At 38.1% G+C, this 144,179-nt stretch overlaps 2 protein-coding genes and 1 long non-coding RNA gene across 6 annotated transcripts; 1 reads left to right on the top strand and 2 right to left on the bottom strand.

Moving 5' to 3' along the window:
- The first annotated feature begins 75,888 nt into the window (after nucleotides 1–75,888).
- LOC121395024 lies at nucleotides 75,889–79,243 on the top strand. The gene is made up of 2 exons (XR_005962183.1): nucleotides 75,889–75,986; nucleotides 79,204–79,243. It is a non-coding gene; the product is annotated as an uncharacterized LOC121395024 (long non-coding RNA).
- On the bottom strand, nucleotides 78,294–106,359 carry snx10.S (sorting nexin 10 S homeolog). 2 transcript variants are annotated; one of them, NM_001093136.1, is given in 7 exon segments: nucleotides 78,294–79,703; nucleotides 80,151–80,296; nucleotides 91,671–91,769; nucleotides 91,916–92,016; nucleotides 92,321–92,404; nucleotides 95,259–95,311; nucleotides 106,211–106,263. In NM_001093136.1, coding segments are annotated over 6 exon segments (513 nt in total). In that variant the 5' UTR covers nucleotides 95,283–95,311; nucleotides 106,211–106,263; the 3' UTR covers nucleotides 78,294–79,644.
- A 13,599-nt stretch (nucleotides 106,360–119,958) lies between these two features.
- On the bottom strand, nucleotides 119,959–126,881 carry cbx3.S (chromobox 3 S homeolog). 3 transcript variants are annotated; one of them, NM_001087298.1, is given in 5 exon segments: nucleotides 119,959–120,511; nucleotides 122,154–122,248; nucleotides 123,103–123,268; nucleotides 123,601–123,740; nucleotides 126,779–126,881. In NM_001087298.1, coding segments are annotated over 4 exon segments (525 nt in total). In that variant the 5' UTR covers nucleotides 123,738–123,740; nucleotides 126,779–126,881; the 3' UTR covers nucleotides 119,959–120,384.
- Nucleotides 126,882–144,179: the final 17,298 nt, after the last annotated feature.

Here is a 144,179-nt window from a genome sequence, read left to right as displayed (position 1 = left end):
TTGGTCTTACTACCCATTCACACGGTTTGCTGGGTGACTTAATTTTAAATGCACTACAAACTTTGACATTGACATGGCACGTGAGCTTACATATTTTGGCCAAAGTGTGTGTAATTATTTTTAAAGGCAACCCGTGCACTGGCAATTTTTCTCTTTCTCTATGTTGTATAGTAAGTTCCCCTACCTGGTTTTCAGTAAACATTGTAGGGCTCAATTAATATCTGGTTTATATGGTTTAGAAATTGCACCAATGAAGTTGCCAGTAGCAACCAGCCTACTTAAGTTGGAAAATTAAAACAAAGATCTGATTGGTTGCTACTACACCAGCACAATTTAGTAACTACTTTATGTTCATAAACCAGATCCTATAACTGAATCAAAAGTAAGCTACACTGCCCTGTTACTAAATAATACAAGTAATGCCTCATAACATTTATCTATCTACCTACATGCCTAAATTAAAACAAAATATATTTTCACATCCTTAAACATTTATAACCAATGCTGCAGTTTGTATATGTTTACTGCACCCTGTGGATGAGATGCTTGAATATCTGTTTGTTTTTGTGCCATTTATTTAATGCAGGAAATTAAGGATTCTTTCCCACATCTGCTCTCTCTATACCAGATTCTCTTTTATGCCTCTCCCTGTCCTAAACCTCCAATCTCCTCTTGTTTTTATAGTTTATCTCAATTGTGTCAAGACTACAAAAATAATATTTCACAGTGTTTTTTTCCCTCTTAAACATATATATATTTCCAACTATCTAGAGTAAGCTAAATCTTGTGTCAAATATCATCAATGTGTAAGATATTTATCTGAGCTTCTTCTGCAAGATGATTGTGATATTAATCACATGCTTTGGGGGGAAAAAAGTATTTATATACTGATTTAAGAAATCTCACAGTACCAAAAAAACTGGATAGTCCATCTTGTTCCGGAAACGATTTCAATGTTTTCTTTTTCCTATGCTGTGTTATAATATCTGGTTTACATTACCACTATCATTAGCTCCTGGGTGAAAGTTCAGGTATTTGAAAAGCACATACATTTAATAGAGGCTTTGGACTTTTATGGTGGGTCCCTTTTAGTCAAAAATTTTAGTGATGAGAGAAATTTTTCGCAAGTATAAATAAATAAAATTTGATGCGCATAAACTTCAAAGCATTTTGGCGAAAGAGAACCGGGTCAGATTCGCCCATCACTTTTAAAATATCATACTGTTTAGACAACTGGCATAGGTTTGATATTTCAGATGCTGTGTATGTGAACCTTAAATATTCCAATTTAGTCATTCTATTCTGTGACTATGTACTGTACAGGGGTTATTTATCAAAGTCCGAATTTATCTCAACATTTCCAGCCACAAACTCCAATCTAATGCGCACAGGTTTTTTCGGCGTATTTATTATTAAATTTTCCCAAAAATTTGCTTTGCAGGAAAAAATTCGATTTTCACAATTTTTTCAGATTTTTCACCTGAAAACTCTTATGCTTTTTTCCAAAAAACTCAGAAAACTTCAGCGTATTGCACATCTAAAAATCATTGGCGCTTTTCCCATTAACTTATATGCAACCTCGACAGGTCTGAGATGCCGGATTTTCTGATCCTGACTTTTCCATCCTCGGGGTACAATAAATTCCGAAAAAATCTTGATTTTTTAAAAGTCAGATTTTATACTAAACATCACCAATTTTTCAGGATTTTTGCATTCTGAGTTTAGTAAATAACCCCCTACATGTATAAATATATGGTATATAATATAACGTCTGTATTGATTGGTGTGCAATTATTTAAGGTGTTTGTCTTTAAGAATACACAAGAATGATCTATGTCGCTATCAACAGGTTGTTATACATTTTGCTTTTATCTGCTTATACATCATGTTGGGATTTGAATTATGGCAATATTGACTTCTTACCCCTCTGCAAATATTTCTGACTAACTTCAGACATCAATCAAGACCAATCAATCAACACCATGGCAAGATGCTGTCAACTGACCGCCCAGAAATTCCTGTTGTCTGGTGCTTGATCCCAGCTCTAAATCAAACTGAGCATTTATGACAACATTTAGACATGCTTAAAGTCTTTAAAAACAATTTATACCAAGCATCAAACAAAGGCAGAGAGAACTATATTTCTTCTTTCCCCCTTTTGCAATCATGAACAAACTAATTGCTAATGTCCATAGGCGGAAAGACACTGCCTTATTAATTGACAGTAATGCAAAACATCTACTGATCCACAAAATAATATACAACTCAAGGCAAGATGATGATGAGGAATTAGGTTAGAAACAAGGAATATGCAGAAAGAATTATATATGACGACGAAAAGAAGAACAAAACATAAATGTCCGGTGGTGCTAAAATGACTTTTATCTGAAATACATTTGAATCAATCTAAAGTGTTTTATGTTTTAAGTATCACCCCACATTTCAATAAAGGTGAACTATTAATCCTAATTTTGACTTGACAAGTTTTATTGTAATATGTCATTCCGATGGGCTATGGCTATGCAGTCAGTGCCATATCGAGTGAACGCTGGTACAAGTGTTCTACCCTCTGATGCTTTGAACATACACAAGGAGACCTTTTACTCAAAGTTCATTTGTAAAAAAAAATGTTTTAGCCAAAAAAATTCAAAAACTCTTCACACTGGAATGTGAGTTTAACTTGAAAACAAATCTCAAATTTTGCCAAGGACAATTCATTGACTTTTACCTGAATTAATTTGGGTTTTTTTAATTTTTTGCACTTTTAAAATTCAAGTTTTGGTACATCTAATTGGATTTGAAATAAAGACTTGAATCGCAGTAAAAACCAACATTGATTAAAAAAAAATCACATTGATAAATCTGCACCAGAAAAACACCAGCGTTATTATGCTCCCCTTGATTTTCACATTAACCAATTGGAAAGGAGTCTATCCAGATCTCCCCCTGTCTCTCTAAGAAGCTGTCCAGGCACTGTGTGTATAAATACAATAACCCAAAAGCAATATGGAAAACCTTTTCTTTCTATGAAGAACAGTTGTAACTACAATTTAATCTCACCTTATTATTGACACGAATGCATTTGGCAAAATCTTGTGATTTTACACATTTCCCAGTAAAGCCAAACGGGCCAGAGTCATTCATTACTAGGCAGCATTATTCTATAGTAAGTTTGGTGTATGTGGATGATATGAGTATGTAGGCAAATGTAGACCTAGTAGTGAACTGCTTTCTGCTTCCAAAAGATTTAATTATATAAATAGATGTAATAATATAATATTATGTACAAAATAAAGTATGCCCTGTTGTAAAAAAACTCACCTTGGAGTTCCATGACTTTGCAGTTATCATTGTGCCTTTATATGGTCATAGAACTCCTTGGGGACTTTTAATATCTTCATATATTGCATTAGGTTGTACATTATTCCATATAAAAGTACACAAAAGTTTTAGTTGGCTTCCACAAATTATTGTGGCAGTTTATGAAGTGAGCATGCAGAAAAAAATGCATATCCTCTCCTATATTTGGCACCAGATGTCAATAAAGTGCATTTTTCATTTGCTTAAAATTAATAACATAGAGCCATACATATATTTCACTCTCTATCATGGTGCTGACGGGAAAACTTTAGTCACGTTCCAACATTCCTTCATGGAGCCTCCATCCTTTGTTTAAAGTTGATCCTATTCCTCTCATCTTGACCCAACAATGTTCAAAGCAGGTGTTTTATGTCTGTGTGTAATGTGGCCCAAGGGAGAGGCTGTCATGTCAATGTCAAGCTGGGATGATGCCTCTGGTGGTGATAAATTATTTCCCTTACTGATTGGGATATTATACAGTAAGATGACAATTTCTTTGTTGCAGTGGGTTGTACTACTATGTAGAGAGCCATGAGCTGTTTATTCATTCAGATCAAACTCATTCAGTTAGTCTGCTCTTTATATGGAAACAAGTGGTTGCAGAACCAAGTAGATAAGAGAAAATCATGTAAAGGGCTACACTGGGCAGGGTGGGTGGAAGTGCATAAAACAGATATGTTCCACCAGGTTTTTTGCACTTTGCATCCTGCCCTGTAGGTAAAACAATTGCAGCAGGTTTTTTGCCCGCAAATGCAGAACTGTCAAAATTGTAGATATGAGGGGTTGACAGGGGGAGGAATATGCAAGTTAAAGAACACCAGTGGGTGCAAACTGAAACTGAGCTCTGTAGGTGGTAAGGATAAGGCATCCACTGCAGCTACACTCTGCGCCTCTCGATGGATTTTTATCCAGCACAAGGTGTAGAGTACAGCCATATCCCAGACACAAGTAGTCCTCAAATGAGCACTGTGCTTAGTGCTCTAGCATACTGCAGTATTTCCCCCTAGAATTCCAATGTAATCAATACAATATTATGTGCATATCACTAGGTACCAGCACAATATGCATTTGAGTCCTTCTGGTTCCCATAAGAGTATACCATTGTATACATGCATACATACATACATACATACATTGCCATACATTTACATAACCCTCATGGCCTTGACTTTATTGTGCGACAGATACCCCTGGTTAGTGGCGGGAATAAGGTACAGGCATTCCTTGCACTTCCAAGCACATCGTTCAGTGGTCACATTAATAGGCATAATGGGCACGTTGGTACAAACAAATGCACAACAACATAACAACAGGTAAAATATTATTAAAAACATTTTGAGGTCAGCACCATTCCCACCATTTAAGTGAGCCTTATTAACTGTGGAACTATTTCCTTTGTTGTCACTGTGATTAGTTACCATGGCAGACAATGGCATTAAGTTTGACCACTGATATAAGCAAATGCATTACCATAATGATAGAGCTTGACACAGCATACTGCTTTATCAACAGAACAGAGACTCTGAGCCTGGGTTTATATACTGTAACAACAGCAATATTTTAATGGGAATGCCCTTTGCTTTGTTCTACTGGGTCACATCACTGCATCATATAATACAGTCATATGAAAAAGCCCTCTCAGCCTGCATAATAATTTATTCCACTTTCCACAAAAAAGATAACAGTGTGCCACAGGCACAGTTACTGTAAAACCCAGGTCTGGCAGGCCAATAAATATACAGGAGCAGCATATGCGGAGGATTGTGAGAATGGTTACAGACAACCCAAAGATCACCTCGAAAGACCTGCAAGAACATCTTGCTGCAGATGGTGTATCTGGACATCGTTCTACAATCCAGCGCTTTTTGCACAAAGAACATCTGTATGGCAGGGTGATGAGAAAGAAGCCCTTTCTGTACTCCACCACAAACAGAGTCGCTTGTTGTATGCAAAAACTCATATAGACAAGCCACAGTCATTTTGGAAAAAAGTGTTTTGGACTGATGAGACAAAAATTGAGTTATTTGGTCATAATAAAAAGCGCTTTGCATGGCAGAAGAAGAACACTGCATTCCAATAAAAACACCTGCTACCTACTGTCAAATTTGGTGAAGGTTCCATCATGCTGTGGGGCTGTGTGGCTAGTTCAGGGATTGGGGTCGAGGGTCGAATGAATATCAACAAATCCTTCAGGATAATGTTCAAGCATCAGTCACAAAGTTGAAGTTACGCAGGGGTTGGATATTCCAACAAGACAATGACCCTAAACACACATTTCAAAATCTACAAAGGTGTTTATGCAGAGGGAGAAGTACAATATTCAGGAATGGTCGTCACAGTCCCCCGACTTGAATATCATGGAAAATCTATGGGATGATTTGAAGCAGGCTGTTCATGCTGGGCAGCCATCAAATTTAACTGAACTTGAGAGATTTTGTATGGACGAATGGTCAAAAATACCGCCATCCAGAATAATCAAAGGCTATAAGAGGCATCTAGAGGCTGTTACATTTGCAAAAGGAGGTTCAACTAAGTATTGATGTTGGGTGCCCAAATTTATGCACCTGTCTAATTTTGTTATGATGCATATTACATATTTAATTGTTAAATCAATAAACTTTATGTCACTGCTAAAATACTACTGTTTCCATAAGGCATGTTATATATTAAAAGGAAGTTGCTACTTTGAAAGCTCAGCCAATGATAAACAAAACTCCAAACTCCCAAACTTTTTTACATGACTGTATGTTATAGAATGTGAGCAGTTATCTGAATGTAAACTCTTTAATCAAAATATATATAAATATAAAAACAGTAGAGATGCCCTATCTGACACACAGAAGTAATTGGTGATGCAAGTTTTAATGTCTAAGTTCAATTCTAACAATCCCGTTACAGAATAAAAATGAAATTAAAAAAAAACACTGAATCAAAGATATAAGAGGAATAGCTATGAATTTCTAGTACCTTGTACCAGTTTGTTTCTGCTCTAACAGTTTTATTCAGACATGTCACAAGACCCTTAAATATTATTGAATCTCTCAAACTTTAAATAGAAGCACTCAATTAGCTTTAACGTGCTCTTCTTATTTGCCTCTCTGAATTTCACACAAGCAAAGGATATAGCAGAGAAGTTCAAATTTCCTTTTGCTGGGGAAAAAAGTACAAAATCAATATGCGATTATATAACCTCTGCTCCAAGGAAAGGCAACGCTGCATTAATCTTCTAACACCGTGAACTAACTGCTGTCAAATCAAATAGTGTATCCGATGTCCTTTCAGGGGTTCATAATTTAGCCACATGAAGAATAACTGCTGTGACAACTTTCATATGGCTTCATATTTCAGCACGCAAAACAAGTGGAAAAACTCCCACTGAAGCAAGGGAGAACAATAGATAAAGTGCAATAAATAAATATCAAGAGGATTATATTATTGCCCTGGTTAGTATCCAACTATTAAATATTTATATTGTTTGGAAATGAAAGGCCACTAGGCAAAACCATAGCAAAAAAAGAACTGCAAATTATGGAGACTACAGACTTCACAAACAAGTCGATACACCTGGATATAATTAAAGGGGTTGTTCGCCTTTGAGTTAACTGTTAGTATAATGTAGATAGTGATATTCTGAGACAATATGCAATAGGTTTTCATTTTTTATTATTTAAGGTTTTTGAGTTATTTAGCTTTTTATTCAGCAGCTCTTCAATTTGCATTATAAACAACCTGGTAGCTATGTTCCAAATAACCTTAGCAACCATGCATTGATTTAAATAAGAGACTGGAATATGAATAGGAGAGGCCTTACTAGAAAGATGAGAAATGAAAATTAGATAATAACTTATTTTGGGTTTACTGGACACTTCATATTCTTTGGGTGTCATTATCAAGTGAACACCTGTTTCAAAAAGCCTCAGATGCAAACAATGGTGTTTCCACTATTTTCCCGACTTAAGCTGGCCATACATGGGTAGATTTAAGATGCCAATTTGGTCACTTCATATCAAGTCAGCATCTTATCTGCCCTTGTACAGGCAGATATTGAGATGTATTAAGACAAATAGAGATTTCAGTTTACTCTACTGCATCTACAACATTTCATAATTTTTTGGGGTGAATCTCCACCTTCAAAAAGACTTCAAAAGTTGGAAGTGAAAAGAAAGATTGTGGTTTTGAAATACAAAGAACACCATGGGTCATTTTATAAATACAGACAACTCTCACAGGTAATATACGGTACTTCATTCTTTTAATCAGTTTCACACAGTTGGAGTCACAACACCACACTGAGGGGCACATTTACTAAGCTCGAGTGAAGGACTCGAATGAAAATACGAATTTCGAAGTATTTTTTTGGGTACTTCGACCATAGAATAGACTACTACGACCTTCGACTTCAATTCAAAAGATTCGAACTAAAAATCGTTCAACTATTCGACCAATCGATAGTCGAAGTACTGTCTCTTTAAAAAATAGTTCGACTACATACTTCGGCAATTTAAAGCTACCGAGGTGCAATGTTAGCCTATGGGGACCTTCCCCAGCAATTTTCTAAGTTTTTTTTGATCGAAGAAAAATCCTTCAATCGATCGATCAAAATCTTTCGAATCGTTCGATGATTTTTACTTCGATCAAAGGATTTGCGCTATATCTTTCGAATTCGATATTCGAATACGAAGGATTTAACTTCAAGGGTCGAATTCGAGGGTTTATTAACCCTCGAAATTCGACCCTTGATAAATGTGCCTCAGAGTTTGAAATTCTAAATACAAACTGCCACATAGAACTGACATTTGTTGGTGTTGGTTTCCTTTTCCTAAGAAGAAGTGGCTTGTTTAAGGCCACAAAAGCTTTAAAAAAAAAAAAAAAAGGAATCAAATCAGTGATTATAACTGTTTTTCTTCTGTGGCTAAAGATCAATAAATACTAGTTGGCCAGGTCAGATAGCGGGTTGCATTCTTCCCCTCCTCATGATTACGAATTGCTGTTTCCAAACACTAACCCCTGACAAACTGTTCATTTAATAGAACATTACAGACTGTTATTTTTTAAATCAATCACAGTAAAAGCTTTTAGGTTCATGACAGTTTTACACTTTCCCTTATTTTACTCCCTGCTTTAAACGTGATTGTTTATTGCCTTCTTTGTACATTGTAAACATATATTTTAACATTTGCACTATTGACCTGGAATAATCGGTATTCTAGAAGACACTATATTTAAAAGACAAAAAGGATGTTTTTATCTCTACATGTAAACAATAATTTTGTATTTTCCTTGTTTCTGGTTAATTTAGATCAGGGCATTTTTTGGCTCTTTTAAATATAGTGTTTGCATCTCATCAGTTTCATGAAAAAATTGTCTGGGGCCATATCGTAATGTCCATAAGTGCAATTGTTGATATTTATGGACACGCTTTGCCAATTCCCCTCTAGAAGCAAAAACATGTTCTATCAATTTAGCTCTAAGATTTTCAGTTACATCATACTTCATTAACATTCTAAGGGGAAATTATTCTCATAATGTATGCACAGAATGCATGACCTCTAGACCATTGCTTTAACAATCTTGCTTTTTTCTTAAAATGTTTCTTTAAATAGGAAGATAGAGAGAGCAACTGGTCAACTGGGGCCTTATCAGTACTGCAAGCACTTGTCGCATGTGAGGCTTGCCCCAACATTGTATGCCATTTGACATGACAATAGTAACATAGTTACATAGTAAGATAGTAGGTTAGGCTGAAAAAAGACACACATCCATCAAGATTAACCTTTCAGGTCTATATAAATCTGCCTAACTGCTAGTTTATCCAGAGGAGAGCCTCTCCAAATTGCCACAGAGGGGAAAAATTCCTTCCTGACTCCAAGATGTCAGTCCAGTCCCTGGATCAACTTGTACTATGAGCTATCTTTCATAAATCTGTATTTCCTCACTTGCTAATAAGCCATCCAACCCCTTCTTAAAGGGATTATGTCATAGTTTTTATGTAGTAGTTTTTATTTCTATATTACACTGTTTACACTGAAAATAATTCACTCTACAACATAAAATGTCATTCCTGAACTAGCAAGTGTATTTTTTTAGTTGTAATATTGGTGTGTAGGCAGCCATCTCGGGTCATTTTGCCTGGTCATGTGCTTTCAGAAAGAGATAGCACTTTAGAATGGAACTGCTTTCTGGCAGGCTGTTGTTTCTTTTACTCAATATAACTGAATGTGTCTCAGTGGGACCTGAATTTTACTATTGAGTGCTGTTCTTAGATCTAGCAGGCAGCTATTATCTTGTGTAAAGCTGGCCATAGACGCAAAGATCCGATCGTACGAATCAACGTACGATCGGACTTTCCCATCTCCCGACCCTCCACTAACCATTCAGATCAAAGTCTTTACCATTCCGATCAAATAAGAACAGATCACCCAATGTTCTGCCCCTGACAGCAATCGTACGATACTTATGTCTGACAACACTAGTGACAGTCTCCCACTGAAAATCGTACGATCGGCAATACATGCAGAGATATTATCGGCAGGCGACAGAAATTTTCTAACCTGTCCGATCGACCAAACGACCGATCTCCGACGGACGAAAAATGTCGGGACTCTCCACACACGGTCCGAAAATCGTACGAATCCACGATTCGTACGATCGGATCTTTGCGTCTACGGCCAGCTTTAGGGAGCTGTTATCTGTTACCTTCCCATTGTTCTGGTGTTAGGCTGCTGGGGGAGGAAAGGGAGAGGGTGGTATCACTCCAACTTGCAGTACAGCAGTAAAGAGTGACTAAAGTTTATCAGAGCAGAAGTCACATGACTGGGGGCAGCTGGGAAACTAACAATATATCTAGCCCCATGTCAAATTTCAAAATGAAATATTAAAAAATCTGTTTGCTCTTTTGAAAAATGGATTTCAGTTCAGAATTCTGCTGGAGCAGCACTATTAACTGATGCGTTTTGAAAAACAAAATTTTTCCCATGACAATATCCTTTTAAAGCTAACTAATGTATCAGCCTGTACAACTGATTCAGGAGAGAATTTCACATCTTCACAGCTCTCACTGTAAAAAAAACCCTGAATATTTAGCCGGAACCTCCTTTCTTCTTTCATCGGAATGGGTGACCTTGGGTCAGCTGGAAAGACCTACTATTATTCTAATGCATCTTTACACTGGTATTCATTAAGCAGGGGTGATTCTAGCCCATGAGCCATTACTGTAAATTCGATTTTTACAGGGGAAATATAGGATAAATGAAACACTCCTAATAATGGTGCTAGTTTCACTCTGGGCTAAAAAATGATCATTATCTTCAAAAATGTCCCCTTTTATTGGAGCTCCCTCTATATCTGCTATGGTTTTTGTCCATGTTTAAAATGAGGGGTGGGTGTGTCCTAACAGTCCCCACCAGAAGCACAATAAGAGGGGTAGAGTTACAGTCCTGCAGTCACAAATGCAAATGCAATTAAATATCTTGCTGCTGATTGGTTCCTATCCTACAGTGCAGTGTGCTGAGTATATCCATCTCCTCTGCACATCTAGAGAAGTTCGCCACCAAGAAGTAGAATGGATGTGAATGATGAGTAGGGTTTTTGAAACATTTTTCTATAAACCAGCCCAAAACACTCCTTTCCTTTTATACTTTTTTGAATAACTTGAGAGGCACTTCTGTCTGAGGCAAGGTTCTCTCCTCATGGCAGGAGCGTCCCTGTCCATAAGCATCCAGCAGAGCAAATTGCTATTCTTTTTCCATAGCCAGCCTTCAGGCTGGGCCCTCTCAGCCACTGCTTCATGCCCCCAAAGAGGGCCAGCCTAGCAGTTTGGAAACTTCTGCCTAAAGCAGGGGTGTCCAAACTTTTTGCAACGAGGGCCAGATTTTTTGAGGTGAAAATGTGTGGGGGCCAACCATTTAGCCCGACATTCTTTGAACCATTAACATCATTTAACTCATTTAAACAAGGAATCACGTAGCCGTAGCCGTAATATTTGGGCACATTAGTGAAATGATCTGCCACTTGGTCTATACTGCTGCCTGTGTGCTGAAGGTGTTAGCTATAGACACGTAATGGCACGGAATGACACGCTGCTCTCTTTAGTTTACAGTACTGACACGTCAGTATGTCCAGGCCCGGACTGGCAAACTGTGGGTTCTGGCAAATGCCAGAGGGGCTGCTATAAGGTGCCATAGAAAGTCAGTACGGGTGTTGGTGGCAGTTTGGGCCTCTGTGTGGACTGATTGGGTCTCTATGTACCTGAAATGCCAGGGCCTATTTTAATTCTCAGTCTGGACCTGAGTATGTCTATTGACACCTTCAGCCCTAAAGAAGTATGCAAGAGTGTTGCGTCTCTACGTGCCAGTATGTCTATTACTAACACCTTCAGCACACAGGCAGCAGTATAGACCAAGTGGCAGATCATTCCACTAATTCACTAATACTGCTACTGCTAGGCGATTCCTGATTGCACTGTGCTGGCGGGCCGCATTATTATTAATTTCATGATGGAGGCTGAGGGCGGTGCAAATTTGAAAACGGCCTGCATTTGGCCCCCGGGCCTGACTTTGGACATGCCTGACCTAAAGGCTACTGAAAACATCTAGTAGTAGAAAATGTTGTGTTATTATTGCAGACAAAAAGCAATGAAATGGTTAATCAAGTAGAACACTATGCAAGACGACATTGCCATATTTTTGCAATTTTTGGATAGTGGGTTTTTTGGTAGTAGATCATACTGTACTCACATAGCTCATTGGATCAATAAATAATTGAGTATTTTATTGAAGTACAACAAAATGCAGTTGCCTTAAAAATAACAACCTCATATGATGTCTATTGTTTCTACTAAATCAGACAGTATAAACCCCAGGGCAAGAAATCCCACAGCTGTAAAATCCTACATAGCTTTGGGAATAAAGGGTTTCAATGAGAATTCTGTTTACTGACCTTGGCTGTATTGCACAGATTAATCATAGCCCATTGAAGGCACCTCTTTTCTAATGAAAACAGACCTAATTTGGCAAGCGTTTCTTCATAACTCAAGCCCTCCAACCCCTTTATTATAGCTTATTATTAAAACAAGCTTATTATTAAAACATAATAGTTAACAAGGACATCAATTGTACAAATTCATTTTCAAGAACATAGTGGAACTGCAAAATTTTTAGACATTTGCATTTTTTCTTAGTTTAGGAACAAAATATTATATATAGATAAACGATTCAGGAGTGCATGCACTGTATTTGTAGGGATGTGTTATATACTGAACAAGCTGTGATTCAAATTGTACAGGTATGGGATCTATTATCCAGAATATTAAAGGGATCTATTATCCAGAATATTAAAGGGATTCTGTTGTGATTTTTATGGTTTACTATTTATTTCTAGATTATACTGTTTGCATTGCAAATAATTCACTCTACCATTTAAAAATGTTATTCTTGTACCTACAAATGTATTTTTCAGCTGAAATATTAGTGTGGAGGCAGCCATCCCAGTGCCTGATTCTGAGCCTTGAGAACAAGCCAGCACTTCAGTATGGAACTGCTTTGAGACAGCTATTGCTTCTCCCATTCCCATTGTATTTACCACGACCTAGGTCATGATAAGTAAGTTAGGTTTTTCCTGCTTGGGTGCTATTCTCATGTTTACCACTAGGGCTAGGGAGCACCTTTAGCAATGCAAATACAAATCTTTCAGCAGAGGTGAAAGGGAGATGCTTATCTGGGTAGCTACCTATTGTTCTGTTAAAAGGCTGATCATGGGCTGCTGGGGAGGGAAGGAAGGGGGTGATATCACTCCAACTTGTAGCAGTAAAGAGTGACTGCTCATCAGAGCACAAGTCACATGACCCGAGGGCATCTAGGAAACTGACAATATGTCTATCTCCATGGCAAGTTTCAAAATGAATATAGAAAAAATATGTTTGCTTTTAAAAAATGGATTTCAGTGCTGAATTTTGCTAGACCAGCACTATTAACTGATGCGTTTTCAAATATTAAACACATTTTTGTATAACAGTATCCCTTTAAAGGGATACTGTCATCGGAAAACATGTTTCTTTCAAAACGCATCAGTTAATAGTGCTACTCCAGTAGAATTCTGCACTGAAATCCATTTCTCAAAAGAGCAAACAGATTTTTTTATATTCAATTTTGAAATCTGACATGGGGCTAGACATTTTGTCAATTTCCCAGCTGCCCCTGGTCATGTGACTTGTGCCTGCACTTTAGGAGAGAAATGCTTTCTGGCAGGCTGCTGTTTTTCCTTCTCAATGTAATTGAATGTGTCTCAGTGAGACATGGGCTTTTACTATTGAGTGCTGTTCTTAGATCTACCAGGCAGCTGTTATCTTGTGTTAGGGAGCTGCTATCTGGTTACCTTCTCATTGTTCTTTTGTTTGGCTGCTGGGGGGGAAAGGGAGGGCGTGATATCACTCCAACTTGCAGTACAGCAGTAAAGAGTGATTGAAGTTTATCAGAGCACAAGTCACATGACTTCGGGCAGCTGGGAAATTGACAATATGTCTAGCCCCATGTCAGATTTCAAAATTGAATATAAAAAAATCTGTTTGCTCTTTTGAGAAATGGATTTCAGTGCAGAATTCTGTTGGAGCAGCACTATTAATGGATTCATTTTGAAAAAAACTTTTTTTTCCCATGACAGTATCCCTTTAAGGACCTGTGTTTTTTTCCTGCTACAATTTATAGCAACAAGTTTTAAAACTAAAAAAAAATAAACATTAAAAAACAGGATTGTTATATATGGGTTGATGCTGGCTTAGTTATCATCAGGTATATGGTACTGTCTGATTATTACATGAACCACCGATAAAACATGAACCAATTAAATTGGGAAATGGCAATGCCATTTTATTGTTTTTTTAATTAAGGGGTTTTTGGACAGAAGATTCCATAAGTGATTTTCTTGCAATCCAAGATGCTCCATGTGATTGGATACTCCGAAGTGAAAAAGTGTATAAAAAGTGTCAGTTTGCAAGAGTGAATAGTCTAGTTCACATTTAAATTGCACTAACCATAACGTTGTCCAGAAACTGCATGTTGCTAACTATTAAAGGAACAGTAACACCAACAAATGAAAGTGTATTAAATTAATTAAAATATAATGCACTGTTGGCCTTTACTGGTAAAACTGGCTTGTTTGCTTCAGCAACAATCTGCATTGATCTTGCTCATATATCTGGTATTAATGGGGTGCTCTTACTGGCATGCCTGGGGTTAATATGCTAATTATCCATTAACTGTAGTAATTATACTGGAACATGTTGTTATCCCTTTTATGTAGTGGGATCCATTATCCTGAAACCCATTATTCAGAAAGCTCTGAATTAAGGATGGTCATCTCCCATAGAGTCCATTTTAATGAATTATTTCCTTTCTCTGTAATAATGAAACAGTGCATTGTACTAACTCAGATATAATTAATCCTTGTAGGAGCAAAACAATCGTGAAGGATTTTGTTAATGTTTAAATGTTTTTAGCAGAATTAAGGTATAAAGATCCAAATTACGGAACAATCCCTTATCTGGAAAACCCCAGGTCTCAAGCATTCTGGATAATAGGTCCTATACCTCTACTGGCAAGTTTGTGATTAACATGCTGATTATCCATTTTTTATAGTAATCTGGGATTAATATGCTTTTTTATCCATTTCCTGAAATAATTATACTGCCCTGTCTAGGGTTAATATGCCTCTTATCCATTTTATTAAGTGATTATACTGGCAGTTCTAAGGTTACTATGCTCATTATCCATTTCCTGTAGTAATTATACTGGCGTGTCTAGGGTTAATATGCCCCTTATCCATTTTATTTAGTGATTATAGTGACACGGTGATGCTCATTATCAATTTTCTATAACAATGATACTGGCACATCTGGTCCATGGTTAAAAGAATTCACCATGGTGCATGTTTTTATTTTTTAAATGTTAGGAATTTTGCAGAATTCAATCAGTGGCGTAACTACCGGGGGAGTAGGGGGTGCAATTGGGCCAGGGCCCAGCAGCTCGCGCGCCACTGACTTCGGGTGATTCCGGGCAGATTCCAGGTGTACAGAGGGGGGCGGGGGGCCCGGCTGCACATGCCGCGCCAGAGCCCGCCCCCTCTAGTTACGTTGCTGAATTCAATCATAAATATGGGGAAAGTGTTGGGCTTTTTACTACTGTACTTCCTAAATGATGACTATCCAGGCTACCCAGCATGTGATGCATTAGGAGTTCATCAGAGAAGGAGTGAATGACGACCCATTGTAGCTAATTCATTAAGTAGTCTATGACCTTGTATCTTCCTATGGCATTCTTTAAATGTTAATGGGTAGAGCAAGAGAAAACAGAATTCGAGCATTACATGCTATCAAACATTACATTTACAATTATCTCTCTAAAACAAGGCTTTTATATTTCTAAAGGAACAGAATTTAATTACCTAGTACCGCCTCAGGCATGTAATATATAGACATACTGTAGTGTATGGCCTTTATATGTAACGTTTCCCAACAACTGCCATTCTGCCTTTCCTCCCAACTACCTTCTGATTTTTTTCCTTTTGTTTCTATTGTGTAAAGAGATACAAAATATTAGTATCTTGTCCAACAAAGAGAATGCAAGGCTGTGAAGGCATATGTACCATATGTGCTGAATAGTTTTATCTCTGGCCTACAGCCCATTCCCTAAATTCAATACTGCAGGCACAATTTAATGCAAAGCCAATTTATGACTTAATGCTCCAGGGACCATACTGTGAAATTGTTACATTTTTCTTTTCTAATCCTATTCGTGTTTTAATTTGCAAAGTCTGTAATGAAGTACATGTCCTGAATAGATTCAAGATTTTTCATTTGCTGGAGACTCTGTTTAATATAATGCGCTTTAGCGTTTCTATTCCATAGCCGCGTAGTCAGGCTGTGATTAGATCTTTCAACAAGTGGAGCGATTCACATTATGAAAGCAAAAAAAAATCTGTTCTCTTTCATTCGCCTAAACACCGTATTTAATAGGCCTGCCATTGTAAATAAGCTGAAGCTGAAGAAACTGCTCACCAGTAACCTGAACCTAAGTAGTCATAGCGTTATGTCACAATATCGTAAATTGCTGAATGTTTGTATAGTGTTTATTATGTATGATCTTATTATTCATAATATGATATTAATGGTATATAGAATAATCTGATGACTACTGGGCTTTTGAAGCTGTTTTACATGGGCAAATTCTGCATTTAGAATTGATTATCATTTAAAGGACAAATATTCAGAGTCTTTTATTTCTTCATTTTTTTTTAGACCTAGGGGCACATTTACTGAATTTTCGAATTCAAAAACTTCGAATTTCTAAGTAATTTTTGGGTACTTCGACCATCGAATAGGCCAAAATTCGATTTGAAATGAAAAAACGTAGATTATTCGACCATTCGAAAATCGAAGTACTGTCTCTTAAAAAAACTTCGACTTCGACACTTCGCCACCTTAAACCTGCCAAATTGCTATGTTAGCCTATGGGGACCTCCTAGAACCTATAGCCAGTATTTGGCTAAGTTTTTAGAAGACAAAGTTTTTTTTTTGAAAATCATTTGATCGATTAAATCATTCGAATGATTTGAATTTGATCGAAAACGGCTAAATTCACTATGGAATTTCTACAATGTGATGGTCGAATATCGAAGTTTTACCACTTCGAAATTCGACCCTTAGTAAATGTGCCCCCTAAAGTATGAATTTATAGTTTATGAGTGCACAGAACATTTTTTATTTGCATTTCTGCATATCTATGAGAGCAGGCATGTTAGTTGTCTGGAGCAGACATAACCTTTATAGGCAATAGCTGAATTATTGTCTGTTCTTGGCCACTAGATATTAATCTTCTACTGAGGTGTCTGGACAATGTACCATGTAAGGGTAAAATATGGCATCTTTACATCATATGCAAATATGTAAACATAGGCTGATATTTTAAGCTCTGAAAAAAAGAATATATAAAAAGTAATACATATATATTAAGTAACATACTACCACACTCAACGGGAATACTTGTAATATATATATATATATATATATATATATATATATATATATATATATATATATATATATATATATATATATATATATATTCCGGTTTGAATATATTCAAACCAGAAGCAGAGATGTTACAATATAAATGTGCTAAAGATTGCTACTATGTGTCTTTTTTTAAAATGTATGTATAACAAGTAATGAAAAGTATCAATATATAATTTTATTAATTGATATGTATTTATAACTTTTTTAGCTCTATGTATGTCTAGTGATGTTTAAAATGATAGTTACTTTGGTATGACAGGTTAACATGTCAGGGGCAATGCTGTTGTTTTCCTGCCACATTGTAGATATAAGGCACTTTCATTGTTTATTTGGCACTTTGAGAAAGGCCCAGTGAGAGTCGAAACGTCAGTCATTTTGCTGTTCAATAAAGTGGAATTGTTTTAAGTCCTGTGAGTGCGGATCTTTTTCTGGAGATATGAATAAGTTATGATGATTTTGCACCCAGGCACACCAATGAACTGAGAGTGCCGGTACCACTATGGAATATATATATATATATATGGCACACATTTCCTTCAAGGCAAATAGAAAATAGCTCTAATAATGGACTACCATACATTCATTTAAAGCAAAAGGTGCTGAATAAACAAACCCAGAAGTTTAGGGTTCAGTCCTAAATACATTGCTGTTATTGGGGCAGTTCAGTGCAAGGTATGTGTGCAGTTAAAAAACTGAATCTGTAGGTTGCCAATATGAGGCTATGTGTGCAGGGCCGGATATCCACTGCGGCACGCTCCTCGGCCATGCGACCCTAGCACCTTTACCTATAAAGGGTCAAAGAAGTTGCCCTGCCAATAAACCTGTATGGTCCCAAATGAACGGAGTCTCGAAGATTTGGCTATTCATGAATTTCACTAGATAAAATGTAGAACTCTTATACATGATGGAATGTAACAAGCATGAATTGAATGCCCACACTACCATCATTCATTATTTGCCTAATGAAAATATTAGTTTAAAGTATTTTTCTTTTTCGTTTGCTTAATTTTCCAAAGCTTCGGTGAAGCTCTAACTGGCTGATATTAAAGTTTTAACCTTGCTATAGCACTGTCTGGATGCTCATAAACTCTCTTTCATCAGCCACAGGTGTTTATAATCATATAATACACGAAAGCCATGAATATCTTGTCAATTATATCCTAATAAACGGTGAGTTCTGATGTCATCAGTTATAAACGGTGAGTTCTGATGTCATTACTGTCACATGACTCACTGAAACTTGTGTATTATAATAAATAAAGTACCGCCTGTTGCAAAATATGAGGATATTAGAAGTTACCTCGGATTTCAATGACCTGTATAAAAACACTTGGCCTTCGGCCTCCTGTTTTTATATGGTCATGAAACTCCTCTGTAACTTATAATATCCTTATAATTTACAAGAGGGGGTACTTTATTCACTATATAACAAGAAGCCAGAAAGGGGCAAAAGCAGACGGACATAAGGTTGAGGTTTAGACAGTCAAGTGGGGCAATAAATGTTACATTTAATAAGAGATACCATTAATATATAGTGGAAAAGTTATTCTATATTAAGCACAATTTGGTTGATAAAAGCTGAGCAAATAATGTCCCTTTATCACTACACTACTATTAAAAACTTTTAGGTGCAGGTCTGCCAGACTGTATAATAGTGGTTAATATTGCTGCAATGCTAAATTACCATCATTACTAAAATATATACTACACTCAACATACAAGCAAAATTGCAGGTTTGATTCCAAGATGGGAGATATTGGTAAAGGGGGGACTAAGGATTACTTAAAGGGATACTGTCATAGGAAAACTTTTTTCAAAATGCATCAGTTAATTGTACTGCTTCAGCAAAATTCTGCTTTGAAATCCAAAGAAAACTGAATTTTTTTTATATTTACTTTTGAAATCTGACAGGGGCTGTCAGATTTCCAGGCACCCCCAGTCATGTGACTTGTACTCTGATAAACTTCAGTCGCTTTTTACTACTGGAGTGAGCAATGGGAATGGAACAGATAACAGCTCCCTGACAGAAGATACATGCTCCCTGGTAAATATAATAACAGCACTCAATAGTAAGAATCCAAGTCCCACTGCAATGTCTTCAGTTACATTGAGTAGGAAAAACAATACCCTGCCTGAAAGCAGTTTCATCATGAAGTGCTGGCTCTTTCTGAAAGGACGTGACCAAGTAAAATGACCTGAGAAGGCTGCCACCAATATTTCAACTAAACAAATACACTTGTTGATTCAGGAATGAAGTATTATATGGCAGAGTAAAGTATTTGAAGAATTTAGAAATAAAAAAAATACACCATAAAAATCATGACAGAATCCTTTTAATATAGTTTGTAGGCTTTTCTACTACTTGTTATTGTGCTATTTTGTATCTGGTTAAAGTTTTATTGGCTGGGTAAGAGACACAAGAAAACATAACTGTTACCATCTAAGAATTAAAAAGGCTGGACTGTTATGGTCACACTTCAAAATGCACCCCATCTTCCTAAAACCCATTTTTCAGTAAACCCTCTGGGATCTGTGAGTTGGCTCTCTTCCACCTAAAAGGGACAACTGGGAGGTTGGGAGGCTTCCAGTTCAATAAATAGTAATGTATTGAAGCTAAAAACCTACAAAAATACAGCCAAATGCAACAATGCTTCATACAATATAGTCCTAGAAATGACTGTAGCATTTTCAAAACCCTACACCTGATGCCATTCGTCTGAAAAGTAGTTGGCTTTGCTTCTATTTGCCCTCAGGTTGAACCTGCAAATTCTGCTACATTTAATATAAAGATGTCATCTATTTTTAATACATAATGTAACTTCTTTTACTGTCCTCTGCCTTCTGTGTGTTAATTACCAAAACTGTTTAAGCCTTCCTGGGAATAAACCTTTGCGCTTGATTTGAAGTGAATTGTATTTTAATTTTGGGCACTAAATTACTATGACTGCGGCAGTAAATGTGCTGATAAAAAAGCACTAGCACGTTTCCCAATTAAACACCTACCACATTTGGCCTGCAGGTGATTAGATTTTTCTGAAAACAAGCTTGATAATGAGATTCAGTGTCATTCATTCCTTCACTACTTACTTCTTAAAGGGAAAATATTGTTTATTTTTAAAGTGATTTTCTCTTTTTATTTTTATTCAAATGCTCATTTAAGTATAAGGACCTTTTGTGCACGGAGCATTTCTGTTGGATCTTCATGCCTTAGGTGTACTAGAAAATCATTTAAACATCAATTAACCCAATAGGCTGGTTTTGCTTCAAGTATATGCAGTATATGAGTTTGGATGAAGTACAAGGTACTATTTTATTATTACTGAGAAAAAGTAAATCAGTTGTAAAAATTTGCATTAATTGGATAAAATGGAGTGTATGGGAGATGGCCTTCCCATAATTCGGAGCTTTCTGGATAATGGGTTTCTGGATAATGGATAATGGTAAGAACCTGTCCAGCTAAATTGTTCATTTACTGTAGAGCTAATTTACTGCCTGAAGGCCAAGGTGCAAGGCACAGTCTGCCATGTTTTTTACACTTTGTTCTCTGCCTTGCAGGTAGCGGAAACCTACATTCCCTCAAACAGCCAATTCACTGTTTTGCTGCTGGTTGATTATCGAAATCAAACATGTAACTACTTGCTTTTGACTAGACATTGCCCCTTACATGACATTTTACTGGGGTCCACATTATAAGCGCTGACATTAGAAATGATGGAGGCCAATATTCCATCTTGATCGAACCCCTGAACCACCCATACCCAGCCCATTTCTTAACAAGCCCTCCCCTTTCCTCTGCAGACTGGGACACACACTGGGGCCTGTTCTCTGAAAGGATTCCCCACCAACTGGTTAGAACTTCCCTCCTTGCAGTCTCCTGCTGATACATATCTAGAACGCTAGAAAGTGCGCAAAAGGCACATTAGGAAAAAGAAATATAAATTGCATATTACCATTGATTACTAGACCTTTGATGTTAAAAATGAATTCTGATTTGGGTATAAGTATTTCCTTTGAGCAGCTCACTATTCATTACCCATTCTGACAGTAAATAGAAGCAGCTGCTTACTGTATGCAAAGCACTAACTCCAAACAGGTGCAGCTATAAAAGGTACAGATGGTTCTGCTGAAAATGACTAACCTTTAGCTGCCGTGCAAATGTAAAACTTGTATTTTTATGCAGGAGGCATATGAAAGAGGTGGCAGAAAAATAACACAGACAATGTCAAAAAACAGTGAAACCTAAAAATCTTATATTTCATCTGAATACCAATCACTTACATAGGTTGTTGGGCACAGAATTTTAACCTCTCGTACTTTGAGAAACAAAAGTGTACTTTTAAGGAACATTAAACATGCAACTGACATCTACCTAGTGAGTCACATGCATCACAACAGAGTATTGACACCAAGAGGGTCAGTGCACCAAATGTGATTGTATTAACAACAACAAGAGAAAACAAATTAGCAAAGAGGATACATGCTTAGTCATGGATGGTCATGAAGAACATCAACAAACAACTTGGGCAACAGGGTCTAGCAATTTGCATACCATTATAAGAGATCCAAACATGTAGTTAGTCAAGAACATCTTCCCCCTATCTTGCCTTGAAAAAGAGTGGGTGTTGTTTATAAATAAGTTTATTAGTCAGTGGTGCGCCCCACCTTACCCTCTTGGTCTTGTTTCTGAGGTCATAATGAGCATCTGTACAAGTGTTGGGGATGTCTGATTCATTACTAGAATGCTCTGACACTGCAGAGAAGTATTCAGGAGGTGATAGGTAAGGCGAGAAGCTGGGGTATACCCATAGATGGCAGGACAAAGTCTTGAAGCCACAACAAACACAGTTTAATAATGAGTAAACTTACAGAAAAGGTGCCACAGTACAGGAAGTGATGAAGAAAGCAACAATCAGGAATTGTAGTCAGAAACAGGCCAAGGTCAGAACTGGGGAATCTGCAGCAGTTGGAAGGAACACAGCAAGGAGGAATCATAGTCAGAACAGGCCACGGTCAGTATCTGGGAAACTGCAAAGGTACCGATCAAGACACAGGATCAGGACACAGGGACACTGGAATCAGGTACAAGGAACACGGGAGCTTGGAATACAGGAAGTTGGAAAGAACCGCTAGTATAGCAGGGAAATACTCAATGACCATGCCCCAAGCAAGGGTCAGGGCTGGACTTATAAAGGGGACATAAATGGAAATGGGAAACACTTGAGGGTAACGAGATGGGAGGAGACCAGAGAGGAAACAGACTGGGAACAGACAGAGTCAGGAACATATGATATAACAGATCAGGACCAGCCCCAAGAGCCTCCAGTGGCTCACAAGGTATGTGTAAGTCCCAAAACCGCACACATAAGAGTTCAATCAAAATTACTGGTGCTCCCACCTAAATACAGAGAGCCCACTACAGTGACTGCCACTGCTGTTGCTAGAAAGAGTTTCTCCAGGGTTGTGACCATGAGATTGAAAACAGTCAGGCACAGTAAACATCTTGGAGAAATCACCAGCTCGAACTGTGCATTAGAGGGTGCCTGCACAGTCTAAAGGAAGAATGACCTTTTTTATTATAATTAATTCTAAAAACAGGTTTTAAGGAACATAAATGTGGTGATGACGATGATGATGATCTTTCTGGTTGGAATAAAAAAATAACTTTCTCTTAAGTGGAATTTATGTAAAAGTAAGGAAATTTATAGCCCACTGGGTATGATAAGTTACTTATAATGCCACAAGTATTGGTATGTGTAATTCATGGGCATTTCTTATGTATACAGTTAGAATGATATTGTTTCTCAAAGGCAACTTGAGTAATACACATGAACTCTTTAAATGATCAAACAATGTGGACACAAACAAAACTATTTTATGTGTAATTATACTAAGGGATTGATTAACTATTCTGGCTCTTGCAAATCTTTGGTATTTTGGTGTAGTGTTCGAATTCTAGTTCTTCAAGTCTACAAGAGGAGACCACTTAATAATACACATTTCTAGGAACAACTTGCAACCACTTGGCTGTCATGCACTGGGTAAAATCCATACATGGTATGGATTTCTCTTTTTCATTAATTGGAAAAGAAACTTCCTCATAGGCACCCATGTGCATTCCTATAATATTGGTGAGGGATCTTTCCTGCTATCCAGTTTAGAAGCACTAAAATGTATGTTTTCCTTGCAGGTATGGGATACCTTATCCTAAAATCCAATATCTAGAAAGCTCCAAATTAAAGGAAGGTCGTCTGTCACAGTGTCAGCTTGTACTTGATGGTACCTAAGCTGCTTGAATCCTTATTGGTCGCAAAACAATAATATTTGGCTTATTTAATGATGACATGTATTCAGTAGCCTTAATGTATAGTGATCAAAATAAAGGAAACCCCCTTATCATTCCAGATAATAGATCACCGTTAAAGCTTCTGTCCCACCTCATTCACACATTGCTACCTCAGTCGTTTGCTTTGTCTTGAGTCAGCATTAGAGAAAAATGTAGAAAAACAAAATATTGTTAACATCTCAGATTATTTTGTTTTCATTTTGCTTTTTTTGTTAATTTATAACACAAAAATGGCAAATGCCATGGGACTAAACTTTAGAATGCTGGACAATTAAATGGACTAAATCAGATAATGCTAAAGGGTTAGTCTGAAAAAAAACATAATTAGATTCCATCGACTGGTTAAAAAAATGATAATTGTTTAATCATAAATATTTTAATATATCCAAGAGCTCACAGCATTCAGAGACCGTGTTAAATGGTAGTAATTACAGCTGCTTTATTACTGGTGTAATTCAGTGAATTCAGAAACTATACACTTTACTACCTTCAAGAGCCTTTAGGGATATAATATTTTAAAGTGTTTTGTTTACGCAGAAGCTGCTTCAGAGTAAGGCAATATAAAGAGAATAGGTGGGAACAGTGTAATGCATTCACATTCAAAACATTTAACACTCAGGTAATGTGGACCTGACCCCCCCTGGGCTGATATTATGTTATTATTTTAGTATGTTCTATACTACAGAAAACTGCAAATTCATTTTGGAAATAGAGTATTACATTGTCTTATATTTACATTTATAGTTTCTCATTTCGGCCTCATTGCCCCTCTATGAATGGCTTATATTCATGCACCAAACACAACCTGGCAGGTAGTCCTGTTGGTTCAGTACAAGCTAACAGAGACTGGTGGAAGGGTTGGAGGACTGGAAAAAAACAATAATGAAAAGAATGAAGTCTTCCAAAATTCAAGCAGAAGAAATCTATGCTCATTCATGGAACTAGGAAATGCATCCAAAACTAATATAGTTGCAACGGATAATGATTCCGTTTAGAGGAGTCTTCAGGTTGAAATATGAAGTTGAGCTCTGAAAAGAAGTTAAAGTCCTGACATAAGTAATTTCAAATAGTGATGGGCGAATAAATTCGCCAGATTTTAAAAGAGCTGCAAAAATGTTGCTATTTGGACATTAGCCCATGCAAAAGCATATACACAAGACTTCTGAGGAGGATGGTAATCCCAGACTGAATCAGTCAGTATGACTTTGACATCTGTGTACAGGCATGAGAAAAAAATGGATGGACAAAGTTAAAATGTGAAAAAGAGAGTATAAAAGAAGGCATGGACACAACAAGGGAATTATAGCATATAAGGAAGTTAAGTAGAACGATAACTTGGCAAAATGGTATCAATATGCTAGCTAAGCTATAAAAGCTGAAGTAGAAAGTGATTATTCGTGATTATTTATCAAATGTATTGGTGATTATCAGCAAAAATCAATTACATAATTTATAAGCATCTTCTTACTTTCCTTCTACTATTACTAGTATTTTTTTAATCCCCCCACTTTTAAGAATCTAATTGATATTACATGGCCTACACTCCAGATTCATTCTTAAGTTCAACTAGACCCTTGTTCAATTTAAAACCTCTTCTTAGCTAGACTCTTCCTAATTTGCCTTTAATTTCCTGTCAAGTCCTGTCAGAGCCAGATAATTTTAGTGCCCATTATCTTTAGTCTTAAGATGTTGATCAATTTTCATTTAAATTGATAAACTTTCTAACCTCATTATTCTAATAAATATCAGCAACCATACACAATGGCACTGCTGCTTTATGAAAGGAAAAGGTTTAACAGTCTGATTACAATGCTAATGTACAGGCACAAATGTAAATCTAGCGAGCATATATAAATGGAAGTTAATTTCTCCCCTTCGCTACTCTACTAAACATTAATTAATTTCAAGCACAAATTCAAACTTTATTCTACAAAGTACAGTGTAGAACTCAAATCCAGCAAAACCCTAGTTTTACAGATCTTGCCATTGTGTTAACACACTGGGGCTCATTCATAAACTTCACGCAAGGCAGATTGGTTCACAAAGTGAATATATTTGCCCTGTGCAGTTATATTTATAAAGCTGAATAAGTGTGGTGCAAACAGAATTGCGAATTTTTTTTCACAATGCAAATGTCTATAAGAGCTTTTTAAGTATGTCAAAAATTGCAAATTGCAAATATTTATGCACGCACTCTGCGACTGAATTACGTGAATTTAAGTTACTGTCAATGCTATTTTTGCGAACAACAACCTCGCACATTGGGTGCCCTCGCTCAAATTTCTGTCTCATTTGCGCACCATATGCGAAAATATATTCACAATGTGAATTCGAACAAACTGGAAAGACGGGCAGAGCAGTGCAATATATTAGCGTTCAGGAAAGAACATGAGCAATACAACCATTTGCGAAAAATATGCGCTGCGCGAACTTTATATATGACCCCCAGTGCCTTTTATTACATAACCCCCACTCAAAATTGATTAGTCGATGGGCTTTTTTCTCAAGATATTTTTCTCCAAATACATTTAAAGGACCAGTAACATAAAAAAAAATTACAAAAATTTGTTAGCATACGTTGAAAAAAACACCAAGACAAATTAAAATTTAAATTCACAGTCTTTATTAAGAAAAAAATTACCGAAACTCCGCTTGCGCTCCTCTTCAGAAAAGGCAATCGCGATCCATGGTGCGGTGCACGATTTCTCCTCCCTGCTTTCCTCATAGGAGATAGCCAGGTAGGAGAAATCGAGCACCGCATGAAGGATTGTCACCCTGTCGCCTTTTCTGAAGAGGAGCGCAAACTTTATGTAAATGAGCATTTTTGCAGCATTTTCTTGGCAAAGTTTTGCAGCATTTTTCACCACAAATCTATGCCTGGTGAAAAAAATTATTTTACCATTACTTTTCATCTTCCATTCCTACTCTATTCTTACCAAAGCATTGACTCAATATGTAGTTTTAATGTATGAGTCTTTTTTCCCCCTGTGTTTATTCTTTATTGGAGCATCAGAATAATATATGACATAGATGAAATAAAAAATGAACAGTTAATTATACATAAAAACATTTGGGATAGTAAGTTTAACTGGACGGCCCCTTGTACATCAGAAAGAGCAAAGACATTTTGGAAGTGGACTAAAGCTGCATTTGAGGGTTACAGGAAAGAGCAAAGATGTTCACCTGTAGGAGTGGAAGATGAGAGGAGGAATATTATGAGCTTATCAACTGATGTTCACACAGAGACAAAAGCCAAGGAGAGTAATGGGTAATTTCAGTGTAGGAATGGTAGGGGAATAATTGCAATGCAATTACAAAACTTTAGTAATCCCTTATAATGCTCACATTAGAGACTAATTAATTGTTAAATGATGCCAAAATAAATGTTCATTTCCTAAATAAGGGTTTTTGTAACTCAGCTAAATGTACAGCTTTGCTGAAGACAGCAGTTATTCTGCAATAGTCACCGGAGGCATGTTCCATGTGAATTCATGTCAGGGACTAGCCTTGAACAAAAGTTACTAGGCATGGAAATTGAGGTTTCAAATTAGATGTTATAGCCACATTAAGGAAAAGAACAAATAGTCACAAGGGATCATCAAGGTTAAATCAGTGAAACAGAATGATTGCAAAGCATTTTGATGCACATTAGGGATAATCCGATCATTTGTAATAATGTTAGATTCCCCAAATATTGACGACAGCATATTACTAAATAGAACAGGTTCTAAATATGCAGTATAAGCCAAATCAAACAAATGTGGCTCTATTGACACCTAGCGCCTACTTGCTGCACAAATTGGGTAATGTAATAAACATCACAACTTCTGCACCAGGGCTGGTTACCCACAATAAGGCAACACCACAAAGAGGAATGCAAGTATATTAGCTTGTGTTTATTCAGAGGTGACTTAATGTTTAGGGTGGAGCCCTTCCTCAGTACCATAACGCCATATTGAATTAGAATTGAGTCCCACTTCACTTTTTCCCCTGTATTAAAAATGAATCAATGCATGGTTTCTAGGACAATTTGGACCCTAGCAACCAGATTGCTGAGACTGCAAACTGGAAAGCTTAACTCAAAAACCACAAATAATAAAAAATGAAAAGCAATTGCAAATTGTCTCATAATATCACTTTCTACATCATACTAAAAGTTAATTCAAAGGTTAACTGAGCAAGAACCTATTGGTGGCATTTATTTGATTACATAAGACCCAAGTCCCCAACTTTCTGGATAACAGGTCCCACATCTGTACAACTATGTGATACATTTACAACATATGGAGAAAGATTAACATCTTTGTTATTTAAATGTGAATGGTGATGTTCTGGTGCCTTCAAACTTGACCTCAAATTCCTCCTGTATTTGGCCAATAATATCTTTTTTCTGTAACTGAACATAGCTAAATATTTGCATAGCAAAACACCAATGTCCAAATCATCCACATCGTTTTATCCTTTGAAGTGATCGTTTGATTTTCATGAGAGCCCCATCGTTTGGGAATAGTTGAAGTTTTAAAATGCCTTTTTCTAAATTGTGAAAATTCAGGCTGATTCAGGCAAAAAAATGAAGCATAGTCGTGTATGATAAATAAGATTTGGACTTAATAGACTGAATATTTGCCAATGATCACTGTAAACGTAGAAATGTAATTGTTGAATTACATGTTGAACCCAGGGGCAAGCTATATATTTTATAGCCAAATTCAGTTTTATTTTATGGACTAGAAAAGTTGCTGCAACAAGGAAAAAAAGATAATGTATATTACATATTAATATTTTACTAGTTGCTTAATTCCTAGGAAATTCCTGGCAGTAGTTTCATTCGGACAAGCCTGCTTCAGTTAAACATGCCCATAAATAATATGCGTACGATGGGTGAAGATATATTTCACAGGCAATAGAACACTGGTATGCATTTCTTCATGCTAAATTCCATTTCAAACACTACCAGCCTCCCAACCAGTGCACACAACTGTGCTATCTAAATAAGCACAGCCAACCCATTGACAGTAAATCTGGCACCAGACAGAAGTGCATTGATTCGGGCCATGGGACATTTAAATTAAACAAGAACACTACCAGCTATCTGTGTTTTAACTTTTTTATGCCTTCATAATAAGCCTTGCTTAAAATAATGTGCTGTAGAAACAGGGATGTTGTCACTAACAGTGATGGCCTGGGTATAAACAATCTAAGCAGACCCCTGAATCTGAGAGAATGTCAAGCAAATTTAGACTCATCATAAAAGAATTCTCAGTGACTGTATTTCAGTATGACATTTTTATGGTTTTTATTTTCTAGCCCATTGCAGCCTGTGAGCCTTGGCTTGATTTATACAGGCTGGCAGTGCATAATCTTTTGTATAAGATATACAAGCCCCCAGTGGTTTAATTTCTTTCCTCACTGCCACTGACAGCATTTGTGGTTCCCTTCTTTTCTATTTTCATTTTCTAATGAGATATTGGACTTTGCTCAGTGAGAGGTGATATTTCCACATTTGCAGCCTGACAGACTAAATCACCAGATCCCACTGGTGAGGATACAAACCCATTTAAACAGTGTCAAAATATTCATGGACCTCCATTGATTTGGGCAATGGTTATTAAGAAGCTATTTGGAAAATTCACGTTTAATTTTTGGATCTTTCTGCTGCGAAAATCACTCCGTTTCATCAGAGTGAGATCAGAAAAAAAAAGAAAATAGACAAAACTAACTTGTTCGTTTTTAAGAAACAACCGCAGTCTTTTTGCATCTAAATACTTTGTAAAGTTAATAGAACAAAACAGCGTATAAGATTTTATCAGGTGTTTGCTTGTCTCGATAAAGTAATAGGAAAGGGCAGTTTCCAATTGAGAATGACAGTGTAGATTAATGCAGTCGATCTCCACACTGATTTTTTTTTTGCTGTTGAGTTGCTCTTAAATCTAACTGAGAAGGCTCTGCGATGAAAACATGTTAACTCATAAGTAAAATGAATTCAAAATTAAATCAATACAGAAAACTCAGATTGTATGATCAAGTTCCTTTTTTAACTGCACAGTCAAAGGAGAAGAGAAGCTACAGTTTAGAATTTAAAATATGTATTGACGTGCTACTGTATCTAAAGTACATTATCATTAAAAGCAGTAGTACCATTCTATAGTCCCTACTCTACCATCTTTGTTCTTAATATTCATAAATTGGATTCTGTACGTGTCAATTTGTAGCATCATTCATTTTTTTGGAGACATGGTTGGTGATAAAAAAAAAAGTTCTTGATATAATTATGTCTTAGTTTTAAGAACAGAAAATGTCAAGACCCAGCATTAGAATTTGTTTACTGGAATCAAATTTTAATAATAGGTATGGGCTGTCGTGATGCTTATGGTAATAAAAGAAAAGCACAAAAATATATTGTCTTTATAAAATAAAATGTTATGGTGATTATTATTATTATTATTATTATTTCAAGGTTATGTCTTCACCATGAAATACTCATGCATATGGGCATTTTCACATGTACTTGATGAGTATTTGAGATACAGGTTTAAATGCACCTAAGCACATGAGCTAACATTGCATTTTCAATTGTTTGCATTAAAAGTTTAGCACAGTTATGGTTAGACCCCAGACTGAAGTGCAAGAGCATCAATGGGCATAATAACACACCTATGTGTCTTCCCCACACATCATAAATACTGCACCACTAAACTCAACCAGCATTGTACTCATGGGGCAAACAAAGCTATCTGTGTCCTGAAGCATAAAATATAATATAGAAATGCATGTTGAGAAAAATAGGTATCTAAGCACAATATATGTGCACCCTTGTTTAAGAGCTCCTTTTCCTGAGTTCAATAATGAAAAGTTTCCAAAAATAAATAATACTTATGGTATACTAATTGCACAAATGCATAAATAAACATAATGTGCTCCCAGCCAGATACTGGAAATGATATGCTTTGGTCTAAGTGCTGATCCAGAAGCTTTTTACTAAACTCATAAACGTGCTACAGTTCCTAAAACAACTATTTGCTTACCTTTGCTGCTTCAAGCTTATTCTGTGTCACAAAAGTGATAAAATCTCAGCTAGATAATTGATTCCAAGATTATTAACCTCTCTCTTTTTCTATTCAAGGACAGTGTAATCTCCTATTAACTGGTTTACATCAATAATTGCTGTTATTACTCATCCTGAGACACTCATTGCAACCTTGCATAAACGAATAATGGCTTTGCGGCCCGGTGTTACTGCCAACATGCTGCCACTCTGTAATAGCAGATAGTAAGGGGTAAGCAAAACTGATGGTATAAAACGACACATCGCAGGAAATTACAGAGAGAAGAAAAACTTTCTTTGGTCCATCCATCAATCTACCTTTTCTACTACCATTAATGCAAGGCAATGATCAAAGTATCTTATCCACCCACCACCACATAGCAGGCTTCTTGGATAGAAAATATGATTGGAAAATCAAAAAAGAAAATAATACGTAATAATTTGAAATAAATGAATTACATTTAATTGTCTTCTTTACTTCTGTACTAATGATTTTAAAAATTAGTGGTGAGCACAACTTTCCCTTGTTTGTTATATATATATATTATATATTTTATATATATATATATATAAATATATATATATATACATATATATATATATACATATATATATATATATATACCTCCAATTTTCAACCTCACTCACACATAAGCCCTGTTAATAGGTTTTCTGTTCTTATGACACATTACTAAAGGTGGTAACTTTTTTTCATTTCACAATCACCATGGAACTCCATGAAAGAGACAGAAATAAAATCGATATTAAACTTATTTTTTAGTTGAAAATTCTGCAATGAATGTTTTTAATCCAACAGGAAAACTCTCAATAATTCAGTTTTTTAAATTTCTTATAAATGTGAACATTTGGATTCTTTTTATGTTTTACCTATTTGGGTTGTTAGTTGACCTTTTTCTTTTAAACATATCATCTTGCCATGTATTTATGTGTTACATCACTTTATTCCCCATGCTCCGATCACAAATGAAATGCTGACTAGGAATTTGAGTGTACACTTCGATCGTACTCCGATCGTACTTCGAATCGTACGATCGTACAATTTAATCGTATGATCATACAATTTTACAAAAAAAATCCTTCGACTTCTAAAAACTTACCCAAATACCGGCTATAGGTTCTAGGAGGTCCCCATAGGCTAACATAGCATTTCGGCAGGTTTAAGGTAGTGAAGTCTCAAAGTCGAAGTTTTTTAAAGAGATTCGATTTTCGAATGTTCGCATTTGTGAAGTATTTTCACTTCGATTCGAAGTCGAATTTGGCCTAGTTGATGGTCGAAGTACCCAAAAATTACTTTGAAATTTGAAGTTTTTTTCGAAATTCACTTCGACCCTTAGTAAATGGGCCCCTTAATGTACATTAATATTTTAAAAAGTAATTTTTTAGTGTCAGTATCACTTTAATTTGCAGCTTTCTGTATAATGGGTCCCATACCTGTATTACATTCAAACTTCAATAAAAGTCTTACTTGAGAATTTGCTTTTGGGGGGGGGAGAACTTTCCATAGTGCATGCTATGCAATAACACTGGGGCCAAGAAACCTTCTGGGGCCTAAATTTGGATGTTAGAGAGAGAGTTAAATTTTTACTTCCTGTTTTACTTCCACTTGGTTTAAGTTTGTGCTTTATGTATAAAGGGCAAGCTTAGCATAGCTTTTAGTTGCTTTTCTTGCAAAGGGTGCACAATCAATGTTTTTTGCAGTATAATTCTTTGACCCCTGAAAAGTCAATATTTGGTGGAGGACTGAAGATGATTTAGCCCTTTTCACATTCCCAGTTATTTCGCACCTCTGTAATGAATTCTTCCTTATTTATTAGGACTAGGAGCTCATTATACATTAGACTGAGCTCATTATCCCTCCTTGCTCACAAAGTAGAAAGTAGTAAGCCTAAATCACCCCTTCAACATGCGCCGTTACATAAAAAAAACATAAGCCCTATTATTAATAGGTATTCAATATACTGTAAATTTAAGATATGAATCTAAAATATACGCATTTAATCACCGTAAAGGAAAAAAAATGTTTGAAGAATAACGGATCTTCACAAAAAAGGCAGCTTCGGGTCTGCAGCTTTACATTTTAGGGGTTTGTAAAAACCAGATAACTGTCTTCAGGCCATTCAGACATTAGGGTGTTTGTATGTCCACCAGCATAAAACTTTAAATGGCAAAATAGACGTATAAAAATGATATCAAAGCAAAAGCATGTCTCCTTGAATCACCAAGCATCTGGTCCAGCATCTCAACTCCATTCTTGACCTTTCGTATCATTATTATTTCATTTTTCTATTGACAATCAATTTTTGTTTTTTAAGAGCATCAACAAAACAGTATGTTATGGGTTATATTAGATGCCCCTGGACATCAACAACTCTACTTAACCCGTGCCAAATATGGGTTATCCGAATAATTGCACTAACTTTGTAATGTTTGTGACCCAGTAGTTTGCAGTCTAGATAGCAAACCAATGCATGTTTTTTTTCAATCAGATTGCCAGTAATGTATTAAAGCTGCAGCTATAATAATTATTCTGTTCTATAGTTGTGTTGGCATCAGAGTAATCGGGAAGGCATTTTCAAGTTGTCACAGCTGGACCATCCAGTTATTATTGAACAATGAGGAACAAAGAAATGTTAACTAGAGATATTCAAGTTTTAGCTGTCATTTGCAATAAATCAAAAACTTATGAAATATTGCCCCTTAACAGGAGATCAGTATTTCTATCACCTTGTGAAGGAATTGCTAATGTTTTTCAAAGAACAAAAACAAGAACATGCTGTGTCAGGCTAGCTTTCTTAATGTAGCTCCTGTGCTCAAATGAACCATGAACAACTAATATTGTTTAGAAGCCCCAAGCTCTACTTAGCACACATATCTGGCTAATGGGCAAATAATGATTTTGTCCAAATGGATAATGTACATTTAAAAAGAAAAGAAAATACAGCTATGAATGTAGATGTTTCACTGGTCAATTATTAGTGATCCAGTAAACAAAACATGTCAAGAATAGGATATTAAAATAAACTAAGTTAAAAATCACATGGACTCTTTATATTCATTTGGTCTTCTGTTGTGATAATCAAAAGAATCTGTACTATCCAGCTCATTTACCCCTTTGCTTGCCCACCACAACCACAAATAACAACAAATATACTATAGAGAGCTATATATGGACCTTTCTCGTGATGTAGGATCCAAACTCCATAAAGAAATTATTTTAAATGGTAAGAAGTCTCAACAGTCATATACTGTATATGAAAACGTTTAAATTAGAATCAATATAAATAATGAGAACTTTACATAATTCAGCATTCCACTCATTGCCTCTCTTATATTAAGGACCAGTAAATATTTGGATAAACTCAAAAGAAACTTCCTTAGTAGTATGAGGATTCAGGATTAAGTTTTAGGCAAGCTAACCAGTCCCTCCCTATGAGATCACCTCAACACAATTGTCCCCAAACTGTGGGGTTGCCCTGCTAGGAAGGGGGCAGATTAAAGACCAATTATGGTGAACTTTGGTAATATTGGCAATTCCATATTCTCCTAGATTTGTCAGTTAGATTTGGGCATACATTTATTTTTTGTCCTAGCTGTTATTGGGAATATGGCTGAATTGCTGATACTTTTTTTTTCATTTGTTTTTTTAAGAACAAAAAAGACAAAGAAGCTACTGCCTTAGAGGACCGTATATTTTTAAGCTTAGTTCCTGTCATTTATTTGTTAAAATGAAAACATGTTATGAAATAATGTTCCATGTGCATTGTATTCAACTGTAAATGTCTGGAAAATAAGAGATGAAGCACTTCATTTACCAGAATTGAAACACTTACTGTCTGCACATTTACACAATGCTTTACATACATTATTCATCGTGCACATCAGCCCCTGCCCCAGCAGAGCTTACAATATAAAGTCTCTACTACAAGGGGCAAATTTACTTATGGTCGAATATCGAGGGTTAATTAATCCTCGATATTCGACTGCCGAATTGAAATCCTTCGACTTTGAATATCGTTCGATTCGAAGGATTTTAATTCATCGATCAAACGATCTTTCTTCGACCAAAAATTACTTAGAAAGCCTATGGGGACCTTCCCCATAGGCTAACATTGACTTTGGTAGGTTTTAGGTGGCGGATGGTCGAATGGTCGAATAGTCAAACGATTTTTAGTTCGAATCGTTCGATTCGAAGTCAAAGTCGTAGTCAAAGGTAGAAGTAGCCCATTCGATGGTGAGGTAGCCAAAAAAATCATTCGAAATTCGAAGTTTTTTTTTATTCTATTCCTTCACTCGAGCTAAGTAAATGGGCCCCCAACTGTAAGGTCTCTACCACATTCACAAATACTTGGACCAATTAACCTGCTTGTAGGTTTAAGGAACTGGAGAAAACTCACCTAGACATAAGGAGAAGATAACTCTTTTGTGAAAGCTGGAATTGAACTCAGGACCACAGTACTGAAAGGCTACCAACTGAGCATTCCCATGACAGTTGTATGTAGGCAATGCCTTAACTTCTTCTGATCACCTAATTCGTAATGGATAGGACTGAAAAACCATGGATGCTTCTGGACTCATGTGAAAGTTGGGAAGCAGCAATGGTCCTCTCTATAAGACTAACTTGGTACAATTCTTTAGTCTAACTTACAAATTTGCAAGACCTTATGAAAACAGCATAGGCTGGGTGAAATAAAGTGAATATAAAGTGAAACATTTTATAAAGAAATAAGTAGGGATATAAACACATCTAAAGTATTATTAAAATTATAGTATTATCACAAATTTAAAATGATTTGTATTAGCCTGAAATCAATGTTTGTGGTTTACAAATTTTACTTACTTCATGGCATTCTACCTCAATGGCTACCAGAAACAAAAGTCAAAAATAAGTCCATTAACCAGGTGCTAGAAGCATGACCTATAACATTCTAGCGTGTAATCAGAAGATAAACTGCTTATTCAAGGTTCATTTAGGGCAATGGTCCCCAACCAGTGTCTCACAAGCAACATGTTGCTCACCAACCCATTGGATATTGCTCTCAGTAGCCTCAGAGCAGGTGCTTATTTTTGAATTACTGGCTTAAAGGCAAGTTTTAATTACATAACAAACAGGTGTACTCTCAAGTAGACATTCCTTTTGGCTGCCAGTCCACACAGGGACTACTAAATAGCCAATCACAGCCCTTATTTGACATGCCCTGGGACTTTTTGCATGCTTGTGTTGCTCCGCAACTTTTTTTTACATTTGAATGTGGTTCATGGGTAAAAAAAGGTTGGAAACCCCTGATTTAGGGGAATACTGTATTTCCTTAGAAAATGTACTATCCAACACATGGCATGAAAGTGGTACATTTTTAACATTTACTGCAATCATTTAGAATAATACTGAAGCCTTGACAACATAACATAAAGGGCCACTAGATCAATAGAATGAAGAGAAAAGCTTCCAATTCTATAATAATGTGAAAAATAGCAGTTTTGCATTTAACAGTAGCGATTATTCACTATTAGTTTACAACTGTACATTTCTTAGTGTTAAATTGCTATAGATTTCCTGTATACAAATTATATTCACTTTAATACCAAATGAGTTTGCCGTGATACATGTTATTGCTACAAATACCAAAGAAACAACTTGAGTAATTATTTATTGTGACTTGTAAAGTGCTGTCACGCTGTGCACTCTATGTTTTTTTTCTAAGGCTGCCATAAATACAGTGAAACACTGTGGCGCTAAACCTTTGAGCTTATGCTACTCATTTAATATACAGCCGGAGTTATTATATTCAAGCTGAAATGCAATATGCATGTATATTATTGAAACCAGACATCATTTCATAGGGTTAAGGACATTGCATAGAATTCATATTCTTGCAGATCCCTGTCACAGTTTACAAATCAGCTTGTTGCATTCAGATCTTTCTAATATGGTCTTTTCTTTGGCCTTATTTGAATTATGTGGCAGTTCAGTGTAATTCCTTATTTATAAAGCACTTGGCAAATTTGCCTGTGGGCAGTTACGCATGGCAACCTTTGTTGCATTAATTGTCCTGCCTGCAGCTGCCTAAAAAAGCCAAGCAATGATTGGTTGACATGGGTTAGTGCCCATGGACAAATTTGATCAGTTGTGTTGATAAATGATCCCTAACAGTTGAGTGCAGAAAAATCCAGTGTTCAGTTCAGAAAGCAGCGCAGGATGCACAGTTAAGCCTTTACCTGACCACATGGAGGTGGGTTGCATTGTCTTCATGACCTGCCACTCCCTACCTTGTGATGTCTGAATGATGAGCAAGGTAGGGGTGCCAACATATTTCCCCTCTGCCATATATCTAGAATCCTACACTGAGTTGGATCCAAAGGCCGTGCTGGAAAGTGGAAAGGCCTGTAGCCAAGTGCAGACAGCTGAACATAGTGTGCAAACATGGCCAATAGCTGCATTTTTGCACTTTGCAAGCGGCATTCCAGTTTGCAAATGAGATCCATCCAATAAGGTCAGATTGACATCTAAATTGGAAAAGCAATTTTGTGTTGCCTAATGCTGATGTTTGTGTCTACACCACATGTATTACTGTAAGATAGACTTAAATCAGAGCATAGGGATCAAATATTAATCAGATGTTTGCATTCAAACAGGCGACCAGTAATCCTAATAGGTGGTTGCTGTGGGTTACTAGACCTGGAGTGACATTTCTAATTTTACCCCAGTGGTTAGGGTCTGTGGAGCAGAGGCTTCCAGCAATGCAGAAAGCCTGTAGACACATCTGAGAGGGAAAAGTACATCAATGGACAATGGACATTACATTGTATATATTCAGTTTATCTAACAAATATTACACAACAATTGTAGTACTCATTTTAACAATGGGGCTTCAACAGGGGCTGAAATACTTAAAGAGATACTGACACTAGAAAATAAAAATTTTTTATATCCATCATAACATTATCTTTGAATGTTATTTATAATGTTGCCATAAAAGTATTTGCCTGATGCTTTTACATTACCTTTCTTACCCCCATGTTCATGTATGAGGTAGCTGCCATATTAGTGCAGCAGTAGTCTGTTAGCATTAGAAACTCTAACAGTCAAGACTGAGATGGGACAGTCAGGTTGGCAGAACAGGTTTAGGAACTTTAAGTAATAATTACTTACAAAAGCAGAGCTTTCAGCAAATAACATAAATGTGACCTATACTGTATGTAACTTTTATGTAACTTTTGGGGGCCGATTCACTAAGCTCAAATGAAGGATTCGAATGAAAAAAATTCGAATTTCGAAGTATTTTTTGGGTACTTCGACCATCGAATTGGTTAAATTCGTTCGAATTCGAACGAAATCGAACGAATCGAACGAAAAATCGTTCGACTATTCGACCATTCGATAGTCGAAGTACTTTCCCTTTAAAAAAAACTTCGACCCCCTACTTCGGCAGATAAAACATACCGAAGTCAATGTTAGCCTATGGGCCCCATAGGCTTGCTAAACTTTTTTTGATCGAAGGATTTTCCTTCGATCGTTGGATTAAAATCCTTCGAATCGTTCGATTCGAAGGATTTAATCGTTCGATCGAACGAAAAATCCTTCGATCGATCGAACGAACGTTTAGCGCTAAATCCTTCGACTTCGATATTCGAAGTCGAAGGATTTCAATTCGAGGGTCGAATTTCGAAGTATTTTTAACTTCGAAATTCGACCCTTAGTGATACTCCCCCTTGATGTAGATTAATATTTTGAAAAGAAATTTAGTGTCAGCATCACTTTAAGGCCTCATGGTATGGTCAGATTAGTATCACTCTTTGGTGGTTTTGTGAAGTATAGATGGGGGAAGGTGTTCCTATCATGATTAGAAATGCCCTGAGATAGATACCCATATCTATACTAACTATTGAATTTACTATTACTGTAGCCTTTGATACTATGTCTATCCAAGAAATCATCCAAGCCATTCTTAAAGGCATTAACAGAATCAGTCATCACAACATCACCCCGCAGTGCATTCCACAACCTCACTGTCCTGACTGTGAAGAACCCCATACGTTGCTTCAAATGAAAGTTCTTTTCTTCTAGTCTAAAGGGGTGGCCTCTGGTACGGTGATCCACTTTATGGGTAAAAAGGTCCCCTGCTATTTGTCTATAATATCCTCTAATTTACTTGTAAAGTGTAATCATGTCCCCTCGCAAGCGCCTTTTTTCCAGAGAAAACAACCCCAACCTTGACAGTCTACCCTCATAATTTAATACTTCCCTTCCTCTAACCAGTTTAGTTGCATGTCTTTACACTCTCTCCAGCTCATTTATATCCTTCTTAAGGACTGGAGTCCAAAACTGCACTGCATACTCCAGATGAGGCCTTACCAGTGACCTATAAAGAGCCATAATTATGCCCTTTTTATACAAGACAGAACTTTATTTGCTTTAATGGCCACAGAATGACACTACCCAGAATTAGACAACTTGTTATCTACAAAAACCCTTAGATCCTTCTCATTTAAGGAAACTCCCAACACACTGCCATTTAGTGTATAACTTGCTTTTATATTATTTTTGCCAAAGTGCATAACCTTGCATTTATCAACATTGAACCTCATTTTCCAGTTTGCTGCCCAGTTTTCCAGTTTAGACAAATCACTCTGCAAAGTGGCAGCATCCTGCATGGAACCTATAGTTATGCACAATTTAGTATCATTTGCAAAAATAGAAACAGTACTTTCAATGCCCACCTATCAAATCAAAATGCTTTAGCAAAGTCTTAGTAAATCACATCCACTGCCATCCCAGAATCTAGGTCTCTACTTACATTCTCAAAAAAAGAAATTAAGTTAGTCTGGCAAGATCTATTACGTATAAAACCATGCTGGCACAAACTCATAGGATTATGATTTTCGATGAAGTCCAGTATCTTATACCAGGTTGGAAGTCCTTAGCTCCAGTAAGGAGCCTACTTTCGAGAGAGAGCTTGTTGCATGGTGTTCTGCTGGGAGCAGCAGAGGCCTGAATAGCATTACACATTCAGAAAGCTATAGAAGCATACAGCTCATCTTCTTGAAATAGACTTGAATAGATAGGTTGCCTGGATATTGCCAGACAGGTGTGACGTACTTTTCTATGTGAATAAAACCGAAGTGTCAACAGAGATAATTTTCACTTTTAACATGAGTTTCATCAAGCCAAGCTTCATGTACTATGTCAAAATGTTGTTCACTAGAAAAAAAATCCTTTTCCCTTGAAATAATTTTCTTTCTCAGATAAGGAAATTCAGATGTAATTTGTGTCAGTCCCAACTCGTGCCTTTGCATTGTTTCTAATTTATAGAAATGAAAAGAAGCACAGAATTATGCTCCTAATAGACTTCAAAGATTCCAATTTCTATTCTGCCACACTAGACTGGAAATCCACTTGTGTTCACTTATCTGAATCGTTACCTCATCTTCACAACGCATCAAAAGGTTCAGGTTCAGGTTAAAACAGGCATTTACCTCCAGAACTTATTAAGTATCTTCACACAATTAGTATCACCATATCAAGGAGAATCATCATTACAGGCTGTCAATCACCTGCTCAATTTTGCTTCAGGGAAACAAAACAATTTAAATTATAGTAAAAGCCCCTCACAGTTTTTTTTTTTTGTTTAACATGCATCCCTTTAAATTGGATAATTATGTGGCTTTTCATTAGATTTCTGTGTGTATAATAGATCATGAGTTTCACCCCCTGACCCTGGTGATGAATGTCTCCTCTGAGAACATGTGACAAGCACAGTCATGTAATGAGGATAGAATACGTAATATCAGTAAAATTTGTATAATGGAAGCAGAGAGCGAGAAATAATTCAGGGAGTCTTTAATAATAAAAAGCAAGGTACTACACATGCTAAGAATCAGGCAAGGCTTCAATGGACTTCACGTTTAATCAGATGTCTGTATACGGATTTCTTTCTCTGAAAGAAGCATTAGAATTAGATTATATGGAAAGTCCAACTTTTCTCTTAGCAGCTGTTAAACTGCAACTTCCAATATCCCCTCACATAGGGGCAAATTTACTTACCTACAAAAATTTGCCTGCGCTGGCTTCGTTCACATCGCAACACTTCGCCAGGCATAAATTCGCCTGGACAACACTAACTCACGAAGATCCGAAGTTGCGCACAGGGTACCGAACACTTGTGAAGTTGTGGTAGCGAAAATACGCTAGCGTTGGCTAATTTGCATACAGCGTACAGTACAAGTACAGTATAAGTACAGTATAAGTACAATGGCCATATATGCTGCAGCAAATACATTACACTACACAAGGCCAGGGAACCTTAAAGGGATACTGTCATGGGAAAAAATTTTTAAAAAATGAATCAGTTAATAGTGCTGCTCCAGCAGAATTCTGCACTGAAATCCATTTCTAAAAGAGCAAACAGATTTTTTTTATATTCAATTTTGAAATCTGACATGGGGCTAGACATAATGTCAATTTCCCAGCTGCCCCAAGTCATGTGACTTGTGCTCTGATAAACCTCAATCACTCTTTACTGCTGTACTGCAAGTTGGAGTGATATCACCCCCTCCCTTTCCCCCCCCAGCAGCCAAACAAAAGAACAATGGGAAGGTAACCAGATAACAGCTCCCTAACACAAGATAACAGCTGCCTGGTAGATCTAAGAACAACACTCAATAGTAAAAACCCATGTCCCACTGAGACACATTCAGTTACATTGAGAAGGAAAAACAGCAGCCTGCCAGAAAGCATTTCTCTCCTAAAGTGCAGGCACAAGTCACATGACCAAGGGCAGCTGGGAAATTGATAAAATGTCTAGCCCCATGTCAGATTTCAAAATTGAATATAAAAAAATCTGTTTGCTCTTTTGAGAAATGGATTTCAGTGCAGAATTCTGCTGGAGTAGCACTATTCCAGCAGAAAAACATGTTTTCCGATGACAGGATCCCTTTAATAAAATTATATAAAGTTGTTATAATGCCCTACACATGTGCCCACAGTATAGTTTAGGTGCCTGGTCTGAGGTGGCGAAGGCAAGTCTGGCGATAGAGGTAACGGTCAGTAAAATCAAAAACTTAGTGAATTTGCGCAGTAACGCTCTTTTCACCAGAGTGAAAATTCGCCTGCCGTTAGAGTGCGAAGTTGCACCAGAGTCTAACTCCTTTGCTGGCGTAATTACGCCAGCGACCATTAGTAAATCGACAAAGTGCCGAAATGACGTCACTTCACCCTTTAGTAAATTTCCCCCACAGTGTTTTTGAACCCGTGGCAAATCTTCCAGTGCTGGTGAGGCACACTGCACGAAAATATCTCCCAACACAAGACTGTATACCTGTACTAAAATGAAGGATTATTATTAACCTTTATTTATACAGAACTAACATAGTCTGTAGTATACATCATTTATCTTAATCCCTGATAATTAGCTTTCTTGTATATTTTTAGAGTGTGGGACTTGGGTGCTGGACATCAGGGAGTGCAGTCAGCAGGCTTGTTACTTTGTTCCTCCAGTGCAATTTACATTTACCTGAACAAAGCAGCACCTAGGCCTGTGCCTAGGGTGGCAGGATTTTAGGGGGGTGGCATGCTGCCCAACCACACCCACATTGGTTCAAAAACTCTCAGGATGCTCTGGAGATACAATGATTTTTAAATTTCCTGTGCGCCAATCCCCATTGCTCCAGATGATGAAAATTTGCACGAATAAAGAGGCGGGGACAGGGGCAACTAACAGCAGTGGGCCTAGGGGCACCCACTATTTAAATCCAGCCCTGGCAGCATCCACTATACAGTATATTTAATAGTGCCCTGTTCTTATACCAAGTCTGGCCTTGCAGGAGCAGATGGTTCAACTTTGGCTGTACCAGTAACATATCTTGTATGAGAACAACCACCTCTTGCCCTCTTTTAGGACAGAGTCAGACCGGCATATAAAGTGATTATTTATAAGTTTGTAGAGATGGACAGGAATAGGACACTTTCCTGCAGTATGGTGCTTATTGATGAAAAAATTAAATAAAGTTTGAAAAAGAAATTAAAGGGCGTTAATTCAAAATCAAAAATAGAGAATGGTACATGGAAGTAAATATAGGAAATTATATATACAGCATACATAGTGATTTTAGAAATGATTTAGACTAAAATCCAGCAAAGCTTTATTTCTTTTTTTGCATTTCTGTGTGTATATGTGATGGAACATTATATGTGTTATTTTGAATCAATCTGACAGCCTTTTTAATATGAAATAAACCAACCAGGAAAAGAAGTGTCACAGAGAACATGCTGAATGAAAGCTGATTGACAGATCCTTTCTGAAACATGTGCTGTTTGCATTTGCTTTTATAGCATCTCACTTGAGAGGATGTCAGCCATTCTGAAAGGCTTTCAGTCTACAAAACTATCATTAAATGTACATACTGAAGTTAAACGGTGACGCCATTTATTTCATTCTCTAATAAAGTACAGAAATCCCGGCTTTCCAATTGGTATTTCCATGGATATTGCTTTTTTCTTCAGGAGTTTGGTCTTTGCTAAAAGATCTACAGTGGGGCAGATTTACCGAACTTTTGAATAAATTACACTATTTTGAGCTTAATGTGCCAAATTGTGCTGGGGTAATGCTTAATTATTCCAAAGTATTTTCCCCTAGTTTGTGTGCATAGAGGATATAATGTAGATGTAGATAATGCTAGAATGTCTGCTGTATATTTATAACAGTACTTTACCAGCATGAACGTCTACATTTGGTGAAGCCCTTTTGATGTTAATTTTTTTATGCATAATTTTGGCCTGGCATAAAATACATAAATGTCTACCAATGTGACAGTAATAAGTTAAAACTTAGTACAGAATTTTCACAGATTTTGACAGCTCAACCTACAGTCCCGGATTGTTACTGATATGTCCCGACTTTCTCTTTGATCTCCTGCACTGAACAGACAGAAAATGATACAATGTTTCTAAAACTTAATTTTCTTTTGCCAGAGAGCCCAGAATTTGTGACTGGTGCACTTTTGTAACAATTTTGTAACAATTTAAGATAAGCAAAGAAACAATTGTAACTATTTAAGATAAGCAGATCCCTTGAAAACAAATTCAACTTCTCGTTCTTGGAATTTATTTATTATCCTCTTTTAGCAGTGACTTATTTAGGTAGAACTTTGCAGAGATTGTTCACCATGCACCTTGGGTTACAATCTAAGGCTCAGATCACATTCACCCAAGGGTTAACTAAAGTCGAATAACCTGCTTGTATGTGTGTAAGGAAACCCATGCAGACATACAAACTCCTTGCAGACAGTGCCCAGGTCAGAAGTGCTGAGCCATCTCTACTTGTAGAAAATGGGCCCATAAACATCACTACTGAAACATCTCAGAGCTTTAACAGAAGCAGAAACATACTGTACAAGATCCCTGGGGACCAATCTTCCCTGAAAAGCTACCTTAAAAGAAGATAGATCTGTCAGTTACTACTCCTGGGTGACTAAGAGCAACATAGAAATATGAACTGTATATAAAATGTGGCAAAAGTGTGATCTGATAAAAGAGCAATTGTATACATTTTAGCAGAGACAGTAACAATGTGATCTATATCAAATAAATCATACAGCTTTTATGGTGTATGGGGGGGGCATCATATATCGTTTATACTATTGCCTATTACACTTTTACAATAGCTATAAAAAAAAACATCTAAATATATGGGCTGACATGCTGCTGATGTATAATGTATGTAACAAATTACTTACAGTTTATTACAATTTTATATAGATTCCACTCACATAATCCACATTAATTTAACCCAAGGCTTTTTCTCAGGGAATTTGACTATAGGTGGCCATACATGAGCAGATTAAAGCTGCTGATATCGGCCCTTTAGACCAATTTGGCAGCTGATCTTCCCGTCTGGGGGGGCTCCAAACGGGTCCTCCCTATCAATAGCAGGCCAAAAAACTGTCAGATATCGATTGGGCAAGTTAGATTTTTTTCCAGGACCACATTGGCTAGTTGATGCAGTCCTGCGACCCATCGGCGCCCATTCACAGCATTGTAATCTGATTGTTCGGCCCCAGGGCCGAACGTACGGATTCCCCCCGATATGCCCACTAATGACAGGGTGATATCAGGTGAATCCGAACGTTCGGCCATAGGACCTCGCCAAATGAGTGGATCTAATAGTGTATGGCCACCTTAAGTTCTTTAGAGAGTATTTACATTTACTTGGTACAATACTGTCTAACTGGGGACCCATAGGCCAGATATTGACCTCAATGCATTTTTTATGTCCACTAGCCAGCCTATGACTCATCAAATTTATTTATCCAGATAGGCAGTTCAAACTAGAGCTGACATAAGTCAGCAACTGTAAGTTGAAAGGGGAAATAATTACATATTCACCTAACAATATTACCATTTCATAAATACAAGGGACAAAATAAGGTATACCGGCCTTCAAACATGCTCCAATATGCTTAGATTGTGCTTTGTTTTATGGACAATTAACAACAGTTCCAGAATCTTTATTCTGATGGTGTCACAAGCATAACTTCTGTACCTGACATAGCAGTACCAGTATGGGGTTGTTGCTGAGGAGAAAGAAAACAGTAATTTTAGACACAGCAGGAGGCACAGCTGGAAGAGGACAGTGGTGCTGCTGGATATTTCTGCTGACATCTTGGTGGGTTAATTGAAACTGTCTGCACATAAGATGAATCATTAGCAGCTAATCACTTATGCCAATAGCTGGCAAATTTTTAAATTAGATAAATAAAAGAGAGATTGACAAGTATGCCAATGAGTTGCCAACTGAGTTGTGAAAACACAATGGCAAGAGATGCTTGTTTGTAGGGCTTTATTGAAGGTATTTAGTTTGGGTTCCATTAGTCCCAGTGCCAATTCTTATTTTTTTCGCTGTTATATAAGCAACAATGTATAACACGTGCAGCTAGATTAAATAATATACTGTATAGGACATAGAATACAAGTAATTTATCAAAGTAACTACAGTGACCACTGTCCAGTCATAGATTTGCTATAATTAAAGGAACTTGAATCTAATGTCCCATATCAATTCAGATATACTGGCAAAGGGCAATGTGTATAAAGGCAGGAAAATAAAATACATTGTATATTGTTGGTACAAATAACTTTAGAACCATCTGAAATTTTTAAGCTATGCCCAGGGGAAGCAGAAAAGGCACGTTCCTATGGTGCAACGTTGAGGGGTGTTGGGCATCTGCCTTTTCTGCCTGAGCTCCCCTAGTTCAGGCCCTGGAAAGGGAGTAAACAATTTCCTAGACTCTCAAGATCTCCCTTCTGCTAATGGTCTGTGCACACGCACAACACATATAGGACGAGTTTGTACACCAATTGCCTGGGGCTCCCATGGAACTTGGCCCAGCACTGAGTAGTGCACACTGGAAAGTTGCTAAGAATTACATTTTCTTTCATTATGCAAAAGGTTGTTATTGGGTAGAGTTCTCTTTTAAGAAAGGGCTCAGAGCTCATAATGCTTTGATCAACACTGAAGCTCCTCTACGTTTGAGGCTGTCAACCTTTTACAGCTGGTCTACACTATGTCACACAACATTGCTATGTCAAGAAAATTTACAGACTCTTCTTTATTGAGACCCACCTGAACCATTGAAGCAAATCAGCACGTTGTTTAGTGAGATCTAATCAAACCACCATATAATGTTTAACATTATTATTATGGTCAGTACAGATGTCACTCACATGAAACACCTCTATTAAAATTCTAATCAGGGTTACAAAAGGTCTGCAAGAACACTGTTATAACTCCTTTGCATAACAGCGGTAATGTAATATTTAGTGCCTTTTTTGTGGTTCCTCCAACATTAACCAGCAGTATCACCTGTGTAGAGCTTCCAGCAACATCTCTCAGGATTCCAATGAACAGAAGCCACAGCAACTCAACTGGATTGTAGAAAATCCTTGACTAAGTGTCTATGGTGTAGGGCCATTGGACATGCTCATATTTTTAATTGAATCTAATAGTGTTTTTTACTTTACACTTGTGGTCCTGTAGGTTTCCTAGACTGTCTGGCAGTTGCTGATGGTTTTCTGCTCCCTGAGTTGAGGGTATGGGCTGGTAAGCCTGTACCGCTGCTTCAGCTTGGTGAGTTATATACTGGTAACCTGTGGCACCTTTTTTGTTGTTATTGACATAGTTATGCCACCTAAAACATTGTGCTGTATCCCACTTTGTCTGTAAATTAACAGGTTAATTTCTTTGAAACTATCCAGTTCAGTGTGGCTATTCTTCATTGTAATGTAATATTTTTTAATAACTCTGTATTGAAATAGCCAATCAAGCCTCCCAATCAACTTAGTGGCACTCCGGGCTGGCAGTTTTCAATATCATTACAATGGAATGCCCTAAAGTTGTCAAGTTATTCTGGTATAGCAGACTACTGCACACATCAGTGCCGCAAGCATGGGTTATCACTTCATATTTGCTCAGGTAAGGAGAAAACTATATTAGAACTACATTGAAATGCATGACTGCAGACATGGGACAGATGAGCCCGATGTGATATTACTGATTTCATAGGAAGGCTTAATTCGAAAATACTATCTAGGTCTATCTACCACTACGTAAGGTATTGCTTGCCATGTCACTAGCAAAACACTCCTAGGCTACTGTTGCATCTCATGCATGCTAGTCATGTGCAAAGCTTTTTATCAGTTGTGTTTCTCTGCGCAGATACATTTGAGGATACTGTTGGTGAAGTGATGTGTTTCTCAGTCTGAAGATGCAGAGGAAAGGATATGTTAATTGAGATAAGAAAAGGTACAGGAAAGCCTCACTATTTTATACATACTGTACAGGGCCGCCATCGGGGGGGGGACAAGAGTCCCGGGCCCGGGCATCAAGGGGGGCCCAGCAGTGCTGCAGTTTTGAAAGAGCCAGGCCCCCCTTGCGAGCGCCTGAACAGGCGAAAATGCAGAAGTGCTAAAAAGCCGAACAGCCGAAGTCCCGAAGCGGCAAAAAGACCCGAAGTCACTAAAATAGCCGAAGTCCTGAAGCAGCGAAAAGACCCGAAGTCACGAAAACAGCCGAAATCGAAGTCCCGAAGCAGCGAAAAGACCCAAAGTCACGAAAGGAGGAGCAGTTGAAGTCCTGAAGCCATGAGTTCAATTCTACTGATCACCAATTTGTGTGTTTTTTAATCCCCTGGCCACCAGTGTATTATTTTAATATTCTATAGGCCCCTACTACCAATGTTATTTTTAAATATTTTTTGGGGCCCCAATTTTTTTTTAACTTGTAAGGGGGGACCTGGTGCCAAAGTTTTTTTAAAAAATATTTTTTTGGGGCCCCAATTTTTTTTAACTTGTTAGGCGGGACCTGGTGCCAATGTTTTTTTAAAAAATATTTTTTTGGGGCCCCAATTTTTTTTAACTTGTAAGGGGGGCCCTGGCACCAACGTTTTTTTTAAAAATATTTTTTTGGGGCCCCAATTTTTTTTACTTGTAAGGGGGCCCTGGCGCCAATGTCTTTTTAAAATTTTTATTTTGAAGCACCAATTTTTTTACTTGTAAGGGGGGCAATGGCGCCAATGTTTTTTTTAAAAAAATTTATTTTGGGGCCCCCATTTTTTTTTTACTTGTAAGGGGGTCCCTGGCACCAGTGCTTTTTAAAAAAAAAACTTTCATGGGGGGCCCTGGCGCCAGTGGTTTTTTTTAAACTTATAAGAGTGCCCTGACCATCAATAGCTTTTTATAACTTGTGTGTGTGGGGGGGGTTAATTTTTTAGCACTGATGTCTGTGTGGTCTTTTAACTGTGATGTGGAGTGGGCGGGTCTGGGGCGGGGCTCGGTCACCAGGGGGGCGGGGCCCCAAAAATATTTTTGTACGGGGCCCCGTGATTTCTAATGGTGGCCCTGATACTGTACATACAGTATAAATGAGCAAAATACATTTAAGCAGTTCAAGGTGGGTAAAATGAAATACAGGATAATGTATCTCATACACACAGTCAGGGTTCTTTGTTTCTTTTATCCTTTTTTGTATCCTGGCCAATAAATTCACAGTTTGGAAGATTCGGACCTACCATTATAATTAATCAGTGTTGTGAGGATACATCATGAAAATAAACTGAGCATATTTTAATCTTGGGGGTAACTGTGATTTTACTGTGTTTTTATTAACTTTATGACTTAGTTATTCAATTTGAAGGCCTGGAAACCTTCCAAGGATATTTATTGCAATATACTATAGCTGATAGTATAAAATTTACTAGGTGAAAATAAAAAACTTTTGAGTGGAAAGTCAGCTCACGCAGCTGTAAAGCCATGAACAAAATACCCTTTTCATATTCCCCAAGCCGTCAGTGAAATATAAAAAGCTAATTGACATAAAAACATATCAGATGTGGATTATTGGTTTAGAACTTGATGCAGATCCTGAGAAAGCTGTCAGACAGAAAGACTGTTCCTGGGAGAAGCTGACAGCTGCAGCTGGGGTAATGTGCCAATTATGAGTGCTTGTTTATAACAGCTTTACATGCCAACAGTGAACAGTGAATGAAAATGATTAAAACAGGCCGAGACAGGGACAATCTCCCATAATTCACTAAAGGTGCTAAAATCATTGATTCCTTTTCACTGGCATTTTCACCCCTTCTTTGTACAATATATCTGAATGTGCTTTTACATTGTGTTCACTGTGCATTCAGCTGTGGCCACTTCAAAGGTTTATCCAAGTATTTTATGGTCACAGTTAAGGCCTCTTATTGATTTAAATTACAAGCCTTACTCCCATCAGCTTCACTTGAGGGCAAAAATGCAATAAATTTTCCTGTAGCAGGAGATGCAGAGATATGGCTTTGAAAACCTGTAGGGATTATTTTTGCCCTATCACTTTCTGGTGCTTTTTATTCATTAGGACAAGGTTATCTCACTGCTATGTTTAGAATTTTTATTTTGCTCTGGTGCTTTGACACCTATAAAATGGTCAGCAGTGCAGTGGATTCTGGGAATGCATTTGTTAGTGCTTAATTAGGCTTACAGTAATTTCCAGGACAGCATTATTAACCACCATTTACTTCAGATACAGCAGCTTTTAGAAATCACTAATAAGAGTTTACATGGTACTGAAAAAAGCTTTGCATTTGCAATCTAGTTATTTATTTGCTAAATATTTTATCAGAAATAAGGCTTTTGATATAGTTTTTTATTGCTGCAATCAATTGAAACCATGATAAAAAGAGGTCAGAGGGCAAAACTGTGCATCATATCTAATAAATGAGTGCAGGCTGTGAAAAGACCAACAGGTGCTCCATTAACCCAATGTAAAAATCTAAATTTTATGCTTTTTAGGAGCCAACCAATAAGTTGGCTAGTAGTAGTTCCAAGACCAAGTAACATCAAAAAGTGAAAATATTTTTTATTCAATCTACATTTTATTGGCAAAAAATATTTTATATGAGAGAGGTAAACATTATATAGTTATATAGGAAGCCGTGAATTAGATTTGACCCCTGTTTATCTTCCTTTGTAAGAGCTTAGCCTGCATTGTATTCTAGAGAGCTCAACCTGTGCGTTTTCTCCTTTTTCAAACTGAATTGCTCCCCATGGCTACACAGTAGTTTACAGTATCTCTATAACCTATAGAAGTGCTTCTGAAGGAAACACACTGGCTTTTACCAGTGCAGAGCAAAAGTACATTATACTGTTAAACTGTTATATATAGTGCCTGCCCACTCCCCTCCTTCCGCCGGCATCTCCAGTGCACCATCGTCCTTCTTTCCCAGCTAGTAGAGCTTCTGGAGAGGGGGGAATAATTTCCAGCTATAGAAGAAGCAGAAACCCGCAGTCCAGTTCCCCCCGCCGCCCACGTGCGCGTGACCACTTGATCTGCTTCCTCTATATATAATGCTTGACAAAGGGGTTACGCCCCGAAACGTTGCATCCGCAATAAACGAGCAAGGCTTTTCCTGCTAGCATTACCCATGATGTGCCGGTGTGTTCTTTTCCTGCGTTGCATTTGAGGCTGCCAATTCCTCTATCATCGAGCACCTGGGATTCACGTTTATCTGGATGGCCAGGGTGTGCGAGGGTAATCCTTTTCTTCTCCATTCCTCTATAGTTACGCCACTGTAGTTCAGAATTTTACTCTAGCTGTCCAAAAAAGGCTTGCTGTAATTAGAGTTTTTTAAAATAGGTAACTAATCAATGTGTCTAACACTGCTGCTTGAAAACATGAGGACTATGATGAGATAGTCAGCAGTATTCACTGCTAACCTGTCCAATTGTGTATTATTACCATTATTCCATTAATTAATTTAATTAATAATGACTTGTCAGTGTTTATTTCCTGATATGGAATATGGAATTACATACAAGAATATTATGTAGGTTATTATGTTATGTAGGTATTACATAATATAGACAATAATACACATATCCCCTATTGTGAAGGCCATCGGATGTCACCAAGGAGTTCTATGACCATATTAAAGCACACATTGAAACGTATATAGCCCGCATTAAAGTTAGTGGGTGTTTCTTCGTTGCATTCTTTTTCTCATGCAAAATATTTTGAAGTCAATTGGTATTTTTTTTCTGTTTTTATTTTATCAATGAAAAACGCATCAATGTCAATGAGCATTTTCTGCTGCACTTTTTTCCCCTCTGCGTATTTCTCTGACCCTTTTTTTCACAGCAAAACTTTTTATGGCGTAATGTTGCTGTGGTTGCCTACTCGCACTGCGCATACTTCATTCTAAAATACATACTGTATCATACATATTACACACAGATTACTGACAAATTTTATTGATAATGTATTTGAGTGATACAGGCGGGTAGCTGGTTTTTTGGCTGTCTGGGATGATTTGAGGCAATTGTCAGCAAGAATAAGACCATATCAAGCGATCCCACTGTTGGTTCATCCGTGGACACACCATAATAAGGAATGGATCAATAGTCATTCAAGTTATTAACCTTTTACCACCATAGCACTTGAAAAAACATGTCATCAGCATTTTTGTTTTTTTTTTTCAATTGAATTTCTTAGACTCTGGGTGGGTGTCTGCACAATCATTTAAAAAATAATAAGAGTGAAAGTTTTGAATCAGAAGTGAAGTTGAAAAAAAGGTCAGTCCTTTGTGACATCCAAATATGGAGCCAAAAACCTATAATCCTGTTAGATTGCTTGTAAACTGACCCATGTTTGGCAGTAAAGGTTTGAATAATGGTGCCCAAAACATTATCGTGCAACAGAGTTTTTTTCGCTAGGTGCCAATTAAATTGTTTATATGTTTTTGGTCTGCAAGGAGGAACAACTGTAACTTGAGGAAATTAAGTGCAGTTTGCTCATCCAAAGTGATGAATACAAAAAAGAAAGGTTGTGGGTGCACACCTGAGGCCAATTTCAAAAAGTCTAATTCCCTGTCTCAATGATTCAAGTAAAGATGCTAGTGCATATAGTTTTGAAACAGGGTTTTTTAGTTACAAAGTTATGATCATAAAATTGATAAGCCACCATACCACGTCAAGGTAAACCCCATACGGTGGTCCCTAACTTGTTTACCTTTAATCATAGTAAAATAGGTATCTTACCTCTCTTCTTAATAGCATTACTTTATGTGAACAACTCCTATGCCTTGGTTTTAAACTGTGTGCTAAATCCTCCCCCGCCAACTGCTATGTGGCTTTTAAATGGGAGAGATTGCCTTCAGGCTAGATCCTCCCATGCCGCTAGCATTTTCAGCTTTTAAGGGAGAGTGATTGCACAAACCAAAGCAAATAATTAAAGGGACAATAGGACCACCAAAAATCTAAAAGGGTGGGTATGAGGGTGCAACAAACCACATGGAGCTTAGCCATAGCTCCCAGCAATTACAAATACAAAAAAGAATGGTTGTGGGTGCACACCTGAGGCCAATTTCAAAAAGTCTAATTCCCTGTCTCAATGATTCAAGTAAAGATGCTAGTGCATATAGTTTTGAAACAGGGTTTTTTAGTTACAAAGTTATGATCATAAAATTGATGGCCAAATAGAATTGTTCTTTTCATTCAGGCCAATAACCCAAATAAATGGTTGTGATGTAGTGCTATTGTAGCATTAGCAGCTTTCATTTTAATAGCAATCCAACAGGACTGAAATATGCTGAATCTGTCATGCTGAGGTTCTGATAATTCCTTGCTTAAAGTCATAAAGCTATGGACACAAAGGCAGTTGTCAATGGCTGTTGCCGGCTTGCGTATTTTTGCAGCCTGAGAGAAGCAGATCTGCTCAGTGCCCCTGCTCCATTGATTTGAATTCAGCCTGTGTGCAATCACACATAGCGGAGCTGAAGCTGAGGTCAGTGTGTGACCACACTCCCATTGGCTGCCATTTTGTAGAAAGCTATCTAAAGAACATAAATACTGTATAAGGAAGACTTTTTAAAAAATTGTAATTATGTAAATATGTAATTGCAAACAAATTCTAGCATGTATACTGTAATAAATGAATAAATAACATTTGTATTATATCGCTCATATTTCCGCTAACATGTCATGAATATAAGAACAGCCTCCAGACACATGCTTAAAAAAAACAAGCAAATATCTATTATGTATCTGACATTTAAAATAACATGGTCTGCCTGGGTTGGCATTATAACAGTCATTTCCCTTCAAAATGTTTTTCCTAATGTAATTTTTTTTTTTTAATTCATGAGAGGCAGTTGCTGCATTCAGTTCAGTTGTGTGCTATAGTCAACCTGAAACAGGGGTCAAATTCATTTCATTTCTTTTATGTTTTCCTCCCTCTGTTAGCTGAAATAAATGATTAAACCGAGAATGCTTGGCAGTTCACTGAATGTGCTCAGTAGTACCACGGCAAGATCGATTTTCTCAATACAGAAGTCTTTCTGTGGTACATATTGCTTAGCTGACATCTGTCGCCGTTGTCATGGCAGCCTCTTTCCTTCACAGTGAGAGGTCAGGCCTGACAGGGAAGGCTTCACCAGTTTTACCCTATTCACTTCAAGGTTAACAACCAATGGACCAAAGAAATTGGCAATTATAGCACAGTCAATTCCAGTTAGGGAAATATCAGAGAAACAAATATATCTGATAAGTGAACGGGAATGAAACAATCAGTCCCGCTTCTTAACATTTACACCATTGGAAGTGATGAAGTAATCAATAAATTATTATGAAATTGGAAACTGTGTAAAAAGGAGTGAAACTAAAAAGGTTGCTCTCAAGCCATTCCCAAGCAAATTAATGATTTTGTACAGGTATAAGGAAAAAAGTTCAGTCTCGGCCACAATATAGCGGAAACACTCCAGATCTTGGGTTTTCTGTGATTGTACCGGACACTTATCTGAGGTTTACAAGGTCTCGACAGACTCTACAGTCTGACATCTGCTGGTGTCAGGTCTGATTTTCTACTAAAACTTCTATAAGGGTTAGTATCATTGCCTAATTTCCCCTTTTGAAGGAGAAACTGTTCTCCTGAACATTGCAAGTCTCTATAAAAATATATCACATAAAATGGAGCAAGACTAGTGATGGGTGAATTTATTCGCCAGGTGGGAATTCGCCGCAAATTCCCACGATTCACCGAGGTGAATAAATTCGCTAAACTACAGCGAAAATTCATCGGCGTCAACGCCAACACAATTTTGCCAAAAACAGACTCCAGCGTCAAAAACGAGACGCCAGCGCCGTTTGGCAAATATATCGCCATTTTGCAAATTTCGCTGGAAATTCACGAAATTTCCAGCGAAACGCCCGAATTTCGCCCATCACTAAGCAAGACCATACTGTACATAAAACACTGTTTTTTATAAATCCTTATCATGAAAAATATACTTTATTAGTAGTATGTGCCATTGGTTAATCCTATATTGAAAAAACGCTATTTGGCAAGCTGTAAGACGCACCAGGAGGTTTCTTTGGTGTCTTACCTCCTGGCGCATATCTCCCCGTCTGATGACGCACAGGCGCGCCCCTCCAGTGACATCACCCACGCCAGCCGGGCGCAAGTGACGATGACATTGCTTGGCCATCACTTGAGCATTATGATGCTCGCTCTGCATCATTTTTTGGTGCCAGAATTGAATTTTTGCCGCAAATTCCTCTTTAAAAGATCCTGTCTCCATTGTAACAGTGCCCAACAGTGGCTTCTGATCCTGCTGAAGCGTTATTACTGTTTGGAATATTCTGTTTTTTTTACTTTTTTTAACTGCCTGTTTTGACTTTGATTCTTGCCACCTGCCTCAACCTTTTTGCCTGTTTTTGACAATGCCTTGCCATATCCTTGCCGTTACCTCTTTACGGATTTATTACACACTAATTAGTAGTCGGATCCGCAGCAGAAAGCTCGGGGCCCCAAAAGGGTGTCGGTGAACACCGGAATCCATAGGGGTTCCCTATGCATCTGAGTGTACCTGCTGCTTTCAAGGTTCCTGATATACGAGTATGTTACACTATCTGGCTTGTATGATGCACTGTGCTCACATACAACCCAAATGCACATATACATGCTCAGTTATATCAGTCAATAAATAGACAAAGCTGTCTGAAAGATATACTTTACTAGTACAGGTATAGGATCCATTATCCGGAAACCTGTTATCCAGAAAGCTCCAAATTACAGGAAGGCTTTCTCCCATAGTGACCATTTTAAGAAATAATTCAAATTTGAATAAAGAATTTCCCTTTTCTCTGTAATAATTAAACAATACTTTGTGTTTGATCCCAACTAAGATATAATTAATACTTATTAAAGGCAAAACAATCCTATTTGGTTTTTAATCTTTAAATTATGTTTTAGTATTCTAAAAGTATAGTGATCCAAATTATTGAAAGATCCCTTATCTGGAAAACACCAGGTGCGAAGTATTCTGGATAATAGATTCCATACTTGTAGTTCATGACAGGCAATCAGTTTCACACACAGAACATGTGACTCACGGTAAATATAGGGATTATTTTCTGATACAAATCAGCCAATTGAAAATATGATATGTGATCTGATTAAATATTTGTTCTGAAGGTATAGTTTTCCTTTATATAGGACTGACACATTTACACAGTACTTTATAGGGATTGCTTATCATTCACATCACGTTCACACATTCTAGGGTCAATATCATCAGGAGCAAATTAACCTGCCTGTATGTTTTTTTCTTGGAATGTGAGAAGAAAGCAAAGCACTTAGAGAAAAATTACACACATATACAGGGAGAGCAAACAAACTCTTTATAAAGTGTGCCATGGTCAGGACTGAACTTTAAGTAGCAAAGCTAACCACTGTGAATCTTGGTACACTAAATATGTACTGGATAGTTTTCACTTTCATAACATATTCCTTTCTTATGATTTTGCACCTTTTTCAAGCTACTGTGGTTTAGTTCTCTCTTGCTTTGCTCTGCAACTCAACATGATTTGATCTTGTTTGCAGTGATGTTTATGGGTAGAACTACATGGGCGACTTCAGTGCGTTTCTGGCAGTGTTCATCCAACACAACACGACTGTCAGATGCAGATGTTTATTAACACTTGTTAATAAATGGCACTTCACCTTTTAGTAAATCTGCCCCATTGTTGGTGTGTAGCTCTACTTCACAATGTAAGAAAGGGGTAGAAATAGGAGGGCTCACTTCTTTAAGTGTAACTGCACAACATATAAAAGGGCTTTTAAAAAAGGGTTTGATCAAACAGAGTACATAGGTTTTTGATTATTTAACTTTTATATATGTCGTTTTATTTTAGGCAAGAACCTGCATTTCATCATGTACAGTACTATATAGAATTAAATGTAATAATGTTTAAAGCCATATTGATTCTTAATTAACCAGATCCTGTTCTTACAGAAATGCTAATACACATGTAATATTTATTTTAATTTATCTTGTATTGGGATCCCATCTATGACCTCCCTCCATCATTAACCCAATTTAAAAGATTAATTGTTAAGGCCCTGCACAAGTACTTGTTTCTAAGACATTTGTGGTATGTTAATAACTTGTAACACTTACATCATAATGGCCAATGGTAGACGGCTCTTTTCAATCACCAGTGGAAGAGTTATGGCATCCTAATGAGATACACCACTTACAGCTGCTTTTCATTTATAAGACTGGAAAATGTCTATGGCAGATGTACTTAGGAATAACGAGGGAACACATGGTTCCACATTACTTGGTGATGGCCCTTTACTCATAATAGTATAGTCCTACTCTGCCTTTAGTATTACCCTTAGTTTTATAATGGGCTCTGTTTAGGTCAGTGCCAGATAGTATCCACTATGAATCAGTGACTGTAACAGAATAAGAATCAGCTCAGCCCACACACAGTATCTTGAAGTGACAGTTTAAACCCCATTCCTTCAAGGCAACATCAACCCTTTATCGGTACATGGGGTCAGGGGATGTATTGCTCCGATTAGTAAAAGGGACTAATAACATGCCAATTTCATATTAGAGGAAATGCTTGTGTTTTATCAGCAACTCCTCAGTCTAAATGGCATTTGCAATACACTTGTAAAAGGTAGAAAAATAGTATGACTTCCTTCTATTTTAAAATATCCATTGTTAGAGGCTAGTTTGTTGCACAAGTGGATCCCTTGAACTCAAAGAAGCAGCCACATACCAGTGTTATATGGAGGTACAGGTATAAGACCTGTTATTCAGAATGCTTGGGACCTGGGGTTTTTCAAAGAAATCCGTAAATTGGATCTTCATACCTAATGCCTACTAGAAAATCATGTAAACAATAAATAAACCCAACAGACTGGTTTTACTTCCAATAAGGATAAATGATATTGTAGTTTGGATCAGGTAGACGGTACTGTTTTATTATTACAGAGAAAAATGTAGATTATTTGGATAAAATGTAGTCTATGGGAGACAGTCTTTCCATTATTCTGTGCTTTCTGAATAACGTATTTTTGAATAATGGGTCCCATACCTGTGTAGGAAATTTCAAATGGACAATTTTATTTTACAGAGGAGCAACCTGTAGTGAAGGCCCTTACAATCTGCTGTTTTATTTGTGACCTTTGTCATTTGTAATTTATTAATATATAGGCTATATCAAGTGCAAATAGGTTTCACTGTTATGTACTAGTAGTTGGTCAAATTTTGCCAGGACACATAGCTTACCAGCTACCTTCCATTAGTATAGCCCAAACAACTATTCTGAAAAGCACTTGTTTAAATAAAACAATAATTGTAAGAGAGGGCATGGTTTTCAAAATTGAACGGCAATGATTTAGGTATAGTAGAGGCAGTTTTATTTAAACAAGTGATGTCCAAGACTGCTGTCTCACTGACAATATCTTCAGAGCTAAGATTGTGGGAAACGAAAAACGACTGCAGTGATCACTATTTGTTTTTATGACTTATGGTTTGAGTGTGGGTATTCCATTTTTAAGTCCTGGAAAAAAATGGCTAGCACTAGAAATACATATCTTCCGGTACAGCGATAGTTTTTCTGCATTTGTCATTTCAAGGTTTCCATTGATGTTAAGCACAGAAGGGACAACATTAATCAGGTCATTATTCAATGGAGGACAACCAAAAAAAACACATCACATAGTAAGTCAGTATTTAGGAAAGTTATAGACCAAAATGCTGCAGGTAGGGATAATTTGCCATGATTGTTGCAATAAAGCCCCTTAAAATAATTAACACATAAGTTGCATGAGAGCAATAAAGTAGATGAATATGATGGAGTATATATGAGGTTTCTGTAAGTAGTACTTACACGAGCTCCTAGAACAATGTCAATGCTCCTTTCAGCAAAGGATGAAGGTGATAACTATAACAAACAAGGGAAAGTTGTGCTCACCACTAATTTTTAAAACCATTAGGTGGGGGTGCAATGAGGGTGTAACCACAAATTACACATAGACAGATACAAGAGGTCCTCTGCACTCAACCCATTATCAATATATTTAAGATAGAGACATTTTGTGCATACTGCTACTAAAAAATGCCTTACCCTTTAAATAAAACAGGGATTGTTTGTCCATATATTGCAATATATTTAAGCTGGCCAACTACGTCAAAGTCATCCCATATCTGGCCAGTCCTATGCTCAATTTTCATCTGATTGATTATGAATTCTATTGCTTCATTATACATTTTACAAAGGGACTTAGTTTTACCTGCAACTTACAAGCTGCTTTCAAAGTAAAACTCCCAAACTTGGCTGCCCTTTTATTAGACACCAGTGGGATCACCTGACTATAGCTGGGAAGGGTGGGAGCTACAACATGGAGCTGGTCACTGCTCCTGTTTAACTATAACAAACAAGGGAAAGTTGTGATCACCATTAATTTTAAAACCATTAGGCGGGGGTGCAATGAGGCTGTGACCACAAAATACATATAGACAAATACAAGAGTCCTCTGCACTCAACCAATTAACAATATATTTGAGACATTTTGTGCATACTGCTACTGAAAAATGCCTTACCCTTTAAACAAAACAAGGATATTGTATTGCAATATAACCTCATATTGATTATATATGTATATTCATTGACTGTCAAATTTTTAGTATGAGTGGATCTATGCACTATTATATTAAATAGCTTCTAGAATGTCATAATTATCCCCCAATGTAAAACAGTTGCAGCGACCTTATGGATGGCAGAACTATCCTGAGGGCTGCTCCTTAGACGACCATTTGTGTTATTTGCACCATGTTTACTCAAATGCATTTTCAAATGTTAGAAGTGGCAAATATATTTCAATTCCATCATGGTGTTCCAGTCTGTGCAGCTCTCGACAGCCTGTACTTGAGAATACTGCCTACAGTTGTAATCAACTGATTCATAGTTGCTAATTTCTTTGCCCTGCGATGCCAGACACATTAGTTGATGAGAACATTCTTTCACTGACAGATACCATAGTTTATGACACTTACGTGCCAACATCATCTGCATAATAAAGGTGGATGAATGAAGTTTGTTCCACACAGAGACAGGGTCTTTACAAAGGTATTGTGTTGCTGTTTCTACAGTAGAAGCAGTATTTTTTTCCCCAAGCTGCACAAACAGCAATACTCCCCTAATCGCAAGGGTAAAATGTCTTCTTTGCTGTCATGACATTTATGTACTATGTTAAGGTATAAGGTTGTTTCAAACAGAATCAAACAGAAACAAACATGTTGTGACCCCCTTTAGATATTAACTAGAACTCTGGTTACATCCCAACTTTCTAATGCAAATATATATAATGTGTTAACCTTCAGCTCAAGCAAAGATCTTATGAGTGTGAGCTTATGTAATTATCTAGAATACGTATATGATCCATAACAGAAAATGAACCCAACATAAGACATTGTATTATATGATTGGCCTCAAGCTTTCTATTGTCATGAAACACATTGTCCCTCAACTTGGCTGAGGAGAGTAATGATTCAGAAGTGAATGAATTAAATAAAGTGTCACTGAAATGACGTTATAATTAAAATATATACAGATAGAAAACAAGTGCCTTGCAGCTATTCAGCTAAGCTAGATAGTGTATAGCTTATTCGCTGTTTGTAACTGCAATCGAAACAAAGAAACAGCTTCTAATGTTCTGCTCCATCAGCACAGCATGGCAAACATCCTCATTTTCAATAACTCCCCTGCTTTATCTCACTCTGCCTGCTGCCTAATAAGCTGATTGCTATTTACTTTGCTCCAACAGCTAATCTGTTAATGATTGATTTAAAAATTTTGCAGCCATTTGTCTGTGGCAAGACCCTAGTTGGTGGATTGAAGTCTTCCTTGGATTGATGAATTAGATTCTCTATTAAAAATAAACTTTAGTCCAAAAGTTTCACACATGAAATTTACTGACCCAGACTAAACATATTCCTTACACTGAACACACACTTCAAAGAAACCAAAAATATTGATACTCTCTTTAACAATGTCTGGCTTTGCCAATGTCTAATGCGTTGCATAAAGTGTATGTGAAGGGAATGGTAAATTACTTCTTCTATTAATCAATGCACACTACTACAAAAATGCAGCCTTTATATAGCCACTACAATAGTAAGTAATAAATAAATAATACAATACTCAAACAAGAGAAATGCAAAAAAAAAGTCAATATGTATGCATAGTTTCAAAGTGCATAGTGTCTGATGGATATCTGACCGAGCTGCAATCAAATATCAGTTATGGAAGTCAGTTGTCTACTCTTCTATGCAATTCTTCTATGGCTAGCTTTTGTATAAGTAACCCTTGACAATCAAAACATGCTTAGACCTAAACAGAGGCTCCATGCGGCCTATGCTAGATATTGCAGAAAAAAACATCCATGAACTGCTACACTTTGTGTGGAGAAACTCAAAAGGACTTGTGTATTTTTGAATATGAAGGCTGTACGGTCAAGTAGCCATGTAAGTAGAAAGCTTCATTAAAGTGTCCCACCACCGACTTTGGCATTGGCACTAAATCTTTTCCCTGTAATTATAGATCATTTGCCTCTATGTACTCCAAGCAAGAAGAAGACTCAAAGACAGTGTCGGATTGGAACACCAGGGAATAAGCACAAAAATAGGTATAGAAATTGTATCGGAGCTCACCCTTCTTGATAGCGCAGCGTCTCTCCCCTCGGTTGCAGATCTCGCAGGATCCTCCTCACCTCGTTAAGGAGGTAACTATAGTGTACAGATTTACCCCGTTATACGGCGCTGATCGAAGGAATCACAAGAGACGGTTAGGCTCAATTTTCCTGTGGCTTTATTTGGCACATCTAGTGAACTTCTGGCAGTGGGTTGGCGAGGAAACCTACGTGTTTCGTGCCTTCTCTCCCGGCACTTCGTCAGGGTCTCCTGACGAAGTACCAGTTTCCTCACCAACCCACTGGCAGAAGTTCACTAGATGTGCCAAATAAAGCCGCAGGAAAATTGAGCCTAACCGTCTCTTGTGATTCCTTCGATCAGCGCCGTATAACGGGGTAAATCTGGAACACCAGGGGCCCACCCAAATACCTTAGACCAGGGGCCCACCAAAAAAACCTTAGACCAGGGGCCAACTCTCTGTACTATATTCTTCCTCTCCTCACTCAACCTCCAGTCTCCTAGTCTCTTTTGTTTACATACCATAATCTATTATTCCATCTATTTAGGCTCTTTGTTCTCATAGAATGGCCATGAAATAGGCCAACATTGAGCAGCATGAGGGCCCACTGACACCTGGGCCCACCGGGAGTTTTCCTATTATCCCGGTGGGCCAGTCCGACACTGCTCAAAGAAGAAACTACAAATATCTGCCATCATAGGAGAACTCATTTTAAAGGGATTGTTCACTTTCCAAACACTTTTTTCAGTTCAGTTGTTTTTCAGATTGTTCACCATAAACAAAGACTTTTTTCAATTTGTTTCCATCTTTTCTTTTTTAATGTTTTCCAAAAATTCAAGTTGAAAGTTTAGGGGCAGATTTACTAAGGTTCGAGTGAATTTTCAAAGTAAAAAAGTTCGAATTTCGAAGTAATATTTTGGATACTTCGACCATCGAATAGAATACTACGACTTTAATTTACTTTGACTTCGATTCAAATTAAAAATCGTTCGCATATTCGACCATTCGATAATCGAAGTACTGTCTCTTTAAAAAAAACTTCGACTTCAATACTTCGCCAAATTAAACCTGCCGCATTGCTATGTTAGCCTATGGGGACCTTCTACAAACTTTTTCTAAGTCTTTACACATCGAATAAGAACGATTTTTACTCGATCACAGGATTGCCAAATTCGTTGAGAAAATTAAGTTTTCAATTCGACGGTCGAATTTTGACGTTTTTTGTAGTTCGAAATTCGACCCTTGATAAATCTGATCTTTAATGTTCATGTCTCTAGTGTCTCATTCTGGTAGCTCAGTGACCCTGAGTATTCTGAACTGTTACAATTCACTACATTTAATTGATACAATTAGTTGATACATTTCTCAGCAGCATCTGTGTAATATTAGCAACTATTGTATCAATTCTAAGAACTGCCTCAGGGATTCTGCTCAGCAGGGTAAATGTATCGAATAAATGTATCATTTTAAAATTGTTAAATAGTCAGCAACCCCCCCCCACACACACAGCTGGTGAAAAATGAAACTTTACACTTGAATATTCGAAAAAAGGGTCACAAATAGAAAATAGAAAGTAATTGTAAAAAGTATTTATTTCTGGTGAACTATCTGAAACCAACTAAACTGAAAAAAGTATTTGATGGTGAACAACCCCCTTTTTTAGGTTCCTCAGATGAGGGAAATGTACTGTCATTTACAGTAAAACCACTGGGGCACAGGGATTTTTTGATCTAGTAATATCCAGGTGCAGAAGGCAACCACAGTGGTAGCAGTGAGGATAATGAACTTTTTAAAGTTTATTACAGTGCAGTTGAACTTTAACCATGTAGTAGGCCAAATATTTCTAATACCAGCTGCATGCTCAAGAGTAGGATTATGTTAAATTCAGGTCATACAAATAAGTCTGTGGAGCCTTTGAACAAGTTGGGGACTTGCTATAGAAATCCTCTTGAGGGCCAAGTCTAGTCTGTGGTCTTCAGTTTTACAGTTCTTATTTATAACATTAAAGAGGCCTATCCTAAAACAGCTGTGGAAGGCTGTAGGAAATCTGTGCAGTATATCTCTGTATGTTGTACTCTTACAGCACTCTCCTCAGATGCAGAGAATCCTCATAAAACAAAGCCATAGTTTTTACTTAGAGAAGTACTGGCAGGGTGAGATGTGCAAAGCCGACAGCAAACCTTTAGAGATCCAAGTACTGAGCATGCACTGCCTAAACTAATCTCCTTTGGCTTCAATAAATTCATGTGGGAACTGTTCCCATTTACTTACAACAATGGTGTTTGTCTAAAACAATGCTAAGCAATTGTGTTCCTCAGGCAAGTTTTTAAAGCCAAATTATACCCTAAAATCTGTATAATCATTTCTTTTTCTCAGATAATGCATTGTGGGTTTTTTGGCTTTATGATTAATTTTAATGTGTGGGTAATCTACAAACAAGTGCAATTTTAAACATCGATTTAAACATTCGACTTTTCTATGTATAAAGAATTCAGTATACAAAGCTGTGAATAATAATTAGTGCTTTGTGGGGATAACAAATAATAATTAACAAATAATACAATTAGAAGTATAATAAAACAGACTGAGTCATTTTTATCCTTAGGCTTCATTTGTATCAGCAAATTTGATGCCAGTGCTGATAAAAAGAATTGCTGCAATGAAAGTCAGAGCTAACCACACAAATGTGAACGTAGGAAAAGCATGCCCTTATTTCTACTTAAGCCTCACACTTGGAGCAAAGTTTTGGTGTGCTGTTCTATTTAAGTTTGCGGCTTTCATATTTGGAAAATATAGGCTCATTTGAATCTCTATTACATAATTCAAATGCATATTTTAAAAATGCAGGATATTAGGCATGAACTCAACCCATAATTTATTTAAAACGGTTTTTCCCTATAGTCACAGAGAGGCAAAAACAGATGGGAAGCCTGAACTCACACAATGGTCTGATTTGCCTTTTGTGAAGCCTGTTACCATGTGACTCTCGCTAGACATGCTGGAAGCAAGGGAAAGTGTTAAGTGTAATCAGACGGACAGTGATGAATTGACACACCAAAAAATCGAAAAGCCTCAGCAATCGTGGAAGGCATTTGTTCAACAACATTTTTCAATTTTGTCCAAATTCATTATAAGGTGAACTTAAGCAATCTCAATACTAATTGGTGAGGCTTTTTATCTTCATGTAGTAAGAAGTTCATGTCAACAATGTTGTGTTGGTACTTTGCCCACAACAATTGTACTTGAATTAAATGTGGGCATCTCTTAGACTACAACGTTACAGTCATTTTCTCCACGTGTTTGTGTTGATATTCCCTAGTTGGTTTGTATAGGAATGGAGTTTATAAGACAGGACTTATGTTAATTATTCAACACATTTTATCAAGGTTGCAAGCTTGCAGAAAGGTCCATTCCCACTCCCAGGGACAATGATCACCAGGGAGCAAGGCTGCTCCTGGCATGAGGCAAGGTGAGAACTTTTCTTTTCGTGCCAGTGAGCTGCAAGTTACCAGGGGCAACAAGAAGCGAAGAAAATAAGAAGCAAAAGATGAGGGTCGCTCCGAGTTGCTTGCTGAGAGCCCGGCACTTTTCTGTTAACAACAGCGGCCTGGGATATCAAATAAATACTGTATAGTGAGTCACTAGGAAATGCCTACTGTTGGTACCCACCAGTGATTTTACCTTTCCTTCTCCTTTAAGTGTAGAGCAGGTGGGGGTTATTGAGCAGCAGACTCAGAAAGGTTGGTACAGGGGAACAGGCAAGACACATAAGATTGGTACTGGCATACTGAACGCTTGGATGGTGCTCTTACACAACAACCCTGCAACTACTGCTTATATGTATATAAATATGGATATATAACATAGGTTTTTTTTATACTTGATACAACACAATACTGTATATCTTTATTTCAATTGGCCTTTGTCTCTCTGGACTTTTCTATGTGCAATTTATGTTTGTAACAATGCATTTTATGGTGGGCTATGGGTTATGATTGCACTCAGTAGTCACTAGGAATGGGAATTCAGATTTTTAGAGGGACTAATTTACAAAAGCCCTGGGGAATAGCTATGCTTTGAACCTTGAGCTAGTTTAAGGTGCTTGCTACCTACCTTGTGAGTTTAAATGAGACTTTTCTGCAGCAAATCCATGCATGTTTGCTGAAATTGCAAAGCTCAAAAAAGACAAATAATAAAAAATGAAAAACAATTGCAAATTGTCTCAGGATATCACCCTCTATATCATACTAAAAGTGAACTCAAATGTGAAAAACCCCTTAAAAGTCCTTCCTCCATTCTATAGAGGTAATAATTATCGATTTTACTACAACCTTTTTACTGACAGTTCTTATAGGAAAACAGTCCATTGTAATAAAAGTTACAACGGTAACAACAGTCTAGCTACCCATAGCAACCAATCAAGCAGGTGGCTATTAGTGGTCATCTGTTAGAAAACAAATATTGACTGATTGTTGTTTGTTATTAGACCAGATGACACATTTCTACCTTTTATTACCATACCACATACTATAGCATTAAAGGAAAAAGAAGGATAAAGTCATGTGATTAACATGATATATACATATATAGGCATGCAAAAGTGCAGCTGAAGTCAGTGACCACTTAAACTGCACCTGCTGTGATATGCAGATCTACACCAGTGAAGTTATGGACTATGGCTGTTTAAAATCAGCTTTCAGAAAATAGAATTCTGTGCTTCCAGATAGCCTTTAGGCTTACCAGCTGTGAACTCCTACAGCTGCCTTTATTTGGCTTGCATGCAAATTGATGCCTTGGGCAGCACACCCAGATCAGTGCGTATAGTTCTGTCCAGCAGATGAAATGATCAGTTTGGGTACTCTGCTAATCTGTGCATGCTAGAGGCAATGGTTTGAAAGCAATGAACTAAGCATGGCTTGATATGCTTCAGAGCAGGTAGCGCCAATGTTAGCTTCCAATATAAAATTGCAAATGATGCAGGAGGCCGCATCACATAACTTCCATAGGTGACTTATAATTAAATGTGTCCATAAGTGCTTCTTCATACAGTTGTCTCCAGTAGATACCATGTCTAATGTCTCTTCTGTCACTGGGCAAATTCCTTACCATCAGAGTAAGTTGTATGCTTATACAGCTTTATGGTTATATATAGCATTCAAATTTATCATTTTATCACATAAATAAAAATCCCAGTTACTTCTTATAGTCATTATATAAAGAAGGAGAAGTGTAAATCCTAATTTTCATAAAGTTTATGTGTTTAACTTTCTGGCTATCTTTACTATCTTTAGTAGCCTTGCGCAAACTGTCAGCTAAGTACATGGGTGCCAGTTGCAATAGGTGGATCAGGGTGTTGTACAGGGCAATTAGCATATCATATAAAAGACTTAAGGGCAGGAACCATTTTTATAGCAGCAAATATACAAATTTAGCCATAAGAGAAAATATTAAATTATGGCTTTTTCTAAAATAAGCCCCATGGATTTTACACAGTTGTTATGATATTGCAGAAAGCATTTTCTAAAATGGAGCTATTGATCTCTATTTAAAGCTGACCCATTGGCTCCTTCAAGCCTTATTTCCCCTCTGCTTGGGAAACAGAGAAGAAGTATAAAGAGACATTTTAAGTAACCACTAGTCTTTGACTGGTAAGAAGAGGGGAAAAAAATCAATGAGAGAATAATTCTTTTCCTTTTCTTTTCTCCATAATTGTTTCTGCAGGTCGAAGCTGAAGGTGCCTACAGTGTATGGAGTGCATCCCAGGCTGTGACACTTTCAGTCACATTTCCTTACTGAATGTCTCTCTCTAAAGCCAATTGCTTTTAAATGTACTCATCAACAGACCTGAAAATAGTTCTCAGAAATCATCATTTGATGTGTGAAAGGAAGGAAGGGGGGGCAGAAAGAGAAGCAACAGAAGCCATGGACTTATTTGAATATCAGACTCTGCCACACTGTGGGCTCTGCTGACAACTTCATTACTTCTGCATATAAAATGACTGCAGGGCAATGCAAATGGCTTGCCGTCACACTTGGGCATTTGGCATCCAAGCAGAGGGCATTCTGAGACATTGTTGGGACTGAGACAGCCTTTGTCCAATTTAATAAGATATCTTCAAGCAAAAGTCCGCCCACTCTGCATTTGTTATGGAGTCCAGTGACCTAGACTTTCAGAATTTTTAAGGGGTTGATGTCTCCGCCTTGACCTCAGCTGTCATATATAAGAAGGAAAAATATGCAGGAGGCATCAGTGGAGAATTTCTAATGAATGTTGGGGAAATTCCACATTGCTTGACAAGGTGATCTAATTAATATTATAGAAATGCCAACGGAATATTATTCTGCAGATTGGATTTATCACCTTGAAATGCTGTATTACTGATGGTAACAGAACGGGCCTTACCCCTGACAATGATTAAATAAGACACGAGCATCAATATGTGTTACTCATTGGGGGACTCAAATATTCTCACCATTACAGTAATGCTCTCACTTTGTCAAGGAACCCTAGATCATCAAACTACTTGTGGGCCATTAACAGCATCATAGCAAATGATAAATATATGAACTAGTAACAATGTCGTTTAATAAAGGCACTTGCTAAGAGCAGTTTACACTGAGCTTTTACCTTCAAATGTTTCTTTTTTTTTTTTTTTGACATTAAATAAGATCGACAAATAAAGTCTACAATTATATGATGGATAGATCTTAATTGACTGCAAAATATACATAACAATTGCAATCTAAGAGCTGAAGTGTATTAATGACAACAGACCTGCAGGATTTTAAAATAGTCTGATTCCAGCACAAAAACATCAGGTAAGAATACACTTTTTTTAAATAAAGTATAAAAAAATGGCCCAAAACTAAAAACAAATCCCCAGTATAGTATTTTAAAATTAGGCATTGATTATTCTGGTTTTATCCTTATGTTGCATGATACAGGTATGGGATCCAGAAACCCATTATTCAGAAATCTCCGAATTACGAAAGGCTACCTCCCATAGACTCCACTTTATTCAAATAATCTAATTTTTTTTAAATAATTTCCTTTTTCTCAGTACCTTGTACTTAAACAAACTAAGATATAATTAATCATTAAATCCTTATGTAATGTTTACATGATTTTCTAGTAGACTTAAGGTATGAAGATCCAAATTACTGCTCCTTTAAAAACTTGAGACAGTAGTAAAAGTGTTTGACTTCTAGTAAAATCAGTCCCTATACTGTATGTTGCCCTGTATTTAACTACCACCAAACATAGAATCTATGGACCCCAACATGAAAAACACCAAATTGTCTGTGGTATAAACTCTACTGAACTCATTAACAAAGTTCAGGGAAGCCACAAAATAATTGGCACAAAAGGGCCTGCACTTAGTTGCACTGCAAAACTGACCAGACTTTTATCTATGACTATGGTGTTGATGGTTTGCGGCAGTGCTGTATACATGAGTGCCAAGCTGGGAGATGAAGGACAGAGCTGCTTGCAGTAATGCACTCTGCACCTCACACCACACTTTTAATGAAGAGCAAGATGAGCATAAAGGGTTATGACTTTACACCCCTTAATACCCTAGCACTTGTGTCTATAGCTTTGTAAATGCCCCCTTACCTATCTGGTCAGCTCTTGAAATTATGATGAACATTTGATTACATAGAAAGTCATAGTTTAAAGGAGACAAGTGCAGCATGCAAAGGTTTAAAAACTCAATTGTTACAGGACACTGTATAATGCACAACGAGAAGCATAACTGGGTATATAAAACACACGTCTTCGTTGTAAAATAAAACACAGCTTTGCATTTGTTGAACTAATTTTCACTGATTTCCACTTAGTAGTTGCATGCTCATCAGCATAGTTTAATCTCAAACACTTTCCTACATTACATTTCATCTTATTTGGCAGATGGTTCATTAGACATAGCTGTCAGATATGCAATATGTCTGCTCTAGAGAATCCCATTGCTAGTTAACACCTTTTTAAAAGAGAATGAATGTAGCTTTTCCAGTGAAATGATAGTGGCTCAGTGTTGTCTCAGTGCTCAGCTGCTGGAGAGCTATATATTTCAGGGGTAACAGATACATGCTTTACTTGAAGTAAATAATGCTAAAAACCCTGTGACCTAGTTATTATTGCAATACATATAGAAAGATTGAGTCAAAACGGTTGACCTTATTTTTTTGTTTTATTTTTAACAGCCTACCTAAAAGTCTCACTAAAGTGCATCAATCCATCTTTACAACTAATGATTTCTATGCAGATTTAAGTGAATTATATATCATATGACAAAGCATATTGATAGTGTGGGTTTTGTCCCTTTTGATGGATAAATACATGATTACATTTACAAAACAGAGTTGCTTTCTTTCCTCTAACCAAATGTGGAGGTAGTAAAGGCTTGGGCCTTGTTTATACAGGTAGCAACCAATGTGTGGTACGCAATGTGTAATATTGCCCTGAATTTGTTAGGGAGGGGTGAAGTGTCAATCAGTGGGAATTTCGGGTGTCTACCAGTGAGTGAAAGGTGAAATAAGTTGATGATCTTAGCTATATATATATCACAAGGAACAGGTAGTCATGTATCCCTCTGAAACTGGCCATCTTGCTGAGATCCTATACACTACAAATTCAGTTTTAATTTTTGAACTAGGGTAGCTATAGAAAATCAACAGATCTCAGCTTTTCGCTATGTTGAAAACTGGATCTGGTGCATGGCTCTCTATGCACTATAGGATAAAAGTATCTTTAAATAATCTACCTGAGATGGATATTTCTTTTGTAAAAGGTAATCCCTTGGCAGTTTCACACATTCTACTAATTACAGTAATGTAATATTTTCACCAGAATATCCCAATAGTGCTTCAGATCTTTTGGGTTTGCACTCAGAATTGTCAGTCTCTGTTTACTGAGCAGACTCACCAGAGATACTCATGGAAGCAGCTAAGAGTTCGTCCCTCATTCAAGCCTCAATTAAAACCTTGTCTGATCAGTGTACGTGCTTCCATTTTGCATAAGTCACTGTAGCCTCTGTGCCACAGAATATTACAAGACCCTTGGAAAAAAAGCAAAGCTGTTGCACCCTTCCTCACTGATGACACAGAGGGGTTATTGAGAGACTGTTTCAGAAGAGGCTGCTGAAATGAGACCAAAAAATCTGGAGCAAGATATTCTAACAACCTCATACAACAGAGATATACAGAGATCATGTTGGTTTGAAGACCATGGTGATAAAAGGAACAGTAACATCAAAAAATTAAATTGTTTTAAAGTAATAAACAGTATTGCCCTGCACTGGTAAAACTGGTGTGTTTTCTTCAGAAACACTACTATTGTTTATATAAATAAGCTGCTGTGTAGCCATGGGAGCAGCTATTCAAAGTTACACAGCAGATAGCAGATAAGCTCTGTAGAACATAATGGTGGTATCTGTTATCCACTATTTATCCTATGTCATATAGCCTTTTTTCAGTTTCTGCCATTGCTACTCAGCAGCTTGTTTATATGACCTATAGTAGTGTTTCTGAAGCAGGGCCGGAACTAGGGGTAGGCAGAGTAGGCACGTGCCTAGGGCACACAGCTGGGAGGGCACCAGGCACGTACCTCCTCTGTCGCCTACCCCAAGTCCGCTTACCTTCTCTGGCGACTCTGCATTTTTTCTTGCTTCTTTGCGCTTCTGCGCATTCACGCAAACTTCAATTTGCGCATGCAAGCGCAAAATCGCGAATGTGAGGACAAATTCGCGCATGCGCACGCGAATTCTCGCAGGCGCCGCAACTGCTGGGTCTGCCTAGGGCGCCTGCCCAGCATGACCCGGCACTGTTCTGAAGCAAACAGATACGTTTTACCAGTGCAGAGTAACACTTCATGATATTTTCATGACACTTTTTGTTTTTACTGTTCCTTTAAGTAAGGTTATGTAAATGTGTTATGTTGTTGGTGATTGCTCTACTGTATATTTTATTTATCTTTCATATTTTTCCTGTAATCCTTATTCACACATACACTCAGGTACAAAGATATACAGCCTACCTACTTTCCTGCCTAGACATACTTAGTAACATAGTAAGTTAGATTTAAAAAAAGGCACACGTCCATCAAGTTCAACCTTTTTACTCTATTTTAACCAGCCTAACTGCTAGTTGATCCAGAGGAAGGCAAAAAAAAAAAAACATTTGAAGCCTCTCCAATTTGCCTGACAGGGATAAAATTCCTTCCTGACCCCAAAATGGAAAAAAGGCAGGAATCTATATCTAGGCCCTACAGGCCTAGATACAAATTCTAAAATTTGTTTTGGGAATTAGCATTTGGCTCATTAATAACATGATATAATGTAAAATAAAAATATGACAATGCAGCAGTTTCAACCAGAGTTACTAACAACTGTCAGGTTATTCTCACATGAAAACACACACTGCCACATTTTCAAGCAAGAATCATCTAAGAAACGCAGGTTCTCTCATATGGGACTTCAGGTATGTTCTTCCAATGTTTGTTCTACTTAAAATGTGGTGGGCAAAAAGTATAGAATCTCTTTCCAAGTGCCAATGTTCTAAAGAAGTTCTTCATGCTGTAAACAAATGACTGGTTTTCCTTGGGTCGGAAGTGGGACTTTATGCAAAGAGATTATGCACCTTCAGTTAGATGATCCATAATTACCAGGCTTGCAGATAGCAAGGTTTCTTTCATGTATCTGGGAACACTAGAGCTCAATGCAATTTCAGCATATTGCGTGTTATCACTATCCTTTCATATAACACAATAAGGTTTTTTTTCTTTTCTATTATCCTTTAACTCAGAGCTGTGCCGTTCATTACAAAAGGAAGCAGCTTGACTCCAGCACTAGGTCTTCCTCACTAAGCCTCACTGTCAAGGAAATTCTAGCTGCTACAATGAATAAGAGGTTCAATCCATATTTGCCAGGTCTAATATGAAATCTGTCAGAGCCCAAATTAATGAGTTCCAAATTCCTTACATCATGATAACAGGTTAAGACTGGTCAATTAATTACATAAATCTTTCCCGATCCATTGTGCATTTTCAGCTGAGATTGTGTCTTACATTACTTTATGACACAAGGCCTTTTCGCTTGCAGTTGTTCCAGGGAAAGGCCCCATTTAAGCACAGGCTGCCTGCCACGGAAAATGGTAAATGTCAGATGTTAAATTTGCACTTTTCTTTAATTGCTTTTGGGGAATAGAAATCAAATTAGGGTTCCCAGAGATTTCAACCTGGTCCTTTGTTACTAAAGAATTTAGGGAATGAACAAAAGATTAAAAAGAACATCTGAGATACAAATAAACACATTTTAATTTTTTTTTTAAGTTTTCAATAAATCGGACGTGTTACCTAAAATCTAACTGGGATATGGAATGATGTGAATAACTGAATTCTGCTTATCATTCATTATTTGAGCACTGTTAGATTATGGCATGTATCACTGTGGATCAAAATGTTCATTTATTCATATCTGCATTTCTAAGTCAAAGTGCATAAAAAGTATGTTTTCTGTATTCTCCAATGGCTTGCTGCTTTCTGGCGATATGTAAAATAAAAGAACACTTATGGGCACATTTATCAAAGGTTGAATTTCGAGTTCATGGGAGCTTTTTAAAAACTCCCAAAAACTCAAAATTGGACCAATCAAAATGTATTTAAAAAATCTAATTTTCGAACTTGGGTGATGAGGATCAACTTTGAAAACTCGAATCGAATTCTAATCAAATTCTATTAGAGATTAAAATATTTGTTCTCCAAAAAAAACCTGACTGTCAGGAAGGCTGCAAACAACTCCAAATTGATCCCAGGACGTCTTCCGTTGACTAAAACAGCAATTTGGCAGGTTTTAGGTGGTGAATAGTTGAATTTGAATGATAAATCTCTAAAAAAAAAAAACTCGAATCGAATTTTAACGATTCCCTAGTCCAATTGGACAGTTTGGCCATAAAAAAAATCGAAAATTTTCACTTCAACCCTTAATAAATCTGCCCCTTATGTCAAAGTTTGAATTTTGAATTCATACGAGTTTTTTAAAATTCGAATATACTTATATACATATACAATTTGACTGGGAAGTTAAGAAAAATTCGAATGGCTAATATTCGATCTAATGGTTCCGACCCGAAAATCCTAATCATATTCTATTCATATTCAATTTATACAAATCTAATTTTTATCCCGAAGAAAAACCTCGAATGTCAGGAAGACTATCAACATCTCCAAATGGCTCAACGGACCTCTGTCATTGACTTGAACTTGGCAGGTTTTAGGTGGTAATATTCCGTTTAGGACTGTTTCCAAGGTCGATGTGTGATAAATTGCACATTCAAGTTTACATTCGAATAGGGGGTTAAAATTTGCATGTGTGAATTTTGAAATTCGAATATTTGAATACAAATTTAGCATTCAACCCTTAAAGGGCGTGTAAAGTCTAAAATAGAATAAGGCTAAAAATGCTGTATTTTGTATACTAAATATAAACATGAACTTACTGCACCACAAGCCTAATCAAACAAATAATTTATACTTTCAAAGTTGGCTACAGGGGGTCACCATCTTGTAACTTTGTTAAACATCTTTGCAAGACTATGACTGTGCACATGCTCAGTGTGGTCTGGGCTGCTTAGGGATCGTCATAAACAAAGCTGCTTGAGTTCTGCATGGCTGGGAAGTAAGGCGGGGGCTCCCCCTGCTGTTCATAAGTATGATTGTTTCCCTGCTCAGCAGTTAGGGACCGTCTGACAATTCCTATCCACAGCAGTAAATGAAGGGAGAATTTCACTGCATACAGTCAGGTTTCTTATAAAAACTGTACACATTTTTTATTTAAAATATATTGGAGATAGGTTTCTTTTTCATTAAAGAAAGTAAAAATGGGATTTTATTTTTTTGCCTTTACATGCCCTTTTATAAATCTGCCCCTTATACTTGATCAATGAGAGTGCTTTTCAATGCATCAATGAGAATCCTTTTTGCTCCCTTTTACAAGCTTTGCTGCTGGAATAATACTTGATCTGCTGCTCGGATGGAAGATGTCCACAAGGCAAGACACTCCTACTAAAAAAAAAAAGTCTCTTTTGGGCACCAGAGTACATCCAAAGTATTGTACTAAATTTATTATTTATAAGTGGACACAAGGTCCTAGATTCTCAATAGCACAATGACATAGTCAAGTAACCAACAGTGAACAGAAGCACAAGGCCATCAGATCACAGACAAACAATTGAGACTACAAAATGGAACCAAATTATCAGTGTTGAAGTATTAACTCTTGTGCAGGTTTGCACCCTGCCTCATGCTTAGCGTCCATGGAGAATGGATTGTGTTCATCTGCACTTCTCTAATGAGAGAGCACTATATACAAGGGGGGCATGCAGAGGGCAGTGGCATAACTAGAGTGGCCTGCTCCCCCTGCTTAAAAATCTTCAGAAGGGCCTGTGCACTCCAATCCCCGTACTCCCACCCGTTTCCCGCCTGACCCAGTCTCCACCCCACCCTTGTCCCACCTCCATCCCACCCACTCATTGTCCAACTCTGCCCACTCCCGCCTGACTTATGCCCCAAGTAAGCGAGAGGCTGGGGAGGAGGGTTTTTTATTAGCTATAGAGAAAGCAGACCCCGTTGTCCGGACCCCCCTTCGACTGCGGAGTCTTCTTCCGCTATAGTTACACCACTGAATGGGAAGGTCGCCTTAGGTGCCCCCCCACCTTGAGAGTCATTTAGACATGCAAGTTAGGATTACCAATGGGCATAAATTGTTACAGAGCTCCACCTTTGGCAGATGTTAAGTACAGGGTTGTCTATGCCCTTCTTCGTAGCTGTTTGACCTCATTTTGTAAAATATCAGCATTGGTATGCAAGTGTTTGGGTTTGGAAAAGACAAATCTAGAGTAGCATCTTATGTTATTCAAATCCAAGATAATCCTACACAACACAATTTATGGATATCCCGAAACATATATGTACTATTTTATAAAATGTATTGGGACAGCTGCCTGTCCCACATCTCATTCTGAAACCAAAGGTATTTATATGAAGTTGGTCTTCTCTTGGCTACTATAAATGCATCTTCTCTGCTGAGCAGGACCTTGCTGTGTGTATGGGGGCATTATTGTGCTTAGCGAACCAGAGTTAAGTTGTGTGACTACATTGTACAATATCGGATAGGCTCAGCATCCCAACAGTTCCCCAAATTTTATGTGGCAGTTTATAATTTAGCCATTGCTTGCAAAGGGTTAAGTTGGGGACATTGTTCTATTTGCGGACGCATGTCAGTCAGGACCTGGCAGTTTCACAAGACATTCTGAGTTGTACAATTCCATTTCATTCTACATTCTGCTGCAGCTATTTCAAAGGCTTTGTCTCCATTGCTTGCTTCTAGCCCACCCTCATTCTCCATTGTTGCCATGGGCTGCAGCGGTTGCTATGGATTACTGAATAGGGGCCAGCAGTGGCTGCATCTGCTGCTCATCAATCGCTCGCTTTCTGTCTGCTTGTCCTGCGCTGTGATGGTGGAAGGGAGAGACAGAGGCGCCTGCGTGCAGAGGGGGAGATGAGAGGATGGAGCAGGCTGATCCGAGAGAGGCAATGAATGAGCCGATACCGTGCCATGCCCAGGTAAGGAAAAGCTTTGTACTGTACAAACTAGATAGACTCAAAATACTTCTGCTGTTCAGTTTTAAACAGGAAAATGGAAATACAGTGAAACCTCGATTTTAAGTACCCTGATTTTAAGTTTTCCCGCATTTTACTTTATTTTATTTTTTTTATTTGTGGTCCCACCAATTTATAGTGTATTTCCCCGATTTTAAGTAATGTTTTTCCGGATTTTACTTCAAACGTTTGTCCTGACTTTTTTTTTCCCCTCTATGAATGTTATTTGTGAAATAAAGAGGCTTGAAATATTAACCAGTATATATGTCCATGGATCTGCCTGTAAATGGTCAATTCCAATAAGTCTGCCCCTTATACAGTCCTGCACCAATCACTTATTGCTTTAGGTTGTGTCTGTGACTGACAAAGAGGCCTCGCTCATGCGCCCCATAGTGTAACATTAATGCTGCAATGTTTAACCCTTGTTATTAATACAGTAAATATTGTATCTTAAAGTAAAACGGACTCCTGTGCTTATATCCTTTTCCTTTTACTTGTGTTACTTTAACACATTTCCCTGATTTTACATAATTTTTTCCTGGTCCCCTGAAAAACATAAAATGGGGTTTCTATTATATTCATTAAGACAAGAATGGTGTAGCAATTAAAGGGGAACTTTCTACTTTCCTGACAAAGGTTTCTACAATAGCAAATACAACAACAAAAAAAAAAATAGGTACTCCTTAGAGGCTTGCAGCTCCCACAGTAACTAGTTATACCAGCAGTTTTAATCCTGTATAGAAACATATACATTTTCAAATAAAAAAAATATTCTACCCAGAATAACACAATATAAAAAGGCCTGGAGTTTATACATGCAACTTCTGAAACACACCTGCAAATAGAAGCAAAAGCTTAGAGTTAAAAGAATATTTACATCTGCTTAAATATATTAAGATATTTTTAGTTATCTGGGCCCTGTAGCCATGGGACCGTCCCATATTTTCTAACTTAACAGTCTACAAATTTTTGGACACTTGTGGAATAAGTAGCATGCATTTGTTAGGGATACCCCTTTGCTACGACTCTCCCAGCTTTCAGAATTAAAAACAGAGTTGTAGTTCTACAAAGGACTTTGGTGGGAATGTTGAAGTCATGATGGAAGGCGTCACGGTCAAAATCTTGGCTTATGATACACCCCATCCTACAGTTGCAGCCCCTTTTTCCTTGTATGGGGTGGTGTGGAATTTTACATTTACAGTTCATGCGGTGGCTGCTGCTTTAATCAACCCCTCTTTGCATCAGGCTGGTAAGATTATAGCCCTTTATGCAAACTTGTCATTTCTCACTTTCAGTACTAGTATATAAAGCTCCATTGGATGCAAAGCATCTTTTTGCTAAGTGAATCCAAAAGTCCAATGAAATATTAATTTACTATGTAAAATACACAACTGTATTTGCCACACATTTATTCAAATGATTTGAAAGCCCCACAAACACATCCCTAGTAAGGGGTAGATTTATTAAGGGTCGAAGTGAAAATTTTGGGTCAAAACACTCAAATTCGAATTGCGAATTATCCAAACTCTATTCAAGTTTCAATTCAAATTTGAATTTTGAGATTCATCATACTCTGGCCCTTTAAGAACTCAAATTTGACTATTCGCCACCTAAAACCTGCCGAATTGCTGTATAAGTCAATGGGAGAGGTCCAGGGATCAATTTGGTGATGTTCGCAGCCTTCCTGACATTCAAGTTTTTTTTTTCGGAGAAAAAACTTTAATCTAATTTGATTTGAGTTTTTGGGTCAATTTAATTTGTCCGAACTGAGAAAATTAGATTTTATTAAATTCAGATTGGTCGAATTTCAAATTTACGGGAGTTTTCAAAAAACTTTTGACCCTTGATAAATGTAGGTTTATAGTGTTATATTGCTTAAAATACCTAATTGCAAAGAAAAGCCCAGCCTCTTTTTTTGGAAGGTTTAAATATATATTACAAAGATTTTTAAGGCTTAAAGGGTATGTTCCCACTACCAGTGTGTTTTATGCTGAACTTCCCAGTTTTTATTTTTTTAGAACAGACCTGCTAAAGCATTTCATCCATCAATGTACATGTGTAAAACGAAACTCTTATTTATTGATTTTATTTTCCTGTATGTTTCATTTTAAGCTTGTGTTCTAGAGAAAGGGACAAATGCTATTCTGTTGCTAAAGGCTTCTATATACAAAAGTCCACTCCAACACACAGTCAGCGAAGGGACAAGGGCGCCCCTGCAGTTGGTGCTCAGCTAAGCAAGATGCACAGATACAGTTGTAATACAAGACTACATTAATTGCATACTTCTGATTTTATTCAACGTCCTTAAAGTACAAACATACAATGTAAATGATGGTTTACAAAGAAAAGAAATCCAACAATATATGAAGTAGTCAGCAATAGCAGCAAAACAATCACAGTAACAAAGCAAAAATACAAACACAAATCAATAATTTGGACAAAACATTTCATTGGCTTCACATAGAAGCAGCCCTACAGTGCACATAATATTCACAAACAAATGACAATACAGACGGGGTTTTATTTCCCCCAAAGCGCAGTTATTGCAGTTTAAGTGGCTTGTTTTAAGGGGCAGGGAATGGGAGACCTACGCTTTGGGGGAAATAAAAACCCTTATGCACAGAGACCAGTTTAATCTGAAGGTCTCTGTGCAACACTACTAGTAGTGGCTAAATAAAGGCAAATTAAGTAGTGATCTAAGCCACTACAGGGTGCAATCTACCCCTTAGATTATATATATATATATATATATATATATATATATATATATATATATATATATATATATATATATATATATATATATATATATATATATATATATATATATATATATATAAAAAACATATACATACACACATAAACATCAGTCCTGTGTAACACATATATATGTTTATATAGGACTGATGTTTATGTGTGTGTGTGTGTGTGTAATATATATATATATATATATATATATATATATATATATACACATACATACATACATACATACATACATACACACACATTTATATATATATACATACATACATATACACACACACACACACACACACACATACATTACTAAAAAAAAAATACAAAAGAAAACCATTGAATTTAAAGGAAAGCTCACTATAAATATTGCTAACATAGCAAAAAAGCTGTTTGCTCCTAGTATTTTTTTTTCTTTGTGCAGAATCACACGGGCACCTTCCTGCCATGCCACTGCCACAAAAGAAAACAGCATGAGCTACATCAGATCTTGATTCACCTCTTCCAGTGGCGTTGGAGACAAGGAAAGACTTACAGCCCCAGGAATGTCTTGAGTTTTCTGCTGGCATACATGACTTGATATACGAGTAATGCTATAAACTCTCTGACGGTGCAATTATTTAAATTAACCTTCACTAATCTGCAAGTTTGATAGCATATTTAAAAATGTTGTTCCCTTTAAATATGCTGGCGTTGCTGTAACGGAGTATCTAGACCAGTGTTTGACCACCAAGACTGCGTTATTCCAAAATGAAAGGTGTTACAGTTTTCACACTGGGGTATTAAAACTGAACATATAAGACTAATGCCCAGAGTCCAAGCTACTTTGGAGGCAGAACAGTAGTCCATACTTCATGATCTTTGTCTACATTGCATCCGTGTAGGAGATGACCATCACACTTGTGTCCAAGCTTAGAGGATGAACTGTGGGTGGGGGAGGGAAAAAAATTAACAAGGTTGGGGGGGGGAAGAAGCAGCAAGGATCTCAAGAGTGGGGGGTCACAACGAGGAAATTGGTTTTCACAACACACTGAAAGGCTGAGTAGCAGAGGAGAACTTTAATTATCTCCAGTCAGAAGGAGAAACAGGAAATTTGGACTTTTAATTAGCCATTTGGAGTGTGGTTAGGGGTTTTTTTTTAGCTAGATAATTTAAACGCGAATAATTCAAGTCTGACTAAATGAAATTCACATAATCAGAATGCAGATAATTGAATTTCTACTGCATCCATTAATCCAGCATGGAGGTGTGTGAGGACTTTTATGAAAAGCTGTGACAGCTCAATAAAATCTCAGTCAATTAATTTTTTCATTATCCGAGTATTACGCCAACAACAAAAAAATAAAGAGAGGCTACCACACATGAAAGTACCTCTCGGGATCCGAGTAATGGTTTGTTTTCTCCTCTTCCTCTTCCACAGGAAACCGCCGGTTTGAGTTGGCGAACTTGTGAATGGCTTCAAAAACGGAATATTCTGTTTTTCCAGATGCGCAGGCATCAATTTCTTCTGTGCCAAGCTGGGTTTGTAGGAAAAGGTGAAGTCGGCTGTCAGAGAGCAAAACTGGACAGTGCAAAACCCTGAAAGGAATACATGTAGGAATGAACATAGTTTGCAGGGAACGATTTTTTTTTAATTTTGTTTAGATCAGTACATCTGCAAATACTTTGTATGTTCCCCAATGTCTGCGTGGGTTTCCTCCTTTGATTGTAAGTTCCATTGGGGCAGGAACTGATGTGAACACAGATGTTAATCAAATACTCACTATACACTGAGTATGTTGGTGTGAGCACTATGGCTGGAATTTTTTAAAATCTAAAGAGACTTTTCTATAGTATTAAAATTGCTAGCACTTATATGTTAATAAAAATGATGATAATCCGCTAGGATTCAAGCCAAGGATTTGGTCTCCATATGGAACCTATTAAAGGAATTGTTCAGTGTAAAAATAAAAAACTGGGTAAATAGATAGACTGTGCAAAATAAAAGATGTTTCTAATACAGTTAGGCAAAAATGAAGATGTATAAAGGCTGGAGTGACTGGATGTTTAACAGAACACAACTTCCTGCTTCCTTGTTTACGCTGACTGGTTACCAGTCAGTAACCAATCAGAGACTTGAGGGGGGGCACATGGATCACATCTGTTGCTTTTGAATCTGAGCTAAATGATGAGGATCAATTGCAAACTCACTGAACAGTTATGTCCCATGTGGCCGCCAATTCAAGTCGCTGACTAAGTCAGAGTTAGAGAGCTGAAAAGCAGGAAGTAGTGTTCTGTCTATTATGTTACACATCCAGTCACTTCAGCCTTTATACATTAAATTTTTGGCTAACTATATTAGAAACATTTTTTTATTTTGCACATCCTATATATTTACACAGTTTTTAGTTTCACACTGAACTGTTCCTTAAAGGACAAACTTTGCCATGGGATCCCTTATCCAAAAGCCCATCATGCAGTAAGACCATATCCCATAGAATGTATTTTAATCAAATTCTAAAAATGATTTCCTTTTTCTGTGTAATAGTAATACAACAGTACTTGATTCTAACTATACCACGGATAATTGCATCTATCTATTGGACATAGGGAGGGCAGAATTTATTCATTCAGTCCATATTCTTACATATGACATCTTGGCACAGGTTTGTCTGTAAAAGGAACCCCCAATGACAAATCATTTGTGCGGCACAGCTCCTTGAGAAATGGAAAGACACCGCTTTTTATAGTTTAGACAAATCATAAAGTTGCCTTGTGACGTAAGAATAAAAATTTGCATTTCACAATGTAATACTCTTCCTTAAGCTGTTATTGCATTGCAAATTTTCATTGCGAATTTTCATTGCGCATTGCCCACTTTTAAGAAGTGCTTGAAGGTGTCGTTATCGTTTGGAGCAAATATAAAAACTTTTTCATTAAGAAGAAGTTGTATTACATTCACTGCGCACTGGCGCTAACTATAAAATTCGCAAACCTTCTTCCACTGCCGGAAGTGGTCGCTAAACAGTTTCTGGGTTCGCAAAAGCTATATTAAATTCGCACAAAGGCATAACTGTTCACATGGCGAATATTTTTTCCGTTACCGACTTTTATTACATTCCCCCATAGATTTGGTATCATCAGGCTGGCATCTGACAATTGAACACATTTATGTAGCAAAACTTGCATGCAGATAGAGCAGGACAAATGTGGTACAGTCTTGTTTACTGGTGCCTGAATGATCTCCCCTCAGCTACCAAAACATGCAAGGAGTGAATGGCTCAGACTTGGGCTAACATATACATTCATGCCTGGCTTAAAGAAGCAAGAGAACAACCTGAAGAATACGCTGCAGTCCCATTACACTGCAGCAAACAATTCATAGCTGAATATGTGAGGGATTTGTAGACAACATAAAGGATTGTTTAATGAATCATTTGCACTTTGCAAACACCAGAGCCCTGATCTTGCTCAAGATCTGGTCAGTACACTTACAAATGCCTGCATATTATTTGTATTTCTAAGATACAAAGGCCTGATCTATCATTCTAATTTATACAGGGAAAATGATCACAGCTGCAGTGGTTTCTCTTGAATAATACTTCTGTCATATTAACTAGTGTCATACATCTCCTTTGAATAAATATCAACTGTGCCACATAATGACAAATAAGTCTCTTTTAAAAATAAGTACAAACATGGCCTAAGCTAAATCATTACAACAGCAGAGCACTTATATAAATGAAGGCTGAAGAGAGCCTGAAGAGTTGGTGCCATAAATGCATCAGAAGAAGTAAAGAGATCATTAACTAGACACCAAAGAATCGCAACAATGGGAACTGGAGTATACAACCAGGGGTGGAATGAAGGGGCACAATACAGTGAAATTCTGCAAGAGAAGTTGTTGCACTCTTAAAACTGGATCATGTTGGTAAATGCAAGGTTATGCACTTTGGCAAAAATAATATAAATGCAAGTTATACACTAAATGGCAGTGTGTTGGGAGTTTCCTTAAATGAGAAGGATCTAGGGGTCTTTGTAGATAACACGTTGTCTTATTCTGGGCAGTGTCATTCTGTGGCTACTAAAGCAAATAAAGTTCTGTCTTGCATAAAAAAGGGCATTAACTCAAGGGATGAAAACATAATTATGCCTCTTTATAGGTCCCTGGTACGGCCTCATCTGGAGTATGCAGTGTAGTTTTGGACTCCAGTCCTTAAGAGGGATATAAATGAGCTGGAGAGAGTGCAGAGACTAAGTGCAACTAAATTGGTTAGAGGGACGGAAGACTTAAATTATGAGGGTAGACTGTCAAGGTTGGGGTTGTTTTCTCTGTAAAAAAGGCGCTTGCAAGGGGACATGATTACACTTTACAAATACATTAGAGGACATTATAGACAAATAGCAGGGGACCTTTTTACCCATAAAGTGGATCACCGTACCAGAGGCCACCCCTTTAGACTAGAAGAAAAGAACTTTCATTTGAAGCAACGTAGAGGGTTCTTCACAGTCAGGACAGTGAGGTTGTGGAATGCACTGCCGGGTGATGTTGTGATGGCTGATTCAGTTAATGCCTTTAAGAATGGCTTGGATGATTTTTTGGACAGACATAATATCAAAGGCTATTGTGATACTAAGCTCTATAGTAAGTATAGGTATGGGTATATAGAATTTTAATTAAAAGTAGGGAGGGGTGTGTATGGATGCTGGGTTTTCATTTGGAGGGGTTGAACTTGATGGACTGTCTTTTTTCAATCCAATTTAACTATGTAACTATGGGCATATAATCCTATTCACAAGCCAAAGTCAAATTAGTTCAGCCCAGAAACAAACAAGGGAATTCTCTACAAAGCTCTGATCTCAGAGAGAGCGAGAAGCCGTGGCACTATTTGATAATTAAGGTACCCTTAAGGAACAGTAACATCAACACTACTATTGTTCATATAAATACGCTGCTGTGTAGCCAAAGGGGCAGCCATTCAAAGGAGAAAAAGCTCAGGAGATAGCAGATAAGCTCTGTAGAACATAATGGTGTTATCTGTTATCCACTATTTAACCTATGCCATACAGCCTTTTTTCAATTTCTGCCATTGCTATGCAGCAGCTTATTTGTATAAAATATAATAGTGTTTTTGAAGCAAACCGATCAGTTTTACCAGTGCAGGGCAATACTACATGATATTTTCATTACTTTAAAAGACTTTCATCTTTTGGTGTTACGGTTTCTTTAATGACTGGAGCATATATGCTGATAAAAAGGACTGGGGGGAAAAAAAAAAAAAAAAAAAAAAAAAAAAAAAAAAGGACTTTAGTGGCCATAACTGGAATACAAAAACTGAGCACCTATGCATGCATTAGTTACTACTACCAAAGTCTAATGTGAGTACATCCTGAGCCCTCAGAGCCAATTAATAGCGGAATTAGTACAAGAAATAGGCCTAAAAAGGAATAGAAAAGAGATAAAATATCAGTAATTACTGAGAGACATTAGTGATAGCTTAATATTAGGAGTGGCTTATAGGCTACAGTTTTCACAATGAAAAATGCAGAGGTTTGCACCTTAAGCATCTGTTACACTCAGCCTTTTTTTTCCACATAATTGACAAACCTTTCTAATGAACGTGTTTAATGTTCAGTACGCTTAGACAAAGTCACAAAACAAAGCTGCTGTCTGTATCAGTGCTCTGGCGCCCTCTCTTGAGCATCTTCAGCTAAAATAGACAGCAGGATTCAGGTCTGCTCAACTGAAAGGAGGGTAGCCCTTCGGGAGAGGGAGAAAAGTTTGTAAGGAGAACTTGCAAGTCTTTATTTAGCCTTATCCAATACTCTTCAGTCTGTTTCATGACTAATTCAATGGCAAATCATTTATTCATTTGTTTATGCATCTTCTAAATTAAAGAACCAATATTCCCCAGCATGCAATTATATTTTTTTATACATGCCCATAAATCAGTACTAAGTGATTCTATGAGAACCAAAATGAACAGTAAAGGTGGTAAACTACAAACACTCAATATTCCCAAATAGCAATTTTCTGGCAACAAATTCTCTCAATTTAGCAACAGCTCCAGGGGCCTATTTTAGGACAACAGAAGCATGTCCCTTATAAGAGAGGAAATAGTCACCCAACCCCAGGACTGCTGTAACCTCTTGACTCTGCCATGTGTTTTAAAAACTCAACTTGACATGTGCTGCCACAACCATAAGTTCAATGATTGCTATATTTGCTGCATTTTCCCTTTTGTCCATGCGGCTGACATGGATCAGTGCATTGGGAGCTTGGAAAGGCTGCATCAGCAATGCACAGTATAAAAGCATGTTTGTACTGTGCACATACCAACCACCTAGCACAGCTTGAAGTGAAGGAATACAGCTGCTGATGGTAACCTAATCTATGAAACAAACCTTTCTACCAGAAATGTAGCAAAAAGCATATTTTTTTTAGATTTAGACAAGGAGAAATTAGGACTCTGTCTCCATGTAAATCAACACAAACAGATTCCATTTAGGTGTAACAGCTCTGATTTCAAGTGCAGCCTTACTATACACACAATCTCACAGCAGCAGCCCCTTGTCAGCAGAGTGGAGTTTCATTTTTAGCTGCTTGCAACTGCTGCTCCTACATAACGGTTAGGACTTCAAACCACTTAGGATATCAAGCCTAGCACTGTTAATGCACAGCAGGGACAAACTGCATGCATATTACACTACAGTGGCTGAAGTTTGGCGCACACACACCTTAAAGGGATCCTGTCATCGGAAAGGAGTTTTTCCAAAACGCATCAGTTAATAGTGCTACTCCAGCAGAATTCTGCACTGAAATCCATTTCTCAAAAGAGCAAACAGATTTTTTTATATTAAATTTTGAAATCTGACATGGGGCTATACATATTGTCAATTTCCCTGCTGCCCCAGGTCATGTGACTTGTGCCTGCACTTTAGGAGAGAAATGCTTTCTGGCAGGCAGCCTTCTCAATGTAACTGAATGTGTCTCAGTGGGACATGGGTTTTTACTATTGAGTGCTGTTCTTAGATCTACCAGGCAGCTGTTATCTTGTGTTAGGGAGCTGCTATCTGGTTACCTTCCCATTGTTCTTTTGTTTGGCTGCTGGGGGGAAAAAGGGAGGGGGTGATATCACTCCAACTTGCAGTACAGCAGTAAAGAGTGATTGAAGTTTATCAGAGCACAAGTCACATGACATGGGGCAGCTGGGAAATTGACAATATGTCTAGCCCCGTGTCAGATTTCAAAATTGAATATAAAAAAAATCTGTTTTCTCTTTTGAGAAATGGATTTCAGTACAGAATTCTGCTGGAGCAGCACTATTAACTGATTCATTTTGAAAAAAAAAATGTTTTCCCATGACAGTATACCTTAAAAGGATAGCTAAACCCTTAAATTGAATGTGGCTAAAAATGCCATATTTCTTACAATGAACGGATTGCACCAGATTCTCAATAGCAGCAATGATCCAGGACTTCAAACTTCATCAGGGGGTCCCCATCGTGGAAAGTGTCTGTGACACTCACATGCTCAGTGGGCTCTGAGCTGCTGTTGAGAGGCTAAGCTCTCAAGCAGAAAATGAGTTTGGCTTGCAATTAAAGCTGATGCTACCAGGCTGATTATTAAATTCTGATGCTAATTGCAATGGTTTCTGTGCTGTCATGTAATAATTATCTGTCAGTCTTATATTGTGACATTTCTATGTATATTGTGGGTCCCTAAGCTCAGTAAGTCACAGCAGCACAGAGTATGTGCAGTGAATCAGCAGAAAAGATGGGGAGCTACTGTAGATCATCTTTGGAGGCACAGGTCTACAATGTACAACATTTCTAGCTACTTCTTTAGTTAGGCTTTACTTACAGACCAAGTCGGCAGCTTATCGGCTCATGTGTAGGGCCCTCCGACTGGCTTTCTTGATCGATATCTAGCTGAAAAGTCGACCAGATGTAGATCGGGCAGGATGAAAAATCCTGTCGGATCGCAGCCTCATGTATTCGTTGATGCGTTCCCGCGATCAGACCTCCCGTGTTGGCTACATTATGATGCGATCGTTGGGCCCCAATGTTGCGAGATCGCCAAAAGAGCAGATCTCTACGTGTCTGGCCACCTTAAGGGTGTTGTACTGGCCATATATTTTACTAGCCCCTCGCCAAAATTATATTCAGCATTTCAATATATAGATCTGTCAAGTGTCAATATATAGATCTGTCAAGTTCCAATTTTGCAGGGCACAACACCATACCCATATTAAAACCCAGGAATAGTAAAGGAATCATTGGGTCTCAAAATGCACAAGGAAACATTTTTTCCTACACTGTTGAAAGCAAAACAAGTGTTTATAATTCTGCTGGACATACATCAACATTTGTATAGATTTGAAAGGGTGAAGCCTCAAGAATGGATATTGCTTAGGATTGAAACTAGACATAGGTTTAGGTTTTTATGAATAATGTTCATACATTCTAAGTGTTCATACATTCATATAATTATGATACAGATTTAACAGGCAATAATTGAAAATGATAGCCAAAACTGTAAATGCTAGCAAAGACTCCAGTACATAGGGCAACTGTATTCTGGTCAGCAAACTGATACCACCACCTCAAATAGTTAGGGGATCACAAGGTGCTCCAGAATTGTTAATAAAGTAACTCACCGAACAGTGTAAATCGTCCGGGTGCACCAGCCCCCCAGCTTTAGGGAACGGTACAGCAGAAGATACGGAAGCAGAGCTGACCGGCACTCAAACGGATCCACAAGACCATAGATATTCAGTTAAAAAAAGTTAGGGTGGATGGAGATGCAGCTATATTTCTAAGTGTTTCGCACCCCTCAGGGTGCTTAGTCATGGGCTCCATCCTACCACCACCTCCCATATATGTGCATGGTAAAATGTGCGGCAGCAACATTTGCCATCAGCCTAATGACAAATATGAATACCTCTCCAAAGTGAGATCCATAAGGCAAGCATAAATGTAGGACTACCTGGTCTGACACCCATATGACTAGATCTGTGACCACACATCAAGAGCAGCCCTTGAAGTTTTTAAATATTTTCCTATAAAGGTGTTACACATAAATCATTTTTAGAGAACCAAATGCTTGTTATATACATGCCTGAAAAGTACCAAGCCTATGCTTGTCCAATGTTACCCTTTACTTGAGGAAATTCTGCAACATTCCTTAAAAGCATGAATTTTTGTTTAAAAATTTACTCTCAAGCATATGCTACCTGTCTGTAAAAGTTACTGGCTGAAGTCCAAGGTCCAAGTATTGTAAAAGAGTTCTGCTTTTTTTTTTTTTTTTTGAGGGTAGTTCTAAGAACTGTTGCAATGATTCCTAGTACAGAGCAGTATATTATTACATGTCATCAGTGCATAGGGAGAGATTAGAATAGAATAGGGTTTGGTAATGTAAAGGGATACATTTGTATCATTCAATATGCTTGCCAGTAGAATCTAAAGTCATTGGCATATCCCTTTACGTTCTCTAGTTCTGACTTGTGAAACAATGTAACAGGAGCCAAAACTGCTCCAGGTTCAGAAATTAGAACCAGGCGTGCAGACAATGTAAACATATTGCTTTAATTGTAGTTACATTTACAAATACAATTATTGAAAATGTTTATTAATGTATATTGGAAAGTTGTTTAGAATGACTGTCTTTGAAGGGGTTGTTAACCAAACACTTTTTTTTCAGTTCTGTTGTTTTCAGATTGCTCACCATAAATACAGCCTTTTTTCAATTGCCTTCTCAAAATTGACGTTTAAAGTTTAAAGGGGAACTCCGGCTTCCAAACCAAAATTTGATAAAGATGCCCACATAACACAGAAACCCCTAATATACCCATCACAGTTACCCGTTTCTTCAAAAAGTATGAATAAATGCAATTTTCTATTCTGAAATCCAGTTGGTTATCAGTTCTCTTTCTGCATCGTTTGAAATCCTGACAGTGGAGGGACTAAAACACAGATGTTACAAATTGTAACAACTTCTCCACAGCTTACAGACAGCATGCAGGGACTACATAACCCACAATGTATTGCACTCGGATGTTCTGTCCCTTATTGAAATCAGGGAATTGTGGGGTTTGGAGGATGCAGGCTAAGGACAGAAGGCTGCTGATACAAAATAACAGTAGTCAGCCAGCTCAGCAAAGTAGTCCGACAGATCAGCAGAAGAGCAGGGGGCTAGGCTTAGGGAACTAAAGTATCCAAAAATGTATATGCAGATCAGCGCCTACGGCAACAGAGAAAGAAAGAGAAAAAAATAGCGCTATATGTTTCAATATCACACCAACACCCAGTGTCCAGGTTTTTTTTGAGGTGTATTTCCCCTTTAAATTTCCACTGTTATTGGTGACATGCAAAGTTTTTCCAATTTTTCCACCACCTTTTGGCTGGATTTCCTACTTACAAACTGTAGGTATAGTATCTAGCTTGTAGTGTTTATCAGGTCTCTTCCTCCTTCTCCTGTCAGCTCCTCATGTTCCAATACAGAGATATAAAGCCAGGATAGTGTAACACCATTGATTAAAAAGTATAAAAAAGTTTAAAACAAATTTGCAATCACATTTAGTGTGAAGAATGATCGCACATAGGAAAAAGATATTTGCACAGGTTGCACTCTCGTTCTAGGGGCCCTGCTGGCGTGTGTATCCCCCTCGTGGCTCTTCCTGTGTAACGTCACTTCCTGCCTGACGCGGACGTGGTTCGCCAATCAGCTGGCTTTGCGTCCATGTCAGGCAGGAAGTGACGTTATACAGGAAACACAGGAAGCGCCACGAGGGGGATACACCTCAAAATAAAACCTGGACACTGGGTGTTGTGATATTGAAACATATTGCACATATGTCTAGTTTCTTTCTCTGTTGCCTTAGGCGCTGATCTGCATATACATTTTTGGAAACTTTGGGAAGATCAGCAAGAGAAAGTGATTTTAAAGGACATTTTTAATTTTTCTTAATTATTCTCTGTTAAAGGCTTAGGGAACTGTCAGAAACCATTAAAAATCATGAAAAGTCTGCATATTTTTGTAATTGATGTATATTGCAAAGTTGCAATATTGCAAAGTTGCAAAGTTGAAATTATTTTTACTTTTCAAAAAGCTTAAGTTATATTTTTTGTGGTGTTCCCCTTTAATGTTCCTATCTCTAGTGTTTCAGTCTGGCAGCTCAGTGATCCAGGAGCATTCTGAACAGTTACAATTTGCTACATTTAGTTGATACATTTCTCACATTTCTCAGAATATTAGCAATTATTGTATCAATTCTAAAAGCTGCTTTTAATGAAACTCTGGGGTTTTGCTTAGCAGGGCTAAAGTGAACAAATGTATCAACTAAATGTATCCATTTAGAATAGTTGCTGCTTTAGAAGGTGATAAATTAAACTTTACATTTTAGTATTAGAAAAACTGTGACAAAAAAATACTACAGGTATAGGATCCCTTATGTAGAAACCAGATATCCAGAAAGCTCCGAATTACGGAAGGGCCGTCTCCCATAGACTCCATTTTATCCAAATTTTTAAAAACAATTGTTTCATTTTTCTCTGTAATAATAAAACAGTAGCTTGTACTTGATCCAAACTAAGATATAATTAATCCTTATTGGAAGCAAAACCAGCCTATTGGGTTTATTTAATGTTTAAATGAATTTCTAGTAGACTTAAGGCATGAAGACCCAAATTACGGAAAGATCTGTTATCCAGAATGGTCGGGACGGATAACAGGTCCCATACCTGTACCTGCAAAAAAGTTGACTGGCAGAGTTAGCCAGTTCGAGCTATATCATAGAAAAGCAACAATGCAGGCAATTTCGATTTGGCTTTTTTTTTTATTTTTAGTTTTATCTATTCTAATTTATTTGCCTTCCTCTTCTGCCTATTACACGCTCTCAACAGCTGACAAAAACCTGTTGATGTCTATATCTTATTATTCAGACCTCCTATCCAAATTCCTTTCTCTCATGGAAAGTACCGTAATTGCAAAGGTTCAATAAGTGAATATACATGGATTATTTCACAGATAACTGGGGCAAATGGTATTAAAAAATGTAATATTAGAGGGAAAAGGTACCAATATATATCGAGAATCTTCTGATCTTTAAGTTCCTGACCTATATGCATTTGAATAAACCAACACAACATACACAAACGATTTTTTTTTTAACCAAATTAAAATAAGCAGAAAAAATCTTTAACATAAACCCCTATCGTAAAAGTGAAAGTAATAATGCTTGGAAACCTCACAATGTTCCCAAATCAAACCCACAATTACTGGATTTGCTCCATGCAGGTATTTTAGGGGAAATGCATTTACAGGTAAGGAGGAGTAAGGAGCTGCAATGGATTAAAACTTTTCGATTCCTTGGATAGTTGAAAGATTGGTATATTTTAAAAAAACAAAAAACAAAAACATTCAATGGCAAGATAATAATGAGCGATTCACTGGTTCCGTTTTAAGGTCACTCTAGCAATACAGCAAGCGGGGATATAACTTTTACAAATCAATAGCAACTGCTTCAGGGAGCAATCTGAGCAATCATTGCCCCAGCAGCAGGACAGTTATCCTGTAAACGATCTCTGTAAACGATCCCTTCTGATGCTTATAATAGAGTATTCAAAAAAAAAATGTATGTTCGGTGTGCCGACAACTCAAATAAAATTTAATAATAATAATAAAAGGACTACATACTTACAAAATGTGCCAAGAGGAAGAGGTGTTGGAAAAATTGTTCACTGAAAAACATTGACCTATTTCCAGACTAGGCCAGTCCAAATACCAGCTAAATGAGCCAGTTTCCTCTTGGATTCCGTATGCTGATAACCACAAGGTGGCTCTGTTACACAGTGCATGAATTATCAGACAATAAGTTACAGGGAACATGTAAAACTAGGTTATATACTTACTTGTTTAGGAACTCTTGTAATCCGCGGACACGCTGCTCCAAATTTTGACTATTCCTGATTTTGAAAAATGGGATTCTGGGAGGCAGCTCTGGTAGTTGACTAAAGAAATGAAATATTACAAAAATTTGATATTTTGAATGTTTACAGTATCAAAAATCAACACAGTACAACCCTAAATATAATGCAGGTATAAACAATATATACTTACACTTACCTATGCCTTTGTATAACATGTACAGACTTACGTTAACACAGCATTGTTCTGAAGCTTTTGTCGAAGCCATACAAACTCCCGAAACCTTCTTCTTACACATGAAGTTTTCAGAGTAAAACACATACTGTTTGTCTGGGAAGGAAAAAAAAATACAGCTCTTGTAAAACTCCTAAATGTGCTCATATATGCCATGCTGAAAAGCATTATGAAAAATACTATAAGTAATCATATGCAACTGGATGTCAAGTGGGTATAAATGATGTAGTTATTCATCCGGACACAAAAAAATAAAAAAAACAGGATACATAAAAACATACACAAATCCAAAACATTACCACATGACGACTAATGCAAAAAAAAAAAAAAAAAAGTCCACACAGTACAGTCTTGTTTCACGGATAGCATTAGTATGGAAAAATAGTGGACTTATACTTACATGAAGACATATTTCATAATCCACATAAGAATGCCAATCTTCTTTCTGTACTTTAGGGTCTCGCACCCACACAGAGATGGTTTCCTATAAGATCATGATTTTGAGATTAGTACAGCTCAGACTGTGCCCTGCAACATGCATTTGTTGATCAGCCTCACTGAGCTGCATAGTGAATGCAAAAGCTGCCTTTTAGGGTCAGGGCACAGACTGATTCAGGGAGATTAGTCGCCCGGTGACTAATCTCCTCTTCTTCAGGGCGACTAATCTCCCCGAACTGCCTCCCCGCCGGCTAAAATGTAAATTACTGGCGGGATGGCAGTCAGCGCGATTCGTTTTCCGAAGTCGCCCGAAGTTTCCGCATGAGGGAACTTCAGATGACTTCAGAAAAGTCGCCGGGCGACTATTCTCCCTGAATATGCCTGTGTGCCCTGACCCTTAGAAGGTCAGAACGGGGAAGGGAAACACAAAACAAATAAATCACCAGACTGAACTTGCTCTGAGATTGTCGTCTTCACTGAGCTTTAGAATAAATAAGAGGAAGATAAGGATTTCTAACATTGCAAAAGAATGAAAAAAATATATATCCTATTTCAAGCCATTTTACCATAATGGTTACAAACTATGATCCTTATAAATATATAAATAAAAACCTTCACCATACAAGTGCACCGTTTCAGGGTCACTTAAAATTTACAGAAATGAAAAAAAGGGTGCAAAAAGCCAATTTGTGGCATTACCACAAAAGTTATGAAAAAAATAATTGAGTATAAATAAAGAAATGAAAAATACTCACAGGTCACCCCAGTCTGTGGGTGCATCTGTACATTACCAAAACAAAAAGTATGAGATTTTTTTCAAAAACAATGAACCAAAAATAAAATGTTTAAAAGTTCAAATCCATTTATTAGGACAATACAGGTGAAGGCCTAACGCATTTCATACCTGCTGGGGCACTTACTCATAGGCTAATGAGTAAGTGCCCCAGCAGGTATGAAATGCGTTAGGCCATCACCTGTATTGTCCTAATAAATGAATTTTAACTTTTTTTGGTTCATTGTTTTTGAAAAAATCTCACTTTTTGTTTTGGTCACTTACAATTTACTCATTTGATGTTTTTTTGGCTTACCTGGACACTACACTGGTTTGCACAGTTTATTTTCCAATATTACTTTACACTATCTATAAAGCAGTAATTGGGTTCCAAGTGGCAATAAAGAATTTTGGCCACGGATTTGCAATAGCAATTTCTTGCAGTAATTCTGTTCAGCTGATTATCATATCTGCATGTGTACAAATATATTCTTTTATAGAAAGAAGTACTCATCTGTCTATATTCTTTATGGGTCAAAACAGCACAATGGTATTTACTTATTGTACTAAAGGTGGGCACACATGAATGCTCCAATATTTGTGTATGTACAGCCATTCCTTTACTCTGCATCAGACTGGCCTGCTGGGGCACCAGGACTTTTCCCAGTGGGCCCTTTTTAGAGCGCAGAGTATTCACACTTTTCTACTTGTTTCAGGGTCTGAGTGTGTTTGATTTATTCCCAGCAGTGAGTAAAATTGAAAAGAGTTAGTTAGAAGTCAATGATAGGGTGAGGGAAATGACTGTGGCCAAACTTATTGCCACCAGTGGTATAGCTACCCACCCTCATGAAATAAACTCCAATGCACATCCAGCTTGCAGGTCATAGGATCCCATCCACTAGCTGATGCGGTCCTCAATCAACTCAATCAAGGAAAATCAAACCTCCCCGACAGATATGTAGGCCAGATATCGATCGGGAACCTCCACACACTGGCAGATAATCTGCCCGTGTATTGCCAGTGTATTGCCACCTTTAGAATGCATTTAGATGCAGAGGGTGTCTTTCTAAAGTTCTTTATGTTCTTGTAGTGGTCATTTGAACTTGATATGGCGTAGACATAGGTGCAAAGATTACACAAAACTACCCAAAAAAAAAATCCTGCTTGCCCTACCTGTTCCCAAATTGCAGAATAGTGCATTTGGGCTGACAGGTGGCACCTATATCTACGTTGTCTTCTTTTGGCATTGATCGCCTAAGCAGAGTATGCACAGTTTAAGCTAGGTCTACATATACTAACCTTTTTATGAATCTCTTCTAAAAGAGAAGCAGCGTGAGAAGATGCCTGCCAACCCCACAGTGGTGTGGTGTTCCCATTCAAGGGGGTTGAAGTTAGATGCAAAACTAGTCCATTGGGCATATTTAATGTTTACATTATTTTCTAGTAGACAAGGTATAAAGATTGAAATTATGGAAAGGTACCGAGCACTCTGGATAGCAGGTACATGCACATCATTATCCAAGTCAGATAAGTTCTATTAGTGTAAAGCACCCAGATAATGTTTTTGTTCAAAGGGGAACTATCGCGAAAATGAAAATTTAATCTAAGCTTCAGCATACTGAAATAAGAAACTTTCTAAATATAATCAATTAAAAATTTTGAAATAATCAAGTTCATTTTCACTATTCCTCTCTCAGCATCTGTTTCTCTTCATTCTGTCTTCATGTCAGATGAATGATCCAATATATCTTATTGGGGGGTTTCTTTCCTAGCAGATAAATTAGAGCTCACTCAAATAACGGATTTAAGTATTAACAAAATAACTGCCTTTTCCACAAATTCTGCATGTAGAGAGACAGGATTTTCTAGTGATTTTAATAGATCTTTAATACATCTTCTAGGCTAAGATATATTGGATCTAACTGTCAATGGCTGACACCAAACTGCTGCATCAAGACAAAATGAGGACAAACATATGTTGAGAGAGGGATAGTGAAGATAAACTGGATTATTTCAGAAACAATGCAGAATATTTAATTGATTGTATTTACAAAGTTTCTTATGTCACTATGCTGAAGCTTATATTATATTTTAACATTTGAAATAGTTCTCATTAAGAATAACTTACACCTTCATGGTCCCTTGGCAGCATACTTCTGTAACAGCTGGAATAAATGATATCTGCAACAGAAAAGAATAAATAAATGTTATTCCTTATTTCTTGAGTTTCTCAAGTGGTTGTGCAGAGAAGCAAATATAGTCACAAGTGGGCTCATACAGCATGGACATTTAAAGGAGGGGGGAAGCCTGCTCGCAGGAATAGGTGGACGGATTAAAAAATTATGAAATAGTATGGATATCTTTTCAATACACAATCTCTCACAAAAACAGTACATTGCAGCACTAAATATCCATCCTGCAGCCTGGCCTACCCAAAGGCAACTTGAGGTTTGCCTTCCCTCAACAATATGAGACCTGCTGCTTGAATTGACCTAGAGCTAGAAGAGCTTTCCTAAACTAAAAATTTTAAGTAAGCATCTAAAGGTTGCAGGAGGCTTGTCACTTTCTGGTTCTTCCAGTGTCCGTATTCTGTGAATCAGGTCTGGAATCGGATTCAAAATTGGCCCTATCATTTCAAGTACACAGAGGGTCTAAGAGCACCCAACAGCCCACTAAATAGTGAATGTCTATAGCATCTTACAGTAGCCCCTCTGGCAGACAGATTGCCAGTCCAGGCCTACTATGATATCGCACTGTACAGCACAGTATTGACTGGAAACTGAGCACCACATTGGTGGTACGCTTTGACAGAACATGGGTCAAGTTTGTGGACATTTTACTCGGACATGCTTTTCAGATCAGTCAACTACATTTTCAACTGGATTCACATCCAAGCTTTATGATGGTTACTTCAATTCTTTAACCTAATATCTTAAAGCCATTTTGTTACAATGTTGGAGATATGCTATGGATCATTGCCATGCCGGAAGTTTAAACCAAGTTTTCGGTTCCTGACTGGCGTCTTTAAGTGTTGCTCAAGAATCAGTTGGACTGGTGTTCAACTTAAAAGGCACACCCTTCATTCTCCATACATAGTTATGATCATGATGGCCAAATCTGGCTTTTTATGCTGAATTTGGTGTAGAGATCATTGGGACTCTCTTAATGATGTTGATATGCTAATGTTGAAAGTTTGCTAATCCCCGGGAGTTAATTTGAGCCTCCCTTTTAGATTTTGCAATGTCTGCGTGGTTCTCGAATTATATTTGGAGTATAATTGTTTGTACATACACTCATGGTGTCTTCAGCTTTTTGGAAATTGTCCTTAAAGGGATCCTGTCATCAGAAAACATGTTTTTTTCAAAACACATCAGTTAATAGTGCTACTCCAGCAGAATTCTGCACTGAAATCCATTTCTCAAAAGCGCAAACAGATTTTTTTATATTCAATTTTGAAATCTGACATGGGGCTAGACATTTTGTCAATTTCCCAGCTGCCCCTGGTCATGTGACTTGTGCCTGCACTTTAGGAGAGAAATGCTTTCTGGCAGGCTGCTGTTTTTCCTTCTCAATGTAACTGAACGTGTCTCAGTGGGACATGGGTTTTTACTATTGAGTGTTGTTCTTAGATCTAACAGGCAGCTGTTATCTTGTTTTAGGAAGCTGTTATCTGGTTACCTTCCCATTGTTCTTTTGTCTGGCTGCTGGGGGGGAAAAGGGAGGGGGTGATATCACTCCAACTTGCAGTACAGCAGTAAAGAGTGATTGAAGTTTATTAGAGCACAAGTCACATGACTTGGAGCAGCTGGGAAATTGACAATATGTCTAGCCCCATGTCGGATTTCAAAATTGAATATAAAAAAATCTGTTTGCTCTTTTGAGAAATGGATTTTAGTGCAGAATTGCACGATTAACTGATTAATTTTGAAAAAAAAAATGTTTTCCCATGACAGTATCCCTTTAAGAATGTATCTTAGCTAACCAATCAGCCTAAAACGCAACCCAAAAACTATGAGTCCTTGCAAAACTGGGTTGGCAGAAGACACCATAAACACTATTGACTAGGTAAATCCAAATATTTCACATGTAATGGCAACGTAAATGTATTTATATACTGAGGCGTTACTGGGGTTATTACATTTCATTTTACACACACCTAATAAGACTTTCACTTCCCTAAAATATTCAGGCAGCTTCAAAAAGGAAAGTCCAACATTGCAGGAACTAGATATAAATTCCCCATTTTGCAACATAAATAAAACCTCAATGAGAGTCAATAAGAGACCAAAAGCTCCCACGAGACTCCATAAAATGTTTCCCACCTCCACCGACAAATGTTGGAGATGTTTACAACATCCTGGCACCATGCTACACATTTTTTGGGCCTGCCCTAACATCAGGTCATTTTGGGCTCAAATCTTAGACGTATGCAACACTCAGCTGCAGTTAGATATACCCAATGACCCAGCTACGGTACTCTTGCACTTCAATACGGACTCTGTGCACTCTTATAAAAAGTCCCTGATGCAGTTTGCATTGAACGCTGCCAAAATATTAATTCCTCGCAAATGGCAAAGTACTGTTTCCCCAACACGAGCTGAATGGATCCAAGAAATGGAAGAGATTCACAAATTTGAGGAGACCCATGCTGACTCTCATACTGATATTCTTAAACATTGGTCCACCTGGCGCCTATGGATACAATATCTGGACTCCATTGCTCTCATGAGTAATGGGAATGCTCTTGCCAAACCAAGTCAGTGACTGTACTTGTATTCTTCATATATATTCCGAATGTATATTTGCCTGCAGATGTTGTTGACCTCTGTTTTTTGAAATGTGCGACTTAATGGTTACTATGTGAGACAAGTTGATATGTTCCCGAGTGCTCATTAGCCAGTTCTACTTGCCACTTCTGCTGGTAGCTCACGCTATTGCTGTGTCTGTCCCCCCCCCCTACATCCCCAGTTGCTCTTATCTATAACAGCTCCCCAACTGTTTGACTGCCATGGCGCTGACTGCGGACATTTTACAGGTGAATTTGTTACCAATCCCTCTGCTGGCGATAGCTCTTAGTTTGATTTCTCATGCATGTATCTAAATATTATCGAGACAAAGCTTTTTGTTGGAAACTTTGAATGTCAATTGTTTATTCGATTTTTGAAAGACATTACCAGCTGGATTGTGCTTACATAATGTCTTACTGTTCTGAATATGCAGTCCTGTATGGAACTGTGTTTTTTCTTTCCTTTCTGTATTTTTTCTTACTTTCTTAAAACTCAATAAAAATAAAAATTTAAAAAAAAAAATAAGAGACCAAAAGGAGAAATATTGATCTGCCAAATCATATAGAGAGTTTGAAAATGTAACAGTAAGTGTTTCTCTCTTCCTCCATCCCTGACCTGAACCACAAGTGGAGGGTGATTATTGTGCTTGGGAAGGCTACATAACCCATTCCTTACCAGGATGCTTTGATTTTACCTCTCTGCTTATGTTTTGTAAACACAGGGCATATCATAGAACAGGGCAGTCCAAATGGCGGCCCCCCACCTACCTGCTGCTTGCAGGGTTGGCTGGAGTCTTGCACTGCTGAAGCAGTATGGTATCCCGTTCCTTCCTTACAATGAGTCTGCTCAGTGCTGTAACCTGATGTCATTGGGCCCCACAGCAAATTCATTTTAGGGCCCCTAACATATCCAGAGGTTGTGCTGTTTTACCAATATATATTGAAATTGCTCTTTATTTGGCACTCATGGGGACCCTATACCTTTTGGGCCCACCTGCAGCCGCAGGGTCTGCTTCCTCTAGGGTTATGCCCCTGAATCTGCTCCTAAGAAGCAGCCTGTCACCAAGGATCTGGCTGGATTATTCCTACTGTCTAGCGCATATTTTCTGGTTGTGTGCCGGTGTTCCTCTGACTTCTTGTATTGATGTCATCTGAGGTCTTCTGTTTGTGAGCTCGAGTTCTCTGTGCAGACACAGTAGGTAAGTGTGCTCTTATTACACCTGGTATTTCAAGGACTGGCTAGGGGTTTGTTCTGCTGTAGCAGCATTGTACCCCATTTTTTCATTGGATGTTTCCACACTTAACAGGCAGTGTTCAGATTTATATGGTATCTTTTTGTGTGATGTAGGCACTCTTAGCTATTCTATTCCCATCTGGTGTTTTTTGTTGGGAGCTCAGTTGTAGTTATATATCTACTGAGTTTTAGTGGCTGTAGGTTTTCCTTCTTAATTGTTGGTAGATTGAAGGGCACTTACTGTTATGTCTGCTGGCACCTTAAAAGGCTTGAAGCCAGCTTGTAGTCTATGGCACTTTGTGTGGCCTTGGGCCTCTCGCCATGGAGCTGGGTTTGTGTGGCCTCTGGCTTTCATTATGGCCCTTGGCTTGGGTTAGAGCCTTTGTTTTGGTCCATGGCTCATGGGTCTGCTGGCCTTTTACCATGACCCTCAGCTCTTGGTTCTGCTGGCCTGTTGCATGAACCTTTGGCTCATGTGGTCTTTTACCCTTGGCACATTTGTTTGGTTAGCCTTTTACCAGGGTTATTGTGGCTGCTGGCATGTTTCCATGGCCCTTAATTTAGGTGCTTGCTTGCCTTTTACCAGGGTTCTTGGGCTGTTTGCCTTTTCCCATGGCCCTTGGCTAAGGTGGCCGCTAGTTTTTATTATAGTCCTTGGGGACTTGTGGCTGCCAGCCTTTGCTGTGACCTATGGTGGATAGGCACCTTATAGGTGTGGCTACTGTTCTTGCCGCGGCCCTTGCTGCGTATGTCTGTTTGGCAGGACAACAGCCATTGGTTTTGTCTTGTCTACAATCTTTGCAGGCATGGTTACACAAGCAGTAGGCATGATTGGCTATTTGGTTGGATCTAACATGGGTTGTACCATCAGCTGGTGTTTGCTGAGTTTCACAGCCCATAGCTAATTTTGTTGCCGATTGGTATTCAGCAGCTGCGGTTGGTCATATGTTGTCGGCTTACAGCTAATCTTTGCTTCTGCCTTACATGCATTGTTTTTGGTCTTGTATGCCACTGCTTATTATCAATAAGGCTGGCTTGTGCAAATTAGGATTCGGATTGGCCAGGCATACGGATTTGAACGAATCCTGGCCGAATCCCAAACTGAATTCTGGATTCGGTGCATCCCTAGTATTAAGTCTATGATAGCTAATGCTCTAGAATTTTATATCTCTAGCAGATAGGGGAGTATTTTATAATGACCCTCTGTTCATACTCCAATTATAAACAAACAAAATGGCAAGACTTTTCTTTGCTTCTCACTAGTGGCAAGATAGGTATGTGTAGTGCTTATACCCCCTGTATAATAGACTGCTGCTTTGAGAAAGTAAAACAAAACAAAGTGGAAACTGGGAATCTAATTATCTACTGTGCAAGAAATAGACATTTAATTTCCCCTTTCAACTTCTATTATGCTAAGAAAACACCCACGTAATTGCTTTGCCTCTCTAAGGATTTGAGAGATGTAGATCAACACCAGCTTGGGGCTGCAGGATGAACCCTGGAAGTAGTTGAATTTAAGGGTTTGGTTAGGATCCAGTGCACACTGAAAGTAATGGTTAAAGGCACGATCACCCCCACCACAACAATATGAGATCAGTTAGCTTCTCTAGCACACTGTACAACAAAAAGAACTGGGTATAGGCACCCCAAGCTGATCATATAGTGAGAGATATTGGTTGAGGCACCACAAGCACATAATAAACAGGGAACAGCTATGGGTACCGACACTCCAGGCACAGAATACACAATAAGAGGCAGTGTTTGATGAATAGGGGAGGTGCATTTGACACTCCATTTTTTTCAGGATGCAACCCCTTCCTCTATTCTGCTGCCTCATGTACCCTCCTATTTACCCTTTTGCTCTCTTACTAGTTTCTCATCTGATGGTGCCACAACTCTATTCCTCACTGCTCCTGTATAACTATAACAAACAAGGGTAAGTTGTGCTCACACTTGTTTGTTATAGTTATACAAGAGCAGTGACCAGCTTCATGCTGTAGCTCCCACCCGTCCAAACTATAGTCAGGTGATCCCACTGGTGTCTAATAAAAGGGCAGCCAAGTTTGGGAGTTTTACTTTGAAAGCAGCTAGTAAGTTGCAGGTAAAACTTAGTCCCTTTGTAAAATGTATAATGAAGCAATAGAATTCTTAATGAATCAGATGAAAATTGAGCATAGGACTGGCCAGATATGGGATGACGTAGTTGGTCAGTTTAAATATATTGCAATATATGGACAAACAATCCCTGTTTTGTTTAAAGGGTAAGGCATTTTTCAGTAGCAGTATGCACAAAATGTCTCTGTCTTAAATATATTGATAATGGGTTGAGTGCAGAGGACTCTTGTATTTGTCTATATGTATTTTGTGGTCACAGCCTCATTGCAACCGCGCCTAATGTTTTTAAAAATTAGTGGTGAGCACAACTTTCCCTTGTTTGTTCCACCAGCCTAGCCAATCCTCTTGAAGCTGTACCAGAACTTATATTTTGAGGGTGGAGAAAAAAAAAAAAAAGTAAGTAAAGCTTTTGTTTCTTCTCTTGATTCTTTATTATCAGCCAGATTTGGGAAGACTAACATTCTCTAGCCTTAATGAAAACCCGACCATGACCTTAACATACAGTACCAGAGTTTGGCAGAATATTTTTTAAACTACACATGAACAGTCTACTTTTTGGCCTTTTTAGCTTCTGCCCCTATTTGTGAACAGCAAGTAATCCAGAATCAATATGTGGTGGTTTGCAAAGACAGATACTGCTCAGCTGCCTAAAGCTGGCCATACATTTAAATATCTGCTCATCGAGTCATTGTATAAGGTGGGGTTCTGGCACACAGAGAGAATTTCGGTGTCAAAACCGAAATGCAGCAAACAAATAAAGAAGGTAACTTGTTAAAATGGGAAAACATATCCCCCTATTGAGCTCATTCAGTTGGCCTTATGTACTAAAGGTACATAAATACTATCTGAACTTGGCTCCCAGAGGGAGAAGCTCTCACACTCTGGGAGCAAAGTTCAGATAGTATTTATGTACCTTTAGTACCTTGCTCTATTTTGAAATGTTGGATTCTGGGACTTGAAGTCCCTCCAATATACAATAAATCTGTGCACCACTCACTATGGAAAGCAAAGGCACTACAAGTCCCTGAACCCACCAATTCAAGGTAACGAGGTAAGGAAGGTGGTTGAATGATTATGGGGAGCTGAGAGAAGGTTCCAACTAATTATTCGCAGACTACCATGGTTACTTGAATGAGCTTAAAGGACCTGTAACATCAAAAAAAAAAAATGTAAAAAAAAATTTGTTTGTATACTACGAAAAAAAAACCCACCAATACATATAAACTTTAAAATAGCAAAGCCTTTATTTAGAAATAACTTACCGAATCTCCGCTTGCGCTCCTCTTCAGAAAAGGCGACAGGGCGACAATCCATCATGCGGCGCTCAATTTTTCCTCCTTGGCTATCCCCTATAAGGAAGGCTGGGAGGAAAAATAGAGCGCCACACAATGGATCATCCGATCGCCTTTTCTGAAGAGAAGCACAAGTTATTTCTAAATAAAGACTTTGAGATTTTAAAGTTTAATATGTGTTGGTGGTTTTTTTTTTGTAGTATACAAACGAATTTTTTTAAAAAAATTTTGATGTTACTGATCCTTTAAAGGGGTGGTACACCTTTACATTAACTTTTAGTATGTTATAGAATGGACAATTCTAAGCAACTTTTCAATTGGTCTACATTTATTTTTTATAGTTTATTTATTATTATTCATTATAGTAATTATTTGCGTTTCTTTTCTGACTCTTCCTGGATTTAAAAGGAGGTCTCTGACCCTATCCAAAAACCAATGCTCTGTATGGCTACAAATATATGGGCATTGCTACTTTTTATTACTCATATTTCTATTCAGGTTCTCTCATTCATATTCCAGTCTCTTGTTCAAATCAATGCATGGCTGCTAGGGTAATTTGGACCCTAGCAACCAGATTGCTGACACTGGAAACCGAAGGGCTGCTGAACAAAAAGCTAAATAACTCAAAAACCACAAATAATAAAAATGGAAAATCAATTGCAAATTGTCTCAGAATATCACTCCACATCATACTAAAAGGTAATTCAAAGGTGAACAACCCCTTTAAGTAAAAGGGGAGTCTTTATTGGTTTAAGCTTTTCATTCCTTAGTAGCAGCGAACAAAATCTAGAAAAAAAAAATGCTGAAAAGGGAAATTTTACACTATTAGATTTGCATCTAAAAATCGCTTGACCACCAGCATTCACATGTGCAATTTTAGGCAACACAAGGGTTGTCACAGAACAGGTTCTCAGTAACACTGAACTTGTCAGACAATTTTTTATTTGAATAAACTGTAACCTGACAACAAACTATTCATTACAGGTTGTCTGTTTTTTTTTTGCAGTGATTTCCTTGTGAAGAACTTGTCGTTATATCGGCAGTGCAAATAAACAGAATTGGGAGTATGGCCTCCTTATGTACTACAGCAGAAAATAGGAAAAGCTAAAAGAAAGCTAAAATAGGAACTTGGAGATGGGTGTGTGTCAAGCTACAATGCACTGTGGACCCTTACCCAGGTTTCATATGTAAAAAACATGTAGGAAAAAGGACTTAAGCCTTCTGAAACGGTTAATACTTCTATATTCAACAATTATAAATAGTGTCTCAAGATTTTGCTACTGTATAAAGTTATGCATTCATTTGTTTCCATTTAATTCTATTTTAAAAGCAACTTTGCATCTTTCTTATTGACACCACAAAGACTGCTGTAGCCAGCACCAGAGCAACCATGTTGAAATCCCAAATGAAAGATTTATCATTCCACGCACATCACCTTCAAACTGACCCAATAACATTAAATAGGCATATGAGCAATGGCAGTGCCAGTAGTTATTGCACATTACTACCAGGACTAGGAAAAATGCAAACTTCACTAAGGTACAGAAAAGTAGGGTTGTAGATGAGAAACACAACAAAGACCACACTAACACCATAACACAGAAATTGTAGAGACCCGTGTAATTAATTTTAATTAGCAAACATTACTTCCACAACTCCCATAGAAACTGCAGAGGTTCTGCTTGTAAGGGCACCCAATACTTACAGTAGTGAGGGTATAGGATTCCTAGGAGATGAGGGTTCACATTAGTAAGGCAAAGTTAATGGAGTGTATGTAGAACTACACACAATACATTCTCAGGAATCCAATTTGATTTCTGTTGTGGTCAATGGAACAACTCCTGGGTGACCCTTAAGCATTCAGATTAGATTTATATGCATTTGATGATTCTGACTAAACTTATATGAAGAAAGACAGGCTGTAGGATGACTTCATCTCATTGTCTAATGGATTGTAAGCTCCTTGGGGCAGGGACCTCACCTCAATTGTTCTTAAAGCTCTTAAGCATAGATTTATCGTCTGCTACTGTAAAACGTTACATATACTATACCCCTGTCTGTGTTTGCATCTTGTAAAGCACAATGTATATTTGTGCTGCTATATAAATAAATACATCTCACAAAACTCAAGGTGAATAAAAAGACTTAATTTAAGGTTGTCAAACATCCTTCCTATATTTTTGTTTTTTTGCCCCCCATTAATAACATTGGCATGGAGGCAACCACCCTACACCCATTATATCCAGACCTTGTTCACATGCTTACACATATCCTTTTGACCCCATTATTTCACAAGCACAACGGTGCATAATGTGATTGAACACAATGGCAGTTTCTCACTTTTTAGCCCAAAGCAACATATATAATGGACATAAAATAAGTAAATTACAACACACATTTCAGATATCCAGCAAAGTGTAGCATTGTGGATGTGATATACACTGTAACCTCGATTTTAAGTACCCCACATTTTCCTTTTATTTATTTTTTTATTTTATTTGTGGTGTCACTAATTTATAATGCATTTCAATGGGTGCATTTCCCTTATTTTAAGTAATGTTTTCCCTGATTTTACATCAAACATTTGTCCTAATGTACCCAAAAACAACTTTTTTTCCCCTCTATAAATATTATTTGCGAAATTAAGAGGTTAAAAATACTATCAGATGTATACTTTGCCATGGTTCTGCCTGTAAATGGTCAATTCCAATTAGTCTGCCCCTTATACAGTCATGCACTAATCACTTATTGCTTTAGGTTGTGTATGTGACTGACAGAGAGGTCTCGCTCATGCCCCCCATAGTGTAACATTAACACTGCAATGCTTAACCCTTGTTATTAACACAGTAAATATTGTATCTCAAAGTAAAACTGACTCCTGTGCTTGTATCCTTTCAGTACTTGATGAAAAAATTACTTTAACACTTTTCCCAGATTTTACATTTTCCTGGATTTTACATAATTTTTTCCTGGCCTCCTAAAAAAAACGTAAAAGGGGGGTTCTACTGTATCCAGTGTCGGACTGGCCCACCGGGATGCCAGGAAAAGTCCCGGTGGGCCAAGGTGTCAGTGGGTCCTCATGGCTTATTTGATGGCCATGCCCTATTTCTATGCGAATACAGAGGCTAAATAGATGGAATAATAGGTTATAGTATGTAAAGAAAAGAGAATAGGAGAATAGAGGTTGAGTGAGGAGAGGAAGAAAATAATACTTAGAGTGGACCCCTGGTCTAAGGGTTTTTGGGTGGGCCCCTGGTCTGAAGGTTTTTGGGTGGGCCCCTGGTGCCCTAGTCCGACACAGACTGTTTCACCATCTTTTGTTAAACTACTGCTCCCTCCATCAACAGGCTAATAAAAGAAGGACGTTGGTTTGCCATGTGGGCTTGTGGCAAGGCAACTTGCCAGCAACAAATGGCTTTACTACTGGCTATTGAGTTATTTGCCAAGAGGTGAGTAATATTACTAACTGTAAATGTAAAGCGTTTGTAGCCCAGTCACACAGCCATTTAAATGTTGTAGAGAGGTTTCATTGGCACGAAAATCATAAAGTGCAAAACAACTGGCGTCAGCTGTGCGTATATAAATGAACCAGACATGAGCATTATTCATTACAAACACGCTCAGATCATTCATACAATGTACGGGGAACCTACTGTGAACGAGCAGCAGCACACACAGTCCTCCTCCTCCTCCTCCTTGACGCTCCTAGTATTGACTGACAATCAGAGTAAGGAACTTCCCGAATTCTATCATACCAAAGTCACGTGAATTAAATTAGGCTTTACCGGGCAGTAGAGAGGAAGAAGCAACACGCCCCACCCACGCAAGAGAGAAACTGACAGTTGGGGCGGGGCTATAGAGATCCTTGAATAACCCACAGAATGCTTGAGAGAAAGTGTCTGTTTTTCTCCAAGGGAGCTACTTGGTCAGTGTGTATCGTGTTTAAAGGAAAAGTAAACTTTAAAGAACTTTTGCAATGCATATTGATTATTTATTTATTTATGTTTAATTCCAATATATTAAATCATCCAAGAAATGGATTCAGAATATTGAATTAACTCGTGTTATGCCAGTAAGATCACTGCATACTTCCCAATACAGCAACAGGGTAAATTAAATTACTGTTACAGTAATTGAATTTATTTACAACAGCGCCACCTGCTGGGCATATTCCTGACCATTCGGATCACCAAGTAGTCAAGGAGATTGTCGGGAGAAAGAAAGACGCTGCTCTGATGTTCTTCTGGTTAGGAAAGATTTGAGAAAGGTTTATCATTTTTTTCCTAACCAGAATAACATCAGATCAGAGCAGCCTCTTTCTTTCTCCTGACAACCTCATTGACTACTTGGTGGTCAGGAAAATGACCAGCAGATGGCACTGTTGTAAAAAAAAAGCTCCCTCATTAATTTTACATTCACTTATTTTTAAGGTTTACTTATACTTTAAAGGGATACTGTCATGGGAAAAAAATGTTTTCAAAATCAGTTAATAGTGCTGCTTCAGCAGAATTCTGCACTGAAATCCATTTCTCAAACGAGCAAACAGATTCAATTTTGAAATCTGACATGGGGCTAGACATATTGTCAATTTCCCAGCTGCCCCAAGTCATGTGACTTGTGCTCTGATAAACTTCAATCACTCTTTACTGCTGTACTGCAAGTTGGAGTGATATCACCCCCTCCCTTTTTCCCCCCAGCAACCAAACAAAAGATATATGGAAAGGTAACCAGATAACAGCTCCCTAACACAAGATAACAGCTGCCTGGTAGATCTAAGAACAACACTCAATAGTAAAAACCCATGTCTCACTAAGACACATTCAGTTACATTGAGAAGGAAAAACAGCAGCCTGACAGAAAGCATTTCTCTCCTAAAGTGCAGGCACAAGTCACATGACCAGGGGCAGATGGGAAATTGACAAAATATCTAGCCCCATGTCAGATTTCAAAATTGAATATAAAAAATCTGTTTGCTCTTTTGAGAAATGGATTTCAGTGCAGAATTCTGCTGGAGGAGCACTAAAAAAACATGTTTTCCCATGACAGTATCCCTTTAAGGTTCCACTCTTTTTGGATTAAACCATTCTCATCATTGAATTACATGTAAGAGAGAGATGTGTTACTGCTAATAGCTGTTGCGGGTTATGGTGGCACAGCAATGAAACAAGGCAGTTCAGGTTCAACTATAACTCCTGGCTGTGTTCTAACTTCTGACCATGATATGACTGACGGGAATGGAGCAGATGCACTTGTTTATTTTCCCTTTAATAAATACCTAGTGAATTGCACAAATCAAACGCCTGAGCAGCCAGTTTAATCTGCCATTGCTATGTTACAGATGGACGTAGAGCAGGGCTGCCAGGCAGGTCTCCCGATCCAGCCATAGTCAGTCACAAATAGGGTTGCCACCTGGCCGGTATTTTACTGGCCTGGCTGGTAAAAATTATTGTTGATCCCAATGTTATTAATAGGGAAAAAAGATATAGGAATATCTAGGAAGGGAAAGGTGGCAACCCAAGTCACAAAACTAACCAAGTGCCATTTTATAAGTAGACCAAAATACTGCACATAGTGCAAATAACAAATAACTAAGACATGGGTGAAAAATATGCCTTGTCAAAGGTATCTCAAGCCTGGAATCACTACCCATGCCCAGTGCCCATTTTCAGTTACTAAAATGACAGATGCTGCCCTGTCCGTGCTCATGATTGCCTTTTTTCCCTATTAATAACATTGGGATCAACCATCATTTTTACCGGTCAGGCCGGTAAAATACCAGCCAGTTGGCAACCCTATCCGTGCCCAGTGCATGCAGGTTATTGTAGTTTTTCTTCAACATACGCTGGTTGCTTCAGCTTCCAGTAAAACAATAAAACATCCAAGAAATGGATTCAGAATATTGACCCCCAACATGCCAGTAAGATCACTGCATACTTTCCAAAACAGCAACAATGGCAAAAGTATTGGACAAGCCCACTTTGTGGCCAGACACCAAAGTACCACACTAAGCACTTCACAATAGTTGTCCCCAAGCATTTCATGACAGACACAGTGGCTCCCCAAACCAACTGCATTCCCCTTTCTCTCAGTCCCCAAGCAGCAGTGCTTTATATAATGTGGGGAATGATATTACAGTCTCATCTTGCAAGATGTTGACATCAAAGACATCAAAGGGGCAATCTGGAACCATAGGTTGGGAATAGTGATGTGCCTGCTGGCCCGATAACCCTGGGTTTACCTGCAGGGTTCAGGTCAACCTCGCTTCTCCTCTTGTGGGTCGCGGGCGGGTTCGGGTTGAGCTCTCCTGCCTGCTCCGTGACCTTAGACTTCTGGCTTTCAACTTCCACCTTCCTGTTTTATAGACTCGCGCCTACCCCGTCCTTTTGTGATATCATTGCCAGGGCAGGTCAAGAAAAACTCACCACATCATTAGTTGGGAGGTATGTTGCTATAGAAATTGATTCAGAATATTGGATTAACTCAGTATACTGTACATATGGGTGTGTTGAACTACACACTCACTACAGTCTCTATTCACATACCATACGCTCACACACTGTCTACATCAGTCACACACAATATACCCACAATAAAGATTTGAGATATATGTGCCCACACAGACAGTGATTATACACAAACACAAAATGCCCAAGTACACACGCGCTGAGACGCAGCATGCAGCATTGACATCCAACAGTCATGTTGTGTCAGATGCATGTGGAGATCTTTCAATAAATTACATTATATTCGGCACCTCTGACTGTTCGCCTGCATTTCCTCTCAGCACTACGCAACACAGCACATCGACTGTGTAGTTCTGCCCTTAGTTTCCACTCCCTTGATCTGTAAAATGGGTTGTTTTACAGAGCTCTGTACGCTGATGATAATTTGATCAGAATTCAACTGAATTTGTGTGTTACTCATACAGTCCTTCCTGCACAAGTAAGGATGGGCAGACCTGTGCCCAACCAGGACCTGCTGACCCACAACCTTACCCAGACATGCAGACCCACTATATGCCCACCTGACTACCTGACTACCCTCCCTACCTCCACCTTTAAGCTAACCCAGAGATCTGTGAAACTGGAATTGCCGTCAATCTGGAGATGGATGAACCAAGTCAGGACGAAAAATATTTTTTCACTAAGCTTGCAGCGCCTATATGTCGTGTTGCGACGGATCAACGATGCGACACCATGCAACAATTCTATCTCTTCCCTTATTTTTGTCGCATACGACAAGTCGCATTCGTTTTGTCACAGCGCGTCGGAACGCGCCAGAATCGTTTCTGCAGTCCTACCCTAATGCAAACTCTCTTTAATTACAACTCATAGTGGCAGCTGTCACTAGGTTTGTTCCTGTAGCTCAGGACTCATGATTAGAAAATCAGGTGTTCTTTCAGTGGAATGGCTTTACTTGACACCTAGAACCACCTTATTGTAGGGAATAATGTTATAAAAGCATGAATATAAAGGCAGAATAAACTCCCATAACATACTTTAATATAAGTAAACCAAAAAGAACAAAGACAAGACCTAGAGTTTTTGTACCTTGCTGTTTTAACTTTTTGCACACAATTTTGCTGCACCAACAAAATCTTTTTTTTTTATTTTGCTTTGACTGTTGTAGTCTAGATTTTTTTAGTTGCTTTAGGCCATTCTAAATAAAGCATTGCTTATATACCCATTTAGATTATCTGCCTTCATGTAGGAAAAGTGTTGTCCTAAGGGAAGGTTTTTCCATAAACAAACTCAATTGATTGCTGTTTTCTGATTTCTCCACAAGAAAGTCACATGATTGACTGAAACAGGTACCTTGAAGTCACTAGAGAAAAAGAACTCTAACAAAGTGGAACGACCACTAAAATAGAATGTAGTAGTTGTATTAGGGCCAGCCATGCTAAGTTTGTATTAGCAAGGAAGAGATAAAATACATAAAGAAGCAAGTCAGACTAATGACTGAAATATTACATTTTAAGGAGATGATTATAAACAATTGGAAACCATATTTTGAGCCTTTTGAACACCTTGCAAATTGCAATTATAGATTCGTCCCCAGATAAATGTGCCAGAACAGTGTGCGCTTACCTAAAGAAAGAAGGTTTTTCCACCATCTCATAAATAGGATTTCTTTTTACAATAAAATGAAAAAATAGGCCATTTACTGAAAATTATAAGCAGCAGCAGCAGTGACAAAAAGAGAATGTTGGAGTGACTGTCAGTTCAGGGGGACAGGGGAGAGGGTGGCTAGCAGAAAAGTGTTAATGGGGGAGGGGAGAAAATTATTGCCAGTGTGCTGGGGGCAATCTGGTAAGGTATCTTGGGCAGCAATGCTACTTGGCCCAACGCTTAAAGTAAAAAAAACTTTTTAAAAAAAAAAATGTAGATCCAGGGCAATGTTGCCATTAAGGCCTATTGAATATTTGTTCTTTGGCCATCATGGTGTTCTCAACAAAAAACAGTCAAGTGCAAGGACGAGAAGAGGGGGTTTTCACCTTCCTTTATATCAAGAAACATATTTAATCCATTTTTTTTAGAATAGAATAGAATGTTAGCTCTTAAACTTTACAATGTACAAGTGTTTTTATATGTACTACATAAAACATTGATTCTATGCCTATACACATTTGTGTGTTAAGTTAAGTACAGCAAAGAGCTTGTGCAGTTAAAAGAGCTGTAAGTACAAATTTATCATGTTCTGGATTAAATAACATTCACATTGACTGAGGCACTGTCAAATAGCAGGTTGTTGAGGTAGTCTGTCGGCATACCAGTCTGTCCAGGTGCCAGAACAGTTTATTAATTATGTATTATGTATTTGCTTATATTACGTGAATTAAAAAGTGCCCTATGTTGTGAAAAACCCTGCTATAAATAAAAAAAACAGGGACATACTTGTAAGAAAACTACATTGGGTTTCACTGCCTCTCCTCTTATTATCTCAACTGCCATTTGTCAACCCCCACTATATATATATATATATATATATATATATATATATATATATATATATATATATATATATATATATATATATATATCCCTCTAAAATGCATGGAAATCTGCCATCACAGCATCATTAGGTAGTGCATTCTACAGTCTCACAACACTAATGTTAAAGAACCATTTGTGCTTCTATCCAGGAAAATAAATCTCTCTCTAAAAACAGATGTCTTCTTGTCTTTGTCCCAATGCCCTTTAACTTGTTTGTAAATTGCCATTTCCCCCTTGCTAATCACTCCTATCCAAAGAAAACAACCTGACTATGGTAGTGCTCATAGTTATCTGTTTAATTTCTTTTGTCAGTTCTAGTGTGCTTTTCTAACTCATTCATGGAGACATGAATCTTTCGTAGCAGTGTTATTCTTCCTAAACATTGCATAAATCCAAATTCCAATGAAAACAAGACCTACAGGACGAGCAACAAAACTGAAGCAGTAGACTCCTCCAGTGAGAATTCTGCCAGCTCTCTTTACACTTTAATTTTTTGGCCTTTTATTATAAGAATAGCCATATGGGATATAAAGACATTATGGCCATAACAAGAAATCACTTATATTGTGTCTGTGTGAATTAAAATTTACGAAACATTCTGTTGTTTTTGAAGCATGCATAGGTAAGTACTGAAAAAAAACTGCTGCTTCATAGTGGACCATTGAGAATAAGCAGGGCCAGAACTAGGGGTAGGCAGAAAAGGCACCTGCCAAGGGCCCAAAGATGTGGGGGTGCTGGGAAGGTGCCTGTTTAAAAGTCTTCTGCCTACCCCTAGTCCAGGTGGTTCGCTCCCCTTCTGCTCTTGCCTCCCCTCCCCTCTATCACTCTCCCCTTCCTCCGTCAGTTCCCCACGTCCCTCCCTCCCCTGCCTTTCCCCTTTATTACTTACCCCTCCCTTCTTGTGCACTCACGCATGTACGCACTCGTGAGCACACACAGGGGCAGGGGTAGCTGACCGGGTGCCTAGGGAGCCCTGTCTGCCTGGCCCTGAGAATAAGGGTTGTTGTAGGAATATCTCTGTTGAGGCTGTAAGCTATTCTGGAGTGGGGGGGGGGCAAGGATTTAATTGCACCAGGAGCATATCCCGATTGCTACCACTATACTCAGTGTAGTGGTATCATTAGGATGGGAATTTCCTGCAGCCATGGGAGATGTGAGGATCAAGGCAGCCAAGGAAAATTTTGCAGTGGAGCCGTAAGCCATTGGTTACTGGCTGATATTATTTTTTAAGAATTGTTATCCTTTTTCACTTTGCTTTTATTTTTAGAGGAAAAAATACGGAGATACTACAGAGTATACTGCAGTGATCCCCAACCAGTAGCTCGCGGTCAACATGTTGCTCCCCAACCCCTTAGCTGTTGCTCTCAAGTGGCATCAAAGCTTATTTTTTAATTCATGGCTTGGAGGCAAGTTTTGGTTATATATGTTGGAATACAACAGACAGAGTGTTTCAATGAATGTTACTTAATGCAGGGTGGGTACATTGTTGCTTAGCAATGTGATGTCATGTTTGACCTGTAACCCTGTATGATTTTCTTCTTCCTCTTCCTATGTGTGTTCTCGCTGTGAAAGTTTATGTTGCAGACATGTTATGCTGAAGTGTTTATGCCGAGTTCTATAAAGCAACCAAGTTACTGTTCACACAGAAGTTGGTGTGTCTGTCCTCACTTACAGAGAAGCTGCACATGCAGATCAGATCAGCTCTCTGCTAACAGTTTAAAATCCAGGTGTACTGACAAATAGCGTTTTAATGGAATCTAGTAATCAATTGAGTATAGTGCCCAGGATTTAGAATTCTTAATAACAGTTAAATTATTACATAACCTTCTTAAAGCTATCTAATGTATCAGCCTGTACAACTGATTCAGGGAGAGAATTCCACATCTTCACAGCTCTCACTGTAAAAAAAAAACCCCTTCAGAATATTTAGCCAGAACTTCTTCTAAACGAAATGAGTGACCTCACATCAGCTTGAAAGACCTACTGGTAAATACAACATTAGATTATTATATGATCCCCTTATATATTTATACAGTTATCTATAACCCCTTAAGCGCCTCTTCTCCAGCATGAACAACCCCAACTTCGCAATTTTTTCTTCTAGAGTTACTGTTGGGAGGTGGCCGAGGCCTCCACCTGTGTGAACCAGGCATCTCTTTTTCGCCCAGTGTGTAAGGTGTGTGTGTGTGTGCCAAAATCATTTGCATTTGGTACAAAATACAAATACATCACATCAACTGCTTCCCCCTCTGTCCAGCATCTTCCTTACCTCATCATAAAAACGAATCTAATCTGTCTGTCTGACCTATCCTTCATAAAGCCATGCTGATTGCTGCTCATAATGCCATTCACAAGGACAAAATTTTGAATGTGATCCCTTAACAAGCCTTCAAATAATTTGCCCACCACAGATGTCAAACTTACTGGCCTATAATTGCCAGGCTGAGATCGTAATCCCTTTTTAAAAATTGGAATGACATCAGCTTTCCTCCAGTCCATAGGTACCATACCAGTTGAAAGCAAATCAGAGAAAATCAGAAAAAGGGGCCAGTATAAAACTGAACTAAGCTCTCTTAGAACCCAGGGTTGTATGCCATCTGGGTCTGAGTCCTACCTACTTCCTGTTCCAGGATGAGTAAAGCATTGCAAGCTAATATCCTGCTGGTGTGCTCTTGCAAAACCATGCATTTCTCTAATTACAATACAAATTTCTGCATCTTTAGGCAGATGGCACATGTGGTGTATTTACTGCCAACAGATTTCCAGTGGAAGAGAATCTCCCAAAACCACCACTGCCACCTCCCACATACTTGAATGGGAAATTTGGCACTGCTGGCACTGGCACTTTTCAGCCAAAATGCTTATTTTCAGGTTCAAAAGCACCAGTTCCAGCGATGTCACAAATTTCACATTCAAGTGAATAGGGTATAGCAGTGGGGCTTTGGGCACTTCTTCACCAGCTCACATGCTGAATTTCCAAAATACTGAAATGTCATTTTAAAAAGTTTTTTCTGTAGCCATAAAGGACATAAAAAGTCAAGTTATAAAATGGAGTATTATAACATAATCTTTGGTTCTGCACAGGATACAGACCTCTTGATATGGACATTGTCTGAGAATTCACTTTATAACACATAAAATTGGTTTAGAATCAGTTATGCACTTCATTTAAGTGTAACAGTAACTTTATATTACAGGAAATCTTAACATTGCACTAAAGGAGAACTAAAGCCTAACAAAAGAATTAGGCTAGAAATGTTGTACATTGTGTTTTGGGCTTCTGCACCAGCCCAAGGTAACACCAGCCGTTTAACAATAAATATCTGTGCCCCAGTAGCTCCCCATCTTCTTTTATGCTGATTTACTGCACCTGCTCTATGCTGCTCTCACTTAGGGCAGGACTTCACGGGCGATTTCGCATCGCTCTGCGCAAAATCGCAGGCGTCACGTCGGATGCGACGGAAACAAGGTAAGTAATTCAATTGTCGCATTGTTGACGCGCCGCGACTGTTGGATGCAGACGAAGCGTGCATCAACAATGCGACAATTGAATTACTTACCTTGTTTCCGTCACATCCGACATGACGCCTGCAATTTTGCGCAGCACGTCGGATCGCTGCGAAATCGCCCGTGAAGTCTGGTCCTTACTTAGCTCAGGTAATGACTCACAATATACAATGTACATAAAATATAAATGTCACAATAAAAGGCTGGTTAGTAATTAATAACTAAAATAATGACAGCACAGAAACCAATGCAATTAGCATCATTGTATATTACAGGCCAACCTAATTTTCTGCTTGATAATTTGAGACAATCCCTAACCTTAGCTTCTCTGAGCCCACTGAGTATGTGGGTGTCGCAACACTGCCCCTTTGACAAGTTTGAAAACCTGGATAATTGCTGCTATTGATAAGCTAAGACTTTAGGCTGGTGCAATAAGTTCAATATATAAAATATTGCATTTTTAGCCATATTCATTCTTAGGGTTTAGTTCTCCTTTAAATGAGATCAAGGGGACTTTCCCAAAGCAGCATAGCAAACTATTTCTGGTGTTGACTTATAGATCAAAGAAGAAGGAAATGCTTAATCACTGTAGGCTGGTTGTTAGATACCCCTCAGTGATTATAACAGCTAACCTCAGACCCTGGGCCAGTGCTCATCTTTGCAGATTACTGATTACTATAGTAGTTGCTGCCATGTTGGTTTCAGTCTCTATAGTTGTTGCTAGTTGTCCTCTCTGTGTTAGGTGCATGTTCAATAGAGCAAAAACTAAAGCTTTCAGTTTCTAAGTTCTGATTTTGCTCTGTGTCATGCACACCACCTGGAGCAACAGCAACAGGGACCAGAATCAAAAAGAGAACAAACCCACAGCGATTAAGCCTTTCCTTAACTTGCTGTTCTTAAAAGATGTTTAAACCAGTTAAATATACTGTAGAACCTTAAAGCAACTTGGATAACAGATCTTTATTCCCTGTGGTTGATTGTATTAAATATTAGGGAAAATAGACAATCATCATCAGTGTCGTTTTGGCTGGAAGGTGAGCCTCTGCCTCCGTTGTTGGTCTTGCGCAGATTGAAACAAGTTCTAGCATTGTCCTCAATTTGGCTTCATTTAAGGGCTCTTACACACGGAGGTTTTTTTTTTGTTTTTCAAATGCATTTTGAGCAAGAAAAATTGCATATATATATCATTTATACATATTTTTTAATTGCATTTTTGTCAATTCTAAAAGCAACCATTTATTCTATTGATAGCTGAACACATTTTTGTCCGTTCCAAAAGCAACCCTCTATTTTATTGCTGAATGTGCATCAAGGGCAAAACAATGCAGTATGCTGCATCTAAACTAATGCAATGAAGTAAAACGCAACTCAGAAAGCTCATGAGTACAGTCAGGAAGAACATAATGGAATTGGTTAGTGAATGTGTTTAGTTGAGTTCAAACCTGCTGAAAGCGCAATAAACACATAAAAAAATGCCAGTGTGTAAGATCCCTAACTTGCCCTCAATCCCAAAATTTCAAAAATCCCTGCTAATGAAATGCATAACCTCAACATGATCCTATCACCACTATTCTTCTATCTAGTAATGTTGTTCTCATAGCTACATGTTTGCTATTCTATACTCTATTGGCTACATTTAGGGGCAGATTTATTAAGGGTCGAATAGTAAATTTCAAATTCCAATTTTCAAAATGTATTTTTGTTCAAAACTCACAAATTCAAATTTGGAATAATCCAAACTCAATTCGAAATTCATTGAACCTTAACCCTGGGAATAATTCAAATTCGGCTATTTGCCACCTAAAACCTGCCCTATTCATGTAGAAGTCAATGAGAGAAGTCCAATGACCCATTTGACATTCAAGTTTTTTTCCGATAAAAAACTTGATTCGAGTTTAGTCTAATTTGATTACAATTTGATTTTTCGATTCGGTAACATTCGTTAGACGTTCTAATTTTTTCTTAAATAACCTCCCATTCCAAATTCAAGTATATTGAAATTTATGAGTAAGAAAAAACAAAACACAAATTCAAAATTGGACCTTTGATAATTGGGCCTCATAATGGTTTGCGATTATAAAAATTCAGTTTAGGTATTATCAGACCAGAAAACCTTTTTTTCCCATATTTTTTGCATTGCTGTGTCTCATATGCCTTTGGCAAGCTCAAATCCAAATGGTTTATTATGGGGTTTTTTTTTTTTTTTTAGCATAGAGTTTCTTCTCGTCCAGCTTTAGGGTTAGTTCACACGAGGAGATTCGGGGAGATTTTGTCGCGACTATCTCCCCGAACTGCCTCAGCGTGTTTTCCCCATAGGCTATTATGAAAAGTCGCCTGCGCTAATGCACACGCGGCAATGCATTTTCATTATAGCGTATGGGTCCCTAGATGTCTGAAGGCAGTTGGTTGCACCAGACTTTTAAGAGTTTCACAAAGGGGGCAAATGCTTTCATTTTTATTTATTAATAATATTAAACACTGTGCAAATGTTTTCCACTTGGACTTTGTGGAGATCAGCGACATCAAATTCTAATGAAATACATTTTAACTCCAGATTGTAACATAAAATGTGGAAGTTGCAAGGCTCTGTAAGTTCAGACATTAGAATGCATACAATATGGGCCGCGTTCTTGTATCCTCCGTGTCTGGTTCATGGTTATTTTTGCATTTTCCATAAAATGGTCTGAAGATTTAAACCACGTGCTTCTGAATATATCCGCTGATTCCTCTAGGCTATGAACCTTTCCACTACAAACATCAATTAAGGAAAGGCAATCTTTCCACTGTATAGCTCAAAGCCACATGCTCACAGAACAGATATAGGTTTCCATCAATTTGCTGCAGAAAAATATTCCTTTTTAAAAAGGAAAAAGTCGCTACTACAAGCAAATAAAGTTCTGTCTTGCATAAAAAAAAAAAAAACTCAAGGGATGAAAATATAATTTTGTCTCTTTATAGGTCCCTGGTGAGGCCTCATCTGGAGTATGCAGTGCAGTTTTGGGCTCCAGTCTTTAAGAGGGAAATAAATGAGCTGGAGAGAGTGCAGAGACTAAGTGCAACTAAACTGGTTAGGGAGATGGAAGACTAATTATGAGGGGAGACTGTCAAGGTTGGGGTTGTTTTCTCTGAAGGGGGGATGATTTTTGTCTTACCTGTAAAATCCTTTTCTCTCTCCATCAAAAGGGGGACACAGGCACTGGAGATAAAGTTAACTCTCCAGTGCCTGTGTCCACCTGAGTAAGAGGGATTTTCATCTTACCTGTAAAATCCTTTGTTCTCTATCGAAAGGGGTACACAGGCACTGGAGGGTTAACTTTACCTCCAGTGCCAGTGTCCCCCTGAGATGAGAGAACAAAGTCGCTTGCGAGAGAACATGATTACACTTTATAAGTAAATTAGAGGGCATTATAGACATACCCCCACATGTAATAAAATGCACTAAGTTTGCCCAGGAGCAGTAACCAGTAGCAACCAATAAGATGTTTGCTTTTAAACATGTGACCAGGAAATTCTACCTGCTGATTGGTTGCTATAGGTTACTGCCCCTGGGCAAACTTAGTGCCTTTAATTACATTTCCCCAATAGTAGGGGATCTTTTTACCCATAAAAGAGGATCAACATACCAGGGGCCACCCCTTCAGACTAGAGGAAAAGCACTTTAAGGGGCAGATTTACCAAGGGTAGAATATCCCCCCCCCCAGAAAAGTCTGCCTGCTGCGTCTGCTTACCATGTGTAAATTAAGGGCTGAATTTCACGGGCGTCTTTCGGCAGATTGTGTCAGAACGACATAACTCGGGAGACAAGGTGGATGTAGTCGCAGTCTTCCAAATGAGAGTGAATGAAAAGTTGCAGGTAAAAAAAACTACATAACATGCGACAGGACACTGTTGGATGTAAACGCATCCAGGTGTGCCATACTCTACCTTCCCCATGCTCCCGGGTGTGCCATATACTGCCTGTGTGTGTCCTGCTCTGCCTGTGGAACATAAGCCTGGTTTGTTTTGGTGTTTAGCATTTTAAAATGGTTAGGGGCCGCTAAGATATTTAATCAAGTACGGGGGGGGGGGGGTTGCTGTGTTATCCACGAGGAGGATGAGGCATATGGATTTAAGGATGTCTTAATAGGACAGAAGTTGGACAACACTGGTCTGGCTTAAAGACGCAGCCATAAAGATGTCCAACTGCCCCCTAGCTGTCTTTAGAAGTTGCCAAAAAATAACCTTAGATAAATTTAAGAAAATGCTTTAAGAATTCACAGATGAGAAAGCAGATTACTAGCCATCTTGCTATATTTTGAAGTCCTCTACATATTAAAAAACAGTAAAGGAAGGCACAGTCTATGCTGATCCTATTACATTTAGTTATGATGATTCAGTGTGTTAAGTTAGTACAGGAAGTTTAAGGAGCACTCTATTAAACTGAAACCTACTACCATTGGTTGTGACTGGTTTTTCCTAATGTAGTGGAGGTCATTGTGTCCCAAGCAGCTGCTAAACTAATGTTAACCATACTGCTTGGGCATGTTTCCCACCTCACCTTAGTTGATCTGTTAACATTTATTTCACTGCCGCTGCTCTTCCAGTTTGTTCAGACTTTGGCTATAAACAAGCAATAGTGTTTGACCATCATTGCACATGGTCTTGTACAGTGTCATTCAGTTTGGCAAGCCAAATCAGACACCCTGATCGTCAGCTAGTTAGTATTTCCACTCAATATCCAAATAGCCCAAGTTTTAGAACGCACTCATCTCTAACCGTAAGTCATCTAGTGTACTTAGTGGAAAAGAGGCTAAAGAAATAGTTATCTTTTAAAAATCCAGGCCTCTGAACTCTATTTTAATAGTATCATTAACCCAATTATTGCAACGTTTCAAACACAAGGCTGCCTTTTGCAACTTATGGAGAATATAAAACTATTTATTGAACACTGCTCACCAGTATTTACATTGAAGTAAACAATATACAGTAAGGTAACATTCCATTTACTACAAAGTTATTCCCAGGCCTCTTCCACCGAAGGACTGGTGCTAAATAAACTAGCATACAGACAGGTTAGAAGTAAAGCATTAACATGCACAATGACAGAAGACTACAAAACACTTGCAAAATTTGCATAATACAGAAACTTCAATAATTTGAAATGTATAAAAAGCCCAGAGAGAAATTAATTTTCACATATCAGAGGCTCCTTATGCCATGCCAATGTCATGGGGCCATAACCAAAAATTTGGCTTATTTTGAAAATACTAAAACAAAAATCTTGAAGGTTCCTGAAGTGGCTGATCATTAAAAAAAAAAAAAAAAAAAACACTACATGAAAAATAAGTTTATTGTGCTTCATCCTCTGGACAAGAGTGCCAAGTTAATCTTTCTTCATAAAATGCAATAACAACCTGTGGACACTTTACATTTGCTTCTTTAGCAGGCACCAGATCTGCTTCATCGGAATCTTTCCTATAAAGAGAAAAATAATGAAACAAGTCAAGTTACCTGCAGCCAGCATTTGATTCTTTGTATAAATTTTTTGTGTTCTTCTAGATTCTCACTGCCTTCCACAACCTTCCTGTATTGTGATAATCTTTTGTGCCTTGATGCATGGTATAAAGCCATACATCTCTAATGTCCGATAGTGGGGAGATTCAGAATTATGACAAGGGCAATTGCCAGCAAATGACGATTATTTTAAGACAACAGTTTACTAGTGAAACAAGACCAGTAGTGTAACCAAGCTAAAATGGGAAGCGTTCAGCAGTCGCTGGTATTTCTACCACGGACACCACAAGGGATTGATCAAATGCATTTGAACATCTAAATAAATTAAATTTAAATAGCAGAACCACAGCTATAAAAAAAAAAAAAAAATAATGAAGGCTCCAACACTAAGGGAGCCTGATTCAGCCCCATATTAATATAAAACGTCTCAAGTAGAGCTGCAAAAAAAATTTATAAACATTGTTGCAATAACTGCTGCCCACTTGTTAATTATAACTGATTAGACCAAAAGAAGATCAAATATACTTGGGCTATACATTTTACAGAAACCATAAGGACACATAGTTCACCACAATCGCATGTGTCTTGCTCTGGCCAAGCTCATACATACAAATAAAAACATAAGGAGGATGAGCCTGCAATACTGCTTTATAGAGGAGAGCCTCAATACTGCTTTATAGCCTCGGTCACCAAGACATTTTCCACTGTTTCGCAACACCAGCAAGTGGTCAGTGACTGCTTACGGTCCTCCTACACAAATGTAAGAATATCCAGAAAATACAAGTCTGACTATCTTGGACATTACTAGCAACACAACCCAGGATTTGGCGACTTACGAATGTTCACTTAAAAACTTGTCGTGACTTTAAAATAGATGCACGTGTTGACTTAACTGAACAGCACAAAATTTCTTACCATTATGCATAGTAACTACTTATGCAGATTAACACACTTCAACATTTAATAGCGCAAAAATGGGTATAATATAGGTTTGCACAGTTTAAGGGGCAGATTTATTAAGGGCCGAATTTAAATTTGAGGTTTTTTTATGGTCAAATTTGACTTTTTTCTTCAAAAATTCAAATTTGATTTTCGAGATTTATCACTCTTGCCCTTTAAGAATTTGACTATTTGACACCCAAAACCTGACGAATTCATGTAAAAGTCAATGGGAAAGGTCCAGCGCCCAATTTGGAGATGTTTGTAGCCTTCAAGACATTCGAATCGAGTTAAGTTAGAATTTGAGTGGAGGTCGGTAAAATATGTCAGAGTTTAAGATATTCAATTCTTAATACATACCCCCCCCAATCAAATTTCAAGTAAAATTGAATTCATTCGTTGGGGAAAAAAAACAAAAAAACTGCCATGAATTCAAAATTTGGCCTTTGATAAATGTGCCTCTATGTGTTCTTCCTACAACGAGAAGAAAATGTAAGATGTTGTGACATCATGCCATTACTTATTTTTTTTTTGTTTTGTTTTTTAAACTATTCTCTAGATGTATTGTCTGTTTAGCCAATTTATGCATAGAAAACTTTCCACATGACATAAAACCACAAGGCTCACTAACTCTTGAATGCGTTGGTAAAGGACTATTACTTACCATTTCATAAGGAACATCAATTCCCCACTGCTGTCTGTAGCTCCAATTATTCTTTCTGGGTCGAGAGCTCTTGCAAATCCCCGAGGTTTATCAACCTAGAAAAACAATGGGGGGGGGGGGGGGGTGGGGGGCGAGTCAAGATACAAATCAAGCTAATCATTTGGATTTTGAAAATGTGTAGCAAACATGACATTGTCCAGAATCTGCAATTGCACAGAACCCTGCCAGTACATATAATACTCAAAATTACAGTGGAAACTTTCACAATAGCAAAGTATCTGAAGCACGAGCTAAATTAGATTTCAGACACCAAATGGACAGGTGTTTAGATAGGAAGCAGTATTGGTAGTATTTGTGTATGCATGCCCAATGTGTACACTCATTTATTGTACAGTGCTATGGAATCCGTTTATTTATAAATACACATTGATAAAAGTACATATTGTATGATCAATTTTTACAGACATCACAAACTATTATGGAGCCTCAGTTATTTGTTAAAACCCCAACATTTAAGTGAACCTGGGACAGTGAAAGGAAGATTATATTAGTCGTTTGTTTCTAGTGTTTCAGCATTGAAACAATCAGCAAATAAATATTTTTTTTAAATACAAGAACAAGTAGCTTACTACTCTTTTCTGTATTTGGCATGGGGTGCCTAAACTTTTGCTGACATTTGTTTATGTAATGTTTATGTAATGTACAGTTCAATACAATTTTCTTTCCCCAAAGTGGCAGTAGTAACCTTGTGTGTTGGTGACCAAACACACTATTACGGAACATGTGCATGGACTGTATTGGCCAAATTTATTAACTGTACTAAAATGCCCATTTCAATCACCCCAGTGACTAACAAGTAATACAAATCAGGCCTGAGGTGGCCAATAAGACCAGCACTCTGAATAAGTGAATAATTTAGTGTTAATTTTTATGAAAAATATTAACTTACAGATTCCCTTTTTTTCTTTGCTTTGCTGTCTTCAGATTCACTGTCTGACACAGATTTCCTTTTGTTGCTGTCTGGTTTTTCTTTCCCTGCCTTCTGAGAATTAAGGAACGCTTCAATCAACTCTGGACAGTCTAAGTTTTCCTCGGGTTCCCATGTGTTGTCTGAACTGAAAGGAAAACATTGATAAGTTCCAATATTCTTGCACGTTTTTCAGATACGAATTTAATCCTAAAAGGCTTGTAGTCCCTCACTGTGAATTCAAATCTTTTCACATATAAAAATTAAAATCATGCAGCGATGTAAATACACTTATTAAAGGACCTTATGACTGAATAAGTATATAGTGGTTATCAAAACGCAGCAGAAATTCTGATTGCAGGTTGTTAATGTCAGATGCAAGTTAACCAGCAGGTGTACAAGGGTGGCACTAAATCCTACAGCTGGTAATTTTCAAGCAATAAGACCCACTTTTGTAGAGTAAACAAAAACAATACATACTCTGTAAAACCTTTCCATTTGAGGTAATATTCAACCTTTCCATTTACTACACGTCTGTCCATAACTTTTTCCACAACAAATTCTTCAGGCTCTGCTTCCTCCACCTTCTTGCCCTTGCCATTCTGCTTCTTCCCCATGGTCTGTGTGGAGGGAAAATATACATCCGTTAAGCATACATCTGTATTGCGAGACAGGAAACCATGCACGGTACATCTTAATGGTTCAACCTATGGCTTTGAGGGAAAATATATCCACCTTTGTTTAATAGTGAAGTGATTGATTCTGAGACTTAAAATCCATCAGCTTTTAAGAGAAGCTATAGACAATCCACTATGAAAAGCAGAGAGCATTCAAGTACCAGAATCTAATATCTTGCAGAAAGTGGCCTGGACCAACACTCCTTTACAAGGGGTTGTAAAAAGTTATCAGTTTCTAAGCCATTCAACCAGTTGTAAGCTGGCAGAGAGAAAGCATGGTAGTGAGTTGTGTTATGGCTAATTTGTGTTGTAAAGTTACACTGGTGAGAGAGAGCAAGTGAAAAAATTAAATTTTTGCAATTATTTAATATACATTTAATACTGTCCATATCAATCTTGAACTACTATTCCTTGCACTTATCCAGGACTGGGACATGTGCAGCATAGTAACATTTCTGACCAACATACTGCACATTTCACTCCGCAACAAAACAAGTGAGTCAGTGGTCACAGTTAAAATGGCTTTACCCAAACGGTTGCCAAAGTAGGTAGCTAAAAGCGAACTAAGCTTTTTTTACATTAAGCAGGCCAATGCATTAAAAAATTACCACCTTTAGGATACCAATGTGTTTTTCCCCCCTTGGGCCAGAAATAACCTCTGTAATACAGGGTTTTCTTGTGCTTTATGGTAATGACACACAAAGGTTTGCCAGCCATGGGTAATCTGAGCTACCTGCAGAAACATTCCACTTCCCTAATATTTAGATCACTTAATATGAGACATTCCATGTGACTCCAGATAATCACAAAAGGCAGTATTTTGCCACAATTACGCAGGATTGCCACTTGTAATACATTTTATGTGGTAGGCAACAATTCTCCTTGTGTGCTATTAGCCTTAAGGTCTCACGTCACTGGAAACGTTGGCCCTATCCCAAACTATGAAAAACAGATTATTATTGCACAGGTAGCTTACTCCTGGCAACTGCTAAACTCAAAAGAAACTGCTGGAAAAATAATTATTAATCACTCTAGAAAATGACTTCTACTGTGGCAAATTCCATTCACAGTAAGCTTAAGGTGCTATTTCTTACTACTATCTTACAATTCAGGCCCATACTATAATTATTAGTCTCACTAAAAGTAGTGCGTGAGAAAATAAGACCCTAAAAACAAGACAGCTGCTGAAATACCAAACTGGATAGCTGATGAACAAATAACTAAATAAAAAATAACAAAATGAAGACCAACGGCAAATACTCAAAACATGTCAAGCAAAAAAAAAAATAGCTTGTAGGTCCACATCAGGCCCACCTATGTCTTAAGATGGCCATAGATGCAAAGATCTCATCGAATCCTCGAACGATCGGACTTCCCCCATCTCCTGCCCTGCCACTAACCAGTCAGATCAAATAAAGTTCCGCCCCTGACATACGAAAAGTTATGTCCGACAAAGCTAGTGACCGTCTCCCACTGAAAATCTTACGATCGTCAATACATGCAGTGATATTACCCGCAGCCGACAAATCTTTTAACCTGTCCGATCCACCGATCTCCGTGGGACGAAAAATGACGGGACTCTCCACACATGGTCCCAATACCGTAAGAAACCTCAATTCGTACAAACGGATCTTTGCGTCTATGGCCAGCATAAGTAGTAAAGATGGATTTTTGTGGAAAATCTGTTAAGAACAACTCCCAATATAAGTTTGTTTATATTCAGGAGTGTAATGCACTACCATATTCTGTGTGTTTTATTAACATAAAAAAAAAAAAGAAAAAAAAAAAAGAGAGAGGAGAGTCCACTCAGTGAAATGGCCAATATGTTCAAATTGATCTCTTTAAAAACACAATGGGGGGGTCATTTATCAACAATGTACCCCTGGGCAGTAACCCAGGGCAACCAGATTGTTGCATTCATTGTACTGCTTGCAGCTAATCACTGGTTGCTATAGGTAACTGCCCATGGGCAAACTTGCCCAGTGTTGATAAATGAGTTTAGAAAAAATAAATAGTTATACCTATCTCCCATTTAAAACAAGCGAGAATTGGGTTTAAACTCTATTCACTGAGCTTATGTTGAATATATGGTATACACAAGGCCTCTAACTAAGAAGGCGAGCACATGGGCCGCTATACAGAAGTGCATCCTGACGAATAAACATCCAGTTGGAGAGGCCAGGAGATTTCCGTAGCGACGGTAACGTGCGAGACTCGTCGCGGCTTCCGTACAACATTCAATTAAAAGAACTGTGCACAGATAAAGTTTCACGCGCAGGAAAGCGCTAAGCCCCGCCCCTGCACCGCGCTTGCGCATTTCTCCGTGAACCGCAACATGATTAACTCAATGATTTCCAGAAGGAGAGGAGGGAATACAAATTAAAGGAAAGCAGAACTCGGCACAGTGTATAAAGGAACCCGGTACCCTATAACTGCGTTGCACAAGAGTGTTACAGGCAGCAGCATCATCTCATCATTACAAAGCCTGTTAGCAGTCGCCCTACATACCCTTTATTTACCCTACTCGGCAGCTATAGGACACGCGCCTGTCCCTCCCCTCAGACCATTCCTTCCACCACTGAGGATTACTGAGCGCCCATCACCGCCGGGTCTCTCTCTTGACCCGAATTTTGATTTTTCGGGGGAGGGGGCAGACTCGCAATAATGAGGCAAGTGATAAAGGCTTAGTAATCACTGTTCATTCAAAGGGATGTGTCTATATATCATACACACGTGTGAGCTCTCAGCAAGCCCTGCCAGTGCTAAACAGCAATTGGGGAAACCCTGTAGGTTTGCAGCACGGCCTCCCCGCCCTTACAATATGCCTCCCACCCATTGGTCTGTGCTGTCGCTGTGCAGCAGGCCTTTGCTTTCCTCTCAAACTAACAGCAGTTTTCCCGCCTGCACGCCGTGCTCTTGCCATTCCCTCCCCCTCTTGCTCACGGCCACCACTTTCTTTCCTCAGTCTCATATCGCCGTACCTCACACTCTTAGATTAACCAGCACCCGGTGACTCCTGCTCCGTCCCCCTTACACCGAGCAACGCTCTCCAGCCCGCGGCTCCCTGCAGCTCCGATGTGCGCAGGAGTGGGAGGACCACAGTGACGCGCAGAACAATGGGCCCTACCAACTCTCTGGCGGGGAATTTACTGGCGCGAACAGTAACTCCTTCACTGCCGTTGGGGGGCGGAGAGTGGTACCCTGACAAAATAGGATAAACTCGGGTAATGTCTCTTCCGGGAAAAATGACCTGGTTGTAATTGATGAGTCTGTGAACTGACTTACCGATGAGAAAAATAAACGCGAAATAGCCTTTTAATGAGTAGACGTAAGTCACATGTTCAAAGGTTGATCCCAGACTCCTCCCACCTCGCTTCCTCGTGTGGGTAGGCAAGTGATGGATGTTATTTTGTTTGCAAATGGTTAAAAAAAATGGCTCAGGTGTGAGTCACAAACACATTCTGTTTATTTACCAGGTGCATTTGCCTTGTATGGACACAGCCAATGTAGTGGTGCCAGCATTAGGACTCTCCAGAGTCCAGGTCAGGACTGTGAATTAAAATAGGCCCTGACATTTCAGATACATAAAGGTCCACTAAATACTTTCTATAGCATCTTATAGCAGCCCCTCTGGCATTTCTCAGAAGCCACAGATTGCCAGTCCAAGCCTGCTCCAGGTATTCTCTTATATATTTGCATCATGTTTCCACATACAATGTCCATACATACACAATCATTTATCACCCAAGATGCTGCCAAAATTCTTATTCGCTCTCTCTCGTCATATCACATATATCATATCATCTAGACTACTGTAACTCTCTTTTAATTGGCCTTCCCCTCCAGAGACTGTCACCTCTCCAGTCCATAATGAACACTGCTGCGAGGCTCATACACCTCAGCAACCGCTCCTCCTCTGCCTCGCCATTCTGTCAATCCCTGCACTGGCTTCTACTACCTCTCAGAATTAAATTCAAATGATTGACCTTAACATTCAAAGCACTTCATAACTCTGCCCCACCCTACATCTCTGAACTCATCTCTATATACTCACCCAACTGCTTACTACGCTCCTCTACTGACCTGCTACTCAACTCTTCTCTCATTACCTCCTCACATGCTCACATTCAAGACTTTGCAAGGGCTGCACCCCTCCTCTGGAGCTCTCTCCCACGGTCTGTCCGACTTTCTCCCAACTTTTCTGCTTTCGAGAAATCTCTTAAAACGCACTTCTTTCGAGAAGCCTACCCTCACTCTGCTTAACTACGAAATGCAACACCACATATAGTACCACATTTCTCACCCACTTAATTCGATCTTGCCCACTCCCACACCTTGTGTATTACTCCCTTCCCTTTACAGTGTATGCTCTTTTGCATAGGGCCTTCCTCACCTTTTGTACCAGTATTGATTGTGATGTATGTAACTCCATATGTTCTATGTATAGAATTCATGTGATTTAGTTGTAAAATCATATTTACTTTACAGTGCTACGCAATATGTTGGCGCTATATAAATACATGTTAATAATATGTATTATCGTATGAAACAAATTTTCGATAAAAGGTGGGAGACGAGCCGACCGATATGGGCAGAAGACTTGGATATCGATTGGCCCAGGAAGAAGATTTTGATACATACAAATTACACGCAACGAATAACGTACAAAAATGAGTTTATTCGATAATAGCGGTGCGTCTGGCCACCTTAAAGGAAAAGATCAGTGTAAAAATAAAAACTGGGTAAATAGTATATGCAAAATAAAAAATGTTTCTAATATAGTTAGTTAGGCAAAAATGTAATGTATAAAGGCTGGAGTGACTGGATGTGTAACATAATAGCCAGAACACTACTTCCTGCTTTTCAGCTCTCTAACTCTGAGTTAGTCAGTGACTATAAGGGGGGCCACATGGGACGTAACTGTTCAGTGAGTTTGCAGCTGATCCTTAACATGCAGCTCAAATTCAAAAGCAACAGTTATGACCCATGTGGCTAGGGTTGCCACCTTTTTTTAAAAAAAAATTACCGGCCAGTGATGGGGGCGGTTGTGACTCAAAGGGACGGGGCCCCATCGCGAGAGGGGCAGAAGATGAAGGAAAGGTACGTTTCTGCCGGAGGGCCAAGGGCTTTTGATAAGGGTATTACAAATTACCGGCAGCTACATTGCCGGTAAATTTGTAATACCGTCCCCAACCCAGGCAGGTGTTTTACTGGCTAGGCCGGCACAATACCGGCCGGGTGGCAACCCTACATGTGGCCCCCCCCTCAAGTCACTGATTAGTTACTGCCTGGTAACCAATCAGTGGAAACCAAGAGAGCTGCAAACAGGAAGTAGTGTCCTGGCTATTATGTTAGACATCCGGTCACTCCAGCCATTATACATTACATTTTTGGCTAACTAGCTATGTTAGAAACATTTTTAATCTTTACACTGAACAATTCCTTTAATTGTTATGTCTGGACCATATCCAACTCTTCTGAGATTTTTAGCAGCTGCTCCCACAGTTCATATAGGTCAATGCAAATAGGCAACCAATCAGATTCTTCCTTGTCAACATTCCTTGGACACCCCAGCAGAGAGAGCCCCCCAATATGAAAATTTCATTGTAGAAATTGCCTTAAGACTGTATCAAATATTGCATTACTCAAGGTTTGCAGTATGGCCATGTCTTCATAGACATTACGCAAAAGAATTTGGCCTGTGCATTAACCATTCAACTTCCATGCAATTTCACTGTAGATCGCAAAGGAAAAGCAGAGAGGATGGGGATGAAACACTAGTGGCAATTTCAAAGAAGGAATCTAACATTATCTTAAGTTAAGTTTATGTTTTAGAGTGACTGATTCTAAGCAACTTTTCAATTGACCTTTATTTTTTATTGTTTTTGAATTATTTGCCTGGCTTATTCTTACTCTTTCCAGCTTTCAAATGGGGGATCACTGACCTCATCTAAAAATAGATGCCCTGTAAGGTTAAAAGTTTATTGTTATTGTTTTATTGTTCGTTTTATTACCCATATTTTTATGCAGGCCCTCTCCTATTCATATTCTAGTTTCTTATTCAAATCAATGCATGGTTGCTAGGGTAAGTTGGACCTTAGCAACATGATTGCTGAAATTGGAAACTGGAGCATTGCTGAATAACTCTAAAACTAAATAACTCAAAAACCACAAAAAATAAAAAGTGAAAGCCAGTTGCAGATTGTCTCAGAGAAAAATTTAAAGATGAACAACCCCTTTCAGCAAAAATGTATCCCCCCTAGTATCCAAATTCAAACGTTTTCTGCCGCTGCTGTCATTAAAGGAAAGACAATACACAGTGTGAGATTAAATATCAGATAAAATCAGTCTATTTTTAACTTATCAGTTGAAGGACATCATTTCCACTGTATTTTTTGGCCCAGTTCATGTGCAAAGGTAAAGGGGTGGTCACAAGCTTTTAGTATGTTTAGAATGGCTATTTCTAAGCAACTTTTCAATTCGACTTCATTTTTTTTATAATTTTTGCATTATTTGTTTTTGTCTTCTGACTCTTTCCAGCTTTCAAATGGGGTTCACTGACTCTATCTAGAAAACAAATGCTCTGTCAGGCTACAAATTTATTGTTTTTGCTACTTTTTATTAGTCATCTTTCTATTCTCTTATTCGTATTCCTGTCTTTTATTCATATCAATGAATGATTGCATTGCGTTGCTGAAATTGGCAGCTGGAGAGCTTCTGAATAAAAAGTTTAAAAGACCAGTAACATAATTTTTTTTTTAAGGGCGACGATCCATCGTGTGGCACTCAATTTCTCCTCCCTGCCTTCTATAGGAGATAGCCAGGGAGGAGAAATCGAGCGTCGCACAATGGATCGTCGCCCTGTCGCCGTTTCTGAAGAGGAGCAGAGAAACGGTAAGTAATTTCTTAATAAAGACTTAACGATAAAAAAACAGTTTTTTTATCGTTAAGTAGAAACACATTTTTTAAAAAACAATTTATGTTACTGGTCCTTTAATAACTTAATATAAATAATTTTATTATTAATAAAAAAATGAAAACCGGTTGCAAACTGTCTCCGAATTTTACTCTCGGGGGCATACATAGGGGCACATTTACTTAGCTCGAGTGAAGGTATAGAATAAAAAATACTTCGAATTTCGAAGTATTTTTTTGGCTACTTCGACCATCGAATTGGCTACTTCGACCTTCGACTACAACTTTGAACGATTCAAACTAAAAATCGTTCGACTATTCGACCATTCGATAGTCGAAGTACTGTCTCTTTAAAAAAAACTTCGACCCCCTAGTTCGCCACCTAAAACCTACTGAACCTCAATGTTAACCTATGGGGAAGGTCCCCATAGGCTTTCTAGCCAATTTGTGATTGAAGGAAAATCGTTCGATCGATGGATTAAAATCCTTCGAATCGTTCGTTTCGAAGGATTTAATCGTTCGATCGATCGATTATTCCTTCGATCGAACGAATAGCACTAAATCCTTCGACTTCGATATTCGAAGTCGAAGGATTTAACTTCGACAGTCGAATATCGAGGGTTAATTAACTCTCGATATTCGACCCTAAGTAAATGTGCCCCTAAAAGTTCATTAAAAGGTGAACAACCCCATTAATTAGAACTAGACAAATGTTCCACAGTGCTGCTAAAGTAGGAATTTGTGTGCATGCTCAGCATCAGCAATGACCCTGTGAATTTTTAATTCCGGCCCCAGCTGGTGATTTAATGTTCTATAGATTTAATTGCATGTTTATTTCAGGAGACTTTTTGGGACCTAGAGGAACAGTAACACCAACAAACCAAAGTCTTTTAAAGTAATGACAATACTGGTAAAAACCCCCATGACAACACAGTAGCTTGTTTATATAAACTGTTGTAGAGTTTCTGAAGCAAACACACCAATTGTATCAGTGCAGGGAAACAGTACATTATATTGTCATACTATGTGGGGTTACATGCGTTCTTAGTCCCCCAGGTGCCTTCAGCCACGTGACCTGTGCACTGATAAACTTCAGTCCCTCTTTACTGCAATCTGGATTGATGCCACCTAACTACCTATTCAACAAAACAATGGTGAGGTAACAAGATACGACTCCCTGACACCTACATTGCTAAAAAATGCTCCCATGCCCCACCTAGTGGCGAATATAAGAATAGCCCTCAATAGGAAAACACCCAAGCCTGAACACAACGACTTCATTTACATTGAGTTACACTGATTACATATCAGAAAGCAGTTCCATGGTAAAGAGCTGACTCTTTCTGAAAGCACAAGATCAGACACAATGAGATGGCTGCATACACACCAATACACACACGGAATTACAGCTAAAAAAATATACTTATTGGTTCAAGAATAATATTTTTATATGGTAGAGTGGATTATTTGTAATGTAAACAATGTATTGAGAAATAAAGTACACCATAAAATCATGACAGAAAACCTTTAATCCTGTAAAATCATAGAGTATTGCTCTTTGTGTTTTGTTTGTAGGGATCAAATCTTTAAAAATGAAAAATGTAAAACACTTGGCTTCCATTAAGGGTGATACTGGGGTACTATAGTCAGGGGCCCAAGACACATTAATGTGCTATTTGTGGTTTGTTAAGGGGTAGAAGAGCACCTTTGCACCTTCCTTTGCAGCGTTGCCTTTCTGTTGATTCTTCTGTAAAGAAAATATGTGACATATGGTGAACCTGGACCCGAGGCCATAAGGAGGATCTGCACCAAGTAGAAGGAAGTTGAGAATGTACATAGATCTATTCATACAATTAAATTGTCTCAGCAAATTAAAAAGAATTATATCATCTGGAAAATATTTTGTCAAAATAATCTCCTAGTCTTATTGTTTGGTATTCTCGGTAGTGTGCCCATGTAAGATTATTCAGCTCCTCTTTGTAGCCGCAGTGTATTTTTCCTAATTGACTTTAGGAAGTATTTTGCTGTCTAGATGGCCAGTTTGCTTGCAAAAACAGATCTTGGGAGGGTGAGTTGCAAGAATATAAGTGTCTTTAAATTTCAAGTACCTGTACTAATTTTCATCCCAAGGTCAAATTGTGGGGTGGAGCCTAAACCTTAAAACAGAGGCCCCCAACCTTTTTTACCCGTGAGCCACATTCAAATCTAAAAAGATTTGAGGAGCAACACAAGCATGAAACAGTCCCTTGGTTTGCCAAATAAGGGCTGTGATTGGCTATTTGGTAACCCCCATGTGGACTGGCACCGGCAAGAGGTTCTACTTGGCACTATACTTAGTTTTTATGCAATTAAAACTCACTTCCAGGCCTGGAAGTGAGGACACTGAGAGCAACATCCAAGGGGTTGGAGAGCAACATGTTGCTCACGAGCTACTGTTTGGGGATCACTGCCTTAAAATGATTAAAAAAAAGTTCATGCCTAGGTCCCTTTGCCATTTCTTCATGATTGCTTACTTGCCTGAATTCAGCTTTCAGAAAACAGCATTTCAAATTCGAATCCTGCTGAAAAAGGCCGAATCCTGGATTCGGTGCATCCCTAATAGTTTCAGATAGCATACCTCCCAACTTTTTTGCAGGACAGTCCCAATTTTGACAGCTCAACCCGCAGTCCCGGATTGTTACTGAAATGCCCTGACTTTGTCTTTGATCTCATGCAGTAAACAGCCAGAAAAAGATACAACTTAATTGGCTTTTGGCAGAAATCCCAGATTATGTGGCAGGTGCACTTAGATACATTTGTAACAATGTAAGATAAGCAAAGAAACGATTGTAACAATTTAAGATAAGCAAAGAAGCAATTGTAACAATTTAAGGAAACGGGTCTCTTGGGGATATTGTGACTTGCAGCTTAAAGGGCAATTTACCATTAGCAAAACTGTAATGACACATAAAAACCACAGAAATGTGTTCCTGCTTTCATAACCTGCCAAATTTTGTAAAATGAACATGGTAATTAGGGGGTGTGGTCACAAAAATGGGGATGGTAAAAAAAAAGTTGCGCTCTACACACTGCAACACTTTTTGTCCCTCTTTCTATTTCCAAAATGTTGGGAGGTATGAGATAGTGTTAGGTATTAATGTGTGGGCTGCCCCGAAGCCCGCGAGTCAGACGGGTTCAGACGGACACACACACACACACAAAATATTAGGGCTGTGACCTAAATGTGCCTCATTTCTACGTCCAGCAGCATCTATTTATATGTAGTGCACCTGCCCTTCATGACATCAGAGATGGAGCGGGCAAAATAAATAAATAAATGGATGCAGACCAACAGGCCGGTAGAGTACAAAGTGCATGCTGAGGAAAGCTGAAGATCCGCTGTGTGTGTCCTTGCCCTTACCCGGTGTAATGTGGCTGCACTGAGTTACCAGACACAAGACTGAGCAGAACTTAGTTTTATTATAGAGCTTCTCTTTACATGTGCTCTCCTGTAGGCATGTCCAGATTCACCATGTTACTTCCTATTACATCACTAGCTAGTCCAGTTCTGCTGCTACAGGTGCTGACACTGTCCAATATACTACATCCCGCTTCTTAACAATGAATATTGTATCTTTGCCATACACGTTACTTCATATTCCAGCTTTTCTTAAATCAATATGAACTTGTAACTTTACTGAATCAATATCATGCATAAGAACACTTTATTCATCTGCGTATCTTATGGGAAGTTTGATCTGTCTCGGGGATCTGGTATTGGAGGATTGAGAACTTTTCCAAGATACAAGCACATCAGAATGATTACTGACCTCATTGCTTTCAGATTGCATAGTTTCTGAAGATTGTTCATCTTGAACCGACTCAGTTCTGTCCAAGCATTGGTCATTGTTTGTCCCAATTTGTGGATCATCAGAAGGTGGTGGTAAGTTCTCCTCTGTTTTTCTCAGGTGTATCCTGTTTCTCCTGTATTATCTTCCATCAGGTGTATGGTGAACAATCTATATGAATTGATCATGCTTTTGCACAACTGTAGCCGGTAGCAACGTGTGTCCTCTTTGCATCCTTACAGTATCTATTACTTGTAAATCTGGTGGTACTGGTAGAACAATTTTTGTTTTCTTTGACTTTCTTTCATCTTGTGATGCACCTTGGTGATACCTCTGGATATGAGCAATGAGGTGTGTGTTGCCAATTTGGTTTTTAGCCTTCTGCCCTTTAAAAGTTGTGAAGGTGGCAATCCAATGCTGTCAAGTGGTGTAGCACGATATTCCATTAAAGCATTATAAGGATGGCTGTGCTTATCCTGTGACTTTTTAAAGGGGATGTAAACTCTTCCTATTAAGTTAAAGGAAAACTATAACCCCAGAACAATGTAGGTCTCTATAAAGATATTGCATAAAACAGCTCATGTGCAAAACCCTGCTTCATGCAAATAAACCATTTTCATAATAATATACTTTTTTAGTAGTATGTTTAAGAAATAAGGGCCACACAAACAAACCATACATGTTAGGTCACATGAGCCAATTAAAAAACAGTGTTCTGTCTTTTGCTTCCACACTTCTTCCTGTTACAGTTAGGGGCAGATTTATCAAGGGTCTAATTTCGAAGTGTAAAAAACTACGAAATTCGACCATGGAATGGCATTACTTCAATATTTGAAGTCAAAGGTTTTTTTTATCGAATTTGGCCATATTCGGTCGAAGTAAAATTTACGATTTTACTTTGACTTCTAAAAACTTAGCCAAATGTTGGCTACAGGTTCTAGAAAGTCCCAATAGGCTAATATAGCAATTCGGTAGGTTTAAGTTGGCGAAGTGTTGAAGTCAAACTGTTTTAATGAGACAGTACTTCGATTTTCGAAGTCGAACTTTTTTACTTCGAGTCGAATTTAGGCCTATTCGATGGTCGAAGTACCCAAAAATTCGTTCGAAATGTGAAGGTTTTAAATTCGAAAATTCACTTCGACCCTTAGTAAATGTGACCCTTAGAGTTGCAGTATTTCTGGTCAGGTGATCTCTGAGAGAGTACAAAGAGGTTCAAGGCAAGAGATGTAAAAGGGCAATATTTACTTACTGTATTTAGAAAAAAGGTTCAGTTTCATCAGAAGCCAGTTAACCAGCATATATGTTTTGAAGTGCAGGGCCAGTCCCTATTTTGAGAGGCCCCTTCCAGAAAAAAGGCCATTTTTACAGCTTAGCATAATTGGGCCTTGCACCCTAAGATGGTCCCTTTGGAGTGTGGGAGAAAACTGTAACACATGTACGATACTTACACAACAATATGATTGGCAGACGACACAAGTTGGAACTGAACCCAGCACTGTAGTGTTGTAATGCATCAATGTCCAGTGGCGTAACTACCGGGGGAGCAGGGGATGCGATTGGGCCAGGGCCCGCACCCCCTCAGTGCCCCCCCCCGGCAGCTTGCGCCACTGTTCTAATGCGGCCGTTTCTGGCTGTACGGAGGGGGGCGGGGCCCGGCTGCACGTCCCGCGCCAGGGCCCGCCCCCCTCTAGTTACGTCGCTGTCAATGTCCACCACTGCCAGCTCTACTCAGGTGTACTCTAAGGATTCTGTCATATAACCATACCTAATAGATTAATGTACTTTGCCATAATACCATATAAGGGAATGTGAACCCAAAAAAATTTGCTTAAAGAAAACGTAATTCTAAGCAACCTGCAATGTACATTCATTACCATTCTCTATGGTTTTTAACTTATTTTTATATGTTTTCCTATTGAAAGCAGTGTCTGTCTCTTTCTATCCCCTGCCCTGATGGCTCAGACTGCTGATACAATGTAAGACAAGGCAGACGATTAACAGACCTGTCTTTGCTGCTGGGGAACTCTTTTGCAAAATTATTTAAAAAATAGCAACCAGGCTTTACAAATAACTTTAAAAACACTTTTAATAAATGCCTATTAAAAAGTTACTTAGAATTATGTTTTTGTTTATTAGACTCATTTTCTTTGTGGCCAGAAAATGATCAAGTGTGCATTTTCATTCTGAAATCTGCCCTGTGTTTGCAGTGAAAGGCTATAGCATTCCTGTCAGTGACGGCGCACACTAGACTGTAGCAGTCCTTGTTGGTGGTTTGTTCTCTAGCAGAGAAAATGCCTTTGACTTTAGCCGGCATTACAAAAAGTCAAAATATCAGCCAACACCCAGGTCCCATTTCAGAGTGGATCCCATCCCTGCATTTGGTTTTCCAAAGGACCAGTAACATAAAATGTTTTTTAAAAAAATTGTTTGTACATAATGAAAAAAAAACCACCAAGACACATTTAACTTTAAAGGGATCTTGTCATCAGAAAACATGTTTTTTTCAAAACGCATCAGTTAATAGTGCTACTCCAACAGAATTCTGCACTAAAATCCATTTCTCAAAAGAGCAAACAGATTTTTTTTATATTCAATTTTGAAATCTGACATGGGCAGGGGTGCTTCGCCAATGAGGCGAGTTGAGGCTGTCGCCTCAGGCAGCAGCGCCCCACTAGGTACCAGGGGCAGCAAAAATGCCACTTCTGGTACTTTAAGAGCGAATTTCCAGGGGAGGGGGGGCAGCAGCAACTGCTGCTGCCTCAGGCAGCGGAGGGGCCAGGATCGCCCCTGGACATGGGGCTAGACATTTTGTCAATTTCCCAGCTGCCCCTGGTCATGTGACTTGTGCCTGCACTTTAGGAGAGAAATGCTTTCTGGCAGGCTGCTGTTTTTCCTTCTCAATGTAACTGAATGTCTCTCAGTGGGACATGGGTTTATACTATTGAGTGCTGTTCTTAGATCTACCAGGGAACTGTTATCTTGTGTTAGGGAGCTGCTATCTGGTTACCTTCCCATTGTTCTCTGTTTGGCTGCTGGGGGGAAAAAGGGAGGGGGTGATATCACTCTAACTTTCAGTACAGCAGTAAAGAGTGATTGAAGTTTATCAGAGCACAAGTCACATGACTTGGGGCAGCTGGGAAATTGACAATATGTCTAGTCCAATGTCAGATTTCAAAATTGAATATAAAAACATCTATTTGCTCTTTTGAGAAATGGATTTCAGTGCAGAATTCTGCTGGCGCAGCACTATTAACTGATTCATTTTGAATTTTTTTTTTTTCCCATGACAGTATCCCTTTAAATCCGCAAAGTCTTTATTAAGAAATAACTTACCGATACTCCGCTTGCGCTCCTTATCAGAGAAGGAAACAGGGCGACGATCTATTGTGCGGCACTCGATTTCTCCTCCCTGCCTTGTATAGAAGTTGGATCGTCGCCCTGTCGCCTTTTCTGAAGAGGAGCGCAAGCCGATTATCGTTAAGTTATTTCTTAATAAAGACTTTGCAAATTTAAAGTTAAATGTGTCTTGGTGTTTTTTTTTATGTACAAATTAATTTTTAAAAAAAAACGTTTTATGTTATTGGTCCTTTAACACTACTATTTTTTGTTGTGATTTAACACAGATTTATCACTGCAGCTGACTTTACAAGCACCATTTTGTTTATGTGTACAAAGACATTTGTAGCAGCCTGAGTAAACAGTGCAATGTGTATGGCCAAATTCTTCAGTATCTAAGCTTTTGATAAGTGATCACATAGCTAGAAATCCATTCCATGTATGGCCAGCTTCAAGCATAACATTTTATCCATGATTTTACAGGCTTTGTTGTGCTAAAGGAAAAAAATATTAAAAAGGGAGGGAAAAAATTCACACATTTGTAGGAACAGTAACACCAAGGAATGATAATATACATGATGTTTTTGCTTCAGAGACACAGATATAGTTTATATAAACAAGCTGCTGTGTAGCCATGGGGGCAGCCATTCAAGCACAGGATACACAGTAGATAACAGATAAATTCTGAAGAATCCCATTGTATACTACAGAAATTTCTGCTGTGCATCCTTTGCCATTTCTCCTTTTTAAGGTTTGAATGGCTGACCCCATGACTACACAGCAGCTTGTTTATATTAACTATTGTAGAGTTTCTGAAGAAAATGCACCAGTTTTACCAGTGCAGGGCAACAGTACATTATAGTGTCATTCCCTATAAACACTTACATTTTTTTGGTGTTACTGCTCCTTTAAACTCTGCTACTAGGATCCTTCTGCTCTCTCCTAAGAGGGAACCTGTTCAACCCCAAGTAAAATATTTAGCATGGCTACATGTAAAGCAAAGGAAAGCAAATAAAATACTTCTGCTAACATTCAAAGCCCTTCACCCCTCTGCTCCTAACTACATTTCCTCAATTGTTTCACTGTATGTTCCTGGCCGTCTCCTTTGCTCCTCTCAGAGCCATAGGTATGTCAAACTCAAATACACGTTGGGCCAAAATTTAAAAAATTCTCTAAGTCGAGGGCCGGACAGGTTCACTGTTTATTGAAAACAAATTGAAATTACCTTATTGTATATATGGAACCTGGTACTAACACATCTGAGAAGTTATTTCCTATAAAACAATATAAATCTTTATGCAGTGTTACACAGAGTAATTTAAACTTTAAAATTTTAAAGCATTTCCTTGAGGAACCTTCCCGAGAAAGTGCTATTCTATCTATCTCCAGACACTTGGGGGCACATTTACTAAGGGTCGAATATCGAGGGTTAAAATCCTTCGACTTCGAATATCGAAGTCGAAGGATTTACCGCAAAGGAAAAATCGTTCGATTCAAAGGATTTTAATCCATCGATCGAAGGATTTTCCTTAGATCAAGATTAGGTTTAAAGTGGCGAAGTAGGTAGTCAAAGTTTTTTTTACTTCGACTATCGAACAGTCGAACGATTTTTAGTTTGAATCGTTCGAGTCATAGTCGAAGGTCGTAGTAGCCTATTCGATGGTCGAAGCACCCAAAATAAAACTTCGAAATTCTAAGTTTTTTTTACTTCGAATTCTTCACTCGAGCTTAGTAAATGTGCCCCTTGGTGATTCATCTTGGATACAAGTTCATCTATGTCTGGGGTCAGGCTCTGAGCTTTCAGGGAGAGGGATAACGCTAGCTCCACAGGTAAGCTGCCAATACACAAGCCACGGAACAGGGACTCACGCGCCTTTGATTAATGTTGTGTCACACTAGCAGTGCATTGTGGGACTTGCAGTTCTAATAGTGTGGATTACCTGTTGTACAAGCGGCTTGTGTATCAGCATCTTAAACTGTGAGGCAATATATTGGTGGGCCAGATGTAATAATAATTATTAATTATTATGCGGGCCAAAGATAATCCCTTTGTGGACCAGTCCTGGCCCGCGGGCCTTGAGTTTGACACGTGTTTTACAACATCAACATCTTACCCATATACAATATGAATAGGAGAGAGCCTGAAATGAAAACTAAGTAATAAAAAGTAACAACATTTTATTGGGTCAGGTACCCCATTTAGAAAGCTGCATGGGGCAAAAGAGAGAGCGATAGAGGCAAAAAATTCAACTATAAAAACGAGAAATAAAAAACAAATGACTCAGAACAGTACATTCTATAACATACTAAAAGTAAAACTTAATGGTGAACTACCCCTTTAAATGGGCAATTTACAGCCGCAGTCAGCTTGAGTTCAATAAACGGGTTGTGTTGGAAATGCTTTTTGTCTATCTTTCTTTTAAGAAATATTTTTGTGATCTCTTTGATCACAATTGATCAGTGGAGAACAGTGAAAGTATTTCTTTTCCCCAACCACAGTTCTCCGGATCAGTTATTAAAGCAAAATAAGGCAGTTAACCAAACAACCAGTCACAGTCAAAGCCCTTGTATAATGCACATCTCCTTATCTAATAAAACATAAAAGCAAAACATATGCTTTATAAAGAATTTATAGATGCAGAATACCCTTTCTACAAAAAGCACTTTTTGTTTTGATAAGGTTTTGTTTTCAGCCACAAATAAAGTCATGGTAATAAAAGTATAACCTTGTGTTTGTGTTCCTTTTTTATCTCTTCAAAACTGTTATTTATTTCAAATACCTCTGATCACATTTATTGGCTATAATATTCACTTTACACCTTAACTCTTCATATGCCTGCTACTATTGCTACTATTAGCAAACCTTATGTTGCAGTGTGAATTTGTTTGTTTCGCTATATCATTTTTTAAATTATTGTTACTCCCCAGTGGTATAGCATTGTTCCATTTGCAACTTTTTTTTAAAAAAAAATCATATATCTAATCATAAAATTTTCATTTTCATGGGTAAACTGAAATATTATTTTTCACTATTTAGACAAAAAAATAAAACAGTATTCATTTCAGATGTATTTGACAGTAAAAAATGGATGCAATAATGCATTAAAGTTTGTTTGTCATTTAACCAGGACTGTGCAACTGGAGGCCCAATGGCTGGATGTGGCCCACAAAAGGAAATTTATGGCCCTAGGCTGCACATTTGCCCCAAGATCTTCCTTGCATATCAAGCAGGTTACCCCTAAAAAATGTTACGCTCTTTTGCAGCCTATCACCATGAAAAAAGGATAAGACGCCAGTGTTTTTTGGGACTTAGAAAATTTTCCAACTAAATTTTGAGGAACTCCTATCTACTCTATTGCACTTCGCCTGGTCTGAGGTGGGCGAAGGCAAGTCTGGCGGAAGAGGTAACGTTCAGTAAAACCTTAGTCATTTTAGTGAAATTGCGTAGTTATGTCCATTCGCCAGAGCGCAAATTCACCAGGCGTTAGGGAGCGAAGTACCGCTAGAGTCTATCTCCTTTACTAGCGTAGTTACGCCAGCGACTGTTAGTAAATCGGCGAAGTACCTAAATGACATCACACTGGCGAATTTTCACCAGCGTTAGTCACTTCGTCCTTTAGCAAATTTGCACTACATGGAAAAAGATAGCCACTATTTAGGGTTTTTCTAACACACACATATGGAGCAGGGCCTATTAAAATACAAATGTGATGTAAAACTATTTATTTCAAATAAAGGCTAGTTAGCTCTGATCACATTTATGGGCTATAATATTCACTTTACATCTTAACTCTTATTTCATATGCCTGCTACTATTAACTTTACTATTAACTTTAGTAAATTGGCGAAGTACCAAAATGATGTCACGCTTGCGAATTTTTGCCAGCGTTAGTCACTTCGCCATTTAGTAAATTTGCCCCTATATGAACAGGCCATAACACTACATGGAAAAAGATAGCCACTATTTAGGGTTTTTCTGATACACACATATGGAGCAGGGCCTATTAAAATACAAATGTGATGTAAAATACCTCTGTGGACCACAGCAGAGAACCCCTAAGTAGAGATATTCTGAGCTACTAATATATTTATACTGGGCTATTTCACACTAGTGGGCAGATTTATCAAAGGTCGAATTTCGAATTGATGTGATTTTTTTTTACTCTAATAAATTTGAATGCACTCACAAATCAAATGGGAGGTTGTTTATGAAAAAAATTGGAATGTCTAAAATTTGATTGAATGGGAACCATTCAAAAAATTCGCTTTGTATTCATATCAAATTTGAATGCTAAATTATTTGTGCACAGGGATTATTTGACAACCCACCCAATCTATATCTATCTGGAGATTTCCCAGATATTTGTTTGCAGGTTTAAAATCAGTGTTGGGACTGCACCAGGCAGTTGAAGGGCTCCTTTCCTGATGACTGCGCATAGGCACCTGTTATGAATCTCTGGCCCTGGACACATGATTTGATCAGAGTCTGGCTGTCACTTAGCCACTAAGTTAGCAGGTTAGAAAATCTTGCCATTCAATGAACTCACCAGGTTGTGCATCCAGCCCTCTTCTGATGTGTTTGTATGGGTTTATATGTGATCCAACCATATGGAGCCAGTCCAGCTTGTTTGGTTTCCATTCTGCCCAGTGGCGTAACTAGATGTTACTGGGCCCCACAGCAAATTAATTTTAGGGCCCCAAACATATCCAGAGGTTGTCCTGTTTTACCACAATGTATTGAAATTGTATATGAATTTGAGCCTCATGGGGCCCCCTATACCTCCTGGGCCCCCTGCAGCCGCAGGGTCTGCTTACTCTATAGTTACGCCCATGCATCTGCCTTCCTGTGTATAGATAGCTTTAAGCAGAGCTGCCATCAGAAATCACGGGGCCCCGTATGGAAAAAAATTCTGGCAACAAAGACATAAACAGCAAATAGGATTATTAACCACCACTTCAAGGTAGACTCTTCAAGCAGGTATCTACACTAAACTAAATTGCACTTGCCTTTAGCATTTGCATTTCTAATGTACAAAATAAAAATCACTTAACCATTGGTGGCCAGTGTTCCCTACACAAGTAAAGAAAAATTTGTGGTCAGGGCCCCCCCATAAAAAAAATGGTGGTAGGGCCACACATGATAAAAAAAAAAACATTGGTGGCCAGGGCCCCCCATAAAAGTAATATTGGTGGTAAGGGCCTCCATAAAAAAATATATTGGTGGCCCCTCAAACGTTCACGTAAAGTATAAAATTGTGGCCAGGCCCTCCCCAGAAGTTAAAAAAAATGGTGGCCAGGGTCCCTCGCCCATATAAAAACAGGAACCAAAAAGGGCCAGGGAGCACATTTCTGAAAGGAATACCTGCTATTACATATATGAGTACATTCTGGACTGATCAGAATAATACTGACATACAAGCTTGGCTGTGATCCTTTTTTCCACAAATGTAATTAACAGAAAAACAAATACATATCACCTCATTCGTATATTACTGACTTTTATCATCCTTTTATTGATGTTTCTTAAATGCCATACTGATAATTAGTCTTGCATAAAAATAAAGAATATACAAAAAAAAAGAATGAGCAATGAAGAGTTTACAAACTGATTTGTTAGCTGCACACTCACAGTAGGGTAATGTGCTCAATTGCCAACTCTTTAACTTAAGGATGGGTTGGCTTTGCTGCACTTACTTCATTAGCCCCTGGTATCTGTGACTGGCTGAGTTCAGACGGGAGAGTGAGAGCACAGGTGGCTGCATCCTCTGTACAGTAGCAGCATTCTGTTCCCTTATTGGTCAGAGTCGTCTAAGTCCTGGTTGAGCTGCACAGGGATTGGATAGCTGAAGTTTGCAGCTCTCACCCTCCCTTCCGAACTCGGCAGGTCACATACAGCAGGGGGGCCGGCTAAGGAAGTACAGCACGGCCAGGCTCCAGAACTAAAATCCTCCAGCCCGGGACAATGCTCCCTCCTGTCCCCTCCTGATGGCGGCCCTGGCTTTAAGGGCTAAACTACATGGGAGATTTTGTAGGGCAATGTTGGATTGGCAGAACACATTCTACAAGTTGGATGTAGTTCAAGGTCAAAAAATAATGGCACTGATATTAAAATCTAATGTGTAACTTACATGGAAGCATTGCCATCTAACATGACCGGAGAGTCAACAACTTTTGTCCATGTATGGCCACCTTTAAAGCTGTACTTAGTATTGGTGTACTGAAAGATTAACATAATTATTTTGACTTCTGGAAACAAATGAGCCCATGCTGAGTATTTAAATGCTTAAACTGGTATGGGACAGGA

Source organism: Xenopus laevis, chromosome 6S (assembly GCF_017654675.1).
Source record: "Xenopus laevis strain J_2021 chromosome 6S, Xenopus_laevis_v10.1, whole genome shotgun sequence".
NCBI classification, from domain to species: domain Eukaryota; kingdom Metazoa; phylum Chordata; class Amphibia; order Anura; family Pipidae; genus Xenopus; species Xenopus laevis.
Note: the sequence above shows the minus strand (reverse complement) of the source record. Positions and strands in the feature narration are given on the sequence as shown.

Coding starts and splice junctions, on each gene's coding strand:
- snx10.S (XM_041567176.1), bottom strand. CDS start 95,282: ATGCTGCCAAGGGACCATGAAGGT. Junction 92,405..95,258: donor TGCCAAGGGACCATGAAGGT/GTAAGTTATTCT, acceptor ATGATCTTATAG/GAAACCATCTCTGTGTGGGT. Junction 92,017..92,320: donor ATTATGAAATATGTCTTCAT/GTAAGTATAAGT, acceptor TTTCCTTCCCAG/ACAAACAGTATGTGTTTTAC.
- cbx3.S (XM_018268589.2), bottom strand. CDS start 123,737: ATGGGGAAGAAGCAGAATGGCAAGGGCAAGAAGGTGGAGGAAGCAGAG. Junction 123,269..123,600: donor AAATGGAAAGGTTTTACAGA/GTATGTATTGTT, acceptor TTTTCCTTTCAG/TTCAGACAACACATGGGAAC. Junction 122,249..123,102: donor CAAAGAAAAAAAGGGAATCT/GTAAGTTAATAT, acceptor TTGTTTTTCTAG/GTTGATAAACCTCGGGGATT.